A 144,179-nucleotide genomic window follows, 5' to 3' on the forward strand; every position below is an offset into this window, starting at 1 on the left:
ATGAAACATGATGAGGCCACAGTGTGTCAGAGGATTCCTCATCCACGCATTATAAATCCTGACAAGCCCAGTGCAGCATATCTGCAGATATAATACTCCCATAATGACACTCTCACCTTGACTCATTCCTTACTCATGACAAGGTAACACAAAGCTCCATACGAAGCTGAAAAACATGGCACGTCACAGCCAAAATTTGCTCGGTAGGTGAAAAAAGCAGATGATCTGAGCCGTTGAGACACAGCTAGTCCCGTGTTTAAATGATGGATAGAAGAACAGAAAAGCTTGTAGGTTTGTATTGTATTCTGCACTCTGCTTTTATTTAGAGGAAATGCCACTGAAATAATGTTTGGGTAAAGGATTGTTCTGTCATTAAATACATTTAAAAACCAAGCCAACATTAACAAAGGTGTTGATGTAAGCAAGCATTGAAGTACACCAATACATACATCTGAAACAGCGTCTCCACTGCAGCAATGGAGCTTTTTTTTTGATGGATGTGAGCTTTACTTGAAAAGCCTCACCAAACAAAACACACATATTGTTCAGGCTTGACAGTTTGACCTTGACAACCATCTATGCTCCTCCAACCTCCCCCCTCCCCACCCCCCAATCATGTGAGCGATAGATCAATAAAACTCAATTGAAATAAAAATCATCTTGGCTCAAGGAGTTCTCTTTGAAATGCTCAGGTATGACTAAAGTATTTCTTCAGAATATAAAATGAAGCAAATCTGTTGGAGAGAATTTAATGACGCAAAATTGTTTGCTACGCTGCACTGCTTGCTTTGTTCTCAGCTTCAGTCTGCACACCAGTCGAGATGAGTTTAAAAAAAAAGATTACGGATTGCAGTGATCATCAATTGAGATATGCGGAAAAGACTGATGTGGTGAAGAGCAGGCTTAAGGCTTCCCTAAAATCACTTTTTGGTTCACTGTGCAACAACAAAGAGCACGGCAGGTCCTATGATACGAGGCAGTTCTGAACCTTTGTATGAGATGTCACCATATAATAGAAGCTGTCTGTACTATACGCATCACAGATGAGGCGGGATGAACAGACATCCAGGGGGGATGGAGGAAAAAAAACGTCAGCAAGAAAAAATAAAAATCATACAATTCTCTTATTAAAAAAAAAGAAAGGTCACTAGAACAAGGTCAGGACAAGCAATAAATGTAGCTGACAGACGGCCTTAAGAAGCAAAGGTGCCATCATTAATTTGAACCTGGGTCCTCAGCGCTCTTTTAATTGTGTCTCTGCACTGACAGTATGACAGATCCAGTGTTAGCCAGATGCTTGAGTCTGGCTGGCAGTATGACAGGAAGCAGGGAGATGCGCAACAACTGAAAGAGAGAGAGAGAGAGAGAGAGAGAGAGAGAGAGAGAGAGAGAGAGAGAGAGAGAGTGAAAGAAGGTGAGAGAGCGAGAAGGTGAGGGAGAGAGAGAGACAAGAGACAGAGAGCACAGCATGCCAATCACACCATCTATTAAATGGCTTTAGTTCCAAAATTTCAAAATTCCTTCCTTTCCTCATTAAGACACACTCCACTTCCCCCACTGTCTAATTTGCACTTTACTGCATGAAGTGATGAGTGGCAGCGTCTATCTCTGCTATGCAGCACCGGCAGCAATGCACGTGTGAATAAGTTTGTGTCTTGCATACTCAGAGATTTACAATTGAAATCCAAGCACCACTGAAGCCCTCCAAGTAAGAAATGCTGACACACATTACTTCTTTCATTAGAAGAAAATTGCAAAAAGAATAAGCAAGAAGAAAATTGGGGATTTGAATCATTTAAAGACAGTCACTCAGACAGACGGCTGGTGATCCACAATAAGGCCCTTATCACCGTAATTAAACCTAATCCTTATACAAATTAAATAGTTTAACCTCAACTTGTGGCTCGGACTGTGGTTCTTTTGTGGTTTATTTTGTGAAATATCTGCCAATGTATTTGTCTGCACAGGTTTTCTACATGTCTACACTGACGTCATGAACTGTGTCTTGTTTAGCTAAAACATTATTTAAAAAGAGACATGATAATAATTTACATAGCACAACAGCCAGAGACTATCAATCAATGTAGTACTAAAATGTAATATTTTTGTTTTCTATTATTTATTTTGAGGATTAGAATGAAAAAAGAATGCATCAACAATGACTCAAACTGCAACGACACTAGCAAAGAAAGCTTCACATGATTGTTTCACTTTTTTCTTTTTTACATCTAAACAGTACTTTCAAATATGTTTCTGAAAAAATCCATTTATATATAAAATGGGTAATGCATTTGGTTCAAGAAACACATAAAACAGAAGTAGATTTAAATATTAGTAATGAGAAATCTCCTTTTAGTTAAGTTAGCTAACACTTTAACACTTAACACCATAGCTGAAGATAAAGGTTACACTTAAAAGCACACAGCAGACTTTCTGAAAACCTTTATTGAGGGCTCATTGTTGTTGTGTCTTTTGAGTTCAAGCAAACTTGTTTTTGAAAATACTTCTGAGATTATTTGCATAAGTAGGCAAGTAGGTGAATAACTATGTAAGGAATGAAATAAATAAGAAGTAAAAAAAAAAAAAAAAAGCATGCACTTTTCTTCTGCTAAGATAGAACACAAGTGGGCGTAACTGTATGTGGAAAAACTGTTCTAAAAAAAAAGAAGAAGAAAAAAGTAAGAATCTGAATTCAGAGTTTTAGCCTACAGATATTTCCATTAAACCTATCCAAGGAAATCCCCTGAAGGTTGTGTTGCAGAAACACAAAGACACACACACATATTTTTACACACACCCTCTCTTCCATCCTCACAGGCCTACACATGTATGCATATGCATGCACACCCACACACACACACACACACACACACACACAGCTGCAGTGTTCGAGTGTTGCCAGATGAAGTGATTTTCCTCACTGGGTCTGCAGTAGACATGTCCATTATTGTTGTGGAGGAAGGCCATCAAGCTGCAAAGAACATGACTCTTTGCTTTAATGCTTGATCTCAAATGATTATGATTTGTATGTGGTCTGGAAGACCTGCTTCTTTCCCTGAAACATGTTCCTCCTTTGCTTTCTAAGCAGAAACTAGAATCACACTGGATTGTATTAAACTCAGCTCAGACTGCAGAGAAAAAACCCCAGGCGTTATGCAAAGGGCGCCTACACTTAATTACTCAGCTGTGCTTCTTAGCTGGGTTTCTATGCAGCTGGATGTGGATGCAACATGACTGGAATGGAAAACAACATCCAGAGAAAGGGAAAGGGTCAGCTTAGGTAGCTCATCCATGACTGCAGTTAGTATCTCCTGAAAAAACACTTGCAACATATTAAAGCACTTTTTTGCGAAGACGAGTAAAACGCAAAAAAAAAAAAAAAAAAAAAAAAAAAAAGAGTATTTTCTTTACGTAAGGAAGTAAAATAAATAATAAGTATAAAATAAAAGTGTGTGCCTTTCTTTGGCCCAGATACAACAGCAGAGTCCGTTTCTATAAAAATCCCTCTCCTGCTCAAACCTTGTGAGGTTGTACAATGAACCAAAGCACCATACACTTTTAAAACATGGGGGAATTAAAAACGTCTCGCATGTACAACATTCCCGAAAGGTTCCCCAGACAGGGCTAAGAATAGACCAGACGCTTTCCAATCCAAATAAACTGCTACACATTTCTACCTCGCTCAGGGGACGCCTTGGGCTTAAACACCTGCAAGGTGTCGAAAGCTCAGTATATTATTTGGGGGTGGGGGGTGGGGGGGACAGCTCATAATATAAGATATAAGACCGTTCCCCTGTTCCCTGAATGCGCATAATATATCCACTAAATTACTAAACGTCTCAAACAAATTTACGGTGTCCTGAGGAAAGGTACACGTGAGGGAAAGCCTGAGGCTGGAGAAAGATTTACAGAGAAATTTCACTCCTGACATTATTGTGACGTATAATGATTTTCTCTGATTGCTCCGTTTCCTCTACATTGACGTGATGGCATAATGAAGCCATCACTGAAACGACTAGCCGTCAAACTGAAGCTTTTCTTGATAGTGACAGAATCCCCATGAGCTCAAAATGTGCTGTTGTATCTGTATAATTAGAAATGGAAAAGTGATAAATACCATGTTATCTGAACACTAGCATCTATTTTCGATAAATACTTCCTGTCAGTAAGCTTGTTTCCCGTCTCTATATTCGTCCGTTCATCTGTCAGCTGCGGTTCAATAACAGTCTGGACTCTGCTGGGCTGAACGGTCGCTGGAGCTCAAATCAGATATGCTCCAAACCACACACACACACACACACATATACACACACGCACACATACACTGCAGCAGATGCTCGGTTCAGGAATCTAATTCTACATTTTATTCAACTCTAATCACAGCTAATAAAACTGAACTATGGATAAAGCAAAGCAGCTGCGTTACGATTGAACTGTATTTATTTGAGGAACGTGATTGTGGGACGAGCTCAGTACAGACCTACTGCTTGTATGTTTTCTAAATGCGCAGTACTGGATTGTACAGTGAAGAAGATGCTTTTATTTGTCACATATACACTACAAAGCACCGTGAAATTCTTCACATATTCCAACTTGCTAGGAAATTGGGGTCAGAGCTCAGGGGCAGTCATGATATAGTGCCCTGGAGCAGAGAGGGGTAAGGGCCTTGCTAAGGAGCCCAACAGTGGCAGACTTGCAGTGCTGGGAAATGAGCCCCTGATCTTCAAATCAGTAAAGAAGAGCATTAATGTATATGAATAACAGCAGTTCTGCATCTACACTCTCATCTACTGACTGTGGATGATATGATCACTAGATCCGAGTAGAATGTTAAAAGCTTTTCTCAGTTTCTCAATTCTCCAAGCATTTAGTTATTCCATCTTGTCATTGTTAAATAATTTCATTCGAATAAGAGTGTCATGGCCTCTGACACATCATGATAATGTACAAGTATCAAGGCATTATACATGTTTGTCAGACATCAGATCATGTTCTGGCAAAGGTTCAACTCCAAACAAACAACAGTGTAATTATCTGTAGGTAAAGTGCATGTATTGCTGCATATGGTCCAGCTACATTGTTCTTATTAGCATAAATTGTAAAAGTTGCATAAAAGGTTGGACATAGTTAAAAAATATTTTTTGCCATTTTTGATATTTGTTTAGATTTTTGTTTTGTTTCAAAACAGCTAGATTTGAATCAGATTCAAGTCAAGTCAATAAAATTACTAAACTATCCCAGGGATTATTATATGTATTTAGATAGATTCTGCAGCTCATAAGACTGGAGAGCAGCTACAGTGCTAAAGACATTATTTCAGAAAAGAAAACGTTTTCAAAGACTTTCATCGATTTTTCTTTTTTATCTGTATTCTCTGGTCTGTTTAACAACCTAACGACATTGAAGACGACTAAAACAGAAAGTTGAAAGATTCCTGAATAGTTAAAAGTTTCTCTTCCTGTGTCCAATTCAGCACAGACATGTATTCAGTTTGTAGTCTGAACTGAGTCTATAGTGCTGTAACGGGAAACAAAACAATCGCATCAGTTAGTCTTCGCTCTGCTAATGTAAGCAGGACAATTTATATGACTGGATATGCAGCCCCCCAAAAAAAAACTATTCAAATTGGTGAAATTGAAGAGATTTTGGCTGAACGAGGAAGATGCAACATGACGTGTCACAGCCCAAATCTGTAGGTATTTTTTAATCTCCTCCAGATATCAGGGAGTGCAAATTTCAGGGATCACAAAATCCTGGATGGACTGATTAGCAAAATTATAAAAAATATATCCAATATATCAGAGTTAAAATTATTAATATTATCTTAGTGCTTATTCACTTGATATAAACCTAAATCATTAATACAACACATTTCTTAAGCCTTGCACACACAAATGAGCTGCCTGTGAAACTATCCCAGTTAGTTCACTCTAATTACCTGCTCCTTTATTAAAATGGACTCTTACAGACATTATAACATGTATAATTATTTCAACTGTTTAAGCTCTGTAATTGATTGTTCCTACAGTATGTCATATAAAACAGAGTTAACTGTACAGAGACTTGCAGCCTGCAGGTGGCTTGTAAAATAATAATGAAATCTCTCCATAGCTCTCCTACTCTCTGGATCTCGTGCTTTGTAAAGCATAATCTTTCATTTTCCGGGGCTGTTTTCTCCCTCAGGTAGGTTTTTAAAAACAATATAACCAGCTTTGTATTGGTATTTATGAAGCTGATGTGGCACACACACACACACACACACACTCCTGACTACATTAAGCTCCCCTCGCTGCTCTCCCTTGATTTGCTTCATTAGAGTGCAAATCCACTCCCATCACCCTGAAGATGCCACAGGGCCAGGTCGATCTGCAGGCCTGTGCACTTATCTCTAGCATTCTTATAAACCCCTGGTATGCTTCATATCCTCCATCCAATCTACTCTGGATTTCTGGGCATGAACGCATTCTTAGTAGGATGCGACAGTTGAAGGCACTGATAAAGATAATTCCCTGAGCAGCAAGCTGCTAGAAACAATGAGTGATGTAATTGGGTTTTACGCACAGTGTATTTTTCTGGCTGGTGTCTCTGATATGAAATGAAATGAAAATTTTAAAGGGATATTAGAAACATTTATGGCCATACTCACAGCATGCAGGAAATTGATGGGACACTTATCACTCCAACCTGGGCAGAAAACTTCAGTCGTTGCATGAATGCACACATTTACTTTTGTCACAACCTGCTATAAGGAAACAGAGGAAAAGTGCTGTTACATGTTGTTAGTACACTGAGGATATTCAAGGAATACTCCATCACTTTTTAACTGAATCTTTAGCCAGAATCTTTAGCCAGCCAATGTTGAATCTTTCAACATTGATGTGAAATACATATTTTTACAAACAATCATAACTGTAAGAATGATTCAGCAAAGATGTATTCATAACGTGCTGGCTCTGTACATTTTGTCCTTACAGAGAACTCCTTTCAGATGGGATAATTTATGATGAGGTTTTATTAGGATCACCCATACACCTGTACAGTCATGCAATTAGCTCAATCACTCAATCATGGCGCAAAAAAAAGAATGGTGCAAAAACAAAACAACCTTCAGTGAGTGTTGGTTCTGCAGGCAGAAATGCCTTCATGATGAGACAAACTGGTTCTAGCTGAAAGAAAAGCTACAGTAACTCAATCAATCACTCATTATTAACATTGTGAGCAGAAAAGCATCTCGGAACATGTCTGATCTTGAGAGGAACGAGCTACAGCAGCAACAGCAACAGCAGATCACATCAGGTTCCTCTTGTGTTAGTCAGGAACAGGAATGTGAGGATACAGTGGACACAGACTCACATACACTGGATAGCTGAAGACCAGGTAAACATGAACTAATGCTCTTGACCCTTTGAGTCATTCTTTTTATGCATTTGAGATGCTACCTCAACATTGGCTGATCGGATAGTTGCATAAATGAAAATATTCACTCCACATTTGTTAGATAATGTATTAATTAACACTCAAACATAAACTTGCATCATTTTAAATTCTCACTCACTCACTCACTCATTTTCTACCGCTTATCCGAACTACCTCAGGTCACGGTGAGCCTGTGCCTATCTCAGGCGTCATCAGGCATCAAGGCAGGATACACCCTGGACGGAGTTCATTTTAAATTGTTTATATAATTTGCCATATGCAGCTGCATACAAAACATAATTTTTGATGTTGTTGGATTACTTTCATAATTTACACCAAACCTCCTTGATCCTACACTTGAGCTCAACTCGTTTGCATCATTTCTCCGTCCATTCCACTTCAAATCCCACTGTAGTACTAGTAAGTAACTGTAGTAAGTGCTCCGGGTGACAAAACCCGCAGTTCTGCTCCTTTACCCAAGAGAGAAATTAATACAGTAAAATTGACTTATTTAGCAGATGCTATTATCTGTAAACATTGGAAACCTGGATTTTTAAATGTTAATATATTAAGATTAGTTTCTGTTTGTCTAAGATCAAGCATGTTTGAGTTTAGCTCTGTGTGTTAATTAATCCATTTAACAAAACATGGACTGACACGTACATAATGTGGTTGTTATTCACGCATGAATAAATGAAAGACTCAAGCTTAAGCTTAGCTCTTGATTAGTTCATGATTAGTATTTCCCATAATTTAACATTAGATCATACTTAGGTGAGTATTAATTCTGGGATTAGTGTGGGATTATTCATGTTCTCTTAAAGTGTTACTGTATTTCTAAATTAAATTGGGCACCTGCCCTTAGACTGGCATTATAAATACAAAAGCGATGATTCAACAAGTTTCACCTTGTGTTCTCAGTACCGGGGAAACAGATCAAAATTCTTGTCCATGCTAATCACACATACAACAAATACAACAGATAGAGAGCAGGTTGAAAGAAACAGTACCTTTAATATATAATGTCAAAAAAAATCCCCATTAAACAAATCCAGCCAAAATGAAGCAAAATAACTCAAAGCAACACATTTGGAATCCATTATTACCTTCTGAAAGCTCCAGTCACCGATCACACTTACATGCCTGAGCCGGATTAGACACATTAAACATTTTTTGTTTTTAATCCTGGAACTGTGTAATTCAAGAAATGGACTGAGGCTGATGATGCTCTTGGCCTTTTCTATTTATGGCCTGTGGGAGATTTTTATTAAATGGGTTTTCGTTGTGACAAATGTGTGTGAGGCAAAAAGGCATAAGATAAGTATAAAAAAAAAAAAATAAGATAGAGGACAAATGCAGAATAATCAAGTAAAAGTTCAGAGAGGAAATCGCTCATCCCAAGCCATTTATGTTCCAGCAGAATGGAAGGAGAGTCAAGCAGCTGAATAGAGAGAGAGAAAGAGAGAGAGAGAGAGAGAGAGTGAGAGAGAGAAGGGGAGAGCGACATGAGTGAAAAAGTAAAAGCAGGCCCTGAAGTGTTTGTGTACGAAGGAGGACGTCTTATGCATAATGCATGACATTGAAATTTAGAAAGGAAAGACTTAAGAGAAAGCACTTTTTCCATCTAAAAGCTGCGGGACTAAGAAAGAAGAATGACTCCATTCGTTTTTTACTCGTCTTATCTCATCTTCTCGCTCCGTCTTTCTGCCTTTTGTTTTCGCATCGAAGCCGTCAAAGAGGAAGACAGATGCATGGAGGTGACTAATGTGTCCCATGACTACCTTTGTGTGGAGAGAGAAGCAGTGAGAGAAAAGAGGAGGAGAAAAAAACGAGGACAACGACGCCGCTGTCTAATGGCAGAGATGTCATACTGTATGGTAGAATAAGCGTGAGATGGAGGACTCAAGGGGGGCCGCTTTCATGACCTGCTGTGGGTGGAGGGCCTAATCTGGAAGAAATATGCTAATGGTGTCAGTAACAAACATTCAGGCATCATGAATATTCAATGAATCCTGTAGACTAAAGGCAACAAGCAACAAAAGTGCACAATAAACAAATCTAACAGCTCAGAGATTGCAACGCTTTACAAAAGAAAATGTGAAGTAGCTGAAGCTAGAATCAGCAAGGACGCACAGACATGACTTATTTATCAAAGATAACGGGAAATGAAAATGAGTGCATTTTTTTTTTTATTTGTAATGTGACAAATTTTTACATTTTGGACAGGAAACACAGATTAGCTAAAATTTGCCACCCTGACTGTTTGTTAATTTATAGGTGATCAGCATTGTTCAACACACACACACACACACACACCACAATAATGAGGTTATGATTAGGATTAAAAAATTAATAAATGAGGCTCACTGATAGCTATGGGAGGGGGAGTAAATCAGGACATGATCTTATTACTACATTTTTACTTGTTTTTTATTGTGATGCATTGTTAAGGAAGAAACAAGAATTACGTCATGTTAAGCAGCTGATCAGGGGCACGAACTAAGAACTAACAAGGTCATGTTTGCTGGTCATGTTTGCCGGCTTGGTTTTATTTTTGAGGTCCTTACAAAACAATATCGGCTTAAATAAACACAGAGGAAACTCCTATCTAAACAAAAGCAACACATAGAAATGGGCTTTATACTCAGAGCAGGGCCTGTTGAACTTTAAAAAACACACCTGCCTTGATAGTGTTTTGAGGGAAGTGAATAAAAACAGAGTGGTGTGTGATCCTGTAACACACCCCCTGGCTTGTTGTCCTCTCGCCTCTTGAAATAGACGTGGACTTTGCTTGACATTGATGGAATAAGGCTCTTTAAGTGCTTTTATTTCCACTAGGGTTGTGTAGCCAGAGAGGCTTTTCTAACAGGCATTAGGAATAACATTACCCCCCCACCCCCAACCCCCGAAGTACCCCCATAACCACCTCACTTTTCAAGCGCTCACTCTCTCACAGGACAGGCGGGTAGTATGAAAACAGAGAGGTTGGACTTTCTCTCAACATGTTTAGGTCTGCCACTCAGGTCTGTCCGCTGTCTTCCTGCTCTTGCTCCTGAAAGAACTCCTCCTCTGCAGCCTATCTTCCTCTCTGCCTGGCCTCTGGTTGACCCCCCTCTCTTGAGACGAGCTGTTTCTGGTGACATGGACTGACAGAGCTCTTCGGATTGTTCGATTTCTCTGCTCGGCTTCCACGGATGGATCTTTAGGTGCAGCTGTGGATTTTCCCGAACTTCCAGAACGAGCAGCAGAACTCTCAGTCTCAGGAGTCTGAGCATTCCCAGGACGTGCTGCTTGGAGCTGGGCCTTCTCTTTGCTCACTTCCTTCCTCTGGGCTTGCAGGACGTGCAGGGTCTGAACGGCCTGATGCTGCTCTTGCTGAAGGGAGTGCAGCTGACTTGCTGATTTCTCTCTCTTCTCTGTGCACTCTTTCAGGAGCTTTTCCACAGTGTGCAGGAAATCGTGACCATACTGTGCCAGAACTTCATCTCCTACACACACAAACACAGGATTGTTAAAAATAAATACATAAATAAATAAACGAATGAATAATAATAATACAATTAATAATAATAATAATATACATAGCATTGTGTCAAATCATTTATCGCATTCCCTTAAAAAAATCACTTTGTTATAAATATAAGCTGATTTTAAATATATAAGCTTCCATATTAGGGGTATAATGCAATAATATTGTCTGTATCTGTTTAAATCTCCAAATTTGTGTATCTGTACTTCTAATTGGATTTAAACTCAGAGTGGTTGTGGCCTAAAAATGAAATATGAATCTAAAAACACTGGAAAACCCTGTGAGGTAAAAATGCCATTAAATGCTCTCTTAAATTTTAGTTCATAATTATTTTTAACTAAAGTGCACTCATCCTGCATTTGAGGCCAAAACAAAGCCTGTTACCATCCTATCATCATCATCATCATCATCATCATCATCATCATCATCATCACTGTACTACACTAAGTTGTGCTACAGCACCAGCAGCATTTCTATCCCTGGCACAAAAAAGTTACCATGCAGCTTTGTATAACTTTGCTCTGAAACTAAACACTCACTCACACCAAACAAACCTGCTGTGCAACCACGTAATATACGAGTCTCCATGGACCTTTAGCTCTCTGCATGCATGAAAGCCTTAATCCAGAGTTTACATTCAACTTACATTACACTCTTCCTTGCAGAGAGGCAGAGCAAAAGGTGGGAGTGTAAAAACGAAGGGAAGATAAATGAAGAGTTTGTTCAAATGGGGAGAAGTATGTGTCAGGAGGGCTTTAGCAAAGTCACCTGACCAACAGAGGAAAAACTTTTCTGCATGGAAAACCCCCTAACTCACTGGCAGTAAAAAGTGAGATAATGGGAGTGATAAATGTTTTATTTATTATTAGCTAATTCAAACACAGTATAAATGTATTTAACATTGTGTGATGAATATATTGTATGTAGTATTGACAACAGCAAACCTGCTCCATCTTATTGAAATGTTTCAGTTATTTCAGTCTTAATTATCTCACAGATTTCATCACCTATTTGTTCTTTTTTAAAAATGTCCTTTCAAATTTCACAGCGTTATCAAATTCCAAACAGAAATGGCAGCGATTTTACCTCACCCAATTTTTTTATTATTGGATTGATTCACAGCTAACACAAAGAGTTAGCATTATCGAGTTAACTGATACTTTCTGCTACTTAAATAATATATAATTAGCTAGCTAACTAGTGTAGATAACAGATATTTAATTACTGGTATGTATTGGACAAAAGCACATATTTTAAGAGTAGCATGCAGTTTACTTCATTAACAGGTTATTTAATTCACAGTATTATATGCATTTTTGCAACTTCATCTTTCCAGCTTTAATTCATGCTTCCGTTCAACCATGATCCTTTGTCTGATTTGAGATGAGCTGGTGGAAGAGAATACGATCGTTCCTGTACTGAGAGGATCACCATTATTCATTCTGTTCATATGACATAAGCGGTATGAATTCCACAGGTCTCTTAAGCCCTGTATGAAGTCTAGGTGAGTCTGTATCAGCTCACTGGGTGTTAAGTGCCCTAACACATCATCTCTACACTTTATACAGAGCTACTATGTGAGATAAGCAGGTGCAGGGGCAGGTCCTTGGATTGACTGACACGCACAGATATGGTGATAACAAGCTAAAGACAAAAGGAAAAGTACTGGGTGATAACCTAGCCGCTGCCGTCACCTACAGCACAATGCGTTCTATAGAAATGTTACACAGCCTGATAAGAAGCTCACTTTGAAATGAAAAGCTCGGGACTCTATCCTGTTGTGAAGTAAATTGTATTTCGCCAAGGTACTTTCATATCTCTGAAACAGTCAGGGCAGATAAATGAAGGTTTGAACAGTCCTCGAAGCTGACATTTTAAAGGTCAGAAGAGAAGAGACACCTATCTATTCTTCCTTTTATATCCATGTGATTCAGAGCTGTGCAATTTTTGGGTTGCTTTCGCCATATTTGGGACGGTATTACTGGCTTCACTGCACAACATGAATAAAGGTTGAAAGATGGCTTTAAATGAATTCAACATTTCTCACTTTACTTCAGAAGAGAATAAGCAGTGTTTTTCGAAAGCAGACACAATAGACTTTGTTTAGAATACCTGTACCCCTGCTTATTCAAGCCTGTTATCCAATCAGGTCAAGAGCTCCACTTAATGTTTATATCAAACATCATGTAATATTAGAAACTTACAGCATTAATGCATTTACATTTATGGCATTTAGCAGACACCCTGATCCAGAGAGCCTTACAGAAGTGCTTTTGAAGTCTCTATCAATGAATACATCCATACTGGTTCACTAGGTCATGGAGTACTATGAACACCATCAGTCTAACAACTCTATTGGGACGTTATACACCAAGAGCATACAGACAAATAATTAAGCACGTGTTAGGTTAAGTATCTCAGGAAAAGGTAGGTCTTTAGACGTCATTTGAAGACGACCAGAGACTCAGCTGTTCGAACACAGAGACGAAGTACATTCCACCACACAATTGTACCAGAACAGAAGAGTCTTGATGCATCTTGACCTTCCCTGTTCCCTTCCTTGTAGCAAAGAATGATTGTTGGTGCCAGAAGAGGTAGAGTATTTCAGATAATACACATGCACATATACAGCAGAAGGTAAAGTTTATAAAGAATGGGGTTAAAACATCAAGTGCGCAGTTCTTGTGTTCTGTGCTCCAGAAACAATCTGATTATGAGAGAAGATCGGTTTGAGCTGAAGATTCTTCAGCGCTTTTTGCATCTGTGCTGAGCAGAAAATCATCTCAGTATACATGCAAAACACATTGAACCTTGAGGTGGATTAGCTACAACAGCAGAAGACCACATCAGGTTTCAGTCCTGTTAGCCAAGAACATGAATATGAAGCTAACATGAGTATAGACTCAACCACATCTAGAAAGCTGAAGACTGGGAAAAGAGCAGATAATGGGTTTCTACTAGCTGTTAAAGCAGCTGATGAGAGTGTGTGGATAAATCCAGGTGGATAAAAGATCCCAGGGTGTTTCATTAGAGGGAAAATACCCTCTTTTTTGGAAAGGGAACTAACATCAGCTAACTTATGATTATGTTAAAAATACTTGCTGCCAAGATAAACTTTTGCCCCATAAAGCAGTTATCTAGCTAACACAGCTAATAGGCAGCATGAAGTGGAGGATCTGCTAAACTTCTACTTGATGAAGATGATTCATTGAGTCGATTGTGAGTATAAATGAAAGCACAGAATACTAAAATTCGATCTGAAATATTCCCTTCACATTCTTTCCTGGTGTAACTGAAGCCAGCAGTTGGATGCCATGCTCTCGCTTTTATTTGCCAGACTAAAGAGATGCTCCTCCATAAGGCCGCATAAATATTTGAAAGGCAACATTATAGGGATGATTGAATGCAACGATGCTCCCTTTCTGCACAACCACGTCAGGCCATGAAAAGCCGGCATTCCACCAGCTCGTTGTGTAAATATTTGCCGTCGGTGTCTCCAGTCAGAGCAGTTTTGCAGAGAACGACTGAGCGCTTGGCACCAGGGGTGAGAAATAGAGCAATAGATAGATTTACAGAGAGAGAGGCTGAAAGAGAGGTGTAAGGGAGAAGCAGCAAAGGAAAAGCTTGGGGCGGTTAGCGGCTGCCTCGCTGAAGACCACACACACACACACACACACACACACACACACACCACACACACACACACATAGACAGAGCCCTGAGGAACCAGGGCCACCTAAGGAAAAGCTGGAATGGTGCAGAGAGAGAAACAGAGGTGTTTGAGTTGGAAAGCTGATGAAGGTTGTTCATTCCAGTGTTTGGGATGGAAGAAAGTGAAGCAGGGCAATGGCTTGTGTTTCAGATGGCTTTCGCATGGCTATGGTAGAAATATAATAATCTTTATTTTTGAAGAACCTTTCAGAGAAATAAGCAGTTTTACAGGAGAGGATCAACCTAAAGTAATATTCATGATACATTCAGCTTAAAAATGTTAAACACAAATACATGGCTGCAAAAATCTATTTCAACAATTTTTCCAGTATTTAAGTGCAAGGAAGCCATGACACCTAATAAAAATGTATAGTTTCTGAAGAGCACAGAGCTCTGTCCATCAGAGAGCATGATCTCTGGACAAAAGGAGCCTCTTATAATATTTATTTCTTTATTTCTGCATAAGCAAAGTGTTGACAGTCTAACGCACGGCTTGTTTCTTGTTGCTTGTTTCTTTGTCTATAAACATCACTAATGTGACTAAAAGTTGCAACGGTTACCTTTTTAAATTCTTAACAATTAGTTCTTCGTTTATTTACATATATAATACGGTCAATTTATTTGATTGGTTTTGTTTCTCATGGCTTTTCCTATTACTGCTACTGCTAGTAGCTACTGCTACTGAACTTGTTTTTAAACCTTCTGTTTTTGTTCACTTCTCGTTAAACACGGCATGTTGTCAGGAAAAAGAAATAAATAAAAATGGAAAAATCGACGAGAATCAAGGAGTTCGCCGCTTTCTAAACAATTACAATTAGCTCCAACCCTGTAGCTGCTCTCTGGCCTGATAAATAATTTACAGAAATGCATGTGATTGGAAAAGCAGGAGCAAAGGATCTGCCACAGAAAAGCTGCACTGGTTCAGGTTTAAAAACAATTATTCTTATTTATTTTATTTATTCACTTTCATTGGCTCTGGTATAGTATTCTCGAAATTCTTTGCCAGGTTCACATCAGAAAATCAGTCTAACTTTCTGACCAATTCCCACTTTATGCTCACTTGGGACAATGGAACAAGAATTCCTAAATGTTTCTGGAGATGTCCTGTAGCTCTATGAACACTTCAATAGTGACTTAATTCCAGTAAATTTATTTGAGTCCATGGACATTGCACTCTATCACCATGTCCTCTAAATTCAGCAGAGGAAAAGTAGAGAAACATGAGTTGAAGTGTGAACTTTAGAGCTTTATAGTATGCAGGCTACAGCGTGGGACATTTGTGACAGGTGCAGCCACAAGCACCGTCACACAACCCTGGGTGTCACATTTATTATCCAAGAGTATGCAGTAATAGAGTGTGTGTGTGTGTGTGTGTGTGTGTGTGTGTGTGTCTGTGTGGGTGGTTATTAAGGGCTGATGTCAACACTCAAGTCTGCTGAGTGGAGTCTAATCAGGCTTGCACTGCCACGGGCTCCTACACGGGGAGGTCTGGGCTGCAGTCCATGTCTGTCACACACCCATAACCACACACCAACACAGAGCATGGAGAAGTGACTCACACACTCGCAGAACCACACACCAGGGCCAACTGTGGTGCCCACACACACACACACACACACACACACACACACATATACATACTTATACACATTCTCTCTCTCTCTTTCAAACACACACACACACACACACACACACACCATATACGTATACACATTCTTTCTTTTGCCGGCTGCTAAGTAATAGTGTTCAACACCTAAAGCTAATCCTAACTGTAATTGCAGTAACCAAATTAAAATATTGAAATAAAATATTTTTTTGTTTAAAAAAATTATATGTCTATCCTTATGGAGATATTTGGTCATGCCTACATACAAATAAAGGACTTCCTTTCTACACACACACACACACATACACACACACTCTTTCACCATACAATACCAAGCTATTACACATCACTACACACTTTCACATAATCACACAGTAACACAAGGTGCCTGTTTATGTTCACACCACACCACACCCTCTCACACGTGTTAGCTTTTTGTTGAGTCACACCAGTACACCAGCCTCCCTGCATTACTTTCTCCCACAATCCTTCTCTCACTCACTCACTACCTCATACTGACACTATCCTTCTTTCACTCATTGCCTTACTCACTGCCTCAATTCTCTCACATGCTGCCTCACTTTCCCACACTACTTCACTCTCATGATCACTCTCTCGCTCACTGCCTTACTCTCTCACACACAGCCTCACTCTCTCGATCACTGCCTCATGTTCTGCCTCGCCACTGCCTCACTCACTACCTCACTCTTCTGCTCACTGCCCCACTCTCTCGCTCATGGCCTCACTCTCTCGCTCATTAACTCATGTTTTGCCTCACTCTCCTGCTCACTGCCTCACTCTCACACACTACTTCACTCTCTTGCTCACTGCCTCAGTCTCCCACTCTACTTCGCTCTCTTGCTCACTGCCTCACTCTCACACTCTACTTCGCGCTCTTGCTCACTGCCTCAGTCTCACACACTACTTCGCTCTCTTGCTCACTGCCTCTCGCTCACACACTACTTCGCTCTCTTGCTCACTGCCTCAGTCTCACACACTGCTTCGCTCTCTTGCTCACTGCCTCACTCTCACACACTGCTTCACTCTCTTGCTCACTGCACCACACTCTCATATATTCCCTCACTCACTGCTTCTCGCCTTCCCTCCCTCACTAATTCATTTATTCCCTCACTCACTCTGTACGATCACACTCACTGCCTCATCACCTCCCACCCACAGGTACGCATTTCCCTGTCTCCCCCCTCATTCACACCCACACTCTCACCTTCTCCTCTACTCCCACACTCACAGGAAAGTGCTGCATTTTTGCACTCCTGTGTAATCTGGGCTATATACCAGTCTGGAGCACTCAGAAGCAGCACAGTAATCAGTAAAAAAAACATTCAGAGAATAGAAGTTACAGACGTTACATGGGGTGTTTCTCTTACACTGACTTTTCTGCTCTGAGAAGTGTACTGATGGTTTAAACAACAATTAGAGCTAGCTGATAATACGATGTTGCATCATGAGCAACCGTTTAGATAACGTGTGTATTACTTCTTGAAAACCGACAGATTTAAAGATGGCAGCAGATGATCCTGGGAGATAAAGAAAGAAAAATGGACAACAGGTTACCAGCAATCTACCAGGTTACCTTACACCTCTGTAAAAACACCTCTGTAAAACCTAACACACACACCCTTAATGTCGTCTTGTCTAAATTAAAGTTCTTTGTTTTCTTTACTTAAAGGTAATTTCCCCTCAAATTATTAAGTATTTTTGTACCAATTCTATTTTCCCTCATTTTCCATGGTAGACATTAAGCAAATGAGTCATTAAACTCACTTTTTTCCCCCCTGGTATTACATGGAGGAAAAAAACTAAATATTTTACGTTTCTATTCATACAATATGTTCTTTTGCAGTGTTTTCCACTTCTAACCATAATAAACTTGTGAATTACACTCTGATATTCCAGCGCTGGATTAACGAATCTGTTAATACTGCATGCAACTTGACAGCTGAAACTGGAGCAACTAAATTAGTGAAAGCGTTGGCGGGTTTCAAGGGGGTGGGAAAAAAAACCCCACCTGCCAGAATCTTTTTCCCCTCTCTGTGTGAAAGCATGTGCAATTCCTTTAACAGCTGTTGTCTGTGTTTGCAACGGAAAAATACAAGGGGTTTGTATTCGGACCGGGAAGATTCTGGCAGGAACGAGTTGCAGGACAGGAGTGGAGCAGACAGCAGTGTATTAAACATTACACATTTTAAAATAAATACAGCGATTCAAAGCCACACCTAGGCTGTAAGGCTTTTCTTCCATCTGCTCATTTTCACTGAATCAAACCTGGTGTTGTATTCCTGTCCTGATTAGGAGCCAGAATATTGACAAGTACAAAGACTGAACATGACAAAAAGTAAAGGAACTGAAAATAGTGAATAATGACATTTATTCATTTGGGCTTGAATTCACTTTAGTTTAATTCTGTAAACTCCTGATGAATACTATTTGGTGTATTAAGATGAAAAATATAGGTTTCTAAGCAGGATTGTTTATAGCCTAACTGGTAGAGCTGAAAGGATGAGAAATGTAAGGAAAGAAAAACAATTAACTGTTCAGATGGACTGTAGCCTACTATTTGGTGAAGGTGATTTTGTATGATAGGTAACTTGAGTTTAATATAAAAGTTTGCATCCTTCTGTTGTATTAAAAACCTGTTAGTTTGTACATACTAAATATTACATTGAGTCAAATTCAGCAGTTATTTTCAGATCTTTCCTGAAGCTGAACAAGGAGATGACAAGAGTGTGTTTAGTGATGTCGTTACCAGCAGTGAAAGTCATCATTCTGCAATGGAAGAAACAGATGCAGAGACACAGCCAGAGTGGAAGAAAAATGGTGATGGTTTCATCATTTTGAAGTGAAGGCATCCAAACATTTACAATCAAGTCTCTACTGTATTAAAAAAAAAAAGTATTCAGCTTTACTCAACTGTATGACAAACTGCAGTACTGGGATAACTGTGGGAATTTTCTAGGACATTATGAATAATTTAAATGCTTAACAGGCCCCAGGATCACAAACTGATTGAGGCATAGAAAGTAGATTTCAGTTCAACAGTGAAAGAGAGAGAGCAAGAGAGAGAGAGAGACGAAGAGATAGAGTCTGAGACAGGCATTGATCCACCTTCACTCTTTGAAGGGCCGAAGGCATCCACCGCCTCTCGTATCTGTGCCAAGTTGCTCTTAAAAGCTGACAGGAAGCGGTGAAGTGCAGCCTCTGACGCTGTGCTCCTCAGATCCTCATAACATGAAAGGACATCTGGGATAAAATGGAAGGAAAAAAAAAAGAGAGAAAGAAGTGAGAAAAAAGGGGTGAAAGAGCCTGTCGTATCAAACAGAATGGCTCAGATGTGCATGGCTAATTCAGCTCAAAACACAGAGGAGCTAGAATATTTGCAATTCTATGTGAAGAGCGTTGAGCAAGATGAACATTACACAGAGACACCAGTGATGTTTAAAAACGCACATCATAGACTGTAGTACTGATTATGTCTTAATACACCGGAACTGCTTGAATTTAATCACTGCTGAATGTGGACTTAAAAAGAGGTTCATTATATTACAGAAACATTATGCTTTAAAGGGAAATTTATTGTGTTTCGGCCTTCTTTTTAGTTAAACTTTCATTTTTTATTTTAAGTTAGTGTTGCTTCCAAGCTTGTGGTCTCTTTGTCCCTGCCACTTGGTGAGGCAATTCAGGATTTTTCTGGCTGCAAGCTTTCTATAGTTCTCTTTATACAAATATATGTATCTGTATGGAAAGTCTCAGTTATAGTTACTTACAGTATCCCAGTTTTTTTTTTCCAAAGCAGTTACTAAACAAAATAATCTTGCAAGCTGTGCAAAGAAGTCTATGGCGGGTCAGATGGCTTCTGTATCGGGAAATTAGACAGTTCTTAGCCATGTTTAGTGAAAAATAATGTTAGATATCTGTCTTTAAAAACGGAAGGGAATGTGTTCTCATGCGTTTTCATGATATGTAAAATGTTAAAGCCTCTGTATCCCCTTGTATAATGATGATCCAGAGCTCTGGTATGCACCATGCACAGCAAGAGCAGATCTGTGGTGACCTCACAAGTCTTACAGCTGTGTTTCCCCAAGCCAAGCCTCAGGAAATCCAGACAGTCCACATGTTTTGCTCTGTCTCAGTTCCTGAATGGCCTCACTAAACAGATGACAAAATGCTGACAGACCACATGCTTGGAACATTAACATTTAAACATAAAAAAGTAAGTCTAATTATGAGAGGAACTATATATACATGAGATAAAAGACTGATTTGTTCATCAACACAGCGGTTATGGATAAATGTTTACAGAATGCAGAAATTAGACACATCGTTTTTTGTTTTTAATACTGAACATGATTCTCATCATTAGATGCTTGCTAGGGTTTTGACTCACTCTGCTGACTTTAATGAAAAGTATATATTGTGTTAATTGTTCAGTGTAACACGGCAACCATGAGAGTTTGTCATGTGACAGTTTGTCAGTTTGTTTGTGATTCACTCAAATCACTGAAGGAATTTTCCAGAGAATCTGGTTGTGTGCAAATTCACTTATTGTAAATTCTTTTGGCTTTTAGCATGTAATGTCTGTCTAAACACACATACACAATCAAACACATACACTTACACACATACAATCAAACATTTACACTCTCTCTTTCTCTCTCTCTCTCTCTCACACACACACACACAATCAAACACACTCACACAAAGTCACACACACACACACACACGCACGCACACACACACGCAAACATACAATCAAACACACTCACACAAAATCTCACACACACGCACACACAAAATATTCAGTTTGATTGCTAGCTCCAGGTGTGATGCAATCTGTAACACAGCAGAACTGTTGACCATATGGGGGACTGAACTGGGGAAATAATGCTCTACATTATGCTGAGACAAAGCAGGAGGTCCAGCATTAGGCTTTTAATGAGGAGTTATGTGTGCCAGTGAAATGGAGAGAACAAGCACCAGGCTATATATGCTCTATTCCAAAAACAAATGCATCTTCAGGTGCGAGATTCAATATACAAACATCTACAGACACACACACCTGCATATAGACACATCTATACACACGCACACATACTCTCACACGCACATCTATATAAACACAAACACACACACATCTAGATAGACACACTTTGGAATGCATGCCTGCCTCTCCTCACCAGTACTTTGTTTTCATCACTTCTTGAGTGACTTCTTCTAAAGTAGCTGTTCTTATGTACTGCTGCAGACACTCACACAAGCCAAAACACAAACACACACAAAACACTACATGCAAAACTACTCACAGTATTCATTTGAGCTGCAGATGAAAATGGTCAGGTGTAGAGAATGCACTTGAGATACCCTATTACTACTATCTCTCTCTCTCTCTCTCTCTCTCTCTTACTCTCTCTCTATCAGTATGTATGTATAGGTGTGCGTGTGTGTGTGTGTGTTTTTTCAGGGATTTTATATATTCATTCAAGCAATTGTCTGATAAAATAAAAACCCATCCTTCCCCATTTCCACAGTCAGCAGGATCAATATTATCAAACAGCAGTGTCCTGATTATGCGGTTTGTTCTAAGCAGAAATAGCTGATGTCTGGAATTGCATGTTTGCGGGCTGCAGGTAGACACAATTACTCTTTCCAGAAAATGTTCAGGCTGAGATGATGCACCGGGATCTTCTGCCAAATGCTGTTTTTATCCTGCTTCTTTTTTCAAATTAAATGGCGCATCCATATAGGCAAATTATTCGACTGCTTAGAAAAGCACTTTGTGTGAAGCAAAATGGGCCAATAATCACCTGTTTGCTGTTAGGTGCTTGGTGCCATTTTGTACTATCTGCTCTGTAAAAACACCAAATGGTTGAAGAAGGTGCTAGTTGTCACTCTGGTCACCTTATTCCACACTCCAGAAGCCTGTGATAGCTTTCTGATGCCATTACTGATTTGAGTTCTGAATGGAGCCTGACACTGATTGTTGTATTAATGCACCAAAATACAGCTCTGTGGTAGTTAATTGAGGTCATATGGATTGTGTACAAAAGTGCATTTTTATTTGGTCTGTACACCAGCAGCACACAGTATAAATTGTTCATTTCATTTTAACATCATGGACTATATAAGGTATAAAACACAAAAAAAAAGTATCAACAACCAGGTGGTATGATGGTATGAGTTCCAGTACAAAGCAAAGTTAATGTTTTCACCCCATAATAAAGATGATTATTTCTAATAACAGAATGCCCTGAAGTGTAAGAGTGTTGCAGCATTGATATATATGTTTGTAGAGCAATCTGGACGTAATCAGTGCCCATTTTCCATTGCACTGTCACTGGAGACTCAATCCATAAAAGCTACTACAGAAAGCTTCAACATATTAAACAATTATGCACATATATTTTTGGTTTATTATTTATCTCAGATTATGAGGAACATCTGCCACAGAAGTATCTGTGAATGAGCTGTAACTATAGAAATGATACTGAACACATTAATCTAAAGCTGTGATTTGCTAGCACTCAGCACGACTGTTAGAGCAGCTGTTCTAGAAAACTGTAATGAACAATTTCTGACTAATGAGATTTGGGAATTCAATGACACTCTGGTATAATTTCAAGTAAAATGGATAGTGAGAGTAGAGAGCAAGTGAGAGAGAGTAGAGCAAGTTTATACAGCAACATGTTACGTTGAAAGTTAAACTGTTTAATAATAGACTAGTTCTTAATTCATGTTACATTAATGAACTTGATGTTTGAAGGTTGAAGCTTAGATCAAACCAATTCAACCGCAGTAAAGAGAGAGTTATTTCCACTGCAAAACAAAACACATGGCCCTCTTCAAATTGTTTTGAAAATGTACCTTGCAGTGGAACACACAGACTCTGAGAGATGTTCTCCTGGAATGCTCGATAAGCCTGTCGGATTCCCTGGACAAGCTCCTCTATGGTCCGGACCTGCAGGCTGTACAAGCTTCTGTGGAAGTCCAACTCAGCCTGAAGAGCTTCCACCTACATCCCCAGAAGAGAAGACAAAAATACGCATCTCCAATAACAAGCCAAAGGGCCAGATGTTGTTTGGAGAAGATGGCTTTTACTGAAAAAGCAGATCCTACTTTAAAGTTTTGTGTTCTAGCAAATATCTCGAAGCACATTTAAAGAGACTTGTTCAAAAGGTAAAGATCTTAACCTAGAATGATCCAGCCTCGAGGAAAGCCAATCAAGACATCTCATGAATACAGTGTCTAACGGTTGTGTATAACTCATGAACACAGTGTATAACACACAGATAAAGTGAAATGGCCTTCTTATAAGTGTGTATTTCCTCACAAATGCCAGGTCTTTAAAAATGCATAATGGGCCCATAACCCTGAGTCAGAAGGCGCCTGGGCAATGCTGCGCCTGACTGTAGAGAGGCGTCACAACAAGTGTTGCATTAATCATTGTGTTTCTCCTGGTCAGGCAGAGTGTATCATGAATGATTCATAGCTTAGCCCTTTTGTGCTACAATAGGGAGGTACAATCAGGACTCTTTGCCTGAAATAACAGTTTGATGACCCCTGAGGTTGAAGCAGAAGAGGTTTAGACAGGAACGCCCCGGTCAGGTTATTTTAGTATGAAATATTGATTGGCATTGACAGACTGTTAGCATACAGAGCGGGGTAGATTACCACAAAGAGGAGGCATGAGCATGGGCTTGGCAGTGAGAACAGGAAACAGAAGATATGAAAAAAAAGATGGGGGGAAAAAAGACAGGAATTAACAAGGATAACTGACACAAAAGCATGACCACGACCACCCTGCTGGCTGCAGAGGAGAGAGAAAGAGACAGACAAACACAGACGAGCCAATACAGCTGTGAGTGAGTCTCCCTCTTTCTTTCTTTTCTTTCTCTAAGCACACGCACCTGCTGTTGGGCCATCAGTACTGAGTAATTGGCGGCTCGGCTCAGGGCCTGGGCGGCGCGCCTCGCCCGCTGGAGGGGTGCTCCTCGGGGAAAAGCTGGCAGCGCTGCCAGGATATTCTCCACCTCCAGCTCCCGAATTACCCACTGCTCTGGGTTGGCCTGCAAACACACAGTCACAGTGAGCTCTAGACTGTTAGCCAGGACATTTCTTCCTAAAGGGGCTGATTGAGTAGCTTTTCTGCTGGGAGATTATAAAACAATGTAGTAAAACATAACTGCATTCAGAACTATCTGCACACTGGTTGACAGTTTTCCATCACATAAGAAGAGAGCAGAAAGCTAGAATCAACAAATTTCTTCTTGCCATTAATAAATGACTCTAAATTCTTATGAAACAGCAGCAACAATAAAGATCCAAAAGACCTTTTATATTTGGATTTATTTCTCAATGTGCATTGTTAATGGTTTCTTTTATAGAAGGTGACTGCAAAAAAAAGGCTCATTTTAAATATAAAGCATGACATGATTGTGATTTGGGAAGCCAGATTCACATCCAGAATTCTAATCCTACATGTTATCTACTGGTGATCCATTCAATACACTCAAACAGTAGACTCAATACACTCCATCACACAAACATACTGTATTAGAATATACTTTGGCTTTGAATATATTTCTGTATTATTTTTACTCTGTTTCAAATCTGCTAAGAATAAAACCACCAAACTCTGCCTGCTGACAGTAATCTGTCTACTTTACCTCCTGATCACAAAGCATCAGGAAACACTATATCTTTGGGCAAGTCAAGTGAATCTGCTTAGTCCTTGGAAAAACGAGACAGCGGGCCGGTTCAGGTCCTCATCTGACACATTTACTTTGATGAATTATTCAATAATGAAGAGAGTTGTGCTGCGAGAGATCTTATCAGCTCCTGCTCATGGACACCACTGAATGCATCAAAACAGGGAGCCAACAGAAGCCTTTTGGTGCATATTATGGTATTTTATTCTTGGATGAGATTCATGCATGTGATGTTTTTATATAACACAACCTGACACTGCTGTGTAGAAAACCACACACACCCTGATCATACAACAGGGGGATGAATTTGAATGCCGTCAACGCAGACATGTAGTTATGCATATGGTGGTGTATTTGTGCACGGACAAGCCGATTCCGATTAAAAATGTATTTGTATTATAATGTATACTGTGTACAACCATACACAGTATGACATGAAGTGAAATACTTCACAACTGTTTGTGTCATATAAACAGAAAAAAATAGACTAAAAACAGATTTGACATGTACGGTTTCTATGGAAATTGTTCCTTGGCAGACTGGATACACATAATGTAGTGTGAATGGAGAATCATATATAAAGTAGAGTTGCTCCACGTCTTATGGAAAGGTCATCGCTCTGTCTGTAAATCAGGTTCTATGAGGCTTAGTCATATGAGGAATCTGTCAGCGAAATGCCTCAGCAGTCTGATCATTTGTGTGGATGAATGTAGCAGAGGTGAGGGTTAAAAGCCTGTTCCTTCACTGTTTACAGTAACAGAGCACTAACAGGGCCTCAGGCTGTTTAGCGGGACGTGAATAAACACCATCCATTGCTATGACAAGATTTAGCCGTACATTTACATTGCACGAGGCATGAGCGTCTCTCTGGGATCCCTTCACCGTTACCTTACCACCTGATGGGAGTGCCACTCAACAACACAGCATGCAAATGAAGCTGTCAATCAGCTTATCTGCTGCTTGTATCCCCTTACGTTATCCAGGTGGGAAACAAAAAGAAGTCAAAACAGGAAAATGTACAAATATCAAATTAAAGATACGAAAAATAAAACGTTAGCTTGTTGTGAAAATAAGCGAAGTATGACGTTTGGTAGAACTTGGTTTTATAAAGGTTTGGGCCTATAAATAAGTAGAGAATATTTATCACATATAGAGAGGAGAATATAAAGGTTTTAATTGATAAGATAATATTTAACACCTTAGCACCAGACAATTTTGTTGCTGATATTTAAGAAAAATCTTCAAATCCTTACATTTCCTACATACATATAGGACATATGTTGCTATAAACTAAGCTTGTTTTTTCATGTACTTAAAGCTGTCTAATCTTTTTTACCATCATCTGACCACTGAATACAAAGAATGAGACAGATAAATCGTTTTCCATTGTTTTTTATGATCTAGCTGGAGGTCTATTGTCAGATATTCTCAGAAATAAAGGTATGGTACTGAACTTTTCCTTGATGACGGAGTGCTACCATGGAGGGTGTATCTTCTACACGGAAAGCTGCTTGTGGTATTTTTACTTAGCTTTTATTATAAAAAAAAAAAAACATACAGGCACAACAGTGCTTTTCAAGATTCAGTTATATGTCTTTTATTTTTACATTATTCTAATGTCTCCAGGTGAAAAACACTGATTAAGCATACAAATGATATGCCTCTGATGATGTCAGTGACAAGCAAAAACAATTATTTACTGGAAGATAATTCTTCCCCCTACAAAGCTGCCTGCATGTAGTAATGGAAATTGGAAGTAGCACAATTGTGCCAGCCAACTTGAGCAGTTATCAGCAAAATGGGCACAAAGTCTTGGAATTATTTAATCCATTTGATTGTTTGTGTTTTTACAAGTCATATTTGTTGTCTAAGCCGAGCTCTAGGAGGGACTCGTTAACTTTCGGAAACTGATCCTGACAGACTGACTTCTAAGAAAAGTTAACAGTTTGTTATAATAAAATTGCACCAACACTCAGGGTAAATGTTTTATACATTTTTTTTTTAAACTTGACTACCATGAATAATGGATTTAAGCACCACAAATGTCCCACCGGATTCAATAATTTTCTGTCTAGAATAGCAAGCTATAAACGGCAAGCTATAAACTCTGCTTTGTACCTCCAGCTCCTGAATCATGCACAAGCCACTGCTGAATACTCAGACATGCATCTCCAAGTCTATTAATATGATAAACTGCAGCTTCAGGGAGGAAAAAAAAAAGAAAGTCACAAGATATGACAATAACAGGACCTGTCACAGGTATCACAGTGTTCATGTCAGGTCTCACAGCTTAGTGAACTCTTTTTTTCTCCCGCTTTCAGCCTGGAGAAATGAGATTCCAACAGCCTTTCAAAATTCATTCCTCGTTTTGCTGTTTATGCATTTATTATCATAATTTCATCACCCTGCCCATAATAACAGCTTCTTTGTCCTCCCCTTTCGAGATGTCCCTGTTGGTGGACGGACTGTACACCAGCTTGTTTACACCTGCACACCAGGTCCGTTTACCTGTCAGCCAATTAGGACCTAATTAAATGCTGGGTGCACCAGTAAAGCTTGCTTAGTTCTGATCTTCTGAGCTACTTTGATCTCTTTTGACAGATAAGGTGTCTGCTCTACAGCCTAAACCTCCACTTGGAGAAAATCCGGTTCATTAAAACAAGGGATTTATAAAGAAGGGGGTGGGGATATTTATGGTTAAAGTAGCTCAAGTGTTTGGGATTTATAATGATCGTCTCATGTGAGTGTGAGGTTTTTTGGCTCGGCGAGCTAGGTTGGCAGCAAGAGGATACAGCTGCCGCAGGATTACAAATCCAAATCAATCAGTCCATTGTTCTGCTCAACACTCGCTGTGTCCATCGCACTGAGACACCAAGTGACGTAATAACACTATTTTTAACTGCTTGCCAGTTTTTTTTTCCATTGCAAATCTACCATTTATTATACAGTTCCCGGTTTGCAAACCATCTAGTTTAGGCGTAGTTTCTATTATTTATTTTTTTTTTGTGATCAACTTTTTATTATTCAGTTTTAACACAAGATGTACACTTTACTTTGTTGCATTTGTTGTAGTAATTGCAAATTCAAGTATATATAACAAACATTATTTTTAAACTATATACAACTGCCAAAGCTTTGAAACAAAAATAAATAAACGAATATATACGATAGATACAACGATATTAGTTTTGTTGTTAAGACCCTTTTAGATTATGTGCTAGACCTAAGGAAAATATCAAAAATTCAGCAATAACTTTAACTCAAATGTCTCGAGTTGAGCTTTGTGCATTATAGATGACAGCCAATGAGCTCTCTATAAGAACAATATCTTTGAAATAATTATACCATTATTATTATTTTTTTTTTATTGAAGGGGTTCCAGGTGAAGAGTGCATTATGGGTTTTTTGCAGCAGTTAATCCTGCAAATATAACTTTCTTAGAAGCCAAGTAAGTGCAAATACTAAATGATGAATCTTTTAAGTGTAAGGTAAGTGATTTAGGGACTGGAAACTCCAAAATATCCTCAAGAAATACTGCCACATGAGAACAAAGGTTAGAGACATCTGGGCAATCCCAGAGGATATGCAGCTAAGTGCCAACTGTATCGATTATTATTATTATAACATTACTTTCAAAGTAGGAAGAAAATAAAATACTTCAGTATGTCTTGCTTATGATCTCAATAGCAAAGGAAAGTTTGGATCTCTAAGATCATCCCAGAAAAATCTCCAACTTGCTACATGTATAAACAATAAAATATCTCAGATTAAAGGTGTTGAGAAACTTCAAACTGTTTATATACAATATGAATAAAATTAAAGTGTGGATAAAATACTGTGACAAGTATTTTCATTTGTAATCATTTTGAGAAGCAATTTTTTATTTTTTTTTTTTCATTTTGTTTTCACACATTTAATACTTGCCCTGTGGTCATTTTAATTTACCCACACCATGTCCAGTCTTACAAAAGCTTTTCTCATTGTGCTTATCTTCATTTAAAACACCGCTACTTCTTTACCCAGCATAGCGCTACATTTCACAAGTGGGTTAACTCACACAAATGGGTTAAGTAGGGTTAGCACTGCTATTTACAGTGTTAAATGTGTGGAATGTAAAACAATGCAGTGTTTCTCCCAGAATGCTTTATGGCTAAAAGTTTATCAGCAGACACCCATTCAGACACTGAACAGTGTGTGCTTCATATCACATGCTTTCACAGTCACAAAAACCCAGAAAAAAGCAGAAAAAAAAGGAAAAAAGTGATGAAAAAACAATTGGATTGTAGAGGAAAAGTCTTACTGATTGAAAAATTACATTTTAATTTGAAATCCATTTTTGTCATTTAAGTTATTGCACAAGACAATCTGTTATTTAAAGCAGTCGCATGCTGTATTTATCCAGTCATGGTTGTTAGAGGGTCAAGACAGTGTTTATAGATGTACAGAGTGAAACATCAGATTATAAAGAGCCAGGATGAACTGTTAACCTCTGGGGTAAATTATGAGCAGTGTGAAACAAGATAACCAAGGATTCTGTTTCCCAGGGTTTGAGGTGAACTATTTCAAGTGTAAAAAGCCCTATACTGACATTTCTGCTTAATTAATTTATTTGTATAAACAAACTCTAATTTGTATTATTTACTAAAATGCCAGATATTGCATGTTCATTTCTTCTAGTTTTGGAGATCTAAGCGAGGTCTAATCTTCCGAGTGAGAGGGATGGTTTTAACTTCTCCTTGTGGCAATCACTGTGGCGAGCAGCACTTTCAAAAGGCTTCATGTGTCTGAGAGGGAATATTCTTTAGCCTTCAGTTAAATCTCCCTCATTAGTAGCCATCATGTGATGGGGAAAACTGGCTTGTGGGTGGAAAATGGCTTTTCTGCCAAACTGGGAAAAAGCTAACCTGGAAAACAGATGTGTTATTTTGAAAAATTGAGAGTCACAAATTGCAATTCAACATAGATACACGTTCAGGTTCAGCTAGAAGATGATAAGCATGTGTTTATATCCTGTCAGGATGTACATCCAACTAGATCCACCCCCATTTTACGCCTCACACCGAGCCTGAAGGACACCTACTGGGAGTCAATCACGTTTTTCCTCCATCTCTCGTCTTCCTTCTCAGCTTCTCTTTCTTTTGTCACAGCTCAGTGGTAACTAGGTGAACAATAACAAACCATGCAGCAGGTCACTCGATTGTCTCGAAACAAAAAACGATGACGACACACATTGCCGGTTTTTTCTGTTTCTCATCAAGGCTTTCCAGTCGCTTCAACACAGAGGATGATAGCTGATTTAAATGGGTGCAGTGGGAGCAGGTGTTTTAGCTTCAGGCTAGCTTAACATCAGCTTTTCACCTCAAATCCCCCATGAGCCAAATCAAAAGAAGTGTCTTTTCCTTTTTTTTTTCTTTATTCTTCTAAAAATATCTACCACTTACAAATATATACCATTTCCTTGTGAAATAAACATTTCTTAGTAGGTTTATTTAAAGAGAGTTCTTTATCAAGTCTAAAGCCCTTCAATTTCTTAACTATTTTATAAACTAGAAATCTGTGAAATAAATCCAAATCCTTTATTTAAATCCCATGTTTATTTTTTCCTCACACTTACCTATATATTCCTCTATGCGTTCTCTATAACTACTAAAGAATTTAAAGAGCGTGGTGTGTGAATAAAACATCAAAGCTGCACATATGGGGTCTTTCAAATTAAAATCAAGGTTACAGAGCAAAGTTAGAGAACCCAATGAAGATCAAACGAATGTGTTCACGCAAGGTAAAGGTCATGAAGAAATTCTTCTGGGGAAAAAAATTCATGTCGACAATAAAGCAGCTTAGAAATTCAGTGTAAATAGAGTTGTGAGTAAGGACCAAAACCTAGCAACCATTGTTCCTCAAGGTTAAATCTACAATACAGGCTGCTATAAACTCTAATTTCTCTAGCTTTTTTTATTCAATATGAAATGAACAGACAACAAATCGCTTCTGTGGCAAAACCAATTTACATAAATATCAAACAATAACAATCTCGATAGTATTAAACGCGACAGCAAAACAGGCTTTTAAAAAACTTTAAAAACTTTTAAATACAACAGAAAAAACACGAGTAAAACTAAAATCCAAACTCGGAAAAACATGAACTGTAGCTAAAAGTAGAGAGGGTGGGGGCATATTCGATGCTGACATGCTGACTGGACAGTATGACTGGCTGTATGTCTGTCACACAGAGATAAATTGCACTTTTTCACTGTTATCTAGTCAGCCTAATGAAACTGATTTAATGAAAAAATGACTTCAGTTCTTATATTGAGGAGGAATTCTTTCTGCTGAGTAACATTAGCTTCCTTCAGGAAGATTGTTAGCCTTCACGAACGAGTGCGTGATATTCAGTTACCACTTTGAAATAATGTTGATGTTCCTAAATTTGCTGCTGTTGTGGAGTTTTAAAATTTGCTGCTGTAGTTTCTGATTTCAATTATGTTTTGAACTCTTACACACCACTTAAGTCAAAGTTACCAGACGGGAAATATCTGAGAATGATTAGTAAACACTTCCGACACTTGAACAAAAGGCTGTGTACACACACACACACACACACACACAGAGTCCATATCACATATCACCAAACCTAAAGCTAAAGGAGTTTTGTAACAAACTCCTGATATGAAGTTCTAACCCAAGTTTCCTGACACCTTGAGATAAACTCTCCACTTCAACTGGGCTTTCAGCTGGAAATTTTAGCAACAGCACTCGTCTTTTCTTTGAGGGTGGTTGAGGCACGGTGAGCAGCCGCGTGTGGGTGTGAAATCAACTGCTGCAGTCAGTCATTGCTAAAGCAGCGACTGAACATTTGCATGAGAGGGAACATGTCACACTGAAACAGCTGAAGAGTTAAAAGAGCCTCAGTTAAAATTTTGTGATAATTAGTGCACCTCGAGAATACGGTGTGCCTGTGGTGTAAATCATTTCTAATGGGAGATACACAGATCAATCGGGGGCTGAGAGAGAGAGCGAGAGCGAGAGAGAGAGAGAGGCCCACAGCAGTGTTGAGACACCAGCTGTTGGGCCTTTAGAAGTGTTTAAATGGTAGGGACTTCAGTTATTCCTATGGATCTCTTCTCTCCTGGATACAAAGCCCATCCTTTTCCTCCTGAGAACACAGTGGAACCTACAACAAAGACATTTCCACCCCTCGCTGTGCCATCTGTAACGTTGGGATTTCCGTTTTCCTCCCTACGGACCCTGCTATGGAAATGGGCTACTCCATGAAATCACATCCATGCAAAAGAACCATTTATCTCCTATCATTCTTTCGCTAGCTCTTACTTAGCATGTAATATATAACCTCACTATTTGTACTCCCTTAACGGCTAAAATCCTTCAATTAAAAGCCAACAGATGTAATTATGGTAATCAGGCCCCCTCTGATGCCAAGTAATTTTTTTTTTTTTTTTTTTACGTAAATGTGCTCGCCTGCAGTTATATGATTACTGGGACTGCGGTTTGTGTTAGTGCCACAAAATCCATCATTGCATGTAAACGTTTACTACCAATTACATCCAACACTGGGAGGGCACGCCTTCTAAATGACTAATAACATTCTGTGTACACACATGCAAAATCACAATAAATCATGCAGCCTTGTCCTAATATTCCACAGATGGGTCCCTGACTGCACTCGCATGAGGTTCCACTGTACAAAACTGGGCACATCTATCTTGTGTGTTTGATGGGGGCTCTTCTAGGATGGAGCTGGGTTGTTTGTCACGAGGGGTGACGGATATCCTCCATTGATGATGAAGATCTTGATATGTGCATCTCCGCTGAGGCAGAAACAGACGCCCCCCTGTAAAGATGGCCTCTAACCACCCTCACCTACTTTTAGCTTCAGTGCTTCCTGAACCAGACTGAAAACACGGATGGGTTTCTGACAGCCTGGAAATTATCATCTTTGTTTTTAAAAGAATTCACCTAGTAGCTGTAGAACTACTAGTAGCAGCTTTCACTAGAACCAAAATTAACAATTTAGGAATATATTTTATAAATTTAAAAAAATTGAACTGTTCAGATTTTTTGATCACTGACTGTTTTTAAGGTTAAAATGCATGGTATGTAGATTTATGTGGATCCATTACAATGGACTGAAGAAGAAGAATAAGCCTTTATTTTAGCACATATACATTACAGCACAGTGAAATTCTTTCTTCGCATATCCCAAATTTGGAGGTTGGGGTCAGAGCACAGGGTCAGCCATGATACAGCACCACTGGAGCAATGAGGGTTAAGGGCCTCGCTCAAGGGCCCAACAGAGGCAGCTTGGCAGTGCTGGGGCTTGAACCCTGATCCTCTGATCAACAACCCAGAACCTTAATTGTTTGGGCCACCACTACCCAAGTGTGACTCTTTTTCATCTCCTGAAAAGAGACTTTTAGGCTGTTTAGATACCTAACATGGCTCATATGGAAGTGTTCAGTAGCTTTAAAAAGCAGATTAGCATTTAGACACATTTTAGTATTTAAGAATAAATATTGTGTATTTTTATTTATCAACATAACATTATGCCATTGCTTATACTAAACTTTAAAGGCATTTCTGAATGACCAGACTGAATGATGTAGAGTGAGTGTGATCAATTCACATAGCTCTAATGGGAGATATAATTACAGCATTAAATTCAGGTGATTAAACCATACATGGTACAATAGCGCAGTGCTAATGTGTTTTATACAAAATATCAGCACTGAGGGTTCAAGTGTGATTTTCTTCAGGGCTTTGAAAATACTCAGTTAAATCATGCTGGATGTACAACAACTAATTGTGTTAATGTTACACAACTCAATCACATGGTACCAAAGTACATACCTCAAGTAATTAAGTAAACTCAATTAGCTTGTGTAGGAATGTAGATTCCCAAATTAATTTAAACCTTTAAACTGTTTGACCATTTTAAATTAATTTATAAAAAAAAAATAAAAAAAAAAAATTGACTACCAACTACTAGCATTAACCGTTAATCAGGTTAAGGGAATGCTGTGTGTCCTGTTTTATTCCAATGTCCCGTTTTAATCTGTTACTATTACAATGCTAATTATTTTAAACCTTACTAATTCACATCAAGAGGCTTAATTAAGTTTTTTATCAGTAAACATTTTGCTTTAGTGTTTTAGCTAAATATCTTGCTAGTTAAAAAGCCATGTGCACAGCTAAGAGAAGTGAATAATAATGTATGTGTTTATTTTAAACCTGAATCAACAGTTATTGAGGATGTAGATGATTTTTATTCTTGTAGCTAATCCAATCAGATAATCCAGTTCACAAAGATAAACGTACAAAAGTGAATAAAAAGTGTAATAAGGGTGCGGTTTGTATTAAGGGTGCAACATAATGCTGTTATCTGTACCGGTATCAGTATCTGTTTAATGCTCTGAATATCCTTTAAGCATATATTAGATTGACATTTAAACTTGAAGGGGAAATTGAAATTCTGTCAGCATGATGTGTGACATTTGGCTCTGACAGTTCCTCAAACTCAGCTACATCACTCCAGCTCATAACTGGTTATAACCAGAAATTGTTTTTTTCTCTCTCATACAGTTTTTACTATATTATAACTATACAATAGAATTTAGTTCTGTTCTATTTCCACAAATATACAATATAAAGAATAGTATCCTCATTAAAACTAGTGCAACCCTGACCAGCCAGATGCTAAGGCTGAACGAATGAATGCTGTACTACATGTACACGTTCACGTTTGTGTTAATTAAAAGGGTCTTTGTTTAGCCAGTGAGCTTCACATCTGTCCAATCTTCCACACCCTCATGAAAGTGTCAAGCACAAAAATAGTATGGTGTCAATTTGTATTTGTATTCAACACATTACCTCTTCATTTGGGTTTATGTGTTTGTATTGGGTTATACCACAATTTGCTGTTAGACAGAACAAATCCAATCAAAACGTAGGTAAGTGGAGAAGGATGTCTGCTATTTGTTCTACTGATTGCAGGCTATTAGTACAAGCCTACACTAAGGTCTCTCTTTGCATAACTGAATTATGAATTTGACTCTACAGGCAAAATGTGAATTGCACTACATACGAGAGATCTTTGAAAAATCGGCGTCTGCTCTCGGCTACTGCTGAGGCAAGTCAGAATTCTAAACAGCGTCGGGTTTCATTATGCTCTGTCACGACTGGATAGCATGTCATTTGAATGGGAATGAATAATGCACGTTTTTTAAAGCCCCTGGGTGTGGAGAGGGGTTGGAGATGGGCAATGCAGGGGTTAATGTGGGTCTGGCTGCTTCATCTTCAGGGCCACAGATGAGTTAATCCATGGGGAGTAAAAGGAGGAACAATAGGCTGAACACTTCCTTCTTTTCTCTCTAAATCACCCTGAATACAGTCAATATGACCAGAGCCAGACGCATGAGGTGAAGGCTCAGAGACACGGCATGACCCAAATCAGGTGGGAAGATGACGCAAAGCGGTTTCTATGGGTGGAAATGACAGGGAATAGGATAAAGGGTTTGATTTGAGAACTAATCCTGCTTGCTGTATTACAAAATTTCAGCTGTTCTGAGCATTTTAGTCTACGTTTTGCTAGTATGCACTTTACAATTAAATCAGACCGATTTCGTAGGTAAATGATGATATTTATTTATGTTAGTTATTAATGAGAAGGTGAGAGAGGGAAGATTACATGCTTGAATAGCTTGCTTTAGTATCAGAAGCTACATTTCACTGTTTTACATTCTTTGCTTTGTTTTTCCACTGTGCACATTCCTGCACCCAGCTCCTGAATCCCTCATACAGGCTAATTGTCAAGTGCAAATGTATCAGTTTACAAAACAAGGACAACCTTCATGTCACCCCGGATACCTAAAACACGCTGAAGCTTTGAGCTAACAATGGGATAACAAATGATGGATATCAGGAAGATGGCTGCAGGGAGGCGATCCGCTTACCCAGGGTGCCGAGGGCACGATGAGAGACAGGGTCAGGAGGTCGAGGCAACAACGATCCAGGATTGTGCAGCAGTGGTGCGACTGGTTCAGCAGCCGAGCGTAGACGGCTGTAGGAGCCGTGTGTACTGCGGGATTGTCAGGGTCTTGTTGAGGAGCCAGGATGAGGCTGAGGGTCTGTCTCATTCCGTGCAGGTGTTTGAACAGCTGGCTGAGCTTGGACTCCAGGGCGCTCTGCAGGAAGTAGGTGAGGGAGAAAGCAATGTCAACAGTCGTGAAAATGCAAGAGAGCTGGACACAGGTGACTGGCTGCAGGGGGGCCTTGCACCTGTCTGAAACAGAGCGGTCCTGCTGGTCCAGGCTTGTTGGACACCAGTCAGAGCCGTCAGCAGAATGTGGGGCCTCTGTTTATGGAATGCCACAAAGTAGCTCAAGGTGACAGGAATAATAACAAGACCAAAGAGCAGCAAAGGCATAGCTTTTACATGAGCTGTGAAAACCAGGATCAAACAGCAATTACAAAACGGATACGGGCAATACGTTTTTAGATAAAAAAAAAGAAAAGAAAAAGTAAGGGTTGCTCATACGTTATGTTATCTTCCAAACAGTTAAAAAGACAACTCTCTAAAACAGAAACATAGTGTTATAGCATTCCACATTAAAGCTTACATTTACATACAAAGCCTTTTATTTAATAGTGTAGAAGGTAGACACACAGGATAAACTAAATGGTTATAAAAGATTCATGCCACAGAAACAACACTGTAAATATCTAATTGTCTTTTACAGTTTTGTGTTACATTAAAGCCAGTGACTACTGCGTGTAATATTAGATGGGAGGCTCAAATTTAATAATCTATGAATAGCTTGACATTATATTGTGAAGACTCACAGATAGAATAAGCAGAAATATGTGGGCAAAATTTCTCTCTGTCTGTCTGTCTGTCTGTCTGTCTGTCTCTCACTCACTCACTCACACACACAAATAAACTAGAAAATTTCTTAGCTATTCTTTAAACCAAACAAAATCTTAAAACTTACGCTCTCTCTGCTTGAAATGTGTGCTTAGTGTATCAACTTTGAATTTCTTCTCCAAATGCTTTTTAAGGGAAAATAATGAGAAAATATATAATCCACAGACATTCGTTACACCCATGACTGTATTTCACAACTGCCACATATACAGTGCATGAATCTACAGCCTGGGATAGAAAGAAATCAGCCCCAGCCCATTCTGTGTTTTCTATTGTTGTTTACTGTTGTGCTTGCTTTCAAATATTAGCTAACAGCATATAATGTGATGCAAATAGCAAAAATAAAAGCTTATATTGCTTTCTTTTTATCATTAAAATATAGTGGGGTTTATTGATGATTACTGATGTTTCATTCATAAACAAATCAGTACTTTTTCACAAATCTTCAAAGTTCCACTTATATAAAAACCCATGACTGCCTTTGTCAGTGTTTAAAGTATGTGCTGTGAAGAAGCCTTTACTTGTCACATATACATTCCAGCACAGATAAATCCTTTTCTTTGCATTTCCCAGCTTAGGAAGTTGGGGTCAGGGCACAGGGTCAGCTATGATACAGTGCCCCTGGAGCAGAGAGGGTTAAGGGCCCATCAGTGGCAGCTTGGTGATGCTGGGGCTTGAACCGCTGACCTTCTGATCAGTAAACAAGAATCCACTACTTCCCCACCTACAGAAAACATACACCTCTTACTGAAAAAGGCTGTAAACTAGTGTTAATTTCGTCAGACGAGACGAGACGAAATATGTTCGTCAACAACCTTTTTTTTCATGACTAAGACGAGACGATGACAAGACTGTACCACTGTCCAAAAACGCGGACTAAGACTAAATTAACATGCATTATTGTTGACGAAAAAAGACGAGACGAAAATGTTTTGTATAAAATAAAAACTAAGATAAAATCTCTCTTCATTTTCGTCTACAATTGTCTCTGCTTTTTCATCAGCTGTTACGCCTTTAAAATATTCACAACGAGTTCGCGGCTTCGCGCTGTTTAGTGTGTGCGTAGAAGCAATTCGTCCACACGCCGCTCAAAAAAAAGTCCTGAGCGCAAGTCCACCCCTGGTCTAGGCAGCTTTTTGTGTTCAATTATATTTCCTGTCGCTGCGCATGCTCTTTTATTGTACATGACAGCTTATGTCCCGATGACCGGTCTTTGCATTATGATTAAAAGCAGTATCAATAAAGTAAAAAATGTGATGTGCAGTCAAGTTCGAGTGTATGCACTGTTTAAACAAGTGTTCTCAACTTCTCACTGATACTTTTGTGATTCGCGGACTGTAAATAGGTTGTATTTTAAGCCCACAGTAAAGTAGGCCTATTCTTTTCAGTTTTTCTGAGTATATTTATTTTATTTCTGATTTGAACAGAAACATGAGACACAAGGCTACCAAAACAGTTTTAAAAACCTTTGTAACTTAAGTTGTCAGTCAGAGTCTGTTGGGCCCCAGCTTTTGAATTGTGTTGGTTAAAATAAAATACTGGGGGCACGGTGGCTTAGTGGTTAGCACGTTCGCCTCACACCTCCAGGGTTGGGGGTTCGATTCCCGCCTCCACCTTGTGTGTGTGGAGTTTGCATGTTCTCTCCGTGCCTCGGGGGTTTCCTCCGGGTACTCCGGTTTCCTCGCCCGGTCCAAAGACATGCATGGTAGGTTGATTGGCATCTCTGGAAAATTGTCCGTAGTGTGTGTGTGTGTGTGAGTGAATGAGAGAGTGTGTGTGCCCTGTGATGGGTTGGCACTCCGTCCAGGGTGTATCCTGCCTTGATGCCCGATGACGCCTGAGATAGGCACAGGCTCCCCATGACCCGAAGTAGTTCGGATAAGTGGTAGAAAATGAGAGAGAGAGTGAGAAAATAAAATACTCTTCAGAACAGGTTAATCATTTGTGAATGTGTCTCCTAAATCAGAAATTGAAAACCAGACACGTTTAACATTTGCATTCAACAAAAATCATTCAACAAGTGTATTTTGTCAGGTATTTATGACATTTAACCAATGTTTGAGATGTGTGAAACACTTTTTTTACTGAAATGTTTATCAGTAATAATCTCAGTAATAATGTGTTATTTTAAAATTTTTTTGACTAAAACTAGACTAACAAAAAAAGATATGTGAATGACTAAATATGACTAAAACTAACAAGGACATTTGGCACAAGACTAAGACTAAATTAAAAATAGGTGACAAAATTAACACTACTGTAAACCTGTTAAGTTGTTAAGTCTGAACAAGAGCAGTACTGATTCTGTATGAACTGGGACATGTGGTTCAGTACAAACTGAAGGAACGGGTTTGTGAAAGAAATGAACAAAATGTATCATGCATTAGATACGGTTGTCTTATTGGTTCAACTAGAGGAGAAGGGGCAGAGCCAAGTAGCACTGAGCACTGGAGAAGTTTTATATCTGTACATAAAACAATCTTGTTGCAATTGACAAAATATAGGGAAATATAATAGACCTGCTATCATTATTAAACACCATTTTCAAGACACTACATGAATCAGTGTACAAAACATTTTGGTGAACAGAGTCATTGGGATGAATCGAAATTAACACTAGAACATTCCGTACCCGTAACTAAAATATCCTCACAGATTTTAAATTGGTATAACAAACAGGAACGCAGTGTTGAGGAAAAAGAAATACTTTGTTTTGAGACATAAAAATAATAAAAAAAAAGAATCACCTTTCCAGTTGTCCTCTTGGTCTCATTCCTGCACGACTCTCACAAATCCATCAAGTTTAAAGATAGTTTTGCCTTTTGACCACAGTGTCAGGACAAAGTGTCTCCAGGTATCAGATGCTCTCCATTACAGTGGACGTATGACCAATTTGTAGCCTGGGCAGCCTTAGCTGTGATTTAGTAGACACACATATGGTGTTCTGGTATGGACAGAATAAATTTAAGTGTGAAATTATTCCAGATGAGATATCTAACTGCTATACTTACCATATCTAACTGCCTTCTAAATGCTAACAGCTTCAAGCATGGCAGTGAGAACTAGCACTGTATACCCAAGTCCGAGCATTCATGTTTTTTTTTTTTTTCTTTTACTTGTGGATTTACAGCAGGATATATGGAAGCTAAATATTACACTGTAATCCTGCACCTAAATCAGACTTTGTCCAACATCCAAAACAAGAGAGATAAATGTAATTCAACTTCTCACCCCATCTCATTTTCCAGATGTAGACTTGAATATAAACTCTGTGCTACTGAACTCATCCAACATTCCAAAGACATGACGATACGTTAGTGTCGCTGAGAACGATGCCGCTACTGTGTTCAGATATCGAAACCTTAGACACAATTATGGCAGAGTATTCTGGACTTGAATTCGAGTGCTAATTAGAAAATGCTAATTCATCAAATGTGAATTTGCATTCGCTTTTCCTGTGTGTGCGCATGCATATTTTAATCCACCATTCAGATTTAACTGCAAAACATTTTCATGAACAGCAACATACAATCTGTGTCAAATTGAAAAGACATTTGGTGGAAGCCTCTCAATGCAAAGTAAAGACGTTTGCAAAGACGTGATATTTTTTAAAAAATATTGTTTGTGTTTATTACAGCCACAACTCTCCCAAGCTGAACAAGAGTGGCTTCAGCCCAAACCAACAGAGAGTCATGCAAGCTTCGACTGAAATGTCCTCCAGCTTAAAGCGTTGCTGTCATCTCAGTATCTCCAACACTTCTCCCACAAGGTTGATCTGATTTCAAAATTTCCTACAAAATGCCAAAAATCTCCCTCCCAGAACGTTTGATTGACTTTTCTGATGCTATGTACACAAACAGTGATTTTATTAATGCCAGTCCTGGTAATATGAAGTCACCACTAGGAGATCTTTCTACTGGTTGCCATAATAATGTTTATTAGTGAGTGGAGCAACTAGCATTCCAAATCAGTTTTCTTGCCACTGAAATTAAACCTTCTGGAGGGAGGTTAGACGTTTGAATATAAAATTCAGTGTTTATCTGTATCATATGAGATGAAGGAGAGGCAGTGTGTGCTCTTTGCCACGGATCACGTGTGCTCTAGTGTCTTCACTCCTGTAGCTACTCTCAGTACCAAGGTACTCTGTATTTGCATAAAGTCCAACTTTTGGTAACTGTCACGTTGTTGGACACCCCATCTAGTCACAAACAGTCGCTGTGTCTCATGTCACCTGAAGTCGTAGCTAAAAATAAATGATCTCTCATGACGTTGTCGCTGCTAGTTGCTGTATGTCTGAACTTAGCATGATAATGGAAATACAAAACTAAAGCTCTTTTATTTTTGGTTGTTGCAATCACAATCATTGTTTAATGTTACAGTTATTCCAGTTTAAACACTGATAAAAAAGGCTTTAAATTGTATGTTGTTGTTCAAGGAAATGCAAGTAAATATTTTTTGCAATGAAATGCTTCTCTACTGCTTAGTACTGCTCTGAGATGAAAATTAAAAGGTAATAATGCTCGCACTGCTGGAACAGCTGCATTTCTCACACCGAGCAAAGCTTCCAGAGGTGAGCACATCTCAGCTGAACACATGCATTTTGACAGCTACTGGCTAGCGCTAACAAGATAGACACAACTGCAGGAAGCTCCTCCTGCCACGTAAGTACTGGTGTGTTTGTCTACATGTGTGTGTATAAGAAAGTGCATGCCTGTCCAGTCCCATGTGTTCCCCATCTGTCCTGCCATGCCTAATCATCCCTGTCTACATTCGACTGTCTGTTTCTGTCTGTGCAAACAAGATCATGAAGACGACCGGACAGCTCTCTGTCAGAAAGACACTTCTAATACGTGCCTCGCAGTTCATTGTGTTACTTTATTAGTTCACGCGCTGCACTTCAATTAAAAGTCAGCCCCCAAAACGAATCGTCTGTGAACGTAGCCCGAGCCGGAAGAATCCATTTCGTTTGCAAATTGCTTTATTAATAATAAATCATCGTTAAGTGGTTTAATCGAATGAACAATGTGTCTTACAAATGCAGAGATTGAAAATGAAATACATCACATCGCACCAGATGCGTACTATCTACGACTCAAATGCTATTTGAATTCATTTAACCATGAAGGAAATCGCACTGTCTTCTTTCTAATGACTTTAACACAGGACCATATGAGGCCTCATTATATACAAATGTCATTAGGGTTGCGAAGGTGCTGCTGAAAACCCCCAGGGTCCCCATTTACCATCACCCAGTCTGACTCCGATTAAACTCATCAAATGTTAAATAGATTATTACCATATTTTCAGCCTGATCTTATAAAATTAGTCAATAGAGAGAACGGTGATTAAAACCACACACCACCCGGCACTTTGTTCATTTTCATCAGGCTGATTGGAAAATCAATTTGAGTTCTGATTATTAAAAAAATGTTCTTTGTGTAAACTTTTTAGCGCTCAACTGTGCAGTTAAAGGGCTGCTCTTGATTTTGTCAGGAATTCTATGGTCATGCGTTCAAACTCCACACGTGCATCTGTGCTGCTGTGCTGCTGCTCTCCGGGGACGGCGGTCAAAGAAAAATCCACTTTAAATTCAAATTGGTTCATGACATTCTCTTTTGTTATTTTGCCCACCGTGGAGAATAGGAGGGTGTGGAAATGGGAAAGGAACCGAGTGAAATTTAGGGTGAAATCTCTCTTGAAGCTCTACAAAGCCAAGGACAGAGTAGGGACAATCTATTTGACAAACAATTACTCTTGGATGCAGAAGGGGAAAAAACATCTAGACATCCTGATAATAGTCTCCACACCATTTCTATTTCTACAGCTATGAATGACAGACAATTTCCCCCAGCTGATAACAAATGTAGATCTCTCGCTCTCAACCACTGCATCGTGCTTGGGTTCCAATTATTTGAAATGTGATTTGTACTTGATGTCCAGGAAGATTTATGGGTCATTTTTTATAGAAGACAAGTCTGAGATAGGTGGCTTGCTTAAATGTTCTTAAACATTCAACAAAATAAGACGCTGTTTTTTTATCCATTTTCTTGCTTTTTCTCTAGGTATAGGACAAATGGCTTCCTTCCTTTAATCCAGCATGTAGAGATGTACCAGGTCTAAATGCTAGCACTTAAATATTTATGGAAAAAACACGTATGTAGTACAATACATGATACTGCATTTGATTAAGCAATAGAATGTTGGAATGAGCTGAGGAAATGTGATACAATAATCAATAATAAATATTATTTGTTATATAGGGGGGCACGATGGCTTAGTGGTTAGCACGTTGGCCTCACACCTCCAGGGTCGGGGTTCGATTCCCACCTCCGCCTTGTGTGTGTGTAGTTTCCGGGTACTCCGGTTTCCTCCCCCGGTCCAAAGACATGCATGGTAGGTTGATTGGCATCTCTGGAATATTGTCCGTAGTGTGTGATTGTGTGAGTGAATGAGAGTGTGTGTGTGTGCTCTGCGATGGGTTGGCACTCCGTCCAGGGTGTATCCTGCCTTGATGCCCGATGACGCCTGAGATAGGCACAGGCTCCCCGTGACCCGAGGTAGTTCGGATAAGCGGTAGAAGATGAATGAATGAATGTATGAATTTGTTATATAAAATTTGTATATATTTTTCTGTTTTTTTATAGAAAAAATTAATATATATATATATATATAATGTAAATGTAATATTTTCAAATAACATTTTTAGATAATTTCTTTATGTTGTATTTCTATATTTGAAATTTTTTTTGCATAATATAATATAGGGATTTTATAATATGGACTGATAAGAGTATAATATTATATATTTTTTTCTCTCTGTTATTTTTTTAATTCAACTTTTCTTAATGGTCGCTGTTGTTCATGATGCTGGAAGTCACACCAATTATCACTGAAAATGAATGATCTCCATTTAGTTTGTCATGGCGAGCCACTGTAGGTGTACAGTGGCTTTTAAATAATTATGTATGAAAAGAGTGTATAAAATTTTAGACTATGACTTTTACACAGCACTGGATATACAGTGGATTGTGAAATGTGTGAAATCTGAGCGTTCAATTATCCTGATAATGTGATTTTAACGCGTTCGTCCTTCCCGAGTAAAATGATTTGTAAGGACATTAAGATGAAGATACATAAACCCTCTTTAAATCTCTCCTTTTGTGCCACTACATTTCCTTGCACACTTTACAGCTTAGATTTACAGCATGCTGCATGATGATTTAAGTTCTTCACTGCCTGGAGCCATTCAAAGAGGGAAACTTTTTTTAATTCTCTCCAAAGCAATCAACCATACAAGTGTGCCGCTGCAGTTCAGGATGAACATCCAGCATCCTGGTTAGAGCACAGCAGGCTGTGATTGTTTTTATTTTATTGTTTTTTGTGAAAAGGATTACAAATTATAGTTTAAAATCCTACAGTTGCCTATAAATTCTGATAGGTTATTGTTGGCTTTGTGTTGTATTGTCTTTGGACTGTGAGGATGTCTGCAGTAGTCTTGATGAACAGCTTGCATGTAAAGGTTTCATTGTGCACATGACAATGAAGAGCTGAAGAGCTGTGATGTTGAGGAACGCTTGTCTTCACTGAACAAATGAAACGGGGAGTGGTAGTGGTAGTAAATAGACATTGGACTTCTGATGGGAAGGTCCTGAGTTCAAATCCTATCAATGCCAAGCTGCCACTGCTGGGCCCTTAAGCAAGGCCCTTGAGCTGCAATTGTTTCGTTGTATTAAAAAAAAAAAGGAGAGCGAGAAATCCCTTAATAGATAACATAAGTCGCTCTGGAAAAGGGCATCTGCTAAATAAATGTCAATGAGATATAAGACTTAATTGTAAGTCAAACATGACTCAAGCAGTGGTTCTATTGAATTTAGCATTGATTAATTTTTTTAGATTTTGTGCTATTTAGTAGAAATATGTTTAACATGCGAATATGAATAATGTATGACTCAGAGGTATAGAAATGAGCAAACCGAGGACAGCCATCACCTGTTCATTCACAGAGTTTTAAGCTAAATTGATTTCCATTATAACACAGATCAAGGTGCGGTTGGATTAGTGATACTGTGATATGACACAATGGGGACAGTCACCAGGAGCAGGATTTGACACCAGGACAATGGATGGGTTGAGGGCTGTCGGTTATCTGCAGTCTCACACAGGGGACAGATGCTAAATCGCTTTTCAATTTAACTCAAAAATTAAACATATTAAACCTACAAAATTAAGCATATTACTTAATGTTGGAGTAGATCTTAACTCTCAAGACTCACCACTTGCTGAAGATTTAGGTTATTGGTCTTGCCGTAACAGAGATCCAGCAGAGTGATGGGCTGCTTGCTGAGTTTCGACCCACTTAGTATCCAAGGCTTGGCAAAATCATCTGGGAAAGTGACCTAGAAAAGCAGTAAGAGCAGGTCAGCATCTGTCACTGACCCTCAGCTACTGTCCAGACTTCACGCTTTAGGGACCTTCCTACACTTGGACATCAAAGGAGCAGGATTATTGGGACAATGGTGAAAGATTAAAGCTTCTTTACCTTCAATATAGAGGTGAACTTCAAAGGGCAACAGAACTATTTTTGTATAGAGCCGTAGCACAGAACCAAGAATATCAAAGCAACTGCACTATCTGAGGCTATGCCGATCGAGCGGAATATGAAAAATAAAACTCTGAGTTCTAACATCAATGCCCAAGTGGCATTAATAACACTGGATGAGATCCTTTCTATACAGAATGTGCGCTGATTGTTACTGCAGTATTGTAACTGGTATTGACTATTTGTGTTCTTTGCCTGTGGAATAAATAAAAAGTTTTATGAGTGAGAGAGAACCTGAAAATCTGACAATATTCATTTGGGAAATATTTTTACTCTGCATCCCTCCACCCGCCGCCCTGCATTGCATCTGCGGCTGGTATTAAGCCTGATTTTGCTGAAATTCTTAAGAGTCATGAGTTGTGATCCATCACAGCCAAAGATAATCCACAACAAAGTTCTCACAATTTTTTACAATTTAAATCTCAGAGTATGACACTTGCCTTAAATCCTGCATTAGTATGACAGCACAGGATTACGTCAAACTCATGGGACAGCCACACAGCCGGAAAACATGAAGAGCATTAAGAGTTTTATAAAGATATCATTCTTGTGTGCCATACATAACTTGAGAAACAATTAAAACAATTGAAGTGTAAACATGTACTAAATTGAATGTTGTCATTAATTCAATGGGGTGCAAATACATTTGCCTCAGCAGTAGAATGTAGAGCTGAGGAAATGCCATGTAATACATAGTAGTATATAGTATAATGATATAGTAGAACATTTGTATAAAATATTATATTGCATTTGTTATTTTTTTTATTTATTACATTCATATTTTTAATTATTCTTTTTAATATACGATAAGATTTTTAAATAGTATTTTTAACTGTTTTTATAATACTTATTGATTAGATTTTTAAAACATTTTTTATCTCCCTTAGATATATGTTATATAATTTAGACAAAAAGCTATTGGGATCTTCTCATACAGTGTTGATAAGGAATAATCGTAAAAGTCTGGAGTAAAACATGTCTTTTAAATATATTCAGTGAAGCACCGTGGACTTTAAACAATGAAGATTTTCCATAATCCCCTCTCTCTCTCTCTCTCTCTCTCTCTCTCTCTCTCTCTCTCTCTCTCTCTCTCTCTCTCTCTCTCTCTCTCTCTCTATATATATATATATATATCTATCTATATATATACATATACATATATATACATATACACACACACACACACACATATATATATATATATATATATATATATATATATATATATATATATATATATATATATATATATACATATATATATATATATATATATATATATATATATATATATATATATATATATATATATATATATATATATGTATATATACATATATGTATATATATGTATATATATATAATTAATTATGTGCCATTCATAATTTTCATGACCTCATGTAGAAAAACTTCACACACACTGTTATCACTTCCTTTATTCTTTTTTCTTAATTGCTTGATACTTATTCCAACTAATATCATATTCTTATTTACTCCTTTGTCTGCAGAGCCTGAACTGGCCCTGGACTGTAAACAATGTATATGCGATTTCCTGTCATCGCTGCTTATTCTGATTTAACGACACTGCTTTAGGCTTTAGGGGCAAAGGAATGCAGGGTAATGTTCTCTAGCTGGTGTTCACATAACGAGCAGAAAATTAGTCTGAGAAGCAGAGTGTACATTGATGATGCCCGGGGCTAGTACATACTTTGTAGCACACAAGAGTTAAATAAATCTGACAGCAAGAGAAAGCTAAGCTTAGACAGGAAGAGCTGCCTGAGAGCACAGGCAGCAGCTGCACCATTGATCTAAGAGCTGCTGGCATGAAATATGGACACCTGTGGAAGTGAGCAACATACTGTACTGTATACTACTTTTACATTTACACATATTCGTTTAGCATAGCATTTTTTATGCTAAATAAAGTGACCGGAATACAAATTGACTGGTAAGAACAGATCAAGCTTCAGCCAGAAATTAGCTCAACTACATAATGATAAAATACTATCGGTGCTTCTGAGCTCTGTAGGTTTTTACTTCAGCAGATACTCCCACTAAGAGTAGCTTGGCTAGAAATTCCCCACTAAAATCTTCTGTCGTTTATCAACAAGGAAGATGACTCATCAAGGAAGAAATGGATGACTTCTTTCAGGACTGCTTCCAGTTTTATAGGATTTGTCATCATACCTTTCGCTAGCTAGGAAGTAAAGCTATAATCTTGGGGCTACATTTACCTTTTGCCATTTACCTCTCACAAGACATAAATATAGATTAGTAGTACAGTATTTTACATGTATACTGACAGAATGATTGATCCTTTAATATTTAAGCATCAGCCATGATTGCTGAATTGGATCTCATGTCCCCTTTACAAAATATACCGTAATGTTATATTACAAAACTACCAAACAGTGTATTAAATAAGTACACTACATTACCAACAATGAGGTAAAAATGTAATCAAACAATAGATCAAGGCTTGTTACCTGGCATATCATAAACCACATACAGACCTAGATAAGAATTTCAGAGGGTGAATCAATAAATTTAGGCTGTGGTTCAATATCTTCAGTTTTCTAACCATGAACCAACACAGCTTCTGATCAAGAAAGGAAATGCATTTTCACAGATGCCCATAGACTTTAATGACCTTTAAACATGACTGGACAAAGAGCTAAACATTTGTTCCCCACTTCTCTCACAAGTTCAAATAAGGTGTCTCATCTGTTCACAGTCTATGGCTCTAGTCAAAAGTGGTAACATGATCTGGCACTATAAAACAAACACGATGAATTGATGTCTAATTTATAACCATAAGTCAGAAGTTTCCAGTCTTATCCAGAAAGGTCTGGTGTTCCAATCAAACAGGATCCACACCTGATTCCACCAGTTAATCTTGGCTTTCATTATTCTCAGGTGTGGCTTCTGCAAGGTTGCGATGAAAACCTTCTCACCATTTAACCATGTTAGTTCCTTGTATTTTTATACAGATTATGTAACAGGTTTGATTTGAGTACTCTTGCTGTTGCAGTGATTTAGCTTTGTGCCAAAATACACATGCAAAAAATATATATAAATAATTAAACCTAAAAATAGATTTTATAGTTTGTATAATATACAATTGTTTCTTTCTTTCTTTTATGATTTTCTGTGATTTTTATTATTCTTGATATAAAATGTAGAAAATGATTTTTATATTACTTTATTTCTGTGGAATAGATGTGGTATATCAGCCTACACTGATAACTCTACTGAAGAAATTTGCAAAAATTAAAGAATTTGCAATAATTTGAGAATCTGCCTTGTCATCCAATCACACATGTTAAAGTGGCTACAAAAATGTGCTTTACATATTCATCACTCTTCCGGGAAAACTGCTTTCTGTCTGGCTTTGCAGTCTGCCGTTTATTTTCAGTGCAAACAAGGCAAGTGTACACTCCCAGAGGAAGCTAATCAGTGTCTGTATGCTAAGCTCACAACAAGGTTGGACTTTGTAGTAAACAACATTTCCTCTATTCCTCACAGCTTATCGCTCAGGAGCAGAGCTCTACATAGCTGGAATACTTTAAGGCAAACTGTACACACTCTGTTCCTGTCAGTAAATAAGCAGCCCACAGACTTGAGCTCTGCTGTGGAGATCATTTCTTCAGGCTGCTATTACCACTAGCAATCAATGGCACAGTGTTCGATCACAATCCCACCTCTGTGAAGACTCCATAGAATAAAGAAGAAATCTAGGTACGTGTTTATTTAAAGGGTTTATTTATAGGTACGTGTTCATGGTGCGTTTCACATTTACGTTTCGTTGAAGCCATTATCAAGGTCCATACGCACCTCCTGTCATTCCAAATAACTAGCCAGCATGATGATTGCTAGTAAATTAGCTTAGCTCAATATGTTTGTGATATTATTTAGTAAGTTAATACTTGCCAAAATAACTCTAGCATAATAATAAAATTTTGCATTTATCACAAAAACATTAGCTCAGTTATTAACTAGTGTAGTTAAATATGAAAACTTTTTTTCTGACTACCTTGTCCTCCTTTTACAATTAGCATATTGGATATTAATGAAGTTTAGTTCACAAAATCCCAGACTGAGCTCACGTTACACTCACGTTAAGGAAGTTATGTAAGGATCATGTTTTCAGTGCAGGTAGAAACGGGTATATGGACAAGCAGTGTAGTTTAATCTAAAGTGGGATGTGTCCCTTACAATTGTCTTGATCACAGTTTAAGATAATTCATTATAATTAGCCTTTCCAATATATTATGCAACAATATATCATAAGAAATTGTGACATACAGTACAAGTCGGTATTTTCTATCCCCAGATATCCAAGTGCTTGATTTAACCTTTTTAATTAAAAACAGAAATACTTTTGAAAAACTACAAATATTTAAAGCCCAAAGTGTCGAATTTTACATGAACCAATTATCACTACATGACACAGTAAGTGTGACATGTTAAAGAAATTTAATTCTTAATATCTGTACCACCAAAACAAGCAGAAATGGAATTTTTTGGGGGTGGTCTAAAAAGAATGAACGGAGGAAAATGTACGTGTCGCTGGACACGACAGGTCCAGCAGTCGTGCCTCAGTGTAGAGACAAAGAGAACATAATGTAGCTCCTGCACATCTCCTGCTCACTTAGCAGCCAGGTGGGCTCAACCTCATAGCATGGGCAGTGGAGCGTAATTTAAATGAAGGCTTGTCGTTCCTGTGCTCAAGTGCTCATGCCAAGTCCACCATCTGCTACATTCCTCTAATACAGGTACACAATTCAGGACAGCAGCCTTTTCCTGGCCCCAAGTCACACCTTTCCAGACTCTGGAACAACCATCATACATTCAATCAGCCTCCACAGGGACAGCAGCCCCACTGCCATCTTTGAGGCCACCTGACAGCTGGCATGACCAGGACACTGAATTAGCATAAAGCTGTCAGAAAGTGGTCAGAGGGTTTAAAGGAACATGATAAAACAAAGAGAGAAGGCTTAAGAGGAAGCACACAACTGTTCAGTCAACTGTTAGCACAGGTATCATGCTGCTGGGGGAATCACTGACTGTACAGGGATCATCTTATTGATAATATGAGGGCAGGGAATATGAATCTGTTAGACATGTTGAATTCTCTTATTTGAACAGTCATGAATTGTTGTTTTATTCTCTAGAAGACTGACGATAGCATCAATAGTAATGCATTCGTTCTAATGCGTGAACGTTTCTATAGTAATGGATAATTCGCATCCATGTGTATGGTGGATGCTTTGCAAAAAAAAAAGGAAAATGTAGTCAAATTTCTTTCTATTTGAAGATGACAATTATAACCAAACATAATATTATGAAGCCGACCATTTCTACAAATTATACTATTACACGCTTTACATTTTCTACTTCTATAAGCAGATTAGTTTGCTTCCTTCTAGAAATTAATTTCAAAGGTTATTTCAAACTTGAAATGAGTAAAAATGTCTAGAAAGAGGTTTAATAATCTCACCTTTGTTCTTTGTTGTCAATTTAAATGAAATACTAGATCATTTTTACTGTATTCAAGAAACTTGCTAACGTCATTTTGTGCAGTTTCCTCCACACAGTTAAAAAATGAATAATAAACCAATTAAAAATGTACTCTGACTTAACAGAAACAAAATTATTTATTTCTTTAACATATAACAAAGGAGAGTTTAGTGTCTGCACATTTTTCTTCAAAGGGACTGTTTATAGCATCGACGGACAGATAGAACGAGAGGACAAAAGACAACAGATAGAACGACTGAAAGAATGTTTGAAATATTTATCCATCCATCCAACTATCAATCTATCCAAACAGATAGACATTACAGACCAACTGCCAGCATGAGATCATTATATTGACTTTGACAAGCTTTGTGTTTTTTCATCGAAGTCATATTGCACAGTTGGACAACAGATATTAGTGTTGTTAAAAAATATTTAATAAATTATGTATGATAGGTGCACAGCGTAGTCTTTGTTGTTGTGTGTATGTACTGAAGGCTATCCGCCCTATGTCTCTGAGGGAGGGAAAAAGGCACAGGAAGATGGGTGACCTCTCAAGCTATAGAGCAAATTGGGTTTGATATACGCCCCTGACATTCCCTAAACTAATAACCGGCCCTGGACTGCCCAGTAATTACAGTGATCCATGTGTCAGCCACGGCCCCCGAACAGCCGTGCTGACTAGCATGCACTCAGCTCAAGTCTCTCTCTCTCTCTCTCTCCCTCTCTCTCTCTCTCTCTCTCTCTCTCTCTCTCTCTCTCTCTTATATAAGGGCTTCTGCAGATGCTCAGTGCCAGCAATCCATCCAGATGGCCTGCACCCACTGGGGTCAGCGCCTTATCACAAGAACGCATTTCTACTTCACAACACAAGTCAGGCTTTCTGTAGCTGTGTAGGTGTACATATCTATCTCTCAAGCTATCTTCATACCTCACCTAAGGTCCCTGAGCTCTTTGTCTTGTATTGAGGCCTTCTTTTGATAGCAACGGTGTTCTCTTAAGATTTGTGCTGGAGTTTAAGCAACAGATGACTGTCTGCTTTAATTAGGCAGCCGCAGTTCAGCCTATGCTCAGTATTCGTTTCTTCCTCTCCGTCAGATATTCAAGCAGCACCCATGAGCTTATCTGAGACGGTCAGTTCTGGGATCACATACTGTGCAACATGACCTCTGATATCATCCTGCAGTCATCAATAAGGCCCATCATACCCAAGGCTTTTAAACGCCCCTCCTAGATCTAATACATGACATCCTTCTTAATACACATCAGCAGCAGCTTTGCGTAGGCAGGGTGTAAGTCTAACAATGCGGAACGCTAATATGATGATATCCAGATGCAGAGCTGATGAGAATCCCAGACGTAGCCCTCGCACCAAATATGGCCTCAGACTCAGGCTGTATGAAACACATCCGCCCTCCGTCCTCAAGGCCAGGATGATAAACTGCTCTTGTTAAATAGTTTACTTAAGATGACATTTCTCTCATCTGATAAGTACAAAATAAAAAAAAAAATTGTCTGATGCTCTAAGTTTTGGCATGAATCAAAGGAAATGAGGAAGAAAAAAAGAAAACAGCTCCCTAAAGTGCAATGTTTTATTAAAACCCAGAGTCTGTAAGTGAAGTGAAGAAACATTAATATACAGTACAATAAACAGCAGAGAGATGCTTTTTAAAAAAAATGCTTTTAGAAAATAATATATATTATATCATAATCTATGAACACTCAACCCTTCACAGCAAGGAAGCAAGACTGCTGGACTTCTCTGCATTTTCTCCCCAATTTGGTCACCGGTCATTTCTCACCCCCCAGCCGGCTCTCTTTTATCACACAGCAACAACCAAATGGGAGGGTGAAGTCTAACACGTGCTTCCTCTGAGATATGAGAAACCAGCCAAACAGATCATTTAAAAAAACACTCCTGCTGCACAGGGCGGCTTGACACACACACTTCAACATACATGCTTGTGCAAAGACGCTTGTGATTGGCTAGTGTTGCTGTGATTGACAGGGGAGGTCGAATATTCCATCTCTCCTGCTTATTTTGCATCGAGCTGCAGATGGTTGTGGGAGAATTTTTTATGTTGTATCACTTGAGAGCACTCAAGATTCAAGGAGAAGATAGATAGCTTCTGTGTGTACCAAGCACCTGATGTTACTAACACTTTCTCGACACTGTCGCCGGTTTCATTTCCAGAATGCTGAAATTGTAATAAATGCTTTTTATCACTTGAGTTTGGAATGATCTTATAAATAGCAGCTGTGGGTGGTCTGCCTTCCAAGAATCCGGAGCCGTGTTCATCATTTCCTAATTCACTTTTTCAGATGTTTCTTTGAATGATTTTGAACAGCCTAGATACCACAGACCTGCTTTCTTGTTTTCCTTTGGTTCAGGAGGAGACCCAGTTTCCGTACTCTTTTTAACATACCCTTGCTGTTTGGCCTTGGGGGGAGTCCCATGGGCAAGATCTTATTTTTAAATGTTCTCCTGAGCTGTGACAAGGGCATTTTGAAAAAGGACCAAAATGGAGGATGTGGTTCAGTAACTCGCAGGTCAAATGAAGTCACTGATAAAGTCAGTGAGAAGAAAAAGTAGCCACTACCAGGGGCAAAAGTTACACATCGGGTCTGTTCAGCGACATGGCTGAATTTCATGTGTGTTTATTCTGAATGCTGCTTTACGTTCTCAGCTGGCTGTACTAGCAACACACATTAACATGTCGTGAACTATAGATGTTAGCAAGTCATGTGCACAAAATCCTAGATGTGAAACTGAAGAGAGTTGGGCTTCAAATGTATTACATAGATCACAAAAGTCAGGAGCTTTTTTATTTGAATCAAACCTACTTAAATGCAAATGAATTCATTCATTCATTCATCCAGTTATTCATGTGCCGTAGGAACAAACATTAATATATTCAACGCTTCAAAGACAGTGTGCATGTGAGTGTTTGAAATTTAGGATGCGTCCTCGAGTCCGTCATTATTTCACACGGTTTATAGATCTTGGAGTTTTTTGGGGTTTTTTTCTTTTCAATTTTGTCAATTCTGTTTTTTTAAGTTTAGTTTCATAGTTTAACCTTGAAAATGTGGCCAAATGCTGCAAGGAATTAATAATCAGGCAAGCAAAACTTTTGGGGGGGAAAAAAGATCTTTAAAAGACACATTTCACCCTTTAAACTTCTTCTACTGAGAAGTTTAAATGAAGCTCAGACTTTTAGAATTGGCAGATTATAACATTAAATTGTTTTTTTTTGTAATTCTGGGACTTTTCTGTCTTTTCATAAATAATACAATGAATCTTAAGCTACAGGAATCTAAACATAGTGTATTTCTTCTACCTGCAGTTCAACTAATGCCTTAAAACACACAACGTGACTTTTACAGAATCCTTTTATAAAAGGTTGCGTGTTTTTGTGTCATTTATATTTGTGTTAGGTAAACAGTGTGTTTCACAGGCTTGTAATTAGGAATGTACTGCAATTTTCTCTAAACAAACCTGCAATCATGAGCTCACACACACACAAAAATTGTCATCATGCACCAGCAAACCACAAACAGGAGTTTGTTTAAATCAGTGGATTTAGCATCTTGATGAGATTACAAATTCAATTAAAGAAAACGACTAAATTGGATACAATTTCCAGGCTGGAAGTGTTTTTCATGAGCTGATTTTTCCTCTCACGTCCGTAATCACCTTCTAAGACAGCTGAGCGAGGAGATGCAACTGGAAGCGTTTTACCATCAAACAAGTGACAAATTCACCTTGCCGTGTAAATGCAGCATAATAATGGTTTTTAAAAAAAAGGTGAAAGGAAGCTTCATGACTCTGAGTTGTAATCTGTGGTAAGAACGCATTAGGATTCAGGGATGCAGTTGCCTGCATTGGATCGAGTGCTTCCCTAATTCTCCTTGTAACAATGTTTATGGTGCAAGATGCAGCAGCTGGAACCTGTAATTACTTCAATTACGCAGGAGATCGTGAAAGCTCTGCTTAACAGCCATTCAACCTGTTCAGCCTTAATAGGGGAACAAATGACTCTGAAACCACGTTCGAGGGAGTACGAAGTGAAAAAAAAAAGCTTTCATCGAGCATGTACAGCTGAATAGATCACAAGCAGACAACTATTAAAATGCTCCACTGATCTTAGTCGCCCTTGAATATCAAACTTTAATTATATTTCTTGAGTTTTTATCTACAGGTTGATTTATTTTGATGGCATCGCCGTCAGTGACGTTCGACTGCCTGCTCAGAGTGGCACCGCTGGGATTTAGGCCACGTTCACACTGCAGGTAAAAGTGGCCCAAATCTGATCTTTTTGGGGTTAAGTGACCAGGTCAGACTTCTTCAGGAGTAGTGTGAACACAAATCTAGCCCAGATCTGATTTTTTCAAATCAGATTCAGACCACTTCGGCCACGTTCATACTGCAGGTAAAAGTGGCCCAAATCTGATTCTTTTTGGGGTCAAGTGACCAGGTCAGACTTCTTCAGGAGTAGTGTGAACACTCAAATCTAGCCCAGTGACGTCATTGTTATTGTTCGTTTGCGCATGAGGGTCAGTTCAAAACAGCAAACAGTTCACACTGGTATCTGATATAGGCCACATTTTAAAAGGTAATGTGAACAGCCAAACAAAAAGATCAGATCTGAGCAAAATATCCGAATTGAGCATTAAGACTTGCAGTGTGAACGCGGCTTTAGAGACTGATGCAGCAGCGCTTTAGTCTTTTAGCTTGTACAGCTCTCATACTTCCTCGTCTGTACGCTCTGCTCAACACATCTCGCTCCAAAACAGAGGTTTTCCTTCAGTTTTTAGTTTGCTTTCATGGTGTAACCTAAAAAATGTGACCAAAACCCTTTTTACCAGTACACTGGCATTCTGTTACACTGGCGGATATTATGGGACATTTTCAATCAGTATAAACAAATGAATTATTTTATTTCCACAAGTCTGATCTAAAATGAGTCTGGACACTGTTGGCTCTCTAGATGAGATAATTTTCGGTCTGTTGTGATAAACATACACAGAATTTAGTTGGGTAAAGATAACACCAGAATTTAGATGCTTATGAACAAGCACTTCTGGCATCTCTGAAAGCAGAAATGGGTTTGAAACATTTGTTATATAATTATAGTTATGTATTGATAATTATGTACTGAAATATTGAAACATGTTTAACATTTTTCAGGGTGAAGATAAAGATAAACAGAGTATCAGAGTTTTCTCAGGATATTGAACTAAGGTTTTTATACAAATATGAGAGCGACAAGTAGCACTCGTGCTCTCCTTCTAAAAATGAGCACCTTATGTCATTAAAAGCCTCATTCTTTCTCCTCACCTGTTCAGTTAACAAAGCCATAAACAATACTGATTAGTCTAAATCAGCTCAATGTGAGCAATATGGCACCTCAAAGCACACACACTCACACCTCAAAAGAACTGCATAAACAAACAGTGCTAAGCAAACATGCTTTTGCTCTAGCTAACCGTTTCCAGGTGAAAGACCAGGACATTAAAAAGCTCACGGTTCTCTTTTATTCGCAAGCGCTCTCTGTGTCTGTACAGTCCCACCGGGAACAGAATGGAAAGCACGACAATAAAAGAAGTGGGAGAGCGAGGACAAGAAGTACATCTCAGCTGACAAGTTGCTTCTATGAAATGTTCTGAGAGAGAGAGAGAGAGAGAGAGAGAGAGAGAGAGAGAGAGAGAGAGAGAGAGAGAGAGAGAGAAGTAAAGAAGTAAAGAAGTAAAGAAGTAAAGAAAGAAAGAAAGAAAGAAAACCTCTTGGGTCTTGAGCTGCTGCCATTCTTTCATCCTGACAGGTATACAGAATATCCTCCCCTGAAGCACATAAATGACAGAGCATGTAATAACATCATGCCTATTATTTAACAGGACTTTCTATCATTGTGGCATGTTATTATCTGGGGAGAGAGGGAGCAGGAGCACAAGAAAGATAGACATTGTATTTTGGTGTATGCTTGACAAAAGAAAGTGATGGGAAAGACACTGGAGAGGCGAGATAGCAGATGATGAACGTGTTCTAGATCAGTCAGGAGAAGAAATCTCCGTCTCTGAGCTACGCACCACTCCCGGTGGCAGGAGATCCGTCGATGGTGGTAGAGAAGTCATGATGATGAGGTTATGTTCTCAGATGATAGATCTGTAGACAAGAGATGCTTGCTATATCAGGTTCCATCACTGATACACTGATGAAATCGGCTGCAGGACCTTTTCCTCTGTCTGTGTTGACGATTTAGAAGCAGTAAGAATATTTGATGTTTAAAACAGGATTATAGTTTTATGATTACTGGTAATCAAGTAAACGCCTCATTAGACTGTATGTTAGGTGAGATTTTCCTATATTACATGCAGTAATGAGGATTTAATGAAGATTAATTCATCACCTCTACCATAAAGCTCATTTAAACCTGAAATAAAAAAATGTTTACTCAAGGCCTCTGGTTGTTCAGTAGTCTTTCTTCTAGTCTAGAAAGGGGTGTGAAAAGAGAAACTTCACCCTGACACATAATAAATGGGATGCATTAAAAAAAATATATAGTTTGCGATGTGCTTAGTTAGTTCAGTGTTAATTTCTTGGTTGGTCCACAAGCAAATTCTCTCATTCATCATTTTCTGACAACGTTCAAGATCATGTTAATGAAATGTTCAGTTAAATCGTCAATGGAATGCAAACAACTTCACACCGAAAGTTCCACAAAACAATGCAGGTACAGTATATGACACAGTTGTGCTTAAATTGCAAGATAGACTCAGGTCGACTAGATGAAGTTGTACACTGTGGTATCAGGATGAAAGTTGTGGCATGGCTGAATGGGCTCAAGTACTAAAGCAGCGCTGCATCAGTCTCTTTACGTAGAGATAAAGTGAGGACTAAATCTTATAGACACTAATATTGGCTTGTATATTGATGAATAGCATAGTAGGTAAGGTATAATCCTGGATGAGATTGAACATCACATTTTAATAATAAAGATTAATATGTAAGACACATCAAGTCAATGTGGATTTTTTCAGAATTATTAAATCATTTTATAATATAAACAGTGATAAGTTTTTTTAATCCAAAAAAATGACAGTGCCGCAGGTAACACTGAAGGACTTCCAGCCAAATGGAATAAAAAGGAATTTCAAAACAAGCAGCTTTGACAGAAAGGCTTCCCCCTAACCGCTAATCAGTGTCAAATGTTCACAAAGATTTCACATACTGCAGATTATCTGATCAATCCACAGCTCAGGAGGAATTCATTTGTGTGAAAACAAACCTGCAATGATATTGTCCTTCCCGAAACACACACTGCACATGGTGCTCTCACTCGTGCTCAAACACATGCTCAGTGTCTGCAGGTCCTAAAGCTTGCATGCTTTGAGAAATAATTTGATGTTTATTTGGATTTGGAGCTCATTGATTGGAGGGTTGAAAAACTTTATCACCATAGCAACCATAACAAAACAGTAGAACCAATCCTGACAGTCAGGGATAATTGTAGACAGGACACGATAGAACAAACATAGCACATACACTACAGTTGGGAATTAACGGTAAAACATATTGATGGTTAATAAACAAATTTAAGAAATCTCACTGATATGCTAAGGTGTTCAATTAGGAGACAGTTATTTAAAAAAAAATATCGTTTTCAGGTGTTATGTATACACAAAATAATAATCAGTAGGTTTTTCAAAGGTTTTTAGGCTTTTATCCCAGTTTCCAGTTACATAACCAGCTGTGTTTTGTTGTTGTTGCTATTTTAACTTTAAGAAAGAGAAAAAAGAAGAGGCTGGTGAGGGAATGACTGTTTACATCTGCTTTAGCATAAGTGCAAACAGGAACTAACTTGTTTTACAGACAGTCCACAACTATGTACCATTTGTTAACATGAAAAAATACCTGATATTGGTATCAACAGAATATAACACTTCAGGAAGTGCTGTTAAAGGACAATAATAACAAGTAACAATAACCCTGCTTCTTGTGGACCCACATCACATCTCATCACTCCATCCCATAATTGTTTATTTTCCTACACATGCGCCAACGTGTTTGATTCCTAACATACTTTACCTTATTATTTCTGTGCAGCTTCTGTCTCACATCCTCACACCTTTCCAAAAGCTGCGAAAGCTCTGTCCGAGTGATCAACACATCAGCAGCAGGATTCTCGGGGCGCATCAGCGATCTGAGCACAAACAAATGTTTAATTAGTTCTTTAATTGCCAGTAATAAAGATATATTACAGCTGGTAAATGGAAGATAATATCATTAACCCTGGAGTGTCATCCCTATGACAGCCTGTGCTCTCTGCGGGGACGGAGAGAAAATTCATCTCAGCCGACTCATAAAGAACGATCAAGCTCCTCGACGTAGCGTGTCAGCCATGTCAAAATGACAGGCTTGACAGCCAAGACGGTGTCATATGCTTGTGTTCTTTTTATAGAGGCCAGCCCATTTCTTGGCTTGTTTCTGCTGATCGTCAAGCTGTCAGCAGAGAGAGGAGATGCGACTGTGCTTTTGCGGGGTGTAACCCAATGAAATTATGTGAGAGCAAAGTGCCATAATCCTGGCCTTTATTGGATCAGAAGCCCCAATAACAGGCACTTAGAGGCGGCAAGCTGAACTGAATAACTGCACTGCATCACTTCAACCCCTGCTCTACGAATACAGAGACTTAAAATGGCCTGATTTCTTTAACTGATCTGAGGGGGGCTGGATATTTATTCTGGGAGGGATCTGTAAAAATATTATATTAATATTATAAAATATTAGATGGTATAACATTATATATAGAGAGGCTTCAGGCTTCAATGCATGTCTTTGGACTGGAGTAGGGAACTGCAGGAAACCTCTAAAACATGGTGTGAAGAGGAATCAAGCCACTAAGCCTGGAGGTGTGACGCAAATGTGATAAATAACCACTATTTTTCCCTAGTAAAATGTACATGGAAGGAATCTACAGACTCAAAGACTGGCAATGGTGCCTAGTATGGTTAATGTGATACCTATGTATTCAATAAACAGGACTGTATATACTGAGTGACATTTTATGTATTCTTTGGTTTGATTACCTCTTGAACAACATATACACTTACCTGTCACCTTAATAGGAACAGCTGTGCATACATATAATTATCCAATCAGCATCATTCAATCATTTGTCAGGAGCATAATGCATACAATCAAACCCCAGGATTGGGGGAAAAAACTCATCTCAGTGACTTTGACAGTGGCATGGTTGCTGATGATAAATCAGCTGGTTTGAGTATTTCAAAAACTGCTGCATGAGCTATAACAGCAAAAGGCCACATCAGGATCTACTCCATATCACACCATGAATGAACACTTCATTATTATGGCTTACAGCAATAAATAGCAGATTTTATTTTTGTAAATGCATTCAAATCATGTTTTGCATTCTTAGTAATAAAAAGTTATTAAAAAAAAGCATGCCAAACATGATATGATTGTTTTTTTGGTTCAATTACTGAGTGATCAATAACAGTGGTTTGGAGGTGAGAGAAGAGAAGTATAAAGAAATCTCTGAAATCCAGAGATCATTTGAGTGACGTTGTGCTGCGTGCTTGTTGTCACGCACAACCAGTGTGCATGCTGCAATATACACCCATGTTCTGACCATCACTCTGTCTTTTTCTCTGTCACTATATATCCAATATAGATTATGTGTAATATGTTTTCTCAGGTTCCATACCAGTATAAAGTTACACATATAACCGATACAGTAAGAAGAATCATAGCAGAGACACCAGATCATCCTTCATACCTCCCACTACTGCCTGGGCCTGTTTCAGGAATTTCACACCTTTCTAAGGAAAATGCCAATGTCAGTTTTTTTCTTTCAAGTTGGACTGAAATGTTGCTTGAAATTTTATTCATGTCTAAATCAAATACCTCTGCTTCTATGGTAACCTGCCCAGAGGATGGACAAATTATTTGTAGTCAGGTCACTGAATTGTAGCCTTGCCACTCAGTAAGCATACCTTAATCTCTGTGTTAAAGGATCAAGGGCTTTCTCCACATCCTGACTGCGGCAGACCTGTGAGCTCAAGCCCTCAGACAGCAAAATCACCTGCAAAGCAATCAAGACACATGCAGAATGCATAAATATTAACAGAATAAAGAGTGAAAATGATGACAGTAGATCTGGTCTGATTCACATTTATATTACTAATTAAGCAGGCGCTTATCTACTTACTCCAACAGCCAAAAGAGCAACAGAACTAACTATCTGGAGAATCTACTTTTAAAAGACTTTTATAAGATTAAGCATTCAAGTGAATTTGAATATTAGGCACAATTTGAACATTAGCTGTAGAGCTACACGGTGTCCATATTGGATAATCCACAGGATACCAACATTGTGTCAGTTTCTTGAACACTGCATAAGGCACACCATAATGCAAGTATGTGCTCACTACATAGGTTATAACATAATGCAAGTACTGTATGTGCTCACTACATAGGGCATAACATAATGCATGTATATGTCCACTACATAGGGCATAACATAATGCATGTATATGTCCAGTACATAGGGTATAACATAATGCATGTATATAGGGTATAACATAATGCATGTATATAGGGTATAGCATAATGCATGTATATAGGGTATAGCATAATGCATGTATATAGGGTATAGCATAATGCATGTATATAGGGTATAGCATAATGCATGTATGTGTACACTACATAGGGTATAACATAATGCATGTATATAGGGTATAACATAATGCATGTATATAGGGTATAGCATAATGCATGTATGTGTACACTACATAGGGTATAACATAATGCATGTATATAGGGTATAACATAATGCATGTATATAGGGTATAGCATAATGCATGCATGTGTACACTACATAGGGTATAACATAATGCATGTATGAAAAATATGGTAATGTTTAAAGCATGTTCCTTAGAGGAAAGTTTAAGGTGGGAAATAATAAATGGCATGTCTGTATCCACACAGGTTTTCTCACATTAAGAAAAATCAAGGGTTCTTTAGTGGGAAAAATAGAAAAACCTTGTGTTAGTCTCTCCAGAATGAAAGACAAAATAGTGAAAAGCAAGAAAAAAATGATTTGTTGTCAAATGGAATGCTAGTTGTGCCACCCGCTGATAAATGTTATTACTATGGCAACCAGTTGTAAGAAGACCTACTGGGGACTTTATAGTACACTGGCTGACAGTGATAAAAATCACTATGATCCAAGTCATATTTTGGGTAAAAATAATATTTACATAGCAAAGGTGAATGTACAGCTTTGATAGTACCACATCAGTATCCAGAGAGTATAGGCAAGAGATAACAGCATTTTATAATCATGTTTTTATGTATTATATGTGTGCTCTGTCTGAGGCTTCACTTCACTTTAACTGCCATGAAACTGCAAACATAATCATTAGTAAAAAAGCTTTGATACCTGTCGTTCCAGCTGCATGACCTGAGCCTTGAGCAGATTGACTCTCCTCTCATCAAACATCTCCTCCTTGGCCTCCTCTAGGAGCTGCACGTACTGACACCTGAACACAGAGGCAGATGGTGGTGCCAGGCAGGAAGAAGGATCTGAACAACTGTTCTCAGAGAAGCACTTTATATAATGAACTGACAGGCTTTGAGGAAAGCAAATACACAATTCCCTCTGTTACCTCAGTTCTTCATACTGCGTTTTCAGCTTGGCATTTTCCTTTTCTAGTCTCTGAAATAAAAGTCAAGTGCGCATAAATATGAACGAAGCTAAGACCAAGGCAAAAAGCTTAGACTCTTAGAAGTACTCAAAATAACTACAGGTTCTAATTGTATAATAATATATAGTTGAAAATGAAATAAAATGATATAAAATATGAATAACATGCTTAATAACATGCTTGTATTTTAACAGTTGTGTTACTGAACACTTACTGAACTTACATTAGCTACTTCTTACACTCTCAGGGGCCACTTGAGCATCTGGTTGTATATGGAAATATTGACACTAAAGGCTGCTCATCACTTGTGCAGCACACATTTAGTTTAGATTATTTGACTAATCTGCGATCAGAAGGAATTTATTCCCCATCTGACGAATATCTTTGTGTGTGCAAACACAGTTAAAGGATGAACACGTCTGTGTTTGTCATGAGTCACTGTACCTGTATAATAACGGCATTAGCCTCGGTGTGTGTTTTCAGGGAACGTTTCTCCGGATCACTACTGATTAATGAGGTACTGTCCAGCGAGCACTTCCCCATCTGAGCACTGAGCGCCATCTGGAAAAGAGACACGAGAACAAGACTGGAGATGAAGATGGAGGATGAATCCAAAAAGAAGTCCATTTGGTGTATTAGTTATTATTTATTAACCTGTGGGATTTTAACTAATGCGCTCATTTTGATTATGTCAAAATTTTAACTTTACTGTCTCCCCCAGCCAAAAAGTTTCTCATGAAAAAAAAAAAGGGGGGGGGGGACAAGAAAAAAAGGAGGAAAGAAAGACAAAGAGCAAGTAGGAATGAGTGAGAGAGAAAAGATCACAAGAGAGAAATCACAGGGAGAAGAGCAAGAGGGAGAAGGACAAAGAAAAGAGAATGATAGAAATAAGCAAAAAGGAGGGGAAAAGGAGGGAATGTTAAAAGAAGTGGGAAAGTGAGAGCAAGAAAGAAAAGATGCGAAAAATAAAAGAGAGAGAGAGAGAGACAGCTGGAGATATTATTGGTAATTTATGGGCTGAACATCCTGTGATGACCTCAACACCTTTGATTTCCCCTGCCCCCTTCTGCGCAATCCACCCTTCCCCAGTCCATACCATCACTTTCTAACAGATTAATATGCAATCACACACTCATTTACAGCTGTAACTCTTAAGATACTCTTGTCTATTTCTTTTGCTCTCTGCAGCAAAAAGAGAAAGAATCCTCAAAAAAAAAAAAAAAAAAAAAAAAAAGAGAGAGAGTGAGCAGAAGTGTGACAAATGCTTGTAGCTGTGCACATCTGGCTTGGCCGGTGTGTGAGGTGTGGGAACAGGCCAATGGGCCGTGTGCTCTAATCCGTGAAGTTCTATCTGAGAGAAGTGTGAGCTGCTGGAAAGAATTACAGGTCAACACATGCTTTTCTGCCTTAGGGTACCTGACTGCAGGAGAGGCAGCGTCTCGTCACATTACAGACCATTTACATAAAACAAGGCACATAAAAACACACACTAACACATCGAACGGGGTTTTTATCTGTGACGTCAAAGTGGTATGAACTTCCTTTTGGAGGTGGAGCAAGGAAAGAGAGAGGCAGGAACGAGACTGGAGAAGACTGCCATGTATAGTACTGCATATGTATAAAGCCTGGAATACAATGACAGAATTTAGCCTTATAATCAGATCATTTACAGCATGAATACATCGGTCGGTCCCGTGTGCTCCCCATAACCCTCATTTTAATATGGCCTGCTTGCACACTGCAAAAAATGTCACTGCATGAGAATATCATGTATACCGTCATAATTATCCAGTATTTCTTTTAACACTTCAATCAACTAAATGTAAGATTATTAAAACTATTTCTAGATCTAATAGTCTTAACAAAACAAAAACACTTTCTGGTGTCTTTTAGCTTTAAAATTCTAAATATAAGAATTTAATGAATACAAGATTCATACAAATTTCCTGATAAGAAACAGGATAGAAATTTGCATATATTCAAGACATTTGTAGACGTTCTATTTATTCACTAAATACCTTTTGCTAAAATGAAATACAAATATATTTTCACTAGGAGGTAGAGGCACAGCTTTACAGAGGACAAAGGGATTAGCATTAATAGCAGAGGGAAAACAAATCAATAAGGGATTTGCCTTTTCTCTGCTGGAGAGTGTGTAATCAGGTTTTAAAAGCAGAGCGGATCTTTTCGACAGAGTGCACGTAGTGTGTAGCTCATTAAACCTGAATCTTATTTTAAAAGAACATGAAATGTGCTCTGAAAGACTGATAGCCTTCCTCATGTCACTATCTTGAGTTTGAGTCATTCTCACAGTTTCATTGTCCATTTCTACACACAAACACACACACACACACAAACATATTGTGGAACTTTAACACGCTTTCTTGTGCAGTTACCACACAGTGTAAAGTAAACCTTTTCTTTATATTTGGTGGAAAACATTAGTACACGTTATAGAACATTTCATTTTGCTCTGTTGGTTCATGTTGGTTGCTGCCATGCAATGCTGTTAGCAATAATAAAAAGAAAAATAAAACAATGAGTTTGTTCGTTAATTAATGATTGTATGTTGAGGACAGCTGAAGCTTGCCCGAACAATAATGCAGGTCTTTAATAATGAGTGTAAGGTGCTGTAAATTTGCAAACAAGCAAAGTTTAGATGTGTACCCAATATAGACCAGGGGTCTTCAATCTTATCCACAAAGGTCCGACGGCGGCTGCGGCCTTTCATTCCAGCCAAGTCGATGGAACACTTGTTAGTTGATTGGAGACCAAGACGAACTGATTAAACAAGTGGAATTGGGTGCGACTCCTGCTGGGTTGGAATGAAAACTTGCAGCCACGTCGACCCGTTCAGGATAACACAAAAGGACACTGATGTAGGAGAATGCTTGTAGCTCAGTGCTCACAGAAATGAAGTGCTCTCATGTGACAGTTTCTCTTTACTCACAAATGCCTTTGTTAACATACAAATCACGGTGCCTTTAATAACCATGTTCATGATTATTGCTCTGCGTGCTCAGGTCATCCTCCCTCATGCACTTTATTAAAGATGCATATTAAACACACTATGATGCTATAATCAGGTTATTTGTAATGTCTCCACATGATATATTTTTTACAGAGCACAGCAGTCTGCTTTACTCTGATTGCTGTCATTAATCAGGGACCACGTTCAGGTCGCTGCCATTTCATGTTGTTTGGATACTGGATACTGTTACGTGTCATAGAAGGTGGGGTACATAACTGTATCGGCTCAATAACAAATAGTCATTATTATCTTTCCTGAGATCACAACATATTTCAGATAATCCACACAGCATGTAACCACAGTGCTTACAGCACATCCCTATTTAATACATTAGCTAGACCACATGACCTCATTACAGCGATGCTCTATTGCAGAATAAATATAAGCACCTCGATTCACATCATCCTCCCTGATCTGGTACAACCTCACAGTTCTTCCAGGAGCCTGATCTGGTTCTCAAAGGGTTTATTAACTTTGGACAATCTTTTTAACGATAATGGAACGCGCTCTTTCCAAGACATAAAAACAACATATTCTCTCCAATATTAAACTGTGTTTCATTCTAGGCTTGTAAAAATCTCCTTAGATGCTCATTTAACTGCTCATCCTTCAATTAAATACATCAACATTATGCTTGCATAAGAGTTTTACAGGTTAAGGAGAGTCAGCAGTGAGGGGAAAAGTAGCTGCAGTCCTTTCAGGATAAAGGGGCTGATTTATTGTCAAAAATCTTGTTCCTCAGCAAATCTATTTTAAGCTCAGATACAAGCTGTATACTACTTCTTCAAAACCCTATTAAATGACAGAATCTATACTGTCGCTATTATAAATTATACATAAGGCAGAAAACCCATCAGTTGTGTGGATGGATAGATGACTAGATAGATAGATGGCTAGATAGATAGATAGATAGATAGATGGCTAGATAGATAGATAGATAGATAGATAGATGGCTAGATAGATAGATAGATGGCTAGATAGATAGATAGATAGATGGCTAGATAGATAGATAGATAAATGGCTAGATAGATAGATAGATAGATAGATAGATAGATAGATAGATAGATAGATAGATAGATAGATAGATAGATAGATAGATAGACAGATAGATAGATAGATAGATAGATAGATAGATAGATAGATAGATAGATAGATAGATAGATAGATAGACAGACCAGTTTACTGGATATACCACAGCAATTATTAATTTCTTTTACCACAGATTTTATTCATATATGATGGGCAAATTGTACTTATTATACTATATTTCTAGATACATGCTGTGGAAAATGTCTGCAAGACAAATTAGTTGCTATTAGCCCTTACACTGCAGCAGGCTTCTATAAAAGTACTCCATCCTTAGACTTTTCTGTGGTGAAAAACAAAGCTTTTCCTGGACCTGACTGTAAAAAAGCACTGACACAGGAGACTCCATAGAGGAATGTTAAATAAACACACTCTCATTGGAAACTTCACCATATCTACAGTATACTATTATGCATGCTTTTATACACACGTTTATACGGAACATCAAAAAATACCCTGAAAGCCCTGAAAGTTGTTGCCAAAGAAATGCTAACTAATTTGGATGAAATCATTCATTTAAATCTGATATACGCCTCACAGCCAGTATTACCTATCAAAGCTGCTGTGAAAGAAAATGAATCAACGTTATGGCCAATCAGATTCAAGACTACAACAGCACATTAAAGTAAGTGACGAAGTGTTACATGTGTTTTGTTTATCCTTTGGGTGAGGGTGGCTCACTTTATTATTTCATATATTTATTTTTTGATTGCTCAGCTTCTTTACCGTCTGGCTTCATGACTTCATGTCTAACCGAAGTAAACCGAGACCTACAGTATGCTGAATTTTATGGAACACAAGCTGCATTGTGGATTTCTATTTTATTTTCACTCTTACTGAAGTGGACATCTGTAACAATCTATACTCCAGGGTATAACCAGAGTATTCCCATAATAAAAAAAGAATTACAACAAAGTACAGAAGTACAGGATCAGCAGTCATACGGCCCACTACTAAGAACTAAAACATCTGGATTTCACAGAGGAACGTTAAGGCCGCTCTTCCAACCGACACTAACAAAGCAGAATGTGAGTCGCTTCTGCTTCTGCCTGCCCTTTGAATCAAAACAGATTATCGTGTGAACAGCATTAGGGAACACTGCCATCTAGGCAAGGAAAGAGTCAATGCAGCCTAGAGGCACTGGTGCTGAGTTTCCATTAAATCTTTAAAACGTGTGGACTGTCAGAGTCTCTCCACATGCATGACGACCTGGTACTTGGTGAAAAGGTGCTGGAAAAAAGAATCACCCAGCAGTAGTTTAATGAGCACCAGCTAGACCAGAGAGCAAGATCTGGAACCTGTTCTTTTCCACTCAGAACAAAAAGTCATCTGAGATCAGCATTCTTGTCCGAATATAAAAAGTGCAAACCCGGTTGTTGGCGGAGTAAACTGGTTTTAAACCCGAACATCTCAGATGTTTTGTAATCCTCGGATGTAGCTTTGATAGGATTCCAGAACTATTTGAACACATCGCTGGAGGTCTGCTTTCCTCTGGCACGACGTTTAAAGGCAGCGTTATAATCCCTGACCATGCAGATTTCACGACATGTGTAGTGTTCTCTAAATCCTTTAATCAACCATTCCCAATGTCCAGCTCTTATCTAAGCATTGCAGCTGGGCTGGAGTGCTGGATCTCCCAGCGTTGCGTTAGAAGAATGCATAAAGGATCATGTTAGAGAGACGGAGCACTGATCAATAACAGCTCCACATATGGCATCCACAGTGCTGTGTCTTCTGCTTTCTTTTTTTCTTCTTCATTTGTTTTTGGCTGCAGATCTTATTGGACATTCACTGAGCAATCAGCAAACGATTTGTAATGCGGCTCAGGTGGCCTTATATTTCCAAAAGGTATCATTTGACTTTGTGTGGAACCCTGCATGCAAACATTTGGTAACTTGTACACGATTAGGGCCCTGTTCTCGCCGAGCATGACTTTCACATCAGACACAGAAAGAGCGAGAGAGGAAAACATGAGACAGAGAGGGAGAAGGAGGAAAATAGAGATGCGATCAATAAACGGATACATTAGAAGATGCCATGGGACTGGCTGGGCATGCGCATATGGGACAGCTCACATTAGCCACCGCACGCCAAAGCCAGACAGGCAAATTTTTCCTTCCCCCTCTCTTTCTCAACCATACGTCTGAGTCCTGAAGCTTAATACAATTGAAGAGATGCCATCTTTATCTACGGCCTAGCGAACCTGCCAGAGCAGTATGCTGTTCATTTTGTCTAGTCCCGGCACACATGAAATGCTGTGCTTATTTTAAGCCAAGCACAACCAACAGAAGAGGCACCCATCAATGGTGGGGAGGGGGGGAGGGGGTTGGGGGGGGTCAGCACTGAATGGATCTGCCCTCCTGCAGCCTTATGAAAAGTGAACATGGGTAGCATTAATCCCAGCAGGAAGTCCTGCAGACACGACACGTCCAGTGCCAAAGCAGTGCACTTAATTAGTGAGCAGGTTCCGTCTAGGCAGCCAAGGCCACGACCTCCTCCAGGGGGAATAATGAGCCAGGCAATGTTTGGGACCTCGGGTGCAGGCGCCCAGCGCTGTTTGTGGCCTCAGAAATGCTAAAATGACAGACTGGGGTGACCGGACAGTGAACCGTACACTTGGCAATGCTGAGCTGCCAACCGAAGTATGGCTTGGGCAATCAGTTGTTTTGTGTTGCCTTTTTGTTTTCAGGCAAGAGGCGCGTTCAGAAAGGGTGCTGGAGAAAGAGATCATCAGCGCAGCGCAACTACTCCTTCCAATAGTAAAGTGAAAAAAGTGAAAAGAAAAAAATCAAAGAACAAGTATTTAAACTTGGGAAAGGGGCAACCGCTTTGTAGGAGCAAAGCCAATCAAACCTATTTAAATAATGCTGAGGAACATGGGATGGGAAGCAAATGTAAATGGACTGTGAGATTGCCTCAGCTCTAGAGATTGCCTGGATGTGTGTGGGGGGCTTGGATTTATATGTTGCTGCTTCAAAAATCTGTGGTTTGCGGGAGAATAAGTGGCGAGGAAAGAGAGTGGAGAAAGCAGCAGGGAACAATTTCTTTTGCAGCCCGTTTTGATTCCACAGCTCATAAATGAAAATCAGATTTGAGAAGAGATGCAAGTCTGGAAATACTTGAAATTTGCTTAGGACGCTGCTGACTTCATTTTAAACGCCGAATCAACAAAAATCATTTTCAAATGATAAAGAAGTTCTGTGCTAAATTGTGTCTTTATGCAATTTTCTGAGATAATAGAGAAAGTAGATGAATTTAATAAAGAAAGAAAGAAAGAAAGAAAGAAAGAAAGAAAGAAAGAAAGAAAGAAAGAAAGAAAGAAAGAAAGAAAAGCTTAATTAAAGATATTTTTTCTCATTAATAAGCTAGGTTTGGTAGCTGTAATGTTGCCATTTTAAGGTCATACATTTTTTTCAAAGTAAATATTGTAAAACTTTGGGTATAATATTAATATATCTGCTGCCTAATCTATTTCTACTTAATAAATAATTAGGAGGATCCCAGACATCTGGACCTTGGTCTTTTTCCATTTTTTTTTTTTTGTCCGTTCTACATCCAGTTGTCAATATGGAAATAGTGACATCCTCATATACTCACTGAAGCCTCCGTCAGCTTGAGGCCAAGAATCGGATCAGATTCCAACATATTAAAGGATGAAGCAATTATTAAAATGCTTTTTGAGGAATCAGGAGACAAGAGGTAGGAGATTTGTAGAGAAAGTGAGCCCCTGTGTATCCTATGTGAACATAGTTTTTGCTCCTGAGTATATTTACTTAAACAAACAATGGGTATAAACAAAATGCCTGCATGAACATGTATTTATTTTAAAAATTAAAATTAGGGCCCTTGAGCAAGGCCCTTAACCCTAAACTGTTTTGTTGTAGAAATGAGATCAAGAGCATCTGCCAAATGCTGTAAATGTAGCGTTAAATGTAATTATCAGTTTAATTATAAATGATAAAAAATGGATAGAATCTAGGCTAAAATACTATACAATATAATAGCATCTTTCCGTAGATTACATATTATAAAAACTTTACACGTGTGATATAGACATATACTGCAATAATGTGTAAATATGGATCACATAGTGTGTATATGCAAATCTGTTAATAAAGCTGAAAGATGTTGTGAATATTAAAGAAAACATTAAAGTGGCTGTAAATATGTCTATTCTTCATTTCTTCCCTGTCCTTATATCCTATTCTGGCATAGCTTTGATGAGAAGAGGAGCTAAGAAACAGAGGAATTAAAAAAGGAGGCTCAGTGGAAGGAAGCCTGAGGAGACACATGTTGGTGAAAGGAAGCTGTAATGGGTCTGTGATGCCACCTGGTGGTAGCTGGTTTCCACTTCAGATCTGAATCTGAGCTGGTAATCTGTCACAGTTCAGGCAAAATGAGTCACATTTCACTCAGGACTGACAGCTGGGTGTTGTAGAACTGCTCACAAGGTGGGTGAGGTGAAATAATAATAAAAATAATAATAATTATGATGATGATAGTAATAATAATAAAATGATAATAATAATAATAAAATAATGATGATGATGATAAAACAATAATGATGATAGTAATAATAATAAAATAATAATAATGATGATGATGATGATGATAATAATAATAATAATAATAATAATAATACATAATAAAATACATTAAACGCGTACATAAATAAGGACTGTAAGAATTACATATTGCAATCTCAGACAAATATATTAATAAATTAAAAATAGAATAAATTTCATTCAATATCACTATTATATGTTCATATCCCCAGCCTTATGTCTAATGCTACGTTCACACATACAGTGACGCGACAGCGTTTGTAACTAGATGTGGGTTTGTCCAGTGACTATGAGTTTAATCCAACCCTGAATAAATACAACAAGCAAGACTATAAATAATGTTGACATAAAATGTCTATGTCGCTAATGAAACAGGTCACAGTTAAAGCCATCTCAGGATACAAAACAATCATCAAATAAACTGCTATTATAGTTTATTTTAGCAAGTGATTTAAAGGTGAAAACGTTTTTTTTAAATGCATTTTTTTGTGGGGAACAACTGACGAATGAATGAATGAATGAATGACGGTTTTATCAAGGTTGTCAAACACATTTCTTCAGATTTGTGTGGAGATATAATCAAATCTCACTCTCTCGCCCTTCCCAATATGGCGAATGTGTTGACGTACTCGAGTAGCTACCGACAGCAGCTAACGCACCAGAGCTTCTGTTTGCATAAACTCTTTACACAAACAAACACAATTACATTCCACGTTTATGAGATATTCCTTATAGACTAAGCCGCCTAGCAAGTGAACATCTCTAAAATGTAAACTTACAGCTTTTTATTTGAACTTAGTTATGCAAAAAACAATTTGAATAACATTTACTAGCTAAACATTTTAGCTACAGTGATTGTTGCACGCGCTATTTCCGGGGGTTAAACTGTGTGGGTTTTGTATCGGTTTTGTGGTTTTTATATCATTATAGAGAACTTACGTTAAAGTTGTGCGTCTTGTTGCGGATGCTTCTGGTTGCTACCCAAATAAACCCACCTGCAGATTTCAAAATAAAAGCTTAGGGTTTCTATAATTATTAAAACAGTATAAAATAATCAATCAATGACTGCCGGAAGTTGATTGTTTTGTAAACATCACCTAATAAAGTGTTTTATTTATTTTATATTAAACAGAAGATTTGTCCGTTACTCCAATTTGATATTAATAAAGAATGTGACTTTGTTTATCTGCCTACTTTTTCCCTCCCTTTTAAGACAAAGAAATTCATTATTTAATTCATCATGATATAATTATAATATTTTAAAGCATATTTCTATGCATTTTAACATTTCTGCATATTCACATCTTACTTAATGTTATTTGGATTCTAATTAAAACCTTATTCCACATTTGAGATTTCCTGATCTCAGAGGTGTATGAACACATACTGTATTATACCACAGCGCTGATGAATTCTTGAATCTGATTGGTCAGAAGTTGATTTAATTATTGTAATAATAGACATGTTTATTGTTCCACAGAAAATATCCCTCTGGTTTTGCATTTTAAAGGCACGTAGATTATAAATGTGTTTTCTGAATAAATATGTGACAGTAGCCCTGCAATTAGCATGTATTTTGGTTATATCATGGTAAAGACTGGAGTGTGTTACAAAATTTGTATTTATAGAAAATCCATGTTAATATTTGCTTTGATGTCTTGTGAAATTTCAGCCTCATCAAAATCAACACAAAAAAATCCATGTTTGTTATTAAGTGAGAAATAACTTGTGATGTAAGGAACAAAAGTATACAACTTGATGATATCAGTACAACTTAAATATCAATTGTGAAACAGCAACACAGCAAAACTTGTACTTGTAAACACAGCTTTTGTCTTCTGGCTCCTTTTATCAATGCTGGCTCCTTTAACAGCTCTGTGTTTGGATTGTATTACACCCTGTTTCTAGGTCACCTTGTACAAAAGCATCTGCCAAGTAAATAAATGTAAATATATACCACTGCTCTTCTTGGGAGAAAAATAACATACAAATATCGTCCAAATGAGTCTTATCAAAGATTGTCCTGTATTATTCTCTTGGGTGGTGCCTTTAACTTAAGTTTTAGAAGAAAGAAAAAAATGAGAGTTTGCAACAGGAATGACTTTAATGCAACATTGCTCATTTGTGATTCAGTATTTCAACAAGTTAATGTTTCTAATCTCTACATTCAGGACCCTCCTCAAGCTGACTTTTGATGTGACTGGTCACATTTTTGCAATTTCTTTGACATCAGCAGCAGCCTGAATAAAGAGAAAACACCAACACAAATACTTAGCATTGCACTGAACATAAAGTCAAATGCAGCAGCATACAAAGAAATTCAGTGTCTATAACTACAATTGACACCCATTTCCTGTACCACTTTTGCTACACAGGCTCAAGGGGAGCCTAGACTCTGTCCCAGGGGACACATTTTACAGGGTGCAAACCTATCACAGGGAACAATCACACTCGCTTACACACCTATTCACACGCATTGACAATTGAGAGATGCCAATCAGCTTACAACCTATGTCTTTGGACTGGAGGATGGAAACAGGAGTACCCAGTGAAAACACAGACAGAATCGTGGGAATTGAACCTCCAGCCCAAGAGGTGTGATGCACTAAGCCACTGCGAATATTTTAGCTGGTAAGCCAAGTACTGAGTGCAGCCTTTAAACCTCAGACTGCAAATTCATGACTAATCAAAAATAAAAAAAAAACCTTTTGCTCCATTATGCGCCATTCATGTTCAAACAAGTTCAGGAGCTAAAATAAGGCTGCGGGTCACTTAAAGTATAACATAAAATAACAATTCTGGCAACACACTGATTCACACTGTAAACAATTTATGGCTGTGTTACAGTGTCGGTGTTTTCAATACCTTGTAATTTGTCCTGAGAGTCAAATCTATATATAAGATGTATAAATCACAACCACACGAGTTGACAAATGAAAAAAGACCTGGTACTAAGAAAAGTGTTTACGAATGTTGAAATTCAGCATTGGCCAAAAATCTTGGTGCATCACTACAGTTGGGTATTAAAAGACAACAAGACGTAACAGTGTGTCACAGTGTGTCCGCAACATTGGTGATGATTTCTGGTGTGTGTCATATGAAAAGGAGAGATTTAAACCATTGGTTCTTGGGCTATGTAAATATCTTGGTGCTGGATTGAGACCTATACTTTACAGTACTACAGCAGCACTGACTAAATTGTAAACACAGACTAATCTAATCTGAACTGCACTTCATCTTTAAATTTGAATACAATATCTAGGTTCATTCTTGTGTCACTCTTCGTGAAATCTGGAATGTCACCTGTTTTCAGGTAGCCAACTGAGTAGTCCTGAAGAATGATTTCCTGAGGTAGTCCTGATAAAATTCATATTAATATTATTTACACACCAGGGTTTAACATCTCAGCATTCCTATCATACTCTACCATCAAATCTAAATGTGGCTACACATACTAAAATAAGTAGCATTGACCATTTCTCACTCTCTCACTCATTTTCTACCGCTTATCCGAACTACCTCGGGTCACGGGGAGCCTGTGCCTATCTCAGGCGTCATCGGGCATCAAGGCAGGATACACCCTGGACGGAGTGCCAACCCATCACAGGGCACACACGCACACTCACTCTCATTCATTGACCATTTCTATTGATCAATATATAAACTTAGAAAAAACTCTCACAGGGTGATAGCCATAAGAAGAGTAGGAAGCAGCTGGTTGTATAGAGTAAGGCACTTGTGAATTCAAGAAGCCTGGTTGATAGCTCTGATATGCTAAAAAGAAAACACATTAATAACACATCAGTAATACATATCAAGAAGATTCTGAAAATAGCCTCTGCAGCATTCTTTGCCTACTTTACTAAATAATTTGTAGAGATTTTTCAAGCTCTACTGTGTAGTTGAAAACTGTCATTTTTTTTTTTTTTATAACAACCTACAAATAACCTAGAAAATATGTAAATTAATAAAACCATGATAGACCATGGTTTGACAAAAAGATAGGTCCAGGGTGTATCCTGCCTTGATGCCCGATGACGCCTGAGATAGGCACAGGCTCCCGTGACCCGAGGTAGTTCGGATAAGCGGTAGAAAATGAGTGAGTGAGTGAGTAATCTGACTGTTATATGAGTTGACTGAATGAAGCTTCCATTACATGATCAGTATCAATCAAGTTCACAATGCTTTACACACAAGCCAAACGTATCGTCAAGCACCAGGGGGCACTAATCACTCAAGCATTGTTATAAGTGAGTTTATGCAAGGCATTGTGGGATTTCGTGCTTAACGAATAAGTATCAATCATGTTCCAAAAAAGGACTGTATGGAGTTTGGAGTATATTTAAATCTGAGGAATGCAATGTGTGCTTTTTACAGCATTTATAAAAATAGCTTAAGCTCACAACTATTACAGAAAAAAATGCGTTACAGCATCATCACCTGGTGTGAAAAACCTGTACTGTGAGTGATGAGGCAGGATGCCCTACTGTACGATCAGGAGCTGGAGGGATGTGAACACGGCACATCGTTGTGTAACACAGAGACAGGCACATGTTCATTTGTATACAAAGCTACTGGAGAAAGACACCTGCTATCCGCATCAGGACTTCCCTGATGTCCAACCAAGACTGAACCTGAAGAGATAGAGACAAGTCTGACATTAATAAAGTGTGTGTGTACACAGTGCCTGGAATTTCACTGGCCTCCTATTCAGGATACCCAGTTTTCTTGGGATGACTGAATGAATAAATGAAGGAATGAAAATGACTGTTCTGTCTATTCCTTTTATCTACTTGTTGAAATACTACCAACCCTCTCTCATCACAGCAGAGTTTTCTTGGGGTGAAATAAATGTGAGATGGAAACGTTTTGTTGTTCTGCTGGTCAGCGGTATCCCATCGCGAATCTTGGCCTTGTTGACAGGAGTGAGTCTCTTCAGTCTGACTACAAGCTCTGGCTTTTCCCGTTTGAAATTCGGGTTATGGAAGTGGTGCAGTTTTTCCATGTCGAAGCCGCCGAGTTGCTGCCCAGAGATGTTACGGTTTGGAGCGAATTTTCTGAATCCATAAAGATTCAACTGACGAAGGAAACTTTTGAAGTGCTTCGTTCTGAAATACGCATTCGTCTTCCTTGTCTGGGACACCAGCACTTCAGAGTTGAAGGCTTGCTCGTATATAAGAATCCTTTCTCCACTGGCATCCCAGCAGACTGAGCGAACTTCAGGATCGTTGACCAAATGCCACAATTTGCCAGGGAAGTAGCTGCGCTCGATCAACGAATTGAAACAGGTTTCATTGATTTCTGCACCAGCTAAAGAATCCATCCTAGACATCTGAGTGAAGAATGGAGATAAGCTGTAGTTATTTATTTATCTAGAAATGTTACAAACTACAAGAATGCTAGATCATAACAGTTGCTCTCTAGCACTAAGGCTATAGTAGGATGCTATAGCTAACACATAATATTCATTAACAGCATTAATGTTACTATAGTTGAACATTAGATTTGCCCTAAATATTCATATAAAAAACAAACCCAAGGCTATTTCTGTAGGAATTAAACGGTCAAGTGTAAGCTATTTCTAATTTTTGAGAACATACACCTGCTATTTGGTTTCGTTTGCGTGATATTTGTCCTATTGTCGTTTTTAAAAACCGTTAAACGTCTTTGCGAGCCGTTACGAATTCACTTCGGCTTTGAATCATTTAAACGAACGAGTTGTTTCTTCCCAATACGCGCGCCGTCATTAACATATTTATGAATATTTCATGAGCTCGCGTCGGATTTATCCAATCAGAGTAAAACGAGCCTTTGAATTTGATCAATTAAAAGTAAAGCCCAGGTGCGTACTGAAGGTTTTTATAAAGAGATTTTATAGTAATATGTAGCTTTATTAGCAAAAATAAATAAATAAATGAAAAAATGACGCTGTAGCCTTAAACTGTAAACCCTGAGGGGGCGGGGCGACGTCTACAACAGACCATTATTGGCCTGTAAACCCCGAGGGGGCGGGGCGACGTCTACAACAGACCATTATTGGCTAATGAGTGGTTAATCATCTCAAATCATCTTTTGCTCGACTCCTATAACAGATTATATGATTACATAGCTTTCTGGTGGTGTAAATGTCACACTATGCCTGGGTCATTATCTTATATGCTTAGAGAATAAGCCTGGAATTTGAGGTGGATTCATTCCTGAAGAAATTCAAACACATTTTACTGCAAATACTGCAGTTTTATTACAGACCCCATCAAAACAATCACCTTCATGTTTGGAGTAATGATCAGTCTAAAAATAATGAACATGAGAAGCCTTTATATACAGCGAGACGGTTTGTCATGGTGAAGCCTATTCTGAAAACGCCAAGGTACTGTTAGGAAACAAGCACAGGAACAGACCGTGATGCCATGAGTTGTGATGCGTTTACATTGCCACCTCATGAATAATTAAAAAACTAAAAGAAACTTATAAGCATAGTCTAAAAAAATTTGATTTATTTGCAGCCAGTCAACAATAAATAAACTTGACAACTTTCCATTTTATATCTAACAGGCAAGGCTTGTTATGTTTTGTTACATTTGATGCTTTGATTATCTCTTGCTGTATTAATAATCTGGAAAGTAATTTAATTCACAGTATCAGTGCAATACAATCAAACCTTTTTTATTTGGCTTCAAAGCCTCTTCGGATTTATTATAAATAAATAAATCTTATTGCCCTGTTCATTTTAAATTCTTAAAGCAACTGAAGGCAAACAGCTCACAGAGAACAGTATCTGCAATTACCATAATTAATAATCAGCAGGAGAAGAAAATAATCTGAAGACAAACACTTATTTACATATTAAAGCCATACTGTAGATCATGTAACGTGTTTAATGCGGTTGCTGGATGCTGGCATGGTCAGTAGTTTTTAATGCATTTTTAAGGAGGATAAAAAGAACAGACCAAAATGCATTGTTGTTTCCTATCAAGGTTCAATGTTTCCTTTTGTGCTTTCTTTTTTAATGCATGTGCTGTCAAAGTAAGTAGCAATTCGTAACCATATATAAAACTCCCAGTGTGTCACTACAACAATTACGCTTCCTCTGATGGAATGTGGTCATAAGTTAGATTGGTTACATTTGTCCCACTCCCTTTGGTAGATCCCTTTGTAATACCTATTACCTAATACCTGTTAATACATTTCCTCCATTCGAGAACTGTTGGGAACATTCACTGACATTCTATGTTAAAAGTCCAAAAGCCAATGCATACATTTCTCTCAACAGGTGAAATCAGAAATGGTAACTTCTACCTTCCTAGAATCCATTTCAAAACATTTCTGTTGATATTGAATATTTTTTTGAAAACTTGTTCAAATTTAATATTATGTATGCTGGTTAGTGACATTACAATTACAAGGCACATGAATGTAAGAAATAAATTGTGCGTGAATGCTTGTTCGATGGAACTCCAATAGAGATTTGAGTCTGTTGTGTGCAAACATTTCACTTATCAGTGAAAATCATCCTGACCACACAAAGTAGGCAATCTCATCCAAGTCCACAGGGTAGTCAGTTAGATGTATTGGCCCTTTCTCAAAATGTTCACCCTTATAGCTTCTCCATCTGCCAGCTGGGAGGTAAATATCTCTCTCCTGCTTGCCTGCCTCAAGAACTGGTGCTACCATAAGGTCGTCCCCTATGAGAAACTGTGAATCGATTTTGTAGGCAGCTTCGTCGCCTGTGGCAATCCACCACAAAGGGCGAATAATAGGATCGCCAGTATCTAACACTTCCCCAGCAAGTTCGAGCACTCGAGGAGCCACCAGGGTCTCATGAAGCTTTGTAAACTTCCTAGCGATCTCTACAACCTCATCGTCATACAGCCATGGTGGGATTGAGAACTCCATAGCTGGCATGAATGCTAGTAGTTCCAGCCAGCGGATGTAGAGCTCCCGGTCAGGGAGTCCACGATTTCCTTCAGTGCGGTTTGGGTAAGCATTTCCACCAATCATGTCTGGGAGAACAAACTGATAACCAAGAATGCTAACAGTTAGCACAGTAGGGATGATCGACTTGAGCCCCAAGTCGTAGCCCCAGACTGAATCACGGTCAGTGATCCGGAAGAAGCAGGAGATGTTCTGAGATTGATACCCAGCACGTAGTTCAGCACGGTCGTTGAATGGGATTGCCATCTCACTGTAGCGGCGAGTGAATACGCTGGGATCATGCAGAGGCGTGAAGGTTCTAAATTGTTGGGGAAGGTAGCTCGTTTCCCCAGCATCAAACTTAAAGGAAGCTATGGAGTATTTGTTCTTTAAGGCACGGAGGTGTGAGGCGTACCACTCACGGGTTTCTGGATTGGTGAAATCCAAAATGCCACCAATACCATTCCACCACCGGATCAGGGCAGGTAACTCGCCAGTAGGTTCTCGCACAAAAAGCCCTCTTTCCACTCCAACTCCAAAGTTACTGGAGTTGTAGTTCACAAAAGGATGGGTCCAGAGCGTGACTTCAAACTTGTCCTTTCGAAGTTTCTGAAACATATAGGTTGCATTAGGGAACTTGACTGGATCAAACTCAAACTCTCCATAGCCTCTGGTATATCGATCATCCAGCTCCAGATGGCTGCAGTTGAAGCCATGTGCTTGAATCTTAGATGCGTAGGCCATCAGCTTCTCCTGGTTTACTTCAGTCTTGTGCAAGGCCCATGTGGACCAAATTGGCCATCTAAAAACTGCCTCTGAAGGAACTTTATTGGGTTTGTTAAAATAACGACGGACCATGTATTTATGTATGGAAGTCACATCAGACCCAACACAAACACGATAGCTCAGCTCAGAGTGGACAGGCTGTGCATTGTCTGGCTTATACGGAGTGTCGTCATACCGTGCTTGGAATCTCATCATCTTACTGTTCTCATCCCAGCCAAGATGGAATGGGACGGAGGCATTGATTTTGATAGCGGTTGCATTGGAGGAGAGCCAGTAACGCTCCAGGATGCCCCCGAAGTCTGGCTGATTGGAATTGACATCACTAGTAATGAAAGGTTTGGGTTCCTGGTTTCCTGCAAAAACAATTGGCCAGTGCTGGGACCAGGACTCTGCCCCACCATACCAGTGAGAGCCACTGTAGGACATGGCATGTTCTACAGCACGGTATGCATCAAGCTCCTCCCAGCGCACACGGTAACACATTACCGTATCCTTGGGTCTCACAGTTTCGATGAAGAAATTAAGCTTTCCTGCCATAGATCGGCTGCAACTGAGAATTCTGCCTTCTTTGGAGCAAGAGTCCAGATCAAGGGAACCTGACCTGAAATAAGCAAGACAAAGACCATAACATTTATTATTAGCATTCAGGGTTTCAGGATTATTAGCTTTAGTATAATCACCACTGAGCAGTATTTGTGCTTTCAGCGATCTAGAACCAAGTGAGTTATGATGTACCTGAATGCCATTTGGAAGATGATAGCTCCAACTTGGTTGCGAATGACAAAGCCATCTTTATTGAGGTCTAGCAGTTCAGTCTTTAGTAGATCTGCCTTCTGGAGAGACACAGAATAATAGCACCAAGCTACCACAGCTGCTATGACTAGCACGGCCCCAAACAAGCTGGACACAATCAGGCGACGACCACGCCGATCTACTCTTTTCTTTGGGGAGGTGTATTCACGCATGCCACTGATGCCAATATCTCCCACTGTCGCTGGTACGATTTGGTACATCTTTGTAACCTCCAGGAGACACTCTGAGCATTAGTAAAAAGCTTTTCTTCATCTGCCTGAGTGGATATGCAGGAATGTACTGCTCATTACTTGTTAACACCTTTCTGTTTCACGTGCACAAATCAGTCTGGAAGAGATAAGAGTAGTAAATTAGAAGTAGATTTTAACCCACTGTTCGGTTTAGTGTTAATAAAAACATGTATTTTAACAATGTACTCTATGTAACAATATACACATTCACTGGGACTTAATCTAACCTAATAATAAACAAAGAAGAAAACACAAATCATTTATATGGTAAAGCTTTCTGTAAGATGTTTATTTATATACTCGAGTCTCTAGTGTCACAACTTTGTAAGTCAGTCAGTTTTTCACCATTGGAGAATCTTCAGGACTTTGCTGAATCCCTTTCTGTTTCTCAGTAATATGTCTAGCTATGCTGTCTATCTTTACATATCATGAATTTTCATACACACACACATATGTATGAGAGAGAGAGAAAGAGAACTATTTTTATTAGTTCTGTAACCAGCAGGCTAGGCTTGTTTTCTCAGAACGGCAGGCACTACTAAAATAGAAGTGAATGACAAATCATCTAAAAAGTGAATGCCTCAAAATATTAAGAAGAACTAAAGAACAACTTCATGAAGTCTACTTTACTCAAGAATGAATTTGAAATAGATGTTATTGCTCAGGGGGGCACGGTGGCTTAGTGGTTAGCACGTTCGCCTCACACCTCCAGGGTTGGGGGTTCAATTCCCGCCTCCGCCTTGTGTGTGTGGAGTTTGCATGTTCTCCCTGTGCCTCGGGGGTTTCCTCCGGGTACTCCGGTTTCCTCCCCCGGTCCAAAGACATGCATGGTAGGTTGATTGGCATCTCTGGAAAATTGTCCGTAGTGTGTGATTGCGTGAGTGAATGAGAGTGTGTGTGTGCCCTGCGATGGGTTGGCACTCCGTCCAGGGTGTATCCTGCCTTGATGCCCGATGACGCCTGAGATCCCGCCTGACAGGCTCCCCGTGACCCGAGGTAGTTTGGATAAGCGGTAGAAAATGAGTGAGAGTGAGAGTGTTATTGCTCAAGACAAAACAAAGTAAGGTATGAATGAAAGCCAGAGTGTTGCTATCAGATCTTATCAGCTACATTCATATCCACTACATTTGATCAGGATCTTAATTATTTCGTTAGGTCCTGCTCTGCCCAGCACTCTTTTTCACTTTCTATCTGCACACTCACTCACTCACTCATCTTCTACCGCTTATCCGAACTACTTCGGGTCACGGGAGCCTGTGCCTATCTCAGGCGTCATCGGGCATCAAGGCAGGATACACCCTGGACGGAGTGCCAACCCATCGCAGGGCACACACACTCTCATTCACTCACGCAACCACACACTACGGACAATTTTCCAGAGATGCCAATCAACCTACCATGCATGTCTTTGGACCGGGGAGGAAACCGGAGTACCCGGAGGAAACCCCCGAGGCACGGGGAGAACATGCAAACTCCACACACACAAGGTGCATATCTGCACATTTTTTTATCTTTAAGAAAGAAGAGAGAATGGACTGTGAATCAGACAATGAAGGACTGATTTTAGCTGTTATAACAGGAACCATTATGTAAATTACAAATGGGGGAAAAAGTATGAAGTGTAGTACACTAATAAACTGAAAATTATAATTGTTGAAAAAAAGAACGCTATAGTTTAAAAGGAAAAAAAGGAAGCATGCCCCATTGTGTTTTATTCTTTACATACTACTCATGACTATAGATTATTTTATTATGATCAGGTTTTTTTTTATATTAAATCGAATCATCTTAAATAAATGTGCAAAAGGAAACTCCAGATAGTTCTAAAGCTTGTATGTGCAAAGGTTTTATAGTAGCAGAAGGGACATTTGGGGCATGAATTAAGCAATGTTGTTTCTAACACAGTCCCTTGATGAAGACTCATTGATTTTATCGACCTGTGCTACAAACCACTTTCAGGCAGACTGAAAGTTAGAGGAGAAACAGCTTCAGAAATATCACAGAGAACTATAAACGGCTCTCTATGTACTGGATCATTCTAGAGTCCGTAAATAATGTATATGTGGATTTTTTGAAAAGGTTACTGGTCAGTTTACCAAACCCTTAACATCATTTTCCATCTACTCAGCAAAAAAAACATTTACATCAGCAAGTTCCCCAGTTACAAGTGTCCTAATTTTTAAAGCCACTCATTTTAGCCTTAGATAAAGAGTGTTTATCTGCGGGCCTTTATCATAGCCTGTCTGACAAACAGAAGAAACTTGAAATGCTGCAACAATCCATAAACATTACAAATATCAAGTTAACATTTCACAGTGGCCTTCTTTTTTGTACAGTACATTATATTTGTACAGACACAAGCCGTCATTAAATCAACATAAATCACATTAAACATACAGTAGGAATCTTAAGGTAATGCTTAATCTTAATGCTAAGAAAACAACACTTTTATGGTGAGGAAGAGACTAAATAATGACAGTTGGAAAATAATTAAACAAGTATATTGCTTCATTCCTGTATGGGATAAAGCAGTGAATTCACTGCAGCTGTGTTTACATTGACAAACAATTCAATTTGTTTTAAATGGCACAGATATTGTCGCATACATGTAAACAACTCGGACAGTCTTTTATTCCACATCGGATATGAGCCATAAACGATTGTGGTTCTAAATCTGAAACGGATCATTTGATTCACATCTAAAACACGAATCCTTTTCATCCTGAAATAAACGGCATAGCTATGTGTCAGGTTTAAACGAATCAGCCAAAACAAATGGTTTAACACACAAACACGGATGAATCGTGGAAGGTGGTTTGTGGAAAGTCAGTGTACAAACATTTCGAAAACAAAAACAACTTGGCGTAGCTACACAAACCAAGCTGTTTATGAGGGCATGGAAGAACAAGGATATGGCTCTGGCTACTATGCCAATGTAAAATTAAATGACAAAAGGCATAAAGAGGCTAAAAACCATAATAACCGCAGCGGAAACAACAGACCCATCTTCTAAGATCATCGTCGAAGGTATCAGCTGTGTTCATCTACACCTTTCGTACAGGATTAACGGCTATTCTCACAGGATCCGGTGCAGCAGCGAGGGCTTCTTTCTTATTCCTTTGTTTTATCATTATAACTCACTTGTGAAATTAAACTCATCACACATTTACAAGAAACTCTTTGCATTACATAAATAAATTCCTTTTTTTTTTTTTTTTAAACCTAAATGATTACATTGGTACAAAGTTGTACTAGTGCACTTTGTAAGGAGATTGATGTAAAAAACTGATCTGTATCTGATCATGTTTAAAAAGGCTAAACAGAGTAAACAAATATACATATATATGATATATAAGTTCTGTGTGAAAATATCAGTGTTTTAGACTACAATGGAGACAATAATCACATTAACACTCAGTGTTGTGTTGTGGCTCTAATGACTGAAGTCTTTTCAACTTTGTTCCTTTTGTTTTGTTAATAATTTACAGAAACACTTTAAACTCCGTCACCAGCCAGAACACAGCTGTAGGAAATGAACACCGTTAACTTTACCTGTAGACTCACACACATCATTGTTATATATTAGTGTTAAAGATATCATTAAAAACACATTTAAAACCAACATCTGCTTGATATTTCCACGTGAATCGGTCAGTAGTTGTTCTACCGCGTAGCCCGACAGAATTATCGAATATATTCACAACAAATATGCATCTATCTACACAAACAGACTGGATTTATTCCGATATATTCACAATAACAAATGATTTATTTGGTACTTACTTTATCACCTGATGTGGAACAGCTGCAGCAGCTCGAGCTTAGTGAGAGAGTCACAGGTCTCTATGCGAGGCTCAGAAACGTCACGTGACCTGTGGAACTGTTTCCGGGTGCATTGTGGGAACGGTAGTGTCACAAAGCAACAAAAATGTCGGCCGTGTAGACAGACAGACAGATAGACAGATAGATAGATAGATAGACAGACAGAACTTTATTGTCATTACATAGTAGAGCTACACAGCAACGAATTGCAGTTTGGCATCTACCAGAAATGCAAAGAGAAGCAAAAGTGAAAATAGACAAGTGCAGATAAATTAACAGCATGTAACAGCATTTATTATATATTTAGGTATATATGTAAACATATGTACAGTGAATATAGATAGATAGATAGATAGATAGATAGATAGATAGATTGACAGACATACATGAATGTGAAATATTAGGCAGAATGTACAGTAAGGTATATATAGATACACATAAATAAAATAGTGCAGATGTTTGTAAGGCACAATATGTTTGAGAATGAGGAGTATAAGAAATACAAAACATAATATGTACATTGTATGTATAATTGTACAGAAGTTATATACAGTATTTTTCAAACTTAATGTTATAATTAATAATATGAAAGTGTTAGATCATGATTATTGGTCCTGTTTTCATGCTAGTAACATCTGTATGTAATAAAACCATGTGTGACCTCGACTAATAACACAGGAAGGTGATAATTACTAGGGGGAACTTTAAATCATGGACATGTCTGAGGCTTGGGAAAGAGATAAATAAATCATGCTGTGGAAATCCTGATGATTTATCATCTCTACTATGTAGTAAGGCATGTGAAATAAAGTTATAGTTGCGACTTTGGAATACAGAGATATTTAAATCAAGTCCATGACTTAATAAAGTGTGAGAATGAGATATTTAATTAATTTTCATGACTTTATAGGGATTGGGAATGATCTTATTATATAATGTCCACAACTTCATGTCTATTTGGACATGATTTCGGAAGCTGTATGAACAACATATTTAACTCATGCATATGACTTAATAAGGTGTGTTAATGAGATAATTAAATCGTGTCCACAGCATATTAAGATTATGGCCATGATTTCTGTCAGTTAACACTTGTAACTTGCAGTATTTGATTTTCATGGCAAAACTCCCCCATTAGATGGCACCATCTTGCCATTTACATTATGGCATCTGTTCACGTGTAAGAGATCCTTGAATAGGTTTGTATCATTATTTAAATTGCACTTATTCATAAAGTGAAATGTGTCCAAATAACATGAAAGCATAAAACACAATTTAAAGGTTTCTTGAGGGCTTCTGTATCAAACAGTGTTTATTCATTCGATATAATACCGTAAAAACAGACAAATCATGAACTTATTAAAAGCAATCCGAATAATACAAAAGGTACAAATTTTGAAGTCTGATGTGTTAATCAAAATGTAATGAACCTAACACGATATGACGTGACATGACATCAGTGACCATACAAACAATACAATACATTACAATATAGTTTTGTTCAGTATAAATACACAGTGTCAGCAAAAAGTTAGTGTTATTGCTCTTTAAGTTTTATGAAATTCAAACATAATCAAACCTTTCACTTCAGCAATACAGACAAAATAATAATAATAATAATAATAATAATAAAGGCAAAATGCTGTGTGATGTCAATGAACAAAAAGTATTAAAGGTGCAGTCTGCAATATATGAAAGTGCTTATAGGCATAATAATCACCTCCTTCAAAGTTTCGTTAGATCCCACGGAACTTCTGTTACATTTTTTTCCAGCTCGGAAAACAGCTCGTCCTCTACAGTACTGCTCGGTCTTTAAATGCAGCTCACAAGGCATATGTAGTTTCAACAGCAAGGATAACGGCAGGTCAGTGTTTGCATTTCAAGAAGACGACTGGAATAATGACAAACTGCTACTTTAAAATACAAAAAGCATTTCTAATTTAAGAACTTCTAAGCAAGATTTATAAAATAAAGTTCCCAAGCTATCCTTGCAACATCTAAAAACTCTGGCGATATTATGTCCATGAAAGCATTCCACTAAGAAAACCAACAAAATGTGTTTCTCAGTTTGGTCATGCATAGCAACAAACAGATACAAACACAGAATATTCCAGTGCCTTGCTTAGTACTCAATCTCATTGAAGTCCTCAGAGAAGCCTGAGTAAAAGCTGTCACCGTGATCTATGAAAGACAGAAGAGAGAAAGACTGTAAGATAAAGTGTTGAACCCTTTTTACCAGTACACTCTCGTTCTGTCCCTCTGGCAGAATGAAAATCACCTGATGATCACCATTTTCAATCGGTAGAAGCAAATGAATTATTTTATGGCCGCAAGTCTGATATAAAAATTCTCAGGACACTGTTGACTTTTGAGTCCAAGACACTTTTCCCTCTGTTGGGATAATCTTACTCAGAAATTTTAGTAGTTAATAATAAGACCTTAAAATTATAGATGATTATGAACAAGCACTTGGCATATCATGGGTTTGATATCACTAGTTACTTCGAAGACAAAAACATTTGTGTTTAAGCCGTTAATCACAACTGTGGTGTGTGACATCACAAGGAAACTAGATACTCGATAAAAGAGTTAATAAACGATGAAGGAAAAGAGTTTCCTGAATCTATTAACAACTTCTCAGTTAAGCTTAACTAAGTACGACAGTCAAAGTCTCCTGAGCAGGAGGCAGAATTTCTGCTCTTCTGAAACTATGACTGTTAAAACCTAGCAAGTCTGTTGCTATGTCACTTTTCCAGACATATGATGCTGCAGCATGTCCCCATTAGAAACGCTTGGGAATAAATAAGGGAAAGCAAGACCCTGGACTAAATGTGATAGTTGCACACAGGCTCATTTTTTGGAACTCATACACTCATTCTGGCCTGGAGACATGTCCGTTATACCTAATAGACTAATTCTGGATGTGACCCAGGTCCATGTCAAACATCACCTGCTGCTATTAACAGCTAGTGGAACCCGAGGCTATTCTGGAAAGCTACCACAGGCTTATATTCAGTTTATATTTTTGTAATGCAATATACATTTCTGGGTGCTGTGCTGGCAGCGTAGCCTGTTAAATATTCATTCATTCATTCATTCATTTTCTACCGCTTATCGGGCATCAAGGCAGGATACACCCTGGACGGAGTGCCAACCCATCGCAGGGCACACATACACTCTCATTCACTCACGCAATCACACAATTTTTCCAGAGATGCCAATCAACATACCATGCATGTCTTTGGACCGGGGGAGGAAACCGGAGTACCCGGAGGAAACCCCCGAGGCACGGGGAGAACATGCAAACTCCACACACACAAGGCGGAGGTGGCTGTTAAATATTTCTGATCTAATTTCTGTCAAGTCATAATACATATAGTCTTAAAGAGTGATTATATCATCATTATGTGCCATCCATAACAGAGTTAACAGGATCTGACAAAGCCCTTGACACCAGTGCAAGGTTTAAATAAATATTCACTTCAATTCAACTTTACTTGTATAGCGCTTTTTACAATTGACATTGTCTCAAAGCAGCTTTACAGAACATAAACATAGAACAAAAGGTTATTATAAAGAATAAAATAAAGATTAATTCAAGATTAATATTAGATATATATAAATGTGTTTGTGTTTATCCCCAATGAGCAAGTCTGAGGTGACTGAGGAAGCAGTGGTGAGAAAAAAACTCCCTTGGATGGTAAAGGAAGAAACCTTGAGATGAACCAGACTCAAAGGGGAACCTCATCCTCATATGGGTGACACTGGAGGGTGTGATTATAAATACACAATTCGACAAATGTTTGATACAAATATCTTTCACAATTCTGAATGGTTCTAGTGCCTTGTTTATCAGCCATGGTTTTGTGGATAAACTGTGCATGTACAAATTTATATGCAGAAAATGTGACATGTATGTGAAAGTTTTCTTTCACCCTAATGGGAAAGAAGTTGCCAGTAATGGCACTTATTTTCAATTCTATCATCATAACAGACAGATTAATTACTGAATGCGGGGCAGATGGGATGGATTGAGATGGTTTAATTTGCTCAGTACAGATTTAGTAAATTTCTATTCCAGGGTTTCTAGCCACAGAGCACATTAAATTGAGAAACTGGAGACAGGTTTGGCATTTCTCAGCCAAGTCTGAGCCAAATAATGACACATCATACATGCATTCATACAGTATCTCTCTCAATGGAGTACATAACATTTTCTGCAGCAGACAAGACAACAATGAGAGATTTTTTCACACGTTTTCTCAACGTAATTGGGGCATTAGATTGCATACATTTAGGCATTAAATAAAAAATACTGGTTAGTCCTTGGACAAACCATTCAAGTGGCAAGTAAACCTTTTTTTTACTCTATTTCACTATCCCTGATGTTCATCTCCTTAAGTCTTTTGAAATCCTCGCTCTGTAAAAAGCCGTGCTGAATACAGGCTACCGTACCATTTTATAGAGAACAAATGTAGCCGTGCACAAACAGAGTAATTTTTATGTAGAAATGTACAGGATTTATGAATATCCGTTGTGTACACCTGTGAAAACGCACTTCAGTGCCATTTACACCCAAACGTTTTCTATGCTAGCTTTAATAAATGAGACCACATCTCTGTGGTCTGTGTACATACTGTAATCACTCAATCTCTATTTAGTCTGGACCTGACATGGCTTTGAATAGACTGGACTGTAACAGTCATACGCACCTTGGCATGGTCCTGTTTGAAATACAATGTCATCAATAGCAATGTCACTTCTTAATGAAGGGCCTCTGACAGCTTCAATTATAATCTGCCAAAAAAAAAAAAAAAGAAAAAGATGTAAAAAAAAAAAACAGAGATAGATAAAACAATCAATTAGATCTCAACACAGTTTGAAATAATGTCAAAAAGATTACCTTAATGGTATGTATTTTTGCCTCTACCCTGCTTTACCACTGAAAAATAAGTACCATCTTATGTACTGTACATCTTAATATAGCACTGCAATCCTCTGTTTATTGCTAATTTGTTTAATTTATTGTGAAAATATGAAACGATTAGCAGGGTTTCTAGAAGAAGAAGAAGAAGAAGAAGAAGAAGAAGAAGAAGAAGAAGAAGAAGAAGACAAAAATATAATGTGACAAAAATATAAGCCTTCTTCTTCTTCTTCTTCTTCTTCTTCTTCTTCTTCTTCTTCTTCTAGAAACCGTGCTGATCTGTTTTTACAATAAAATAAACAAACTATCAAGAAACAGAGGTTTGGAGTGCCATACTTAGCATATTCAATATATTTCCTCACCTTCTCTTCAAAGACCAATCATTATAGCCTAGTACAATAATCATTGCTTTTCTCACTCATCTCATGGGCTCTTCACCCTCCTGCCATCTGGTAGAAGGTCCCAGGGCATGTGTGCCACCACCAACTGCATTTTCCTCCCTAAAGCCAGTCAGATTTCTTAGCACCCTGGTGCCTTCCAGGTAACTTAAACACCTACAGTACCCAGTATGACCCAATACCACACTCTACAAAGCTGCCAAAAAAACCTTACTATACTTATAGAACACTTTTTGCTTTTATCATTGCTGCTACAGAACTAAACAGTTTACAATCCATGTTCTATGTCCACACACGCAAACCTAGAAATTTAAAGGGTTTGAAACGTTCTGCATGGAGGAGTGTAACTGAGATCCCTCTCTCATATCTTATTTTACATTCCAAGATGAAACTCAGCTCTGTTCTCTCCACAGGAGACTTCTATAAATACTAATTATGTGTGTGTCCATAATTCTAAACTTTGAAGAAAAGAGAACTTGAAATTAAGAAAAGCTTTTGTGTCAGAAAATTAGGGTGTGTCAATATGCAGTTGTAGAGCATCCGTTTATGTTTAAGCTTCAGCTATCACTCATGTTATGAGATAAGTTACTGTATTATATTTAAACATTACGGTCCATTTTTACTTAAGGGTGCTAGAAATACTCTTCCCCCTGACTACACTCCAAGAAGTCATTATTTTGCTCTTTTCAACCAACCTAATCACACTAACGTCTCATGTGATCAATGGAGCATCGGGAAGTTTCATTCTCAAAGTTCAACACACCATGAGTGAGTTCAAAACATTTCCTCCTCCTCCTCACTATTCTAACCACTTTGATGTCTCATGTGATCGCTGGACCAGTAACCTCTGTGTGTGTGTGTGTGAGTGTGCATGTGTAATTGTGTATGTGTGTGTGTATGTGCCTCTATGCTCTCACATTGTGCTTGGGAATGCAGTCATAATCCACAGTAGCCTTCATCCAGGAGATACTCTGCTCTCCTTTTCGGCTCCAGAGCAGCGTCTCTTTGACTTTGCCCTTCTGTCGCAGCAGAATGCTGAGGACGCCTGTTCCAGTTCCATACATATGGTAGTAAAAGGTTAGACACTGTGTCCTGAATGAACCCCGTAGATCCGGCGTCACCAAACGTGCTGAGTGTCCCGGCAACATGTTGGACGCCTCAATGTACATGTAGTACCCTTAGAGACGCAGTAATGTCATAATGATGTTAGACTGAATTAACTGGCATGGTAAGACAAAAGAAATGCTGCTGTTGTAATAACCCTGCTGAAAAATCCAGCATATACCAGCATCAATTCCATGCTGGTCCAGGCTGGATTTTACTGGTTCATGCTGGTATAGTGCTGGTATAATGCTGGTATAGTGCTGGTATAATGCTGGTATAATGCTGGTATAGTGCCGGTATAGCTGGGTGGCCAGCATAGTCATGGTGCTATCAAGCAAAACGGGGCTGGTGTAGCTGGTTAACCAGTATGATCTTGCTGGAATGAGCTTTATGGGAACAACCTTTATTTTTGCTTGTGTATGTTTCTATGTAACACATTAATATAAGATTAAAACACAATATTTTGGAATATATTTAATTATAAGTGTGTTATTTCTTTTGCTCCCTCTTTTGAATAAAAATTTCAAAAAAAGTTCATTTTAAACTTTAAAGATTAAAGTGTCTCCACAAATTACATACAGTAATATAGCAACAAATGTTGACTTCCCGGGCTCCATGAGGGAAGCAGCATATAAATCATACAAAATTTAGAAAGATATATATATACTGTATATATATGTGTATATATGTGTATATATATATATATATATATATATATATATATATATATATATATATATATATATATATATATATATATATATATATATATATATATATATATATATATATATATATATATATATATATATATATATAATCCATTTGTCTCAATTAAGAAGTAGTTAAGTTTGTCTGTTTTTTAGTAAAGTGAAGAGATATTACCCAACATCAGCGTTGCTATGCAACCTTTAAAGCAACTATGTTCATGAAGGTAAATGTAGTTCCTGCACTTTCCAAAAATAAATCTCGCAATGTTTTCGACTACATTCTATACCTTACAGTGTTTATCGAAATTAGTATAAGTGCACGTGTTCCAGATCATCATGTTTTTGCCAGGATTTTGTTTCTGGGTAAATAAAAAACTTCCACTTCTACACGACGAATCTGCTGATCACTGGGAATCAGAATGTTGGCATACGTGAGGTACCTAGATGAAGGCTGCACAGCAGTTGTTTCACCTAGCGATATTAAGGACTTTAACTACGACATGTTTAACCAAACTCAGGTTTATTGGGTACGATGGAAGCAAGACTCCTTCAGGGCACAAATACTGATGCTTAATGGTTTGTAACTTAAGCAGTAGCTGTTTTATCGTAACTCGTTCACTGCACAATATAAACAAATAAGTGATATATAGTTTTGTTTCTTATTTTGTTTTTATAATTTTTCAGAGAATAAAGAAGATATAGAGCAGGAGTTGTCTAAAGGCAAACGACTCCGGGTAGCACCTCTTAAAAACACATGGTCATCGCCACCACATACTGCTTGTTCCTTGCTAAAAGAGAGAGTGGAAGCTAAGACCAAAAATGTGTGTTGTAAAGGTTATATTGTGTAACGTTATTTGTGCACGTGTGTAAATTACAGTGTGATGGCAAATGTCATTGACCAATAAATATTTTAAACAAACTTATATAATATTTTAAATAAACTCTTTTAGTATCCAAAAGACAACATATGTTGACCAGCATACCACCATCCCAAGCTGGTCGGCCAGCATACCAGCAACCAGCACCTAATGCTGGACCAGCATACCACCATCCCAAGCTGGTCGGCCAGCACACCAGCATCCCAGGCTGGTCGGCCAGCACAACAGCAACCAGCACCTAATGCTGGACCAGCATACCACCATCCCAAGCTGGTACCAGCATGCAAAACATACCTTATGCTGGACCAGCAATTCTGTTTTTTTAGCAGGGAACTGCCACTGTAAACAGTGCAATAGGTGCAGTTTTCAACAAAAGTTGTTGCATTTCAGACCATTAGTCTGTAAGAGATTAAAACAAGAAAGCACAGAAATCTAATCTACTTTAACAAGCATAAGACAGGTATATTGACTTACCTACCCCTAAGGTATGGTCCCCCTTGGGCCCTGTATAGGATGTGGGTGTAGGACCTCTGTTCCGTAACCAGTGTGCTTTCTTAAACTTTTTTTCCTGAGTATATCCACAGTCTCCGGTCTCAAAGTAACAGTGTCCCGGTGGTGGGCGCAAAGGACCTGAAGTCACAGCACATGCCAAATACATGGTCAAAAGACAGATCTTAGGGAAATTCACACAGAAACATTATTGCTCACACATACTCTAAAATGGTTTGGATGTATGTGTGTGTGTGTGTGTGTGTGTGTGTGTGTGTGTTTGTGTGTGTGCACTAATCTCAGAATTGACTCTTTATTTCATGTCTTGGCTCCTTACTAATATTTATCATACATAGAAATTCTGATTTACAACAAAAAGGCACAGCTGAATATAGTTTAATACACCATATCATTATTCTTGGCCAACCTAACCTTTAAATATGCTACTATGTTATCTCAAAATTACAAGCCCGCACAAACTATAATTTTTACAGCACAAATCAACACAAATAATTGACATATAAAGTTACGGATTTCAGATGGTTTCAGATGTGATGCCAAACAACAACAGTCCCCATCAAACAAAAATACTGGCTTTGTCACAATAACAGTCAGATCTACAGCTACAGTTACACCAATCTTTTGCCCACTTCAGTTAAAGTGGCTTTTCTTTTCTAAATTTCCACTTCTTAATTTCTACTGGAGAGAAATAAATTGTCTATTTCTGTCCAGTCAAACAGCCACTGCCCTTTTAATTTCTATGTTCACAAAAGCAGATGTTTTCTGTAACTATGGAGAGTAAGAGATGATAAACAGCAATTCACTGCTGCTGCCTGCATGCTTTCCAAACCACATTCAGTTCAGCAGAGCAACAAAACACTCAGCTACATTTATACATTATGAATTTGAAGTAATATATACATTCGTATTTTAATTAAACTATTATTTAGTATTAAAATAAACCTGACCACCAAAATTTAGAAAAATACAGTTGTGACTTCATGAATGCGAGTCTTACCTGTGGTCATAATACAGTCCCCAAGAGTGACCTTGATGTCATCCAGAGCTACAAGCCCACAGCCCCAGAAGCTTCTGCAAATACTGACGAACACAATCTACAACAAAGAGTGCAATGAACTGGCTTTTTATCAAATAGAAATAAAACAGTAACAATAAAAGATATTTCATATGCATGTATCCTGCCATAAGAATACTATGATAATATATTGTGTGGCAAATGTATGATTTGAATGTTTGTAAAATTTAAAAAAGAAAGTATGAGGAAAAGTCCACCAAGAAACACATTAAACATGTTTATATTGAGATATTTATGAATTTGGTGTTGTATTGCATTAGTCCTGTGAGGAGATTGTAGTTGTTTGTTGCTATAACGTCACACAGTGATGTTGCTCATGTATTTACATTGGCGTTCAATAGAAAAACATTTATATTTATGACATTCGGCAGACGACCTTATCCAGAACGACGTACAAAAGTGCTTTGAAGTCTCTATCAATGAATACATCACCACTGGTTCACACTGGTGCTGTAGTGCTGAATAAACAGAACAAGCAGCTGAGCAGCCTGTGTGGATACAAATGGCCAAATTCTTCTGATGTTGTAGAGAAGAAATTGAAATGAACGTGTCTCATTAGCAACATGTGAAGAAAATGACAGATAATTGTCCACGGTTACCCAAAGGTTGTGAATGGTCTCCGAAGGGGAGACCAAAGTTTAGAACTGATTATGGTCAGGTAAAAACAGCTCCAAAAACCAAAATTGCTTGTCACATTCACAATCATCCAGTGACATCCAAAGCCATATTCCTGTGAAATCCACTCTAACTGAACTCAAAGCCCAGAATGCACTGCACAAGGAAGTTGTGCTAATTTACAGGAGCGATTTGTTCGACTAGGTAACAATCCTCGAGATAATGAGTGCAATGCCTTTGATGTTGGTATTAAAAAAGAAAGTTGAAGCTTAGGTGAGCTTCGGAAATTTCAGGTAAGACTTCTTATGGGCATCACTATCAGCAGGTAGTCCAACAGCATTGTGGATAATTTTGGAAAGCATTCTCTAATCAAACAAAAATCACATATTGCTTATAAATACGTGCCTGATTTCAAAGTGGATTTTTCTCTTAAGGTTTAGACTTAGTCTTATCTAAAAATGGGAGCTTTTGTGCTCAACTGTTCAGAGATCTTCTTCGGATATTATTCACAAATACTGTACCATCTCGAATCCAGGCTTACTACAACAATCCTTAAAAGCCATTTTAAAAGCTTGGTTCCAATTGGCCCAGAATCGTGCAGTTTGTCATTTCTTATCTCATGTTGAAACTACAGCATGACTTAAACTTGGATAGCAAACTTGCAGTGTTCACACTTTTCAAAACTTTATTTGTCATCACATACTGTAGTTAGTCATGTGAACTTCCCTTTAATTTCATCACTGGTACAGTACTCAGTAAAGTTAAGGAGAGGATTTAGCTTTGACTGATTTTAATTATTTAAAAATGAAACGTATAACCTGAATGGAATCACAAAAAAATTAAGCAATATATCATTTTTGTATAATAAACTCATCTTTTTTTACCTTAGTTGGCATTGGCCTCTGATATGTAACATCCACCTCTGTCCACACGTCTCTGGAGCTTTCAGACACTGTCCAGATCTTAGCCTGAGCTACATTGTGCTCATCATAGACATACAGTGCCAGGATGTTGTCAATCTTCCTTAAGCCGTGCAGAGCGTAATAGAACCTGAGACAATATTTGTGGTTTCCTGGAAGAAAGGGTCCGTGCAGGCGGCTCACGTAACCCATATGGGAAATGAAACGAGTGTTGGCCATGAGGAACCAGCCTGAAACACAGGGTTACAATATTGAGAAATCACCTTTTGACCTGTACTGTATTTGTATGTGTATGCATCTGTGTAAAAATTATTTTTGTCCTGTGCACTAAAGAAAAAGTGATGCTTCTCAAACTGGGGACTGTGAGCTGAGCAAACCACCATTAATATTTCTCCTTGTAGTTCTTATAGTTGTTACTTCACAGCTGTCAGGACCTTTAATAAATAGAAGTTATATTATTGCACATAGATAAATTGTCACAGGATGCAACCATGGTTCTCAAAATTCTCCCAGGTTTTTAATCCCTGGACTTTTAATTGAGCTCAACTTTTCCTTCTTTAGTGTGTTTGCCGTTCCTCTTCATAAGCCCCTTTGTTTCAGTGCCTGTTTGTGAGGTATTTATTCAGATTCCTTGGATTTGCGATGATGCAAAGCCTTTGGGTTTGGACTGTACCTGGTTTCTTGTTCTTGAATCTTGTCATTCCTAGATATTGACTGCTTTCCTCTATTTCTTTTTGCATTCCCTGTTTTTGTGTGTTCCTACATTTTTACACTTTTTACCCCTTGGACCTGTTTTGTTTTTGCTCCTTGTTTTGTGAAATAAACTCATAGAGGTTTTACATCTACTTCGGTTTCCTCCCCCGGTCCAAAGACATGCATGGTAGGTTGATTGGCATCTCTGGAAAATTGTCCGTAGTGTGTGATTGCTTGAGTGAATGAGAGTGTGTGTGTCCTGCGATGGGTTGGCACTCCGTCCAGGGTGTATCCTGCCTTGATGCCCAATGACGCCTGGGATAGGCACAGGCTCCCCGTGACCCGAGAATAGTTCGGATAAGCGGTAGAAAATGAATGAGAGTGAGTGAGGTTTTAGATCTAACCTTTGTGCATCTGCTAACATTTTTATTTAATAAAATTTGAATAAAGAACCCAACAGCAAAGGTGTTTCTGCTTTAACTAGATAACTCATGCAAAAGGCATCCACAGTAAATACGGTATCAATCCCTAAAGTGTTCCCAGGTTGATGACATAATAAAATGTAGTCATTGTGGAAAAATAGATTACCATGTCTTCAAAGCATATTGTACTGTAAATATTTCCACTTTGACAAGCGCACTTGTCAGTTGCCAATAGCAACGGCAGTGTGTGCTCGAACTTGGGCTCATAAAATCGAGCAGTGGTGTTGTGCTGTGAAATTAATAACATGTAGCAATTAACTGACGTCTTAAATACAAAGTTGTAATGAATGCTGAATAAATATTTAAAATCCTACTTATCCACAGACATCCAAAGTTTCAAATCGGGTGCTATTGTTGTGTGGCAGCTTAGACTGGCTTCATCAGAAAAGAAGAATGTATATACAGTATATCATCCTTTTTGTAAATCTCCAGTATTTGATTTAATATTTTCATGTGTTTATCTTCTGCTACATTTAAGTAGGGAATTATATTTCCATAGCAAAAAAAAAAAAACGAGGTAAACGACAGATTATTGGTGGTATTAAAGTAAAAAATGTCTCACCACATACCCTCGCCATTAGTGTGGTCTCCAATCCTATAGACGTTTGGTTTCACAGACACTCTGCTCCACACGGCACCTCCAACTTGCTCCTGATAGTACCGACACAGACTCTCTTCAAAATCACAGTTAGCTACAGAAGGGTCAAAGGTGGGCTCTGGGGGAAGGTTGCAGAAACAAACTACATTAGTCATCAAACAAGGAGGTTATGTTTTGAGTTTAAGAGCCATCAGATGAGCCAAATGCTGAGCAGAAGGGTACTTTCCTGGCTTTGTAACATGTGGAAATATTCCATATATCCTGTATGTCTGGAAGAAAGAAAAGTAGAACAAACTACGGTCCTACGTGTCTCCACCATCCACAAAGACCAGATTTGTCTCAAGAAGCAGCATTTATTGCTGTTTATTAACTCTTTTAACCCTGGAAACACTATCTTCAAAACACTGCTATGAATTTCTATCCTTTTAGAGAAACAAATCATAATATAAGAAATGCAAAACCTGGAAAATTAGCAAAAATATATGTTTAGATAGTAGATTTCTTTCCATAAATCAGGTGACGTTTATTTCCCCAACATTTTCATGTTTTACAGTATACTGTACAGGTTATATTTATTTTAATATTGGCAATTTCAATATATCTGATGTTTTTTTTCCAGCAAACAGTGTGAGATTTTTCATCAGGAACTGCTACATAACAGGATATTAGTCATTATGAAACATGCCTATACTGACGTGTTGCATTGTGGCAGAACTTGGGAGAAAAGGCGATGTCATCCACAGCTACGTAGCCGCCATTAGGACTGTTGAACGCTACCTCATACACCACCTTGATTCAATCAAAAAACACAAGATGTGATTTGCAAAGCATAAACATGGAAAAAATCCAGGACTGGACAGTTTTGAAATAAATAACCAAAACATTAGCGTCTTAAACCTATGAGCACTGAAGCTCTCCAGTATAAAAAAATAAGCCATGGAGAGCTATAGACACCAAACACCATCTGCCTGAGATGATATCCGAACCCCACTCAAGCACTCGCTCTTTATTTACACCGACCCGAAGTGCTGGCTGCACAAACTCAAACACAGTCCTTGAAACTAGACTTCTATGAGCTGTTTACGAGCACAGAGATGACAAAAACAATCCCCACTTTCTCCTTTAAGGCTACGACCTTAACTCATGTACTGCGTGATCCAGATGCAAAACATTTGGCGTTATAATACAATCACAACATTACACAGTAGTGTGCTTTATGAAATATGCAAATATGTCACTGTGTATCACAAATATAGCCTAGGTTTTTATTTGTTTTTATGGATGCATTCGAATGAGCAGTGAACAAATGGCTCGGAAAGTAATGTAGTATGAACAGATACAAATACAGATATAAATATATATTTTTTATTATTCTTTCTATTTGTTTTTTGTAGATTTTTTTTTTTTTTGGATTTTGCTTTTACAGCAACTTTTATTTGTTCATACTTCCGGGTCATGATGGTTAAATTAGGCAATTAAATTCGTTTTTAATTGTTGTTGCAGGTAAAAATAAAAACAACTCACCCACATATTTATTTAAAAAAGCTTACTTTTTTAGCCATGCCCAATTTAAAAGTCTATTACAGTCCTGATCCAACGTCCGTCCCTGATTCTATATAGTGTATATAGATTCTATTTTATAACAAAATATAATTCATAGCACTGATACTGATATAAATCTGACTGTATATCTGCTAAATGTAGCCTGTTTTCTTTCCTAATATGCAACTTTCCTAATAAGGAGCTGTGTGAGCCTTTAAAGGAAGGAAAACCTGGAAGATAAATCTGTGACACTTCTCAGTCATCCAGGTTATTAGGAAGCTGAGTGAGTCTTGTCAGCTGGACATCTTTGTAGTTAGATTAAAACATTTCATTTGAGGATTAAAGGAAAGAAAGAGAATTCTCACACACACACACACACACACACACACACACACACACACACACACACACACACACACACACACACACACACACACACACACACACACACACACACACACACACACACACATATATATATATATATATACATATATATATTTTTTTTTTAAATAATGCTGTTCTGCATCTAGGTGAGTCTCACAGCTACTCTCTGGCTGCCTGCCTGTTTGACAATTGATAGAAGCTGGTGCTGACATAACAGGACTTTCCCCAAACACTCCAATCCCTTATTCCTCAATAGAACCAGAATCTCGACAGAACCTGTCATCTCAAATCGATGAAATTACCACCAAACCTGAATGTAGCAACAGCTGTTTCTGAATTTGCGACACAACAGTCAGACCCGCTGTAAGTGTGAGCCGTTGGAAATTGCTTATTTTCCCTGACACTGTGTTTCCATGCGCTTGAGGCTCTGAGGTTCACAGGATGATTGATGGGTAGGCTCTGCTGCTGTCCTACATTCCAGTGCCTGCTGTGGCCGGATTTCATTATGAAAACGAAGGTAAAAGAAGAACACTAGAAAAACCTTCATTTGCTGGCAAAGCTGAAGTTCAACCACTGAGCTGACGTGGTTAATAGCACTAATAGCACTTTAGCAATATAAAGGTTTCACTGTTCCATTTCTGGACTCTGTGATTAATTAAGATGTGTAGTTATGCAACATAGACTAATGGAGTGCAGCATTATGCTCTGATTAATTGTTGTAGAGAAACCAACTTAAGGAGGAGTTTGTAATTTTTGGAGCGTTTCTCAGCCTACAAGGCTTTTTCAGTTGCAGTGAAAACAATAAACTTGACCCAAATATCTGACCGTGTCGTTTCTTTTGAAATTCTAAAAGCAGCATTTTAAAAAGAAAAATCCCAGAGATGGGAATTTAAAAAACAGGGTCAATGAAGAAACTTGTGAGATCATGTAAAGTAGCATGTTCAGTCATCATCAGTATCACACACCTTGTAGATTTGACATTTCTTGCACTGACCTCTGATGGATGGTAAACTTTAATGTCCAACTGCACTTGTTTCCAAGTGGATGTGGCATACACATCTGGCCTCCATATCTCCTCATAGTGGCCCAGCTGGTCTCTGGTGAACACAGAGAAGAAGTTGCCTCTGGATTGGTTGCTCTGGTAGTAGAAGGACAAGCAGCCGTACATGGGACCATTGATCATTGGTGACACGAGTTTTGCCACCTCTTGGAAGTCCTTGGTATAAAGTGAGCTGACATACATGTAGCGACCTGATCCTGCATATAACCAAAAAATGATCCCATGAAATTCTACATTATATTTGATGCACCAATGATTCTCAATTCTTTGTGTGAGACAGATGCAGTTGTTGTTTTGTAAAACTACACATAACTTGGCTGACTTGCAATTTGCAATTTTTTTCAATTTGTAGAAATCTTTGCTCTGTTATTTTAAATATACAGTACACTCTATGTCCGATAGTATGTGGACCCCTGAGCAACACTACCATATGTGAGTCTTCTGCATAAAGATGCATTCATACATTTTGAATGACAGTGTTATATTAATATATTCCCACATTCAGCCCAATCTCTGCTTATGAAATTATAAACACTGATAATACTCATGTTAATTCAAATTCTTTGAAACACTGCTGGGGCACGGTGGCTTAGTGGTTAGCACGTTCGCCTCACACCTCCAGGATCGGGGTTCGATTCCCGCCTCCACCTTGTGTGTGTGGAGTTTGCATGTTCTCCCCGTGCCTCGGGGGTTTCCTCCGGGTACTCCGGTTTCCTCCCCCGGTCCAAAGACATGCATGGTAGGTTGATTGGCATCTCTGGAAAATTGTCCCTAGTGTGTGATTGCGTGAGTGAATGAGTGTGTGTGTGCCCTGCGATGGGTTGGCACTCCGTCCAGGGTGTATCCTGCCTTGATGCCCGATGACGCCTGAGATAGGCACAGGCTCCCCGTGACCCGAGGTAGTTCGGATAAGCGGTAGAAAATGAATGAATGAATGAAACGCTGCTAATACTCATGCTAATGCTAATTCTTTTCTTCTAAAATCAGTATGGTCAATAAACTTATTTTAACCAATAATACTAATACCAATTGTAACTGATGACTTAACTTTCATTAATTTACAATTTAAAGATCTCTGTACCCTGTACTTCTTAACTGTTCACATACTTGATGCATTTTGATCATATATGTGATTAATGGCACTTAATCATGAATTCAGAATAGTGAGGACTTTTTATCAAAAGCTGATATATAGAAATGTTTAGTTACAATTGATGACTCAAACAGCTGATTCATTTGTGAACGACACATGAGTATTAGCAGTGTTTATAATGTCATAAGCAGAGATTGGGCTGAATGTGGGGATATTAATATAACACTATCATTCAAAACATAAAGATGCATACATGTACATTAAGGAGGCATAAAAAACTTAACATATAAAGTATTCTTCCTGCATTCATATGGGTTTCCTCCAGGTTCTCAAGTTTCATCCCCTACTCCCAAAAACATTGTGGTATATCAAAGTATATGGCCTGTGCTAAATTGCCTGTAGGTGTTAATGAGTGTGAGAATGTGCAAACACTGTGCCCTGGCATTCTATACAGGGTGTATTCCTCGAGAATCACCGTAACCCTGACCGAAATAAAGCAGTTACTAAAGACGAACGAATGAATAAACAATGGAGTGACTTGGCAAACTGATTTCTAACAGCCCCCTGGACTCGATATAGGGTTGAGGTTGAAGAAAGTTAGTCATCTATTTCCCAGCACTTTAGCAATTGTGATTTCCAGATGATGTTGTTTGCAATTGCTTACCTCTGTCATTGTTTATAGTCTTGTCATATAGGAGGTTGGACTGAGGGTCTCGAGTGAGGCTTCCTCCCATTAACCAGTTCACATTGGGGTTCCACAGGTTTTGGTAGCCACACAAATGATCTTCCTCAAAGTTACACTCTAAAACAAAGCAGTACACATTCATAGGTTTAGGAAATATTGTAAAAATAATGGCCCATTTAACAAGAATGTGTTTAAAGACATGTTGCACTTAAAAAAAACTTTAGAGATTTACCTATACAGTAACCGGGTATGATATGAATTTCAAAGATAGCAATACTGTTTCCTTTCCCTTTGTTGGGCCTGGCATCCATTAAAAGCTGAATGAAATATATAAAGATAGAAGATACTGTATAAGGTAATGCTCCATAAAGCTCAAAATCTATAATGCAAAATAAGAATTGCTCTTTACTGTGTGTATATATATATATATATATATATATATATATATATATATATATATATATATATATATATATATATATATATATATATATATATATAAACATTTTTGTACACAATAAAAACGTAAACACTTCATAGGGAAAAATCATAAGTACGTTTATAATAAATTCTGTGTCTCTAAATTTATAAATCTTTTTATGTACATTTAAAGCTGTGGAAATATTACACATGATTAAACTATTGTAAAAAATGGAATGAAGTAATATGCATGTAGCAATAATTAATAACTATCATAACTACCCTCTAATGGACAAGCTCCTAGAAATACTTCAAATTGCACAAATAAACAGTGATGGATTAAAATAACCTGTTTAAATAATATTTTACAAATGCTAACAATTGACTAAAACTAATCAGGTAATATTTCTTCAGTCTACATTTTGACTGTCAGAATTTTTTTTTTGCTTTTTCAGCAAGGTGACTAGTCCATGTTGTGTGGTACCTGGTAGGATCTGGAAAAGATTCGCAGGTCCACACTGGCTATTAACCAGCTGTCTGAGGGTTTGTCCACCGTCCATAGCAAGTAGTCAAAGTTCTCACCATCAGGGCGCAAGTGAACCTTTAGGGAGCCTGCCCCGGCGATTTGGTACACTAGACGTAAACAGCTCCATTCAAAGATTTCAAGTTCAGGGCTCACCAAAATAGCCTTGTCAGCCTCGCCCATCAGTGAGGAGTCTGCAGCTATGAAGCGACCTGTAAGAAGATTGTAGCCATGACATCAGAATGTAGTTTATATATATATATTATATATATATGTCTTTATAATACATCCTTGGTGAATTATTCAGATAAACATCACATTAACATGATATACTACCTAAATAAAAAGCAAATAGAAAACGAATGTAGTTATGGACAAAAGAATGTAGACAGCTGACCATGACACTCATATGTACATAGCCATTTAGGCACAAGAGTGTTAGGTCTTATGTTGGTTGAGGAGTCCTGGTGTGTAGTCGGCATTGCAGTTCATCACAGTTGGGTTGAGGTCAGGGCTCTGTGCAAGACACTCCAGTTCTTATACATCAACATCAAATTTGGCCAACCATGTGCAGGTTATGCTGGAACAGGTTTGGACCTCATACTTTCAGTGAAGAGAAACTGTTAATTCTACAGCATACAAGTCATCCTACTGTATACAATTGTGTTCCACATTTCCATATATATTTGCCTATATATTGTTATGAGAGTTAGGAGTAAGTCCTAACAAGGTTAAACAGATAGCTTTTTTTATGATATTTGTGGCTTAATTTCTTTTTTACGAAACTGACATCTCATAACAACTGCATTTATAGTTTAATATACTTTAGTAATAGCTGAGGATGATGTGATGTGGATAATAAACGTGTGGTCCAGGCTGTACCATATTAATATCCAGTCTGCATGTCAGAAACCAGGTGTGAGCTATATAAACTCTTATCCCACACTTTGGATTATGTAATAATTCCAAACAAAGGATGATTAATAGACCCGTTCATCTAAGAACCCAGACCATAAGGATGTCTAGAACACATATAACTGGCTTCACTCGAAATTAAAAGGATTCATTTAAAAATAAAGCTTTTTGAAAAATGAGGTAATGATAGATGTAATGTGGTCAATGTTTTGCTACCAATAACGTTTGTAATCAGGACCATCATGGTGTCCAGATGTCCACCTGGTGAAAGTTATTCTTACCAGATGCCATCAGAACTATTTCTTTTTTCTTCTCTTTGCATGTACTGCTGTAAAATTAGGTGCTTCTCCTGCACCTCAGCTTCACTTTTAGGATTTTTCTTTTTAAGCTCATGAGCAAATACTAGGCTTTAGACAACATGTTTTTAAGTTTCACTTTGTCCTGAACTGAACGTTTGATAAATTACATCATACATGTACTGTACACCAGGGCTTCCACAACTAGGCCTCATGTGGGGTCGTAGGTTTCTCATTTATATTGCACATACTGTATATTACTGACATATGATGCAGGGTGCTCAAGGCTCAAGACAGAAAAGTGCAATGTGTTTTAGTCACCACATAGTTAACATTGGTCTGTACCCAGAGCAGCATATCAGTGCATCGTAAAAACACACACGGTGAGATTCACAGGGACAAACAAAAAAGCAGTTGTTATAAGTGCTGACTGAGCCATTTATAATGGGACTGCAGTTTCCTGCAGTAGTGCAAGCAATTTCATGGTCTAAACATCCCAAGTCATCAAATAAGCAACACCCAGTCTAGACACCAAGTAGAAGGTGATGTCATTTGTAGACAGAGTTCAATGAGATGCACATGGAGTACATTTAAAGAGTATTCCAATGATAACAAGATAATCTGGTTCAGTTTTCTCCAGGTCTAGAATCACTGTGGTTTGTTGACCACAATACATGCTGACACTTCCTAGCTTTCTCAGAAACAAGCACACACTCACACATTTGGGGGAAAAAAAAAAGAGCGGTGGGAGATCAGGGTTTCTGGAAATATGCAGGATGTCTTAACATGCTTACAAATGATTTCTGCAGCTGTTTGAATGTAATGTCTCAAGAAACCAGGGCAGGTTAGTAGAGTCATCTTTTTTTCTCACATTCATCATTTTTCCCAGACCAACAAGTCATACACCTCCAGTCCACCAGATGTATCATCGATTGTGGTATAAACTCAAGTCACTGCTAAAAGTGAAATTCTACTTACTCCACTGGCTTAAAGCACCTTGTACTGTATTTGTAAACATTATTTATTGAGAGAAAAATGCTTTATGCTGCAGGCTTTTACTTTCAACTGAACTTAAAATAAACGGTGGGTATTTCCATCACACAGTTAGTCCTGGAGTTGCCCAGGAAACTAAACAGTCACAATCCAGCCTGGGTTTATGACACTATTTAGCTACACATTGAAGGAAATGTGGCACATCCGAGCCATATCCAAAACCACAGGGAGTGACATTTGTGGCATTCAGGGTGGTTACGACCACCTGGCGTAGACCTGAAAAGGCTGTTAATGAGGTGATTCTGATGTACTCATGTCCTTGCATCACTAATCCACTGGTAAAGTCTCTGTCTCCATTACACAACTATCTAGGCTGCACATCTTAATACCAGCTGCTGTTTACAATAGCACAAGCTTTTTGGCTGAAAAGCAATAAAGAGGAAAAAATATTCTATTTTTTGAATACAGTCTTGCTTAACAAATTAAAGAACAAGCTGCTGTTTTTGGAAACATTACATGACAAAAAACAGATGGGCTTCAATTATAAAAACACCCAGCTTGTATACTGGTCAAGTTCCAAAGAGGTCAATTTGAAGTTGAAATAGAGAATTTCTTGGATGTTAGCTATCACTTTCAAAATCGATAGATCAGGAGGTCCTTCATGAGATCCTAGCTCATCACAGCATCATATAGATGCATGTTTATGGCTTAACTGAGGTCACAGAAGCCTGAAACTTTTTTCTGAAACTTTTTTCCTGCTTGATAATGGTTGATAAATTATCAAGCAGGAAAAAAGTTTCAGAAAAAATTTGGATTGTTGTGTGATGGTTTTTGTCCACCAGCTACTGGGTTGTTTTTATTAGTGGCTGTTCAGCCATTATTATAATAATAATTAATTATAGTTAAAAGTAAAAGTTCTCCAAATATTCAGTTGGTTAATTGTTATTATACAAGCAACAAAGAGACAGATACTTCTTTGTTACTGGTGACTGGGCTTGAGTATTCTGCCTGCAGTAGCCAATTTTTCTACTCTAAATCTTTATTTAAGATTTCTTTTGGCCTTTCATCATTCTTTCAAAAGCCCATAGTTTTAGCTTTCCAAAGAGATCCCATTCAAAGAGTAGATAGAAGAATAGAAGTCTTAAAGCTCAAGCTTAAAGTTCTTCACAGAGGAATAAAAACTATTTAAAGAAGCTATATTTTATGGTAAGGCTTATGATTGCAGTAAACTAAAATGTTTCAGCTTAAATCTTTCTGACATATTTCGATCAGATATTTTCTTTACACGACCCTCACAACTGCCCATCTGCCTAAGACTGATAATATGGACCTAGCAGGCTTCATCGAAGTCAATCAAGGCTTTGAAGTCCATGAACAACAGCAGCAGATCTTTGCTGTCTATGCTACATTAGGGAATCTCCATAATCAGTTACAACAGTTGGCTGTTCTCAACCAGCAGCAGCCAGCAGCATGTTTCTTATAATTCATACCCAGTTAGAATGATGTAGATAAATCCACATGTAAAAGCCTTTTACTACAGTGTTTGTACTACTGCTTGTCATGAGATCATGTCAAAGGTGATACTTATAGACAAAGTAAAGCAGAGTAGAGCAGTGGTGTTTGGCTGAACAACCATAACACCATGAAACCCATGAAGTGGGTTTAAATACCGTCCAAATGTCAAAGAAGTAAGGGAACATCTCCTGAACCTCAAATCAGGGGAACATCTTCTAAACCATGGGACTTCGTGGAACTGCAGCAGAATATTCAGTGGAGTTTGACATGCTTTTTAAAGAAGATAGTTAAGAAGACATGTAGTCACAGAATTAGCTTATAGGGACAGCAGTGTGTATCTGGATGCTGCTACTGGCCTGGCCATCTATTAAGAGACGCTGCTCATTGAGACACGAATTAAGCCCTGAATCAGTCATTGTGGATAAAGGCATTCTCAAACCAAAGAGTCTATGCACACTGTCCACACCGGAGTTCCAAAGAGCATCAGAACGGTTTAGATGTAAAGCTTTGTTTCTACTGTGGAGAGCCTTTCTATCGCATTGATCAATGAGCCACATACGGAGAGATTAATCAGCATGGACAGCATGGGCAGTATATGGTCAAGGAACCGTGCTCAGTGCCCTGTGCTATTTTACACAAACCATTTCGCATAACAGTTGTTAGTCCATTATTCAGGCACCATGCTCTTCCTTACAACACTCATTACCACTACAAAGTCCTGTACCTGTTAACTGTATACACAGACCACAAGCAACTTGAGTACCTAAAGACAGCAAAAAATCAAGACAAGTCAGATGAGCTTTGTTCTTCACCAGGTTTGATGTCCCAATCTACTAATAGTTGGGACATGTCAGGCAGATGACCTGGCCCTTTAAGCTTACCCTACTCTTGCCCAGTGTCCCCCAGATAAGAGTTAAATCCAATGAGTATGAGTAATTTCTAAAATGAATAAATATATACATGTATATACTTAAAGTTTCAACATGATTACAAATACTTTATTGATTAATGTATGAACTGGGAAAATTCATTATTATGTAAAGATTTTGGCAGATTTACCTTCGTTGTTCACTGTCCAGGTAGCATGTGCAGGATCCGAAGTGTAGCCACATGTGTCACTCTCAAAGCTACAAGATCCGGGCAACAAATGTCGGTGTGCTCTTACAGCCAGCACCACCACTACACAGACACACAAACGTATTACTATCCTTAAGAGGACCTTCCACTGATATAATCATTAATGCAGCCATTTAATACTATGCCCAAACCTACAGCTAAAGGAAAAGTGTTTGGCTCTTTTGGTTTAGTGTTTATTATTATTATTATTATTAAATTAAAAATTTCCTATTAAGGACCATCTAAATGTCCCAACAAGGTCAAAACTGTCAGATATTCCTGTCCTTCTGGTGTCATGACCCTTCATTCATACCCCTCCAACTCCCTCCACTCCTCACTCAAACCAACACACACACACACACACACACACACACACACACACACACACACACACACACGTACACGCGCGCGCACGTACACATAATGAAAATCTTGGAAGAAATGCATAACCTTTAAGGCAAAAGCGCACGTTACATTGTATACGCATTGCATATAACCATTTTCTCTGCAAATGATGCCGCTGTGACGCAAAAAAATAAAAAAATTAAAATTAAGGGCATTAAAAGCCAATGACACAAACAAACTGCATCTCAAACAGAGAAAAAAGTTCACTTTAGTATTCTATTCAATACTAAATGTATTGTATTTTTACTTCTATGTGTTAAAAAATGACTTACCCAGAAGAGTGGAAAGATGAAGAAGGCGCATGGCATTTATCCGACTGGGTATAAGATATGATCGGAGAGAAGAGACAGTGAAAGCAGTGTTGCTCTGGGATGTTCAGTGCTTAGTGAAGCACTCCTTGTGTCCTGCAGAGCTTCAGCTGCAGTGTGCATGGTCTGGATGGAGGAGTGTGTGGTGGGCTTGCTGTCTGCAGCTGGAAAGAGGAGGGCCATGTGTCAGTGATTCGCACAGCTCAGTGATGGACACGAAGGATCTCCGGATCGTGTCTCAGTACACACGGATTTCACTCCGCTGTGCCCACGTGGGCATTAGACTGAGTAGGGAGACATTGTAAGGGAATGAAAAGCTTATTGAGACTCTAGACTCAGAAAGAGGTGACGTCATCCACGCCCTGCCACGCCCCCTGTATGTGATTCACTTTTACCTCAGATTTGTTTTAACCTCAGCTTTTTACCTCAACCTTTTACCTATTATTTTGTAACTCTTATATTTCTTTTCCTTACCTCAGCATTTGTCATATTTATTTGTCATATTTTTCTCTCTTTTTGTCCATTTTCACAGTGTGAAGTGTAATAATGAACTTAGATCCTTCTGCACATATTCTTCAAATATTTTGGATGGATTTTATTATGGAACTGATGAACAGATGTAACATATGCCAAAATGATATTTTTAGAATCATAAATATTATCGCTCCTTCATGTGAGGGAGGTGACACAGTAGGCTAATAACTGCATGCTGAGAGCTGAATCTGAATATAAGTTAAGAAACTGGATCTTGAGCTCTCTGATTGCTCTACTTACCATCAAATGTGGTCTACACATGACTGCTTATGTTTTCATTTGGCACATGCCCTTATCCAGAATGACTTTTTATCTCATTTTATACAACTGAGCAATTGAGGGTTAAGGGCCTTGCTTAGGGGCCCAACATTGGCAGATAATGGACCTGGGCTTTTATCGGTAGTCCAACACCTTAATCACTAGGCTACCACATCCCCTACATCCTACTTCTGCAGAAAAGGAGATTGTCTTGAGGTTACACAATTCCGGCTTTATTAATGTCATTAAAATGTAGCAATGAAATGGTTCTACACCTTATGGCCAAATGTATTTGGACACCTGACCATAAGAGCATCCTATTCCATATAGCTTAGTCTAACATTTGATAAAAAATAAAACTCCCCTTGTTTTGAAAAGGCTTTCCTCTACATTTTGTCATTTGTCAATGGGGATTTTGTGCTCATTCAGCCAAGGATTGATGTTGTATAAGATTGAAATTCGTCCCAATGGTGATCAGTGGGCTAAGGTCAGGGCTCTGTTCAGGACACAAAAATATTCCAACCATGACTTGACAGAGCTCACTTTGTGAAAAGGACTTTTATGTTGGAACGGGTCCATTAGCCCCGGGGAAAGGAAACAGTAATCCTACAGTATATGTACAAAAAGACATCTAAATCAAGTGTGTTATAATCTCTGTAGCAATAGATCAGAGAAGAACCACATTAGTGGGTTGGTCAGGTTTCCACAGCCCTTTGGCCACATACAGTTTTTTAAATGTCAATATCTGTCTGCTATTCAGCATTCTTGGTGATTTTTAGCAAATAAAATGATCAGATATCTAATCTGCAGTATCATTCATTCATTCATTCATTTTCTACCGCTTATCCGAACTACCTCGGGTCACGGGGAACCTGTGCCTATCTCAGGCATCATCGGGCATCAAGGCAGGATACACCCTGGACGGAGTGCCAACCCATCGCAGGGCACACACACTCTCATTCACTCACGCAATCACACACTAGGGACAATTTTTCCAGAGATGCCAATCAACCTATCCTGCATGTCTTTGGACCGGGGGGAGGAAACCGGAGTACCCGGAGGAAACCCCCGAGGCACGGGGAGAACATGCAAACTCCACACACACAAGGTGGAGGCGGGAATCGAACCCCTGCCCTGGAGGTGTGAGGCGAACGTGCTAACCACTAAGCCACCATGCCCCCTGCAGTATCATAGTGTTTATTAATTTAACAGTGGAGGGTAAAGCCTGTGTGAAAATCCTGTTTGAAGCCCCTGCCATGCCACTGATAGTAATCCAGTAAAGCCTAGCTTCTTTAGCAGATTCAAGTACAGTGTAATTTAATGCGAGGAAAGATTAACATGCATTTGACAACAGGTTTTGAATATGTAATTTTGGGTCATGTCAGCATCTTTGGGGTGAATGGAGTGTTTATTAGGCAGTGCACTCTTTATTTGTCCTACTTGATCAAAGGGACAGAACCTCATAAGAAACGGCTAATTTCTAAAACAGTAATGTACATGTCTGACATCTCAAACTTATATTGATGCCAGACAGACAAACAGACAGAGAGCTCAGAGCTTCAGAAGTCAGTTAGTAACCATGATAATCATGTTAGACATTTATTGGTGTAATAATTAAAAAAAGTGTATTAAATAAAGACATATTTTATTTATTTGCATTTGTTTCAGATTTCCTTTGGTTTATTTATAGGTCTATCTGTTTAGTTGCCACTATGTTCTTCAGTGAAATTTAGGTAGATAGCTAGACACTCCTTATTTTGTCCATCTGATTGTTTTTCTACCTATGAGACACCTGTGCTCCCCCATATTTTACAAACCACTAGCTGCCACTGTTCTCCAGGTTTTGTGTCTCAAATTATGATTTTATTATTATAGATCCTCAAGGTTCTAGTTTAGTCTGTTTTCCATTTGATGTATGTGTAATTTGCAGCATGTAACTTCTTTTAATTTCCAATGCACTAATTATGCACACATAATGCACTAATTCAGTGTAAAATCAATAAGATTTTAGCATAAATCATTTTTAAGCTTGTCAGGGATAGCATATCAATGCAATAAGCTAGAACAAAGTCTAGAAAACCAACCATTAGAGTTATAATAAACCTGCATTATGGTTACACTAAATATTTAGCTGAAAGCAATAATTTGATGCACTCAATCAATTAAGTATTAATGCAGATTATAATGTCAAAGCCCAAGTATGAGTCTTCTCTTTTCACACAACGTGTTTCTCTCATGTGTCACAACATAAGATCCAAAAGGCTTGCAGCATTAGCTACTACTTTTGTTGTTTCTTCAAAGGCCAGTAACAATTTGGGTGAGGTCATGGAACAAATCATAGCATTTGGCTTTTACAAGGGCTGTATGCTGAAACTGGCATTAAAGCATGGCAGAAAAAAAAAAATCACAGCACAGCCTTGCCCTAAGTAGTCTCATAGCATGATCGAGTGGCAGTAAAAGCAACATTATGTCGTCTTGTTTCAGTGTAGATATGATTTATTCTGACATAAGTGTAAACCAGTACACTCAACTCCAATGGAAACATGAGCATTCCGACGCTGCCCATGTTTGCTCTCAGGCAGAAAAGCAAGGCATTTTCATTAACAGACTCTCGTAAGTTGGCTTAGCCATTCTTGTAGAATGTAAACTTATCTACAGCCCAGTTAAGGTAAAATTTAAACAAGTGTGTTGCTGTGTGTAGCTTATGGCTCCAGGATCTCCTCAGTTCTCCTCAGGCCTCAGCAGTATTTTGCTCAATAACATCCTCTATGTTAGTTCATTACATTTTTTTCTTAAGCTTTTTCATTAATAGCAGCCAAGAATTGATATAAATGATGACTAGATTTTCCAGAGTCGCCTGCGCCTACCTCAAATCTTCATTTTTATTCATTTAGGATCACTTGAGCTCAATATGCCTCTTTATTTGTGCAAGGCAGGATATTTGCTTCACCTTAAAAAGTGAAAAGAATTCTTTAAAAGTGGTAGCTAGATGTTTCGAGCTGGCAGCCTTCTCTGCAGTACTGGAAAAAAAACAAAAGCTGAGTCTACAGGAAAAGCAGAGTGAAAAAAAAAAGACTTGAACTGAAATACATTTTGTCTGTGCTTCAGAGAATACAGTAGCTCCATATGCATGTGGACAAATATGCTTTATGCTAGAGATAGGTTTCCAAGGCGTGATTCGACCATACTAATATGCACACCTGTTAACATATTGGTGTTGGAGGAAAAAACTTGATCCTCTTGAAAGCAGCTGCTACTGTAAATGCTGAGCTGACTTATTTAGTGTGTCTGAACATTATATGTTATTCAGGATAATGACTGTCCCTGATTCAGCAAGTGTTTTTTTTTAACTAAAACAACATAAAACACTTATCTGTATTCTATGCATAATTTATGCTAAATAGCTGAAAAAATGATCTTTTTAATTTTAGAAAATAAATGGGACTCTTTTTTGAACACTGAATTATTGTGGCTTGTCATAACTCAGTTGTATTGCATTATATTGTTGTAATATGCCTTACTGTATGCTTCCTCCAGGTTCTCCAATTTCTGGTAGACATTCTGATATTCATTTCATGACTGTGTGTGCATTCTGTTCTGTCTCATCCTGACTGTATTCCATCCTCTGGCTCATTATCATCAAGGATAGACTCAGGATCCACAGTGACCCTAGCCAGGGTAAAGAGCTTACTGAGGAATGAATGAACGTACATGATTCTTCTTCTTTAGAACCCCTACCACTGAAGACCCATACAGTATGTAATTACTTTCTGTGGAACTATTTCATAGTATCACAAAATACTACAAACACAGTGTACACACTGTGAATGTTATAAATAGTGCTGTTGGAGAAAAACATTTTGTTTCACAAGGATTAATCTCATTCTCATTCAATAATTTAGGAGAAAGATCCAAAGATGCATTTCTCATATATAAATACTCTCTCTCTCTCTCTCTCTCTCTCTCTCTCTCTCTCTCTCTCTCTCTCTCTCTCTCTCACACACACACACACACACACACACACACACACACACACTCACACACACACACTTTTGGTCTCTTTTCCTCTGTCTTTGCGACACAGGGGCTATGTTTGGATAGTGTTCTGTAAATTTTCTCTCAGTCAGGAAGCCTTCTCTCTTCACCACTGCTACTTGCAGAGATCAGCACTAAGCTAGCCTGTGTTTAAGTTGGAGCCCCAAAAATGAAAATGGAGGGATTAGTGGAAGATAAATTCTGTGCTATCCAGATCACACCAGTCAGGATATGAAGATCTTTCTCCTTTATAACCTGAGAATATGACGTTGTTTCCTTTGAATTCTTAACTCTGATGGTGTCAAAATGAACTGATTATTTTTCTACAATAGCATGCCTTAGACCGTAATTTAAATCATGAGTTTACATTAACACACTGCTCATTCACAGAGAGATGTCTTAAAATACATAAAACAAAAAATTCAGGACGGCTTCCCTGACAAGAAAGACATTTTGTCTGTTTTCCAGTTTCCTTTTTTACTTCACATGCTGTTATTTTTATTTTGACAACTCCATGAGAGAGTAAATACTGTATATATACAAATATGTGATTTTTCCTCAGACTGTTGTACAGAATGTCTTTGCATGCTGTAGCTTTACAGTTTCCCTTCATTGGGAAATATGAGGCTCAAACCTGCTCTAGCATGACAATGTCTCTGTACACAAAGCGAGCTTGGAGTCGAAGATGTCCTTCCCTTAACACCGCTGAACATCTTTGGGATAAGCTGGAACACTGACTGTGTGCCTGACCACACTAATGCTCTTGTAGCTGGATGAACACAAATCCCTATAACCACTCTCCAAATTTGAGTGGAAAGCCTTCACAGAAAGACAAGAGTTTAAAAAAAGTACATACTGGACAAAACTTACCTTACACATGCTCCCCAACATTAGTAGCTATAAAAGATCAATAATATGGTGTGTTATGTGTATTTAGTAAATGTAAACATACATATAATGAATGTAAATAATATAATATAACGTGAATAATATCATAAACATAGGTGTCATCTGTGTGCTGTGGTATAAGAGGAATAAAACACTCCAGGGTGTCTTGTTGTGGGAAAATAGGGTGGAAACAACTAACTCAACACAATCATACAACCTTGATATTTATTTTTGTATTCAAACCCACACAGTTGCATTTTATTTCAATACTGGCAAAAATGTTAATACAAAATGATAGTGTAACTCAAGACAGTATTGAGTGTCCTTTTAATGTCAAAAATGTTCACATTTTTGAAAACTCGCAGTTTTGATAATACTATAGATGGCTGCATTTATGTTATTGAACACATCTCTCTCTCTTGCATGCTCACTAGTAATACATGTACTGTGTGCCAGGGATATAAAATGTATGTATCCACTATATAGTAACAGCCATCTAATATCTTACAGTCTTATATGAAGCCACTGTAAAAGTAACTAACTAAATAAATAAATAAATAAATAATAAGTCGACTGATCGAGGCATATTTATATTAATTCTTAAGTAGAACAAATGAGGCATTGATGTGTACATTGACTGAAAAAAGCATTAAAAAGCATGTTTTTTCTTTTTTTTTACACAATGAAGGTATACCAAATATAAGCTCTAAAGTCAGAGGGAGTTCAGGCTATTGGCCAAGAAAGTGTGAAAACATACCGCATATCTCCCACTAAAGCAAAGAAACTTTTTTGCACTGAAGCCAAAGCACAAGAGAACAGGACATATGCCTTAGACAGCAAGCACTCATTTTCCTGATAGTCAGCTTTAAGGGCTACAGCTGGAACTTATTTTCTTATCTCATCTCATCCCCTCATCCTCATCCCAGCTATCTAGTTACCATGACTACAAAGAGATGTCATTTATTTAAAAATAAATAAATAAATAAATAAATAAATAAATAAATAAATTTAAAAAAAGAGCTATTTGACCTAGTACTTAAAAATATAAGCAAAAAAGATCACAATGAAAGAAATGTTATTTATCTTTCTAGTAATTCAATCTAATCTGTTGTGTCTCTGGGCATTGTGCCTATACAGCTCAACAAACTTACTGATTTGTTATGCAACCTTAAAGAGGACTGGAACAGTAAATCTCATATTATACCTTGTGCAAATATTACAGTAGCTAAAAGACATTCGATACACCTTCTGTTTCTAAAAGTATTTGACATTTATTCAACCATGCAGTATCACAGTTACCTAAATCAGTTTTTAAGGTGCACCATTCAGCTCCATTCAGCTGTGTGTGCCAAAGTTGTTCAAGAAAAATAGGCTTAAAATTGCATTAGGTAAGTTTAGTCCTTTTTTCTTTTTCATTGATTTTCTTTAGTTTCTTTAGTCCAATATTCCTGCACGTGTTCATGAATTTTTTGGTGGCCATCGCAGCACAATCAACCATTTTGGTACAGGAAGTCAGTTTTTGGTTTTCTCACTGATTTAGTACAATTTGCTAAGGCCACAGTTTCAATTGCTCAATGTGTCTTCCAGGTTATTTGTACAAGTGTGGAATTTTGCACCAGACTCACATAACTGACTAACTGAGACACCCTTACATATGTTTTAGATAAACCACCTCAAATGCATAACTGAATTTGATGTCTGAAGATTCATATGTGTAATTTTGGATTTATATACTCATTACACACATTTAACATAATTCTGTATACAACCTTTACTTGTTAAGGTGGGAGTCCTGGGTTCGATCCTGAGCTTGGGCTACTCTCTGTGCAGAGTTTTGCTCTTCATGTGCTCTTTATGGTCATATTGGGCTTCCAAATTGCTTCCAGATTAGAAAGAATGTGTGTGCTTGATATCTCATACAGGATGAAATTTGGAGTGTTTCAGGGACTGGCTCCAGGTCACCTATAAACTGTTTATAATACAGCTGTGTGTGAGTGAGATAATTAGATAGGATTTAATAACAACTAGACTTCCATTATGCTTTATTATCAAGACTAATTAGACCTTACAGATATAACTAACTACTAGTTTACACATTGCTGTCCCAAAACAGTGAACATATCACATCCTTTACCTCCAGCACTGCACTGCCCCATAAAATATCGTACACTGTTGTTGTCATTTAGTCTTTATATGGTGTCTCTAAGCCTTTATATTTATTCTATAGTCTTTTATATGCTGTACATTTTTCTTAAAAACCTGTATTCTGTATTTTACATGATTTACTTACCATGTAGTCATGTGTAAAGTTCAACTTTATTGATTTTTTATGAACTGATGTTTTACCAATACAATACAAACTGACTTGAGTTGCCATACACGTACAGTAAGTATGGCATTATGTCTTCAGTTTGTCAGACAAAGCTGCTACACTCAATATTGGAAACACATTTAACACACCACCACTTGTCCTGAAATACAAACCCATGACATCATCCCAAAAAAATCCCAAAGGATGTCATTACATGACTTATTTATGTCAAGCACTGTCGAGGCTTGTTCTACCTCTCTTTTCCAGTCATTAAATATATCCCTTCTATCAACTGTCAGGTCTTCACTTACATCTGACCTTTTAAACAACTAATAATACTAACAATTAATCTAACTTGAAAGACAAAGTGAAGTCTGTGTACATTGTTGTGCTGGAATCATAATAATTATGGGTTATGCATTTATTGCTTACAGGAGATCTAAAATAGCTTCCTTAAGGGGATGTCATGTGACGTTCTGAGCTGTGAGCCAAGGATCTAACACTAACAATAGCACCCATGCATTCCAGACTGCCCTTTCCAAAAGTTTCCAGTCTGCTCTCTTACCAAACTGCTGCCTGCCTCCATTCTGACTGCCCGCAGTTGGCTGAAATATTTAGCTTCACTGCCACAGCCTGGTGTTTAAATTGCCACAAATTCAGAGATGTGAGTAGGTGGATAAGGTTTTCGGTTTGATTCACATATTCAGCTACAGTACTCATTAGGAGTAAAAGCTCATTTGCTTTAAAGAAATCTCAGGATGAAAAATTAATGATGGATACCATCGATGGAATAAACCTCAGAATTGGATGACTATCCTGGTATTAATACACATTGTGATAGGAAGTGTGGCTAATTTATGAAAGTATGTGAATTCTGGTAAGAATAAAAACATCAGAGAACACATAAATATAGGACATATTTGAATAAGTGGAATACAATGTGGTACTCAAAAAAGCACTAAAATGTGACATAAACAGAAATTTTAATTACTTGGTAAAAATATACATATAGATACTTGTGAGTTTGCAACTGGTTTATTAAAATACCAGTTTGTTAGTGTTCATTAAGGGCAAACTTTAAACATTTGGCTCAAACTGTTCTTTGTGTGGGTGAGTAACAGATAGTCAGGCTTGTGTGGTTGCTCTCCCTATAACGGTATGAGCCATTCTCTTAAAAAAGAAAACCAATAACCGGCAAAGCAACATGATGCAGTGTTTCTTGATGCCCAACACATCAGCCATGGTAACAACCGTTCCAACTAAAGAAGATGCAGGAAAGAAGATGATGCATTGCTAATTTAATCCCTACATCTGCTGTGTAGCATAGCTGTGAGCAACTCTTTTCTTTTTTTGCTGAGCGGGGCCGAATCTCACTGGAAACATGGCACAAAGCCACTAAAATGTATGCATGAATAAACAAGCTTTGTTGGATGATGTTCAGCTTAAACAGATTATGGAAGCAACAGGTATAGCAGTGTAGTGTAAATTTATTTGATTAGTTTCCATTGAAAAGGAAAGCAAATTCCAGCAATAACCCGGCCCATACAGCGTTTAAATAGGTTCTGTGTGTGGTGGGACATGATGGGTGGTGTAGATGACTTATCCATACATTCCATAATTCAAATTATAAATGATAAAAAGAAAAACATAAGCAGGACATACTTTTAATTATTGCTCTACCAAATCCAAAACAAGTAAAAGAAGGTATGAGAATTGGAAGTTATCCCTATGGGCATGAAAGATTTATTTGTCTATACAGGGATTTTGCCACTCCATGGACTACAGCCTGCACATCATTAAAGTCCTGCCAGGTGTTCCGTCCCAACCGCCGATGATCTGCCACGTCAGTGAACTGAGACTGCCGTCTTCTGAAATCCAGCTTCCTGTCCATTGAGTCATTGGCTTGAATCTTTGAATATAAAAAATCATTAATTATGACTGTGGAAAACTACTCAATTATATTCAGCATTAACTATTTTAGATATTATAAATGAATGTGCCAAGGTTATTCAACCTAAGGTCTATGTTCTGCATCTGCAGTGCAGATTAACACAGACACCAATTTCCATGTTTTCCTGAAATGATCAAATCCTGTTTATGTGAAGCACACATAAGGTGATCTAAAGCCGTCATGGAGTCGTCGTGTTTATGCCATTTTCCCATGAATTCTTCAGTCAATACATTACAGTAACTGCAACTCAAAGTAAACTATGTGGAGCCTAAGATCTGCTTGATCACAGTTCACATATGAAAATGGGAAACTTTATAAAAAACATAAAGCACCATAAAGGGAATAACCTTTTCCTTCACTGCTCCAATGTCCAGCATGAAGCTACATAAGGAGAGCTTTGGTTAGACATGCTCTTACATCTATCTCATCCTAAGGCCTTTATTGTTATAGTGTAAAGGTGTAATTTGCATTATACAGTATATTAAAGCATTTAACATGTTTATTACCCAAATTCAGTTGCTTGCATTTAAAGCAGTGTATTTGAAATAAACTGTTTTTCAACTTAAAACTCTGGGGAAATGTTCCTTTGGATTTACGCATCATGGACGATATGGAGTATGTTGCAAAAATAGCCTACACCTTTACACTCTGTATGTTCTGGTGCTTTTTTCTTTTGTTGAACATCATAGAGCTATATGCATGAGAATGTAATTGTGATAAGTATATAAGTATACTGATTATATAAATATTCTGTATATCACTTGTTTTTGTTAGAAAATGAAAACTTAAAAAGCAGTTTCTATGATCATATTCTTGCTTGGAATACTGTATGCTGCAACTATGATTATTATTATTATTATAATGAACTATTACTTATAGATCATTATAATAGTACTAGTAATATTTAAAGCTATGGAACTTTTAGTTCCTGTTATTACTTATATCAGGGAAGCTTTATAAATAGTTAACAACCTCAATAGCCTCTTTTCTCTGCAATAAAAACACTAAAAACACTCCCTCATGATTAATTAAATAGGCAGTAGCAAATGTTGTAGTGAGTCTTTTAAATAGTTCTGTATAACAAAGTGTTTTTGGTACAATTCAGGTTTTGCCAAAAGAAATATAGCTTGTCAGCCTAGGGGTTGATCTGATCTCTAAATCAAATAAAACTCTTAACAAAATGAATAATGCTGTTATATATACTGAATGTATACAGTAAACTGCTTTCATACTTACTGCCTGCTTGGAGGTAACACGAGGTGGATATGTATAATCCAATGAATATGTAGTAAGCAACTCACTGAAATAAGACGTATACAGTGGCATTAGAGTCTGATCCTGTAATGTTGTTATAGTTATCTGTTTTTATAAAGGCATATCTGTTACTGATCAGCCTGGGATATTAACCTGAAGCCGACTGAACCCTTGAGCCTTTGCAAATAATATTCATCACCACTAGTGTATTATGTTGGAAAATTAAATTATTAGCTCATCAGATATTTCTTTCATGACTATTTTGTGAGAACTAAACCCTCATACGATATTCAAATATCAGTGTGCTTACTGAAAGAATCTGAATAAAAGTCCCAAGAAACACTGAAGTGAGTGAAACTGAATAAAGTTTTGCTGATGCTTTAGTTCAGTGGATAATGTTAAGAAGAAATCTGTAATCTGTGACTTCTTTTAGTAAGTATAAATATTAGAATGTACATCATTTGTATTATAACGTAGAATATGCATCATAAGTATAAATCATGTTATATATAAGACAATGCATTTAAATTACATATAGGCATTACAGACAGATACTTACATTTTCATTATTGCAATGAATAACAAAATCACTATTTCCCTCTACTGGGCATCATAGTAAAAACAGGCTTCTCATCAGTTACAAAATTGGGCGCTCATTTTAGAAAAACTGTATTTTAACATTAACAAGAGTCTAACAATAATAAAAGTACTGTATGAATTTCTATTACTTACTAGTCATTACAGGTTGATTGAGAGCAGGATAGGACAGATTTGTGATCTGTGTCTGATGTCCCTGTTGCTCTGGAGAAAACCAACATTTGAATTAAATCAAAGGACTGTGTGATGGACATATACAGTATATTATTATTTACTATTTGTATAAATATAATTAATAATAATATTCATTCATTCATCTTCTACCGCTTATCCGAACGGTAAATTGACTTATCGGTGACTTAAACGGTGACTTATCGGGTCACGGGGAGCCTGTGCCTATCTCAGGCGTCATTGGGCATCAAGGCAGGATACACCCTGGACGGAGTGCCAACCCATCGCAGGGCACACACACTCTCTCATTCACACACTAGGGACAATTTTCCAGAGATGCCAATCAACCTACCATGCATGTCTTTGGACCGGGGGAGGAAACCGGAGTACCCAGAGGAAACCCCCGAGGCACAGGGAGAACATGCAAACTCCACACACACAAGGTGGAGGCGGGAATCGAACCCCGACCCTGGAGGTGTGAGGCAAACGTGCTAACCACTAAGCCACCGTGCCCCCAATAATAATATTAATTATTATTAATATGCCTACTACTACTACTACTACTAATAATAATAATAATAATAATAATAATTCAAATTTTCTTCTTCCGCATGATGTAAAAATATTTCTTTAACTTTTTTATTTTGTTAAGTCTGCTGTCCTACATATGTTCTGACACTGAGAGGCTTCTCTTACATGCTGAGGAAAGACTTGTTATCTTAGCTCGTTTTGAGGACATCAGATAGAACATCCTTTGTACTGTTTACTGGCCTTTTGAGGATTTCTAGAGGATGTTCTTTCATTAACTGGGGATTGTAAGAGTGGAAAAAAGACTTCTTCAAACTTTGAAAAATATGAATGTGTTTATTCTAATAACAGCAGTAACACGAAAAAGACACAGATTTATTGGAGTCAGGGTGAACTGAGAGCATTTCAAACTTTTGTGATATATACTGTACCCCTTAAAGAGGAATTATTATCCATATGCAAACATTTGGTATTCTGTTGAGTGATATGTTGCTTTTAATCTGATCTCTTTAAGATCCTAATTTAAGGAGACAGACCAGGCTTTGTGTTTATGATGACTGGGATGTTTGCAGTAACAGCATTACAGCATGGAAGAAAATAACCTGAGGAGTTTGGGTTGAGATGACACTAAATCAAACCCCACCTGTCCAACAGACTCTGTAAATACACACGATACACCTGATCTAGCTGATCAGTAGCATATATATCAGCCACCATATGCATAACAAACATTTAAATGATTTTTTTTCACTACTCCATACATTTTAATACATTCTGTTTATATATTTATTACCTCCTTTATGACTACAATTTTAATAGAATGTTGGTATTTGACATATTAGCTGATGCTCTGTTGATTTGCTCACCTTTCTAGTAGTTGTGCAACCATGTTGCAGCAAACTCATGCCCCTTTTTAGCTTCACATAGTTATTATTGCACCTAGTGTTCAAAAATGGGTAAATAAGGGGAATAGTGGAGCCCTATTCTTACTCTGTAATCTTTTCAGTGGTGGAGGAGAGGACAGGACAATTAATGACAGGGTTTCTAAATGTTGTGTTTTTATGCCAAATTGTGCAAGTTTAAAACCTGAAATATTAAATCGAATATATGTCTGCGAAAAAAAGGATCATTAAAAGTGTAAATAGTGTGTCCATGTTTATTGTGAGATCTATTGCAAAGACTGAATGAGGGAAAGGGGAATTACATAATGTCTGCCTGTGTGCAAAAGCTGATAAAAAAAAGCAGCTCTTCTTTATTATGCTGGATGACTGTGTGTAGATGACTGTACACAGAATATATGTGTCATCAGTATGTCCAAAATCATCCGGAAAAGGCTGGAATTAGTCCAGATTTTCATTCATATCATGCTGAAACATTTCACTTATACAGTATTTTTTCCTAGTTGTCATTATTTATTTTGCCTTGTCCCACTAGAATCCATGGTCATGAGCCACTGCTACAAATTATCAAGCTTTTGTTGAGTCAGATCAGACAGTCTGAGAGCAAGAAAAACCTGGCAAGGTCCACATGGGGAGTGTAGCAGAGTAGCAAACATGATGGGACTGTGAACGGATATTAGATTACGTTAATCCTCATGAGAGAACTTGACAGGACTGATTTACCTGTCAAACACCAAGGAGTGGAAATAGTCAGCCTGCACCATTGATTTTGTGGGGTTCTTTGCCTTGTGCTCTTTCTCTGACTGAGCAATTTGGGTTGTTGTTCTCCAGTCCTGTTAAAAAGCAGATTTTTAACCAAAGAATCCATTAAAGCCCACCAGCAACTTTAGTTGCTATAGAATTTTTTCTCTTTAATAAAAGCATATGAATGTAACACATTTTTTAGACAGTTGCACATGAAAGAATACAAATATCTGACTGAGTTTTCTGGGACACAAGCATTGTACTTCAATTGCTGTCATGTGATAAAGCAAACGTCCTGCAGTTACTACCTGAAAGCATGACTGGGCCATTTATATCATAATGATAAGGTGATATTTATTGTGAATTCATTAACTTTGTGTTTTTTGCACTTTTTAATACTTTCCCATGGAAAACTTAAAGTTAATTTTGTCTTCTATTTATATTTAAACTATTGTGCATTCATAGAATATTAGTATATATACATGCATTACAGTGTATAAAGTATATATATATATATATATATATATATATATATATATATATATATATATATATATATATAATTTATAATTTTTACATATAAAAAATATTTTCTTATTTCCTTATTTTTAAATGTTACAATGTTTTTAAAAAATATTATTTTACTGTTTATTGCTTTCAGAGTACTAATTTAGTAGTTAACTGCTTTAAAGCAGTTTTTCTTCCATTTAAATATGGCCCTTGTTGTTAAATCTTAATGTATTTCTCCAAATAAACATTTCAAAATTTCCTAAGTGACACTCTGTTTGTATATAGTGATAATAGATGAACGGGGGGATGTGGTAGCTTAGTGGTTAAGGTGTTGGACTAATGACCAGAAGAGTTCAAATCCCAGGTCCACCAAGATGCCACTGCTGGGCCCCTGATCAAGGCTCCTGAGCAAGGCCCCTGAGCAAGGCCCTTAACCCTCAATTGCTCAGTTGTATAAATTGAAATAAATTGTCACTCTGGATAAGGGTGACAGCTAAGTAATGTCTATCTGAAGTGTTCAGTAATGTGTAATAGAACCGGTGCCCCAAGAAATGCCTGATGACAACAAATGTCATCTTGTTTGATCAAGTGTTACTGACAAGATTATATGAAATCTCTGGGAATAATCTGAACACACAAGTTATTAATGTTACTAATAAAAATGTGCTTAACAATCATATATCAGTCAATACAATCAACATAGGATCTCAGTACAAGCAGCACTTACTGCATCCGTATGTGTGCCAAAATGTTTGTATGTTGACTTGTGTAATTGTCTTTGTCCATCACGACATTCACAGTCTTTTGGTTCTGACTCCCTGTTTTTGTGCCTTTAAAATAAATGAACTGTTATTTCAGCACTTTTACTCAGCACTATTTATTCCTTCTTTATTTTAAAATAACACTCACCAGTCTGAAATCAACGTTTTCCTGCTGTAATTCATACTTTACCGATTTAATCCTTATTGATATCCAGATACAATTCAATAAAGCGTTTCTAATGACGCGTTGGCTGTTGCCATGTCAATCGATTGTCTGCGCATGCGCTTGAATGCTCGGTTTCCCGGATGAGGTTGAGTCACTCGTGCTGATGTCACTCGCGCTCTGAAAATGGCCGAGTCGGAAGAGGAGGTGGATGTCTTGGTCCAGAGAGTTGTCAAAGATATCACTAACGCTTTTAAGAGAAACCCTGCCATGTATGTATTAATGGTTTCATCTCTACTCGTCGTTTTTTCCTGCTTTATGACGCCAATGCACAGTTGTTGCCTTGGTAACCCGGTAAACTACTACTTTGAGCTAGCTAGCTAGCTAGTTAGCTGTAGCTGTTTGGTGGACAGGTGTATTTAACACTAGCTATGCTAAGCTAGCTGCACACAATGAGAGCCTTAGCTGAACTGTGTCCTGCGTCCTGCCTTTAACTGTGGAACAAGTTGTTTGTGTTTTCTTCTGTAGTTATAAAACACCTGATATTGGTTTAAAAAAAACTTGTCACCTGGTTGACATTTCAAATCAAAGTCTAACTCGGGAGAGATTTCTGCTTTATTCATATCTGTCACAGCCTGTATATTCTTTCTGCCATCACTAAAAGTAAAGGACCTTCCTGTTATATCAGTGAAGTGACTCTTTTAATGTGGATTTGAACTGAGGTGATTTTCCTCTCATGTATTTTTTCAGGCAACCCAAATTCATGTTGCTGACTGGCCCAAGTCCTCATTTCTCTCTCTCTCTCTGTCTCATGGTTGTAAATGTGCCAGAGAAGATTCTGCTTTGATCTGGGTCATAGAAAAAAGCAGGGATGATTCAATCTGCGCTGTGGGTACAGGCTGACATCTGTGCCGTAACCTGGCAGTGTGTGTGTGAGCTTCTGATGCCATGTTACAGGTGTGACAGCATGCTTTAAGGCAAGACAGATCAGTTAGTCAGTGGCTCCTGCAGTTACGATTATAAAATATTTCAGTGGATCCGCTTGCAAAATGTGTTCGATCTGATATACTTTGTGTTTTTATAGTGTGTGTGTGTGTACAGCCACCCTGTATTTGTAGATTTGAAAGGAACTTTCACCTCAATGAATTTATTTCTAAAGTCTGAGGATTTTATTGAATAAAAAAAAACATACTACTAAAACTGTTTTTATATATTGTCAGTAATATGGCAGTTCTTAAAGTAAGCAAATCTTTGCCATCACAACTGACCAGACCATGGAGACAAGGCGGAGCTGTTGCTATATACATGAATAGATAATTATGGCCAAAACTTTTTTAAAACTGTTTATGTTGTTTATTATATAATGTAAAACATTCCAAACACATGGCATTTCTTCAGTTTGTGCATGATGGCAGTCTATGAGATAAGGTTGGACACATCCAATAATGCAGGTTTTATTCCCTTACAGTAGTTGGATGTATTCAGAGATAAACTTCTTTCTTAGTGAAAATGAACCTCGCTAGAATTTACTTGGAATACAGACTGAAACCACCTTGCTGAAACTGTCAGATTTGTTATTTTGTTCTCAAACCTCGTGCAAATGCTTTGTGTGTTCTGACCTCCCTAAACAAACCACAGCAAGTTTCGAGTTAAGCAGATGAAGAGCTACATATGTGAAGGCACCCTAAGACTGTTATGATCCATGTATGATGCCTTGTTTTATTTTGATTGTAGTGATGAGATTGGTCTCATACCGTGCGCAGAGGCTCGGTACAACAGAAGCCCCATCGTTTTGGTGGAGAATAAGCTTGGGGTGGAAAGCTGGTGCGTGAAGTTCTTATTGCCTTACGTGCACAACAAGCTGCTGCTGTATCGGCAGCGACAACAGTGGCTGGACCGTGAGAGTAAGGCCATGTCTTATTTGAATATTCCCTGGTTAATACCAGTACATGACAAGGATCTAATCAGAGCTTTGTCTCTCTACACAGCACTAGTTGACATCACCTGCACAGTATTGCTATTAAACCCGGACTTTACCACTGCCTGGAATGTCAGGTAATTAATCTAAGTCTCCATTAACACACATGTATAAGAGAGAAATTTTATAGAAATATATGTACAAACACGGTCATTTTTATCTGTTCTCTTTGATTAAGTGATCTGTACTGGCTGTTTCTTTTTTTTTTTCTTTTTTCTTTTTTTTATTTAAATATATATACTTTGTCTTTTTTGGGAATGCCCGTGTTACCGACTACCGTTTATAGAAAGTCATTCACGTTCATAAATAATACCTGTGTTCAAATCCTTCACCCCTCCACTGTGATGGAAATATAAACGTGTTCTCCAGTTAAAGAAGTCAAATTCCTCAGGTGCTGCCTTGTCCATTAGGTGGTGCTCTAGTAAGCACTCATTTTTAAATGTCAGTTTATTTTCTGTCCTTTGCAGAAAGGAGCTCATTCAGTGTGGAGTGCTGAATCCAGACAAGGACCTGTACCTGGGGAAATTAGCACTGACCAAGTATCCAAAAAGCCCAGAGACATGGATACACAGGTCAGGCTGATTTGAATTCTTCATCCTCTTTTGTAATTCAGGCAACAACTGCAAGATTATTCTCTTAATACTACGGCATTGTCCAGATAACAGTATTAATTCAACATCAGTTCAGATGTATAAATTTCTGACCCAGTTAAAGAAGGCGCCGCAGCCGTCCTTTAACCATTTGCTTTCCCTGCGTACATCTAAATCAGGTCAGAAGAGCCAATCCATAAAATATTAAAGATCTCAAAATACTTATTCAGTCCTTCATCCTTGAATGGACCCAAAGGCATGCAATTTTCAAAGCAAAGTTAACACTCACTCACTCACTCACTCACTCACTCACTCACTCACTCATTTTCTACCGCTTATCCGAACTACCTCGGGTCACGGGGAGCCTGTGCCTATCTCAGGCGTCATCGGGCATCAAGGCAGGATACACCCTGGACGGAGTGCCAACCCATCGCAGGGCACACACACATACACTCATTCACTCACACAATCACACACTACGGACAATTTTCCAGAGATGCCAATCAACCTACCATGCATGTCTTTGGACCGGGGGAGGAAACCCCCGAGGCACGGGGAGAACATGCAAACTCCACACACACAAGGCGGAGGCAGGAATCGAACCCCAACCCTGGAGGTGTGAGGCGATGTGCTAACCACTAAGCCACCGTGCCCCCTGCAAAGTTAACATTCATTTTTAATATTATCACCTCTGATTTTTGAGCAGATGTCCACGGTTCTTAGGATTGTGCGTGGGAGGTGCATCACCTCGACTTTCTGCTTCCACAGCACTAGCTCAAAAATATTGCCTGAGATTTAGTGACTTTTAAGGGAATTTAAAGGGAGTGGTAGCTCAGAGGTGATGAGGCGGTCATGAGCTTAAACACTAGAGCTGATGGAGCCGCTTTTGGGCCCTTGAGCAGGAAGCATAACTCTCAGAGGCTCAGCCTGCTGCCTAACTCGTATTCTGCCTCACTTGCAAGTCTCTTTGGGTCAAAACATCTGCAGAATGAATAAAAATCTAAAATGTAGGTCACATCTGTTTAATATTACATTGAGGATAGGAAAACTGATCTGGTTCAATGCTTAAAAAGAAAATTAATTGCTATTAAATAATTAGTTATTGTATTATCATTATTATTCTATATATTTCTTTTTTACTTTTTAAGCACAATGAGCACTTTGTTTAAAAAAAAAAAAGGATTGTATTTTTAATTACACTTTCCATTTTCATTGAATCGAGAGGCGAAGCAAGTTCCTATTTTTAGCATCTTTGCTCCCTTCAAACATTTTTGCTCCCCTACAGATATAAAAAAAAAAAAAAACTTTTTCATATTCAGGATCAAACCCATATTTTGATATTACTGCACTCCTAATGTGTTAACACAACAAATGTGAATGAGATGATTTATTGTCCAGATGCTGCTCTGATAGCTTGTTTCGGCTGGCTAATTAAAAAAGATAAGTAATTGAGTGGTGTATGTGTGTAACAGGCGATGGGTGCTGCAGAGGCTGCAGAAGGAGCCGTGTGGAGCTGATGAGAGGAGTGACTACAGTGAACAGATACAGAGAGCTGTGCACGAGGAGATGAAGGTGTGTGCGGATGCCGCAGGCCGTTACCCCAGCAACTACAACGCCTGGTCGCACCGGATCTGGGTCCTGCAGCACATGGCCAAAGGCAGTCTGAAGGTACAGTGGGCAAACTGTATACTACTTATACAACAGCTGGCACACGGTATATTGTTTATTGTCCTGTATAGTCTGTTTTGTCTTGTCTTGTATAGTCCAAGCTAAATGTATAGTATAATGTCATTTATGTCTGTACTTTTGAGAGTCACAAACAGCTGGAACCAAATTCCTTGTGTGTGTCAACATCAACACACTTGGCCAATGATTCACTGTATTTACTGAACATGATCGTACTGCGACTAATACATTCAGTTGTGACGAAACAACTTTACGATGTTATTTTTGATTTTATATGGCTATGTTAATGCCCAGTCTTGCTGCCTTGCATTTTATTCGGTCTCTTTTTGTCTTTACAATGACATTACTAAACATTAAAAATGTTTCTATTATGTGCAATGTCTGATAGTGTGCATTTAAAAAAAAAAAAACTATTAAGTTCTTTTTTATATTATACCTCTGCAGCTAGGTGGTGGTAGCATTATGGTTTCAGGTTATCTGTTTCTCTGTACATTGGTCAGTCTATTATCCTCATTTTCACAAAGGTTTATGAACATCGGTTGAAATCTGTCTGAAATAGGTTTCTTTCAGTAGCTTCTTTCCTGTTTGACTGCATACAGAATAGTAACAAGAAATACTAGGCTCGTCAGCCGTGGAGGCATCCCCATTGACGCAATTAATTAAAATGATAAAATGTAATATTGAAATAATCTTAGAAAGGCTTTGACCATTTGTCTGTATGCACTCTTAATGGGAATATAAATTAGGCAACAGTAGAAAGCCCCTGAGCTCAAACTAAACAAAGCATGCAGCTATTAACAAGCCACACACCCATAAACAACTTCCAGTATTTTAAAAGCAATTGGTTAATAGCAAGGACAGTATTGATGCTGTCTGGTATCTATCACATTAGTAATAGGGACTTGTTTAGTGAGTCCCTTTCTTTGCATGTTTTTGTATGCAAAACGGATCATTAAAGGTCAGTTCAGGTGATTTCAGTTTTATTTCAACTCTTACTGACCCAAAGCCTTCTCTTAATTGCATGTATTATTAGAATTTCTGTGCTTTCCCTGTGCAGATTCTTCATGATGAACTCTCCTCCACGAAACTTTGGGTGTCCATGCATGTATCCGACCACAGCGGCTTTCACTACCGCCAGTTCCTGCTCAAGGCATTGCTAGCTGAGCTGGGTCAGGTCCAGCAGCCTAACAGAGGAAGCTCAGTGGAAGAGCCCCATACCGATGCCATCCCTCAGCTCTTCCATGACGAGATAGAGGTCTGTACTGACCTCATCGAGTCGTACCCCGGCCATGAGACACTGTGGTGCCACAGGTGAGGACATATGGCACACAGTTTACACTTTCTACTTTCAGACTGCACATGTACTAACATTCTCTGTATTTTAGCATGTTAGTGCCCATATCACTTAAATATATATTTTTTCTTTTTTTTTTTTCTTCAATTATGTGAAATGAAATCAGTATATTTTTAATTCAACATTATCATTTTTTTTTTTTAATTTTTTGTTTTTTTTTTCTTGTGCTTACTTCTTATATATAAGACAGATATTTGATGCCATTTGTGATGCCTTTATTAATTTGCTTTCTTTGGTTATATACTGTGTACATTCACACTGTTACAGAAAGCGGTTTTAACATTGACATGGAGGATAAAAACAAAGAAAGAAAGCGAAGAAAGGCTTACGATAAGGCAAGAAGTAGGATTCTGTTAATATAGGATCAGCTTTCCAGCACTGGAGAGAACTAAAGGAGCGGGAATTTGGCCGCATATTCACAGATTCGAGTTTCCCGAGTCAAAAACTCCTGAGCTAAATGCTGTTACTACACAAATAACACCACTTTTCTATCGTAGTAATATAGAGAGGCAGCTACAACCGCGTTTTGCTAGTAACAGCGTTTAGCATTTCTTCACTTTCTTTCTTTGTTTTTATACTCCATATTAGTGTTAAAACCGCTTTCTAATGTCACATGCGCCCTGAACACTCTCCGCTGCATATTGACAAGACCCGACCCTTTCTGCTCATTGGCTACACTTTTGTTTTGATTTTTAGTTTGTCGTTCCGACTCAGTTTTCTGAAGCATTTCTCAAAAATCGGAGACCCTACCTTTAATTTGTTTCAATGTACCTGTAGGCACCTGCGGCTTATTTATGTTCAATTTTTTTTTTTTTTTTTAATTCAGTGGGTGAGGCTTATATTCAGGTGCGCTCAATAGTCCGGAAATTACGGTAGTCAAAAAAAATGTAGATATTGTAGTTATTTATTTTTATGTATGAATACTTTTAGATTATTTCTTAACCTGAACGTTCCATACATCCCAGAGGTTAATGAGAGTGAGACATGGTCTCTCTGTAAATCAGGTTTGGTGCCAGTCTATTTCGATGCATCTAACGCTTCACTCAGTGTAGGTGTTTTATTACATGTTCTTTGAGTGCTGTTGATATTCAGACAGGTGAGAAATTACAGGAAAATGTATGGTCTTGGAGAGTGCTGTCTAGCACGTCGCTCTAAAATCTCTCCTAGATGATCAAGGGGTTGAGATCTGGTGACGGTAAGGCTATAGTGTATGGTTAAATCATTCAGTGAGCCTTCGATCCCTATGTTCATCCTGGAACAGTCCACTCCCATCAGCATAGAAACTTTTCATCATAGGATAGAGGCGATCAGTCAGAATAACTTTGTATTGATTTGCAGTGACCTTTCCATCTAAAGCAAAATACCTCACACAGCATAACAAAGCCTCTGTGTTTCTGTCTTAGTCCACCACCTGCACATTCAAGTCTTACTGGAGGATTTGTCCGATTTTCTAAATATGAACAATTATGTGGCATAGCACATTAGCTACAGTTCCATTCAGTGGCTCTGTTTATTAACCTCCATCTGGATTGGCAATGAGGTAGGATGTGTTTTCCAGCTGCATGCTGTGCTGCTGGAGTGTGTCTGAGCACTGTGTGTGCTGTGCTCTGCATGAGCACTGTGACTTTGTCTCCAGTAGGTTGTCCTTGGCCTTCTGCTAGACTGGCCTGATGTGTTTATAGTGCAGTGTTGTAGTCTGATGGATGGTCCTGTGCTGCAGAGCCATAGGTCATTGAGGAGCTTTCTTTCTTTCTTTCTTTACTCCTCTCGTCCTCTCCTCTCCTCCTCTCCTCCTCTCTACTACCCTCCCCTCCTCTCTTCTCTTGTCTCCTCCCCTCCCCTCCCCTCCTCTCTCGTCTCCTCTGCCCTGCCCTGCCCTTTCCTGTCCTGCCGTTTTTTGTTCCTTTATATCCATTATATTGGGTAGATGTTGAGCTTAATATCTGGGAGGCTTTGATTGTCTGCTGCAAAAATCATGTGTAAGGAGTCACTTTAAGAAACTGCAGTCAGTCTAAAAATCTCAAAAACCTTGCTACTTAAATCTGCTTTTCTTATGATTTGGTGGGTTACATGCCTTAGCCAAACACATGTAGTTCTAATCATTTCGGTTTGTATCAGGTTACTGGTTGTCACTAAGTCCTGCACCATAACAACATCAAAACTCATAAGAGCACTTAAAATGTTTAAAGGACCAAATTAAAAAGGCAATAGGAAGGTTTTTTAGAGATGGAAAGAAAAGCATATTTTAATGCTAGAAATTTACTTTACCTTCATCATGTGCACAAGGTTTTTCCAGACCAGCATGCATTTTGTTTTAATCTCTAATCCTTTACATTTAAATAGCAAGTAACCTGTATTATGGCATAATGCATATCTCCATGCATCTCAGACTGAAGTGTTTTTTCCTTGTCCTGAACAGACGGCATGTGTTCTATCTATGGCACCACTGGCGGAATCACAGTCAAGAGCTGGGTCCTGTATCTCCAAGCCACAACCACAATCTCCTCAATGACTCCTCAGACCCTAGCGATGAAGACAGGAGCTTCCAGGCAATGGATGTTGACTGTACACAAGAGGGCAGTAAGCACGGAGGCTACACACAGGACAGTAAACGGCTGAAGCGAGGGCCACCGTGCCCCACTCTCCCTTCTGAACACACATTCATCTCGCGTATCCTCAGCAGCTGCAGTAACCCTGAACAAGGCCGCTTCGCCAACGCATACAGGAAGTGGCTGGACTCTGTCATAGGTCAGTAGCTCAAGATATACTTCGCCCACATGGAAATGGGTGACTTTTGATAGATCCATGCACCATCCATGCAAGTCTTGCTCACCTGAAGAAGGCCAGACTGTCAAGTGAATTCCCCTTCATGATGAAAACCAAGTGATGAGTCATGGCAGAGTCTGGTCTGCAGTATCTGCTTATGTTCAGGTACTTGATATCTCAGGTCTGTTTTTTTTTTTCTTTTTTCAGTTTGAAACTTTTTACATTGTTTATATGTTTTTAATGAGTTTCTTATTCTTATTATTTTTGCACAATTTAAACGAGTGCAGGACGTCTTCATGACACTGCCTTCAGTTGTACGCTTCCTGTTGGGAGACTTGTGCGCACGTATCGGAGCTCAATCCGATCCTGTCCCACTGCCTTCTGTTCCTTTAAGAGCAGGCAGGTTTTGGTTACTTGTTCTCCCGTTATTTGTTCTTTGAACTGTATAGGTCTAAACAAATTTCAGAGCACTTTGCTTTAGTTAACGATGTAAGCACAATCACAGAGTTTCTCAGAAACATTTCAAAACATGGTAGACTGATCGCTTTGGGATCAATACTTATTAAGACTTTTAATAGCAGTGCTAATATTACACAATGAAAATGGGTAGTGCCTGTGCAATTTGTAGGTGTGTTTCTGTTCTAATGTAGAGGCATAGCAGTGGCTCAGGCTTCACAATTAGCTACATGATCTTAGAGACACATTCATCACACTATAAAATAAAGATCACATACATAACCATTAAGTGTCATGCTCTTGGAGAATCTCAGTGTTAAAGCACAAACAGTGATTTTTTTTTTTTTTAAATTTTTCTTTTATGTAGCCTGAGTTTTCGTAATGAAGGGGAATTTGCAATCAAGTATGAGTGTTTCTTGACTCTTCTGCCCATTGAGGACGGTGTTGTGATTAGTACAAGCTACAAAGCTGAAGTCCAATGGTGCTTATTTTCTGCAGCCACTAAAGAAGGCTTTAACAGGCCTGGGTTGACAGATGCTGCTTCTCTTTTAACACTACTTTTGAACTATATTTATGCAAAGAATTGATATAAATTTCATGATAGGATCACTCATATCGCAATTTATTAAAACTAAACACATCAGCCAGGTTTACACTGTATGATTTGTTGTTCGGTGTTAGACAAAAATGGCACACTTTTTGTGAACCGAGTTCTTTGCACGGTTGAGATCTGTCAACGTATATTGTGAAGTTCTCACAGGCAGGAAAGTCATTGCCATGGTGACTGAAGACATTCAAATGATAATGATAATAATAATAAAAAAGACTAAACAGTTTAATGTATATGAAATCTCAGTGTGAGACTGCTGATACAAATCCACTAACAGGAAGTTAGCAAAGGATTATGGGAAACTCACTGTACAGCTACAGACACAGGAGTAGCTTCGGTAATAACAAAACATGATTACAGACAAAAAATAAAAGGTTATAACCTCAAGCTGACATTGAAGAATGGTTCGGTTTATACAAGCTTGGATCACACTGACTGATGGTGTAAGCAGAACTGAGTAATCTTGTTTAATCGCAGGTCTTTATCATTTTAACTGACAAGAACAGCATGTTCTCGCTGTCTGTCATAGAATTCGACCAAGATGTTAATGGGATCATCTCGTACAGCGTGACACTTTATAATTTTCACAGGACACTGAAATCTCACAGTGTAAACCCGGCTTTAGACGGTCACGGTCGAGCTAGCTGTGCATTAGAAATTTCTGGCCTCTTCTCAACTTTTCAATAGAACAATCTTGTAAAGCAACAGTGATTTATGGCACATTTGTATAGGTTTGTTTGTAGGAAAGCATACGCTTTTGTCATTTTGAAAATGTACTCTAAGTTTTTACACATAATCAGAACTATTTACTAGTGAGAGAATAGATTTATATTGACGATAAAACACATTTAATTTCTTAAATATATCTTAAACACCTTAAAGTTTTTTCTTCAGATACAACTTGTATGTCTGATTAAAAATAATATTCTGGAGAATCTAAACTGACATTTTTAATTTAACTAAAGTCTAGACTGGGTTTCCATTTTGTGTAAATTAAAGTGTACAGTTTGTCTTAGGAAATAATATTTGCACAGTTGCACAGTGACAATACAAAATGAAGTGTTCCATTTCCATACTTGTATAATGATCGTATAACTTTATCTAGGGCTATTTACCTTGTTACCTGTTTTGGTTTTTGTTTTCTTTTCTTTTCTTTGCTATGCCCATCCCGGAGTGTTTCTCTCAAACCATGTTGCTCTGTGGTGCAATAGCCTGGCAATAAAGCCCATTCTTCCTTTACTCTACAACCAAATGCATCGAAAGGTAGAATGTCCTTATGACGAGGCATATAATCATTTAATTCTTGGTTCTGTTTTCTGAACCTAGACAATGTTCCTGTCAGGACAATAAAGTGGGTTCCAGTCATTTGAAGATATAGAGGATTATTTTCTAGTTGGTAAAGGATGCTTTTAATGTCCTCACTTACCACTTTATTAGGACCCAGATCAATCAGCCAATCAATCACATGGCAGAAGCACAATGCTTAAACTACATGCAGATTTGGAGCTTCATTTAATATTTACATCCAACTTCAGAAGCAGCAGAAGTCTCAATGATGATCATACTGTTCTCAGTGACTTCTCGAACTGCATCATGGGTGTTGGTTTGAGTATTTCAGAAGCTGCTGATCATCTGAGATTTTCACACGAGTTTTTCTAGAAGATTACATGGAATGACACGGAAAACAAAAAACATCCAGCGAGCGACAATTCTGCGGAACCTGAACAGTTGAAGATGAGGAAAACCGTCATCTGTTCTTTTTCCAGTCCTCTCCTGCTCTCAATGTAGCTTCATGTTCCTGTTCTTGGCTGACCGGAGTGCACCCTGAGGTGGTCTGTTGTTTTTGTAGCCCATCTGCCTCAAGGTTTGATTGTTCTGATGCGTTTCAACTCATCATAGTTGTAACGAGTGGTTATTTGAGTTATCATGGCCTTCCTGTCAGTTCAAACCCGTCTATTCATCACATCGGTCTTCTCTCATCAACTAGCAGTTTTTGAGTTACTCAGACCAACCCATTCTGTTATCTCATTCTGAAGTTTGATGTGAATATTAACTAAAGCTCTTGATGTGTATCTGTATGATTTCATAAATGTGCTGCTGCAATATTGGTTTGAATATCTGCATTAATGACCAGTTGTACACGTGTCCCTAATAAAGTGCTCAGTGAGTGTATAAACAGCTGTTACACTAATCGCTACAAATACTGACTTCTATACAGGCCCTTTACACTGTGGTAAGATGTACTTGTATTTACCTGAACAGAACCTTGTTACATGTCTGTAAAATTTGTCATATTCCTTGTAATTTAAGCTGCCGTTTCTGTTACTTGTTTGGAGATTATTTGAAACAAACATGCCTTTGTGATAATTTTTTGTTTTGTTTTTCCTGCTTCCATGGTCCAAAGTGGCACAAAAAAGGAGAAAAAACTTCCTCCTAGTTTTTCCTTCCACACACTTTTGCATTTTGTGCTAGTGTTGAACAAGTTCTGCCACTAAACTAACTACCTGCTGAATCAGAGCCATCATATAGTTTTATGTTACCAGAAGAAAAGCTACTGTTTCTGAGAATTGCTTCTTAATTACTTTATCTTTTTAGAGCTTTGACCATAAATCTTTTACTTTCATTACTGTTGTCTTAAATACCTTGACATTCATCTTTCTGTTCTTTCCTGCATCACGTCTGTGTATTAACTGCCTGTTTTGTTGTTAACCTGTATGACACGAACTGAACGGCGCTGGTGCCTCTATGCAGATACATTCTCCCAATTTTCATCAAGCTTTGGGAAGAAGAATTGAAATAATTTTGTAGTGCTTTTGTTCCTTAAGTTTACATAAGGTACTGTAGGTTGCTAACAAATCTAGCCTTTTTTTGTCCGTGTGTTCTATATTTATTTCTGGATTAAAAGGATTTAGATTAAAAAGACGAGATAGATTAAAAAGACTTGTATCCACAATAAATGTTTTTGTCAGTTGACTACCATATGAAATAAAAACATTTCTCTGGAAAAACGGAATTGCTTCCTTTTCACTCTGCACAGCACCCCATCATTTGAAGTTATATAATGAAGTCAGCTTTCAGTGACTGCGGCCAGAATCATCTAGTTTTCTACTATTTAAAAAAAGTTGGAAATCAAAGTTTTATCTGCTCCATGTTAAGGGATGTTGGAGGATGAAATTGGCTGTTGAGTCCAAGCATTACATCCACTTATGATTTCTTTTTCCAATGATTAGAACTCCAGTAGGTTAGAAGTTTAACATACTAAGTTGTATGTCTTTTTAAACATTCTGGAAGATTCCCGAAAGTAAATCTAATAAAGCTTCTGATTGGCCAGTTGACATTATAACGAATAGCCATGCATCTGTGGCTGTATTTAGAGACTTTTTATGCTTGGTACAATGGAGAAAATCCAAGCGACTCAGCCAAGACCAATGTACATCAATTATGAAGAGATTCTTATTTCCACAATCATGCAAGGAGGAATCTCTAATGCTGGCATAAAAACACTAGCAGCAGGATGAATGTGATGCTTGCAGCAAGTTTCCTGATTAGATATTACAATCATTGCCAATTCCCACACACTAGCTATTGCCCCATCACACGACAGATAACAAACAGGTGGGTGGAGCTGCTCAGATGTCTTCCTATGAGACACAGTCTGCTCATGTTGCATAACAGGACAGTGGGATACGCACAGATGAAGCCGGGTACTACCCCGCTCTGTACACATGAGCTGTTGTTCTAATTAAAAGAATGAGAGAGCATGGCTAGTAATGTCTTTTCGAATGGTGACAAACGGCATCACTGTCACAGTCTAAAAATGAAAATGTGACTTTGGACTGACAAACAAGTTCTCTGTCAGCGAAATAAAGAGTGATGTTTAGTGTAAAGGCACTGTGCTTTTATTACATTAAAACTGTTACTATGCTTATTATTGTGTCTAAAATGTCAGGCACCCGATAAATATTTATTAAAAGAAGTTACTTTTGTACAAAAGCAAAATCACACAGTCAGGCTGCCGTTCCTAATTTTGCCGCAGCTGTGTTTACCTGCAGAATATTATCACAGTCTGTTTTGCAGTGTTTAATTAATTTTAAAAAAATCATCTTACAGTATATAGAATGTTTTCACAAAAACCAACAATTTAATTCAAATCGATTTATTTGTATAGAGCTTTTAACGATTTCCCATTTGTCTCAAAGCAGCTTTACAGAAGTATGGAAACAGAAGAGAGAGAAAAAGAAATAACTATATAATAATTAATTCATTCATTCATTCATCTTCTACCGCTTATCCGAACTACCTCGGGTCACGGGGAGCCTGTGCCTATCTCAGGCATCATCGGGCATCAAGGCAGGATACACCCTGGACGGAGTGCCAACCCATCGCAGGGCACACACACACTCTCATTCACTCACGCAATCACACACTAGGGACAATTTTCCAGAGATGCCAATCAACCTACCATGCATGTCTTTGGACCGGGGGAGGAAACCGGAGTACCCGGAGGAAACCCCCGAGGCACGGGGAGAACATGCAAACTCCACACACACAAGGTGGAGGCGCGAATCGAACCCCGACCCTGGAGGTGTGAGGCGAACGTGCTAACCACTAAGCCACCGTGCCCCCCTATATAATAATAATAATAATAATAATAATAATAATAATAATAATAAAGGATAAAAAACAGGATTTTGTTTGCATTAACAACCAGGGTTTAATACTTTTTTTTTGTTACAATCATTTGTAATGCCAACAGTCACAGACATTGCTTCAGTACTTCTGGTACCTTTACTGGACCCACAGGGTGGTCTAAGGTTTTTGATACAGCGTGGCTGCCTGTCAAGGAGAGTGGGCGGGGCTAAGCACCTCTGCTTCAACCAATCGGCGGAGCTCATTTCTGTCCCTGAATTATGTAAACAGAAGAGTTAAAATAAAAACAGCTGGGTGTGTTTTCATTACAATAAGCTATGCTATTAGTATTATAGAACACTTTGCAAACCTCATCTATAACCTTATTAAGGTTTTGAGCAGCGTTGTTTCAACAGGGGTGTTTTATATATAAACCGTGTGTTTTCAGGCTCTGAGGTGAAAAGGAATGTAGGGATCATTGAGAAAAGAGAAAAAAAAGTTGTACGATATAAAGCATAACGTGTTCAGCGCGAATCGCCACGTGAATCGACACAGTGTGAATTGATTCGGAAGATAGATTCTGTCGTCATGTTGCTCCGCCCACCGATCCGTCAGTCGGCGCGCGAGGCACAGCAGAGACGGAGGAAGATGGTGGAGCCGGGCGGGGCTCGTGTTCCGTTACACTGCTGAAATAAGGCAGCCGAGCGCAGGTGAGAGATGCTACTGAATATACGAGGGCTGTTTGAGCTTCGTATGTGTGAGCGAGCGCGTGCGTGCGTTTGTATATGTTTGAACAACATCTCGTGCACAAAGAGGAAACGTTATGTTCTCTCTCTCTCTCTCTCTCTCTCTCTCTCTCTCTCTCTCTCTCTCTCTCACTCACACACACACACACACACACATACTCTCTGTCTCTATGTCTCTATGTCTCTCTCTCATCCTCTGTGTGTGTGCGCGCGCGCGCGGATGTGGATTAGTGTAAATTAGCAGCTGTTACAGAGCTGCAGTGTGGCAGCGGTCATGTAGCTGAGCATGTAAACAAAAGGAGAATCCTGTGTACTGCAGCTCCTACTTTATTTTTTACAGTCAGGCTGTAATGCAGATGATTATCCGCGCCCGAATTATTCAGCATAATCCTAACTTTGTACTGCCACTGATGTTAAAAAAAAACAAACAGAAAAAAACAACACAGTTTATGTCAATTCCTGAGAAATCATCCATATGCACAGTCTCTTAGATTCAGATTAAAATTAGGATTGATAGTGAAGACGAAGAAGAAGAAGGCTTGTGGTTCTTAAGATGTTTATGCATGTGTATATAATGTGTGTGTGTGTGTATGCACTGGCTTTGAATGGCGTCCATAATGTGTGTGTGTGTGTGTGTGTGTGTGTGTGTGTGTGTGTGTGTGTGTGTGTGTGTGTGTGTGTTCTATGAAGCATGCGTCGCTTTTCCTCATTCTGATTGCTGATGATGTTAAACAAGCAGGTACACAACGTTGCGTTTAAAGAAAATCCCTTTTACATCGAAGTTATTTCTGTTTATTTTTCTTTTCCTTTTTCTAAAGCTGAATATCTGGAGTTGATGTCTTTTCCTGACAGTGCAAAGGATGCTGATGTCGCAGTAAGAAATAATTTAGGAAGGGTTCTGTGGTGTGGTGCAGATGTACAGTAGGCTTAGATCTGCCCTTTATAAATAAGATCTCAATCAACACTAAGCTTTACAGTATAAAAATCATAGTATTTCTCTGACTCTCTTTATATTCAGGTGGAATTGACCACTGATTAAACCAAGCCTTGCGGTGCCTTTAGAGTAGACTGTTTTACAGTTTTTTTTTCTTTTTCTTTTAACAATACACATAGTCACAAAGCAGTTTTACAGAAATCTGCATGTAGATTTATATGTAGGTGTGTAACAGGCAGCCCGCATGTGACCGTGTCAAGAAACAAAAAAATCCTTGAGACGAACCAATTAGTCAGACTCAGAGTGCCACAGGAAAGTAGGATTCTAAATCATTACGCTTTATATAGTCGTATGCTATAAAGTCAGTTGGTTGGAAGTGAATTGAAAGGATGTTCATTAAGTGCATGATGGTCTTTATGCTTACAGCAGCAGTGCAGGTAATGGAAAAAAACCCAAAAAAAGAAAAAAACAACTGCATTATACGGGTCCAGTCGACAAGCATGAGGTTCGGTCTCTGTTTTTGGGAAGTGCAAATCGTTTGAGTATTCGTGTGGAATAATTTGTCTGCTCGGGGTGTGTGTACTTCCTGGGTTGGGGGTTTGACTTGTGTGTTCTGTTTTGCATGTACTTCCTGTGCTTTGGGGTTTCTTCTGGGTACTCTGGTTTTCTCTCCCATGCCTTGTAGGCTGATTTGTATCTCTATGCATTCATTCATATATCTGGTTCATTGATAGAGACTTCAAAGTGCTTTTGTGCATAACTGTGGATATAGGTGACTGTCAAATGCCATAAATGCAAATGTTAATTGTATAGGATTGACGCTGTTTTATTGCCTGACAAGGAAGAGTGTTGTTTCACTTGTGACTTCCTTTTTTGACTTAAAAAAGATTTGAAAATGAGTTAGTCTGTGCTGTACAGTACTGTCTCAAACGTTCAGATGAGAACATGACAGGAAAGTAGCCCCAAGTGACTGACTATAAGATTACACATGCTCTGTTCTTTATCCGCACTAAGACTTATCAGTCCGGCTGTTGGAGAACATTGCATTGTTCATGTCTGATCTATATCCTGTGGAAAGTCACCAAAATAATTTTAAACAGTTCTTCTCTTTAAAGAGCTCATATTCTAAACTTTCTATAGTAACCCCTTCACCCTGATGCCCACTTTAAAGTTATTATTTTAATTATGAGCAAAAAATGCCCTCCACTGTGTTTCATAAGTTATTATAAACATTCAGTCTTGAGGTTTTTGATAAATCCATATGTTTGTAGAGACTTTTCATCATCCTTAGTATAACGCTTGTAGTTATTGTATGCACTTTTGTCTGTGTACTATATTGAGTCTGAGTGGAAAGCAATGAATGTGTAGTTTTTCTCAGTGTGGTCTCTTTAATCTAATAGTTGACTCATGAATAGACCATCCATAGGATACTTACACACGTAGTCTGGAGTCTATCCCAGTCAACTTGAGGCACAAGGCAGGAGATTCACTGGACAGGGTGCCGACCCTTCACAGTGCACAATCGCACACTCGCATACTACTGACAATTTAGAAATGCTGAATAATCTACATCCCATGTGCTTGGACGACACAAAATAAACTCAAAGGAAGAAACATGCAAAATCTGCACACACAGCACTAACCCCGGAGGTGCGAAGTTTTATTCTTGAATAAACCAATTAACTGAAAATAAATATTGATATTACTCATGATATATTTTTTTAGTATGGGCTTCAGATAATATCTTCAGATAATATCTCACTATACAGTCTGATGGATTTCCTGGGAAATGTAGACTTACCAGTAAATGAATGTAGAGTAAGAAATATCATTTAAATGGACTGTATATTAACAGTACATTGAGTTGGAAGAGAGACGGATTTGAGAAACGACACTCCTGCATGTAATTCATGGCTCTGTATCTACATTATACCACCACAGACCAGTTTTCCACCTTCACATATTGATCCTGCAATCATTCGATGAGCAAGTGTTCATCTGCTTGTTAATAACGTTCATATCAGTGCAGAAATCAGCGTTCACTTGGACGTGTTATTCCCAATCAAACACGTTTCTGTTTTTTTTTTTGACTCGTCTCCTGTCTGTAGAGCAAAGGACAGATCAATAAATCAATCCGGTGAATGGACGAAGAGAAGTAAACAAGTCTGAATATAATTATTCCCGATAGGATTTGTGCAGTTAAGAAGGGGAGAAATAACAAAAGAATGATATTTAACGATATTTCGAACGTCATCTTTGGAAAGATCCAACTTTTGCATTATACAGATTTATTGCTCAATATTACAGCTGTTTAGAAAAAAATTAGATTTAGTATTGACTCAAACTTTGCTCGCTGGTGGAGGAAAATCCATCGTCCTGCATGGTCAGAAAATACACAAGCAATGATTTTATTTCACTACTTTTCAGAAAGTGCATTAAATGACAACCCAGTGACATTGGGACGTTTCCTGAATGCACCTCGAGCCTTTATCTTGCACATTCCTTTCCTTTTTAATCTGAGATCAGGTTGAATTTGCATGTGGCCCTTGGAGAAATCAAGACCGAAAGCCTTCTTTTCCCTCCTGTTTACCTTTCAATTCTAGTCCACATTGATTTCTTGTCTGCGCTCCCGTGGCATGGCAGCCCATAATTATGCGTCTGGAGGGCAGGCGACACGGCTGGCTATACCGCAGGGTGTTTGTAGTGGTTGTGTCTTTTCTGCTCGGTCTTACTCGCAAACATTCCTAGGAATTTCGTCTTGGAAGGTTCATGAGGTGATGCGCCATCAAATTTCCCTTGAGAAAATCTCTTGCTGTCACCATTTTGGAATGAGCTCTTGTTTGTGGATGGACTTTCTGGACAGATGAGCGACGGTGGAAAATTTCTCTCCTAGCTCTGCTTTTATAATGTGTAGCCATGTGGCCTAGCCGAGATAACCGCCCTAGTCCTGAGTTCCACATGTAACCTTTTTCCAAAATCAGTCCCATTTAGCATTAAAACTCTGGCAACCCAAATGCTAGTTTTGTGTGTGTGTGTGTGTGTGTGTGTGTGTGTGTGTGTGTGTGTGACTTATCTCTGGGAATGCCTTCGGTTTGAACAGAGTCTGTCTTTAGCAGAAATATGTATTAAAATTTGATCGCTGCTAGTTTGAAAAGATTTCCTTTATGTTGAAAGAACTATATTCATTGTATTCAAAGAACTTTGAATAAATGCAATGCAGTTCTCTGAATGAGAATTTTGAAAACACAAATGATAGACACAAGTGTCTCTTTTCATAATGTGTATTTATCTGTTGGGGGCATGATGATTTATTAGTTAATATATTTGTTTCACACCTCCAGGCTCAGGTGTTTGATTTCCTCCTCTGCCTTGTATGCATGGAGGTTGCATGTTCTCCGTGTGCTTCAGGGTATTCCTCCAGGTACTTTGGCTTCCTTTGATATTCCAAACGCATGCGATGTATACTAAATAGCATCTTTAAATTGTCCGGTGTGTGTGTGTGTGTGTGTGTGTGTGTGCGCCATGTGATAGGTTAGCACCCTGTCCATTAGTCCCCTTGGATAGACTCCAGGTTACCTGTGACACTGTGTAAGATAAACCATACAGAAAATGGATGCCTGGTGTTGAAGATTTAAAAAGAAA

The 144,179-nt window shown here is 38.2% G+C and overlaps 6 protein-coding genes across 10 annotated transcripts in view; 2 read left to right on the plus strand and 4 right to left on the minus strand.

Moving 5' to 3' along the window:
- Positions 1 to 10,335: 10,335 nt before the first annotated feature.
- Positions 10,336 to 72,518, minus strand: LOC132855390 (uncharacterized). 2 transcript variants are annotated; one of them, XM_060884290.1, is made up of 12 exons: positions 72,394 to 72,518; positions 63,217 to 63,333; positions 62,734 to 62,783; positions 62,508 to 62,607; positions 61,060 to 61,148; positions 59,129 to 59,243; positions 45,197 to 45,319; positions 35,953 to 36,183; positions 24,185 to 24,343; positions 23,142 to 23,289; positions 19,389 to 19,523; positions 10,336 to 10,904 (listed from the first exon to the last, which is right to left on the minus strand). In XM_060884290.1, the coding sequence occupies exons 2-12, from the start codon at positions 63,331 to 63,333 to the stop codon at positions 10,423 to 10,425; spliced, it is 1,749 nt and encodes a 582-aa protein (XP_060740273.1). In that variant the 5' UTR covers positions 72,394 to 72,518; the 3' UTR covers positions 10,336 to 10,422. The 2 variants fall into 2 exon arrangements, with proteins under 2 accessions (XP_060740273.1, XP_060740274.1); XM_060884291.1 differs by lacking the exon at positions 19,389 to 19,523.
- A 5,411-nt stretch (positions 72,519 to 77,929) lies between these two features.
- si:ch211-117c19.1 (myogenesis-regulating glycosidase) lies at positions 77,930 to 85,065 on the minus strand. The gene is made up of 3 exons (XM_060883270.1): positions 84,981 to 85,065; positions 80,890 to 81,294; positions 77,930 to 80,755 (listed from the first exon to the last, which is right to left on the minus strand). Exons 2-3 carry the CDS (start codon positions 81,165 to 81,167, stop codon positions 78,964 to 78,966), a joined length of 2,070 nt encoding a protein of 689 aa, XP_060739253.1. The 5' UTR covers positions 81,168 to 81,294; positions 84,981 to 85,065; the 3' UTR covers positions 77,930 to 78,963.
- Positions 85,066 to 85,636: 571 nt separating this feature from the next.
- mamdc2a (MAM domain containing 2a) lies at positions 85,637 to 109,338 on the minus strand. 2 transcript variants are annotated; one of them, XM_060884057.1, is made up of 14 exons: positions 109,149 to 109,334; positions 108,415 to 108,534; positions 103,598 to 103,848; positions 102,926 to 103,010; positions 102,673 to 102,810; positions 100,850 to 101,112; positions 98,622 to 98,715; positions 97,898 to 98,044; positions 96,118 to 96,383; positions 94,541 to 94,637; positions 93,508 to 93,663; positions 91,259 to 91,518; positions 89,732 to 89,816; positions 85,637 to 87,200 (listed from the first exon to the last, which is right to left on the minus strand). In XM_060884057.1, exons 1-14 carry the CDS (start codon positions 109,177 to 109,179, stop codon positions 87,142 to 87,144), a joined length of 2,052 nt encoding a protein of 683 aa, XP_060740040.1. In that variant the 5' UTR covers positions 109,180 to 109,334; the 3' UTR covers positions 85,637 to 87,141. The 2 variants fall into 2 exon arrangements, with proteins under 2 accessions (XP_060740040.1, XP_060740042.1); XM_060884059.1 differs by lacking the exons at positions 85,637 to 87,200; positions 89,732 to 89,816 and having other exon boundaries at positions 91,312 to 91,518; positions 93,512 to 93,663; positions 109,149 to 109,338.
- A 9,598-nt stretch (positions 109,339 to 118,936) lies between these two features.
- Positions 118,937 to 124,885, minus strand: LOC132854294 (cilia- and flagella-associated protein 95-like). The gene is made up of 6 exons (XM_060882588.1): positions 124,774 to 124,885; positions 124,592 to 124,694; positions 123,334 to 123,443; positions 121,148 to 121,216; positions 120,398 to 120,461; positions 118,937 to 119,119 (listed from the first exon to the last, which is right to left on the minus strand). The coding sequence occupies exons 1-6, from the start codon at positions 124,806 to 124,808 to the stop codon at positions 118,937 to 118,939; spliced, it is 564 nt and encodes a 187-aa protein (XP_060738571.1). The 5' UTR covers positions 124,809 to 124,885.
- A 56-nt stretch (positions 124,886 to 124,941) lies between these two features.
- Positions 124,942 to 133,903, plus strand: ptar1 (protein prenyltransferase alpha subunit repeat containing 1). The gene is made up of 7 exons (XM_060883391.1): positions 124,942 to 125,060; positions 126,523 to 126,692; positions 126,777 to 126,843; positions 127,234 to 127,338; positions 128,829 to 129,024; positions 130,100 to 130,353; positions 132,816 to 133,903. Exons 1-7 carry the CDS (start codon positions 124,975 to 124,977, stop codon positions 133,150 to 133,152), a joined length of 1,215 nt encoding a protein of 404 aa, XP_060739374.1. The 5' UTR covers positions 124,942 to 124,974; the 3' UTR covers positions 133,153 to 133,903.
- Positions 133,904 to 139,461: 5,558 nt separating this feature from the next.
- apba1a (amyloid beta (A4) precursor protein-binding, family A, member 1a) overlaps positions 139,462 to 144,179 on the plus strand; it is a 52,408-nt gene continuing 47,690 nt past the window's right edge. For 2 of the 3 annotated variants that reach the window (XM_060882910.1, XM_060882912.1), the window contains exon 1: positions 139,462 to 139,567. The gene's annotated coding sequence lies outside the window, so the exon portion shown is untranslated. The remainder of the gene's footprint in view (positions 139,568 to 144,179) is intronic. The other variant, XM_060882911.1, reaches the window with a different exon arrangement.

The sequence above is a fragment of the Tachysurus vachellii genome, chromosome 12 (genome assembly GCF_030014155.1).
Source record: "Tachysurus vachellii isolate PV-2020 chromosome 12, HZAU_Pvac_v1, whole genome shotgun sequence".
In the NCBI taxonomy this organism is placed as follows: domain Eukaryota; kingdom Metazoa; phylum Chordata; class Actinopteri; order Siluriformes; family Bagridae; genus Tachysurus; species Tachysurus vachellii.

Excerpts from the sequence above, each read along its gene's own strand:
- ptar1 (XM_060883391.1), top strand. The coding sequence starts at position 124,975 with ATGGCCGAGTCGGAAGAGGAGGTGGATGTCTTGGTCCAGAGAGTTGTC. Across the intron at positions 127,339-128,828 it reads CCAGAGACATGGATACACAG|GCGATGGGTGCTGCAGAGGC; the intron begins GTCAGGCTGATT and ends TGTGTGTAACAG. Across the intron at positions 130,354-132,815 it reads GAGACACTGTGGTGCCACAG|ACGGCATGTGTTCTATCTAT; the intron begins GTGAGGACATAT and ends TGTCCTGAACAG.
- LOC132854294 (XM_060882588.1), bottom strand. The coding sequence starts at position 124,808 with ATGAATTACAGCAGGAAAACGTTGATTTCAGACTG. Across the intron at positions 123,444-124,591 it reads TTGGCACACATACGGATGCA|GACTGGAGAACAACAACCCA; the intron begins GTAAGTGCTGCT and ends GCTTTTTAACAG. Across the intron at positions 121,217-123,333 it reads CACTCCTTGGTGTTTGACAG|AGCAACAGGGACATCAGACA; the intron begins GTAAATCAGTCC and ends GGTTTTCTCCAG.
- mamdc2a (XM_060884057.1), bottom strand. The coding sequence starts at position 109,179 with ATGCGCCTTCTTCATCTTTCCACTCTTCTGG. Across the intron at positions 103,849-108,414 it reads CTGGACAGTGAACAACGAAG|GTCGCTTCATAGCTGCAGAC; the intron begins GTAAATCTGCCA and ends ATCTTCTTACAG. Across the intron at positions 103,011-103,597 it reads TCTTTTCCAGATCCTACCAG|CTTTTAATGGATGCCAGGCC; the intron begins GTACCACACAAC and ends TATTTCATTCAG.
- LOC132855390 (XM_060884290.1), bottom strand. The coding sequence starts at position 63,333 with ATGGCGCTCAGTGCTCAGATGGGGAAGTGCTCGCTGGACAGTACCTCA. Across the intron at positions 36,184-45,196 it reads ACCTAAATCTTCAGCAAGTG|AGCGCCCTGGAGTCCAAGCT; the intron begins GTGAGTCTTGAG and ends TACTTCCTGCAG. Across the intron at positions 23,290-24,184 it reads TACTGATGGCCCAACAGCAG|GTGGAAGCTCTTCAGGCTGA; the intron begins GTGCGTGTGCTT and ends CTGGGGATGTAG.
- si:ch211-117c19.1 (XM_060883270.1), bottom strand. The coding sequence starts at position 81,167 with ATGTACCAAATCGTACCAGCGACAGTGGGAGATATTGGCATCAGTGGC. Across the intron at positions 80,756-80,889 it reads ATCTTCCAAATGGCATTCAG|GTCAGGTTCCCTTGATCTGG; the intron begins GTACATCATAAC and ends TGCTTATTTCAG.